This window comes from Cnephaeus nilssonii (genome assembly GCF_951640355.1).
Source record: "Cnephaeus nilssonii genome assembly, chromosome: 14".
In the NCBI taxonomy this organism is placed as follows: domain Eukaryota; kingdom Metazoa; phylum Chordata; class Mammalia; order Chiroptera; family Vespertilionidae; genus Cnephaeus; species Cnephaeus nilssonii.
The window spans coordinates 52,477,924-52,622,102 of record NC_137085.1 but is presented as its reverse complement, the minus strand read 5'-3'; positions in this window follow the sequence as shown (position 1 = coordinate 52,622,102).

The following is a 144,179-nucleotide window of genomic DNA, read 5'->3' as shown; positions in this document are numbered from 1 at the left end:
CACCACTGATTGCACTTGGGATGTGCGTTGGGAAATTGAATAAAAGAATTGACATAATAACAAACACTTTGCAATTTGTGTTAGTAATAGTTGGTAAAACCGGGGTAATGGTTAAGTAAAACAGATTTATATTAATCATACAAAAGTTGATTTTTCATCATTGTTACCAGTTAAAGTACTCATTTCCGAAACCCCATGGCTATTTCTTATAAAGCGCTTTGCAAATCGTTTTAGACACATTCATCAGCATCTGAGCAATCCTTATCATTCTTATGTAGGTAGTAAGAAAAGATTGCTTGAATTTGAAGTAACTTGAGGTGAATCCAACTTTAACTGAATCCTGCTGCTCTTTCTCTCTCTCTTTTTTTTTCAATGGGCAAAGAGGAATAGAGACAGGAGGGGTTAGTAAACAGAGCTGTTCTAATAACTATACTCCTAACTTTTGCCTTATGAGGTTTCCAAATGAGCTATCAGACTTAATATAAATCCCTTCCTGAGGCCTTCCTTCCTCAAAAAAATAATTTAGAACCTTCAAAAATGATTTATTATTAAAAAGGTATACCTCCTTCACTGACCCTGGGGTGCGTACACTCTGGATTGTATATAGAATATCGTCTTGTTAGAGAGTCTTGAAAGGAATTGAGACTGTTAAACAATGATCGATCTGATAAAACCAGCCCATGTTTTATTATATTTACTGCTGTTAGGGTTTAGGGGATCAATAAATAATGCCCTGTTCTTCCCCTCCTGAGCTTGAAATCAATTCAGAATTAAGACCCCAAGAGAGTGACAAATGCAGGACCAATAGCTTTTATTCTGAAGATGATTGGAAAATGTGGTTTTCAATGTTTCGGCAAACAGGATTAATACCCAACTACTGAGTTAAGCAGACTTTCCAACTTAAGTCATTGGCACATCTGGACAACCAGAGGGCTCCCCAAAAGGACCGAGTTGATCCCTCTAAGGTTATCACATGGCAACAGTGAACTTGGCTGAGATATAAGACCAACAGAAAAGAGCCCAAAGGGGGCTGAGCTAGACGTGCTCAGTGTCGGAGGAGGGGCAGAAGGCCAGGTGGTTGCTCTAGTGGACACTCTCATGAAAACAAGAGGCACCAGGAAGAAAGAAGATTCTACCCAACATCCTACATCTAATGGTTCTCTTTCCCTGGGCTTTCCCCCACAAGCTGAATTCTCCCATCTCAGGTTATTACCAGGTTTGTTGTCAGTTACAGATTAAAATCTAAGTATACAGACAATGTAGTGCCTGATATAAAAAGCCTGAAATATGTACAGTATAATTATTTCATTGTCAAATTCTCAGAGATTGACCCAAATCCCTAATTAAATCACCTTTCTGTGAAACTCCTAACAAATCAAAACCCAAATTCCTAAATTAAAGTCCAAAGAAATTACAGTCCAAAATCACAGGTTTCGCTCAGCCATCCTGCCTGCCGGTGGTAACTCCTCTGATTCCTGAGTAGTGCAGGTGACTTCAGCGCCTCTCACTCACTAAACCTGGTTTTAGTTCCTTCAGCTTTTCAGAAGTCCTCTCCCCACTAAGGTAACTACCATTCTGATTTTCTGTGTAGTTTTTAATTGCTTATGTATGTATCCCTTACAGTATATTACTCAGTTTTGCCTGTTTTTGAACTTGAAATAAATTGTCATGCTAGACCTAATCCTCTTGTCTTCTTTCTTTTGCTGGTTCTGGATTATCTATGTTAGTGTATGCGACTGTAGTTCATGATAGCACATGCTACAATTTATTGATCACTTCTATGTATTATTGCTTATTTTTAGTCTTGTTATCAAAAACAACTTTTCTTCATTGACATTTTTCTTAACACTCATGCAAATATTTAACAGTGCACACTGAATAGTATTCATGCAAATATTGACTTATTCCCTTTTAGTATGGCATCTTTTTAAAAAGCACAGTGAGCTAAGAGAACACAATATTATTATAATAGTAGCTTTATACGCAATAAGTTTAGAAAACACAGCAACCCCATATGTTATGGCCAGGAACCAGAAATTCAGTGGTAACTGGTGGAAGAATGGCATCCCAGGAAAATCGTGCTTGGATCAGGATTGCTAAAATGCCATTCAGTCCATGTGGATCGCCTGAATTTCAACACCTGTGAACTCCTGCAAGATCTCCTCTATCGTAAGCTTAAGCCTGGGACAACATTGACTATGTCTTTGAGGAAATCTGCCTGATTATAAAATTCTTTCTCAGAGTATTATTTGAAACTTTCTGGTCATCTTGCTAAATTTAGAAACTTGTAAAGATGACAGACTCAGTCACCAGTTGTAAACTGTGGTACCTTTTTCTCCAAATAGTATATTCAGAACATGGTAATGTTCATTTCTCACCTGAGCCCTGGGTCCCTAGAGTCCCAATGCTGTAATGAATGTTGATTCTGTCTGTGACCTGTCTCTCACACTCTCTTGTCAGCAGGCATATCAAGTTCTGTGATGCCCCAACTGCTACCACTAACTCTAGATATCAGATACTTAAATTTAATGAAATGTGCTTTTGGAGGGGAAGGGTTCATCCTTCAATCTTACATGTGTTTCATCTGAAAAATCTATTCGATCTGAAGCTGTTGATAGTCCTGAAGCATGTGACCCCAGTGGTCTGATGAAGCCCAATACCGCTGCCAGGAGCTCCTCTCTAGAGCGTCTCTTCTTCTTTTCTAGGCCTTGAAAAATGTCTACTCCTTTAGAGACACCAGAAACTATGTTATGACTCTAATATCTTTCTCTGTAGCAATGCAGATGCCACGACTGTTCACTTTCCTTGTTGTTCTATTACAGGTTCCTAGGGCCGGGCGGCGGGGGGGAGGGTCAGTTGAGTTTTTAACTGTTCAACCTGTCCACTTTTTCTAACCCATACAGGGCTGGTACTGTTTGCAGATTCAGAACATTCTGTTTCTTTTTTCTTCTATTTTCCTTTGTGGTCCAGGCATTTGTTTTGGGAGTATACTTCTTGGGTTTTGCCTTTGGGCATTTAAAAAATAAATGAGAACTGCATCTTTCAAAAGGAAGTACTTGCAAACATACCTTGTTTAACCTCACCTTCTGAAGTTGAAGAATCCTGTCCAAGAGGTACATCCTACAGAGCACATGACTCAGACCTGGACTCGAGATATTACTGCCTGCTGGGTTCTTGTTTACTATGTTACATCTTTTCTGTGCCTTCTCTTATCCCACCTTTCATCCAACTTCTTACGCAGAATCCCCAATGGCTAAGCAACACTTGTACCTCAGTCTATTATAAATTTATGCCAATTTTGTGAACCCCAATTCATGAAACTTTCATGTTATAAAATTATAAATATTCTACACTGATCTTGCTGGTGTTTTCTTCTCAATTCTGTCCAGATTTTCAAATGTGATGTGGTCTAATGATCTATGTCTTGAAAAGGTAGTTCCCCAACAGTGCTAATTATTGCTTCTACCTGAAAATCTACTCTCAATAGATCTCCAAGAAAAGATAGTTTAATCTCTTTCTGCAACCACACCTCCCTTCTTTTGTTAGATTTCTTTGGGTATAAGTAAACTTCTGATCTAATAACAATTAAAACCTTTTTCTTTTCTCCCATAAAACCCTTTCAAAGACATATTTGATTTGGGCATGTCTTCTCTTTAATTTCAGATACTTTAGCTTACCTTTCAAGACCTCAACCTATCTCTTAAGAATAATCTCTGTCTTCATTTAGGTCAGGCTATCTTCCTTTTTTTTTCTTTTATAGTCCTATTCTGATGGTCAGACTGAAGCACATTTTTAAAAGCATTGTGGAGTTTTTCCTGGATTTCCTAAGCAAACTTAGTATCTTAAAACAGAGTATTAATACAAACTTTTTGTTTTAATTTTCAAAGTTTACTTAGTTTTCTTTCTATCTCAACCAAAGATGATGGCATATTTTCTTTATAATAAAGGGTCTCCATTTTTTTTCATTTGTTTACTTAAGCCCACTATATTGTGATTGAAATTTTTCTGCCTTTGATTAGCAAATTTAAAGTTATTTTATACCTAAGACTAAGTGGCAGGGAATGACTTGAGCTTACATATAATCCATATGAATAAATAAGTTTTCTGGACTATAGTTTCTTTCCCTGAATGCAGTTCAGAGGAACAAAACCTGGAGAACTGTTCTAGCGTTTAGCTACCTCACCACACCGATGCAAGGGACAAGAACAGAGTGAATATTAGGAATTGAAAAAGTCCCATATGGCTAGAGTACAAAGGTGAAGAAGAAATTGAGCCCAGAAAAAATAGGCAAAGGGCCAAAGCATACAAAGATATGTAGATGATTAGCATTATGAACAATATCAGACAACCTGCTCTTGAGTTTAGAATCTTCATAAAGTTTGTGCAGGAGGGTGAAACAGCTACAATCTTCTTAGAGAATTTGTGATATGTAAACAAATAAAAATTATGGCAAGGAATCACTCATTTTTCCTGGCCTTGTGGGGTAATAGGGGGAATATACTCTAGCTCAGTGATGGCGAACCTATGACATGCGTGTCAGCACTGACACGCGTAGCCATTTCTGATGACACGCAGCCGCATGCCGAGGATGAAACATTTGCTGCTCCTGAGGATGAAACATTTGAGAAATAATGTTTTTTCCTCAAAGTGACACACTACCCGAGTTATGCTCAGTTTTTTGGTGAAGTTTGACACACCAAGCTCAAAAGGTTGCCCATCACTGCTCTAGCTGAAGGGATACCCTTTTTCACTGGGCTGTGTTACTTCATCTTGCCATCTGTGGGTATTCTCCAGGACTGTATATAGGTTTTATCCAGATTGCCAGGGAAGCTAGATCCATCCAACATAATTTGCGTAGTAATGGTGATCAAATATAGATAAATTGAATAGAGTGATGTTTTACAAAGTACAAATTAACAGTTATAAAAATAGTCAAGAGAATATAAAGTACAACACAGGGATTATAGTCAATAAACCTGAATAATAAAGAGATAATATGCAAATTGACCCTCACGCCCTTGTGTCACAAGATGGCTGCCACAAGATGGCCACCACCATGTCATCACAAGATGGCAGCCCCCACATCATCACAAGATGGCCACCCCCCACATCATCACAAGATGGCCGCCCCCACTTTGTCACAAGATGGCTGCCCCCATGTTGTCACAAATTGGCCGGCAAGGGAGGGCAGTTGGGGTGACCAGCCCTGCAGGGGAGGGCAGTTGGGGATGATCGGGTCAGCAGGGGAGCAGTTAGGTATCAATCAGGCCAGCAGGGGAGCAGTTAGGTGGCTATCAGGCTCACAGGCAGAAGCAGTTAGGGGCAATCAGGCAGGCAGGCGAGTTGTTAGGAACCAGCAGTCCCGGATTGTGAGAGGGATGTCCAACTAAACCAACAGTCGGGGGGTCCCAGATTGGAGAGGGTACAGGCTGGGCTGAGGGATACCCCGCCCCAGTACACGAATTTCATGCACTGGGCCTCTAGTATTGCAGTAACTATGTATGGTGTCAGATGGGTTCTTGTCTTTCCTGGGTGGTCACTTCATAAGTTATATAAATGTCTAATCACTGTGTTGTACACCTGCAACTAATATAACATTTTCTGTAGACTGTAATTTTTTTTTTTAATTTAAAAATGAAATTACACTCACTGGCTGTAATACTCATAGCTTTTTTAAAAAAAATGGCAAGTAAGTGCTGGTGAGGATGTGAAGAAATTATAACCCTCATGCATTGCTGGTAGGAATGTAAAATGGTATACTCACTATGGGAAATAGTTTGGTGTTTATTCAAACCATTAAATATAAAATTATCATATCACCTAGAAATTCTACTCTTAAATATACACCCCAAAGGACTGAAAACATTTTCCCACAAAAAAAGTATACGAATTTTCAGCAGCATTATTTATAACTAGAGGCCCAGTACACGAAATTCGTGCACGGAGGGGGGTTGTCCCTCAGCCCAGCCTGTACCCTCTCCAATCTGGGACCCCTTAAGGGATGTCCGACTGCCCGTTTAGGCCCGATCCCAGGGATCGGGCCTAAACGGGCAGTCGGACATCCCTCTCACAATCCAGGACTGTTGGCTCCCAACTGCTTGCCTGCCTGCCTGCCTTCCTGATTGCCCCTAACCGCTTCTGCCTGCCAGCCTGATCACCCCCTAACCACTCTGCTTCCAGCCTGTTTTCCCCCAACTTCCCTCCTCTGCCGGCCTTGTTACCCCTAACTGCCCTGTCCTGCAGGGTTGATTACCTCCAACTGCCCTCCCTTGCAGGCCTGGTGCCTCCCAACCGCCCTCTCCTGCTGGCCATCTTGTGGTGGCCATCTTGTGTCAACATGGGGGCAGGATCTTTGACCACATGGGGGCAGCTATATTGTGTGTTGCAGTGATGATCAATCTGCATAGTACTCTTTTATTAGATAGGATAGAGGCCTGGTACAGGGGTGGGGGCCAGCTGGTTTGCCCTGAAGGGCATCCCGGATCAGGTGGGGGTTCCCTTGGGGCGTGGGGCGGCCTGAGCGGGGGGCCTGTGGTGGTTTGCAGGCCGGCCACGCTCCCTGGCAACGCAAACGGAGGCCCTGGTATCTGGAATTTATTTTCCTTATACAATTTAAACTTTGTAGCCTGGAGCAGAGCCAAGCCTGGGGCTCCCTCCGAGGCCCGCAGCCATTTGTGCTAGGGTTATAATTGAAACTTTGTTGCCTTAAGCGGGTGGGCCCGGCCAGGGTATGCAGAAAGCTTTGCTTCCCCTGTTGCCGGCGGCAACCCTGGCCTGCTCTCTCAAGCTCCATTCTGCCTCCATTTGCTTGAATTTGTTTACCTTCTATAATTGAAACTTTGTAGCTTGAGTGGAGGCTTAGGCCTGCAATGACTGGCAGAAAGCTTGGCTTCCTCTGTTAACTAGGAAACCTTGCTCTCTGTGGCTGTAGCCATCTTGGTTTGGGTTAATTTGCATACTCGCTCTGATTGGATGGTGGGCGTGGCTTGTGGGCATGTTGGAGGTATGGTCAATTTGCATATTGTCTATTGTTAGATAGGATAGTTAAAAATTTAAAACAATAAAAAGCCCTGTGATAATAATTAGATCAATAAAATATGCTTTATTCAGCTATAGAAAGGGAAATACTGTTACATTCTACAACATAGATTGACCTTCAAACATGCTAAGTTAAATAAGCTAGACACAAACTCCACAAATTGTGTGATTTTATTTTAATGAAGCGTCCCAAGTGGGCATATCCATAACCAGGGGAAGAGTTGATCAAGGAGAATAGGATGGATTGCTAACAATAACCTGTGATATTAGTAATGTTCTAGAATTAGTGGTAATATTTATACAAAATTGTGAACATACTATAAAGCACTAAATTTTATCATTTAAAACAGTGATCTTTATGTTATATGAAAATATATTTTTTTAAAAAAAGGTCAAACTCTTTATGAAGGAAAAGGTAAGGTAGAAGGGCCTGCTCTATCAGGTACCAAGGTATTTTATGATGTTACTTAGTGTAAGATAGTGTGATATAGACAGAGAGTTAAATAAAATACATTGACATCTAGAAACACAGCCAAGCATCCATGGGTACTTATTTTATGACAATTCTATCATTGTATAGCAGTGAGCAAAGTTAAGATATTTTCAATAAATTTTGTTGAGTCAATTTGGATAATAATGAAATTATAGCCCAACTCACACTGAGCAAAACATAAATTTCAAGTAGTTCGATTAGATGTGAGAGGCAAACAATCATAACATAACAAAGTTTTTAGAAGAAAATAGAGAAGAATATATATGATCATTTGTATAGCAAAAAGGAAACAAAATTAAAGAGGTGGTTAAATTTGACTATAGTGAAATTAAAAATAAATTTGCAGCAAAAGGCACAGTAAGTAAGTACAAGTTTTAGCTATGGAGTGGGAAGTATATTTTCATCACATATAAATAACAAAGAGCCCTTTTCTAGAATTCACAAAGCATTTCCACAAATCAATGAGGAGAAGACAAACCTTAGAACATGCACAAGAAAATTGAAAAGTATGTTCTTAAATTAACATATATATAAATGACTAATATATGAAATGCAATAAAACTCATTAATAAGGAAATATAAATAAAAAGTATAATTACATTTCACTGCATAATAAACTGATGACTATAATTAAGCAGGGTAAAAATATTTTCTGGTGAATTTGTGCAACAATGACAATTCTCACACCACATTAACAGTATCTGCTAAAATAGAACTTAGGCACATTATTTGACCTAGCAATTTTCTCCCAGAAAATATCCAACCAAAGTTGGATAAAAGGATGCTCATAGTAGAATTATTTATAATAGCAAAAAAGTAGAAATAATTCATATATCTGTTAATAGAGGATTGAATGTATAAATTGTATAATATTCACTCAGTGATTATTACAGAGTAGTGAAAATTAATTATAGTTATAAGCCACAAGACAGATGAATCTTACAAATATAATAAGGGAAAGAACCTAGATGCAGAAAAAAATGCAAAACGTGTATGATTCCAATTCTGTAAGTTCAAAGGTAAGGCAAAATAAGCATGACCAAAAAAAAATATCTCATGAAAGCATAGACAAATATATTTAACTGGAGGCTTGGTACATGAATTCATGCACCAGTGGGTTCCTCGGCCTGGCCTGTGAGATTGGACCGAAACCGGCTCTCCGACATACCCCAAGGGGGCCAAGATTGCGAGAGGGCGCAGGCCAGGCTGAGGGACCCAACTGGTACATGATCGGGGTCCAGGAGGGACATGGGAGGTCAACCAGTCAGGGAGGGGCCAAGGGAGGGCTCCAGGGCATGTCTTGCCCGTCTTGCTCAGTCCTGATCAGCCGGACCCCAGCACATCATAGCGACTGCTTGATCGGTCGAATGTCTGCCCCTGGTGGTCCATGCTCGTCATAGCAAGTGGTTGAGCAGCCTTAGCATATCAATAGCATATTACGCTTTCATTGGTTGAACGGACGACCAGACAACTGGACACTTACCATATTAGGTTTTTATTATATAAGATTACATTATATGATATGTTCAGAGTTGTCATTCTCTGGTGATACATAGCCAGTACACCACACTAAAGTATGAGGAATGTGTGGCATTAATGCTGCATTTACACAGTTCCCTGAATATGCACCTGTGTTGCTTCAGATGGTTTGTATTTTTATTTGAACTTGTACTTTAGCATAACACACAAGGAGTAATCAAGTGGATTCAAACTTTGCATGTATGTATATGTTTATTTCTATGCTATGTGTCTATACGGTGTGTATATCTGTGTGTGTGTGTGTGTGTGTGTATATATGTATATATACATATATGTGCTTGTATGTGCTCTGTATATGTGTGAACAAGCTGTGGACTTCCATGTGTTAGTCATGTTTTTCTAGTTTTTTTATGTAAGTGGTGATTACATATATACATTCACTTTTAGACAATTTATTAAGCTATATACATTTGTACTTTTGCAAGTTTTTTGTGTGGTTTATAACTCATAACAGAAAAAGTAACACAAATTATGAAAAGAAAATATATCATATTTTCTGTATGGCTCTGATGAGCAGTACTAAGATCCAGGGACAGAGGCTTCCAGGAGGTAAAACATCCACTTACACCGTTGGACACAGGCTAGGGAATTCAAAGAGCTCTATCTTACTTAATACAACAAATTCATTATTTGCTCTTCTCAACTGAATTGCTTGTCTTCTGAAATAATTCAAGGCCCTAGAGAAATAACTTTAAGATTCATTCTGGTAAATTATTTACCAACTAGAGGCCCAGTGCATGAAATTCATGTACTCGGGGGAGTCCCTCAGCCCAGCCTGTGCCCTCTTGCAGGCTGGGAGTCCTCGGGGGATGTCTGACTGCCATGGATGCGGGAAAGGCTCCCGCCACCGCTGCTGCACTCACCAGCCGTGAGTCTGTCTTCTGGCTGAGTGGCACTCCCCCTGTGGGAGCACACTGACCACTAGGGGACAGCTCCTGCATTGAGCATCTGCTCCCTGGTGGTCAGTGTGCATCATACCGACCGGTCCTTCCACCATTCAGTCGATTTACATATTATATAGGATTAGTGGTCTAGCATAAGGTATATAATTTTGGTCAGAAACCTAATTTAAATGTTCAGAGAATAAGGGGCAGACACATTTATATGCACAGACAAGCACACACACAGGGTCGACTCCTTTTCACATTTATTGTATTATCCATTCACTTTCAAGGAATGCAAGGTATTTTAATATCCAAACAATATGAAGTTTGAAACTTGATTCCCAAGGCAAAAAGAAAAGGTGCTCAGCATAAGTTTACAAAAATGTCTTTTATTTTATAATAACAAATGCTAGAAGTTCAATATTTCTGCTCAAACACAGAGGCAGGAAGGCATATTTACAAAAGGCCTCACAGTGTTTGCCGTTGCCTTTACACAAGACAACATTGATAAAACCTTTGCATCCCATAGCAGGTGCTGGGTTTTCTCTTGGGGACATGTGCAGTTCAGATATTGCCTTTTATCTGAACTTTAAATACCTTTTAAAAATAGAGTCTGCATTTTAATATAATTTGTAAATTAAAACTCTTTTATTTTTGGCATTATAATGTCTTCCATGAATTTACTTTTAAAAAATGAATTAAAGCAAAATCTAATTATTGTCTAAAAGCCAGCAAAGGCAGAAAAATGCAAAAAGGTTTTAAAAATGAAGCTTTGGTTTGCCTTTCCCATAAGAGAATTAAACCTATGTAATAAATATTTGAGGATTTTAAGCACATCTATACTAATAAAAAGGTAATATGCTAATTGACCGGACATCCTCTGGACGACCTTCCGGATGTTCTTCCAGACAAAGCCATGGTGGCAGGGCTGAGACAGAGGCAGATAGGGGTGATCAGGCCAGCAGGGGAGAGTAGTTAAGGTGATCAGGCCAGCATACAGAGGCAATTAGGGGCGATAAGGCAGGAAGGCAGAGGCAATTAGGGGCGATCAGGCAGCCAGGGGAGTAGTTAGGGGCATCAGGCAGGCAGGCAGAGTGATTAGGGGCTATCAGGCAGGCAGGTGGGTGAGCAGTTAGGAGCCAATGGTCCCGGGTTGTGAAAGGGATATCCGACTGCCGGTTTAGGCCCGATCTCTGTGGGATTGGGCCTAAACCGGCAGTCGGACATCCCCTGAGGAGTCCCGGATTGAAGAGGGTGCAGGCCAGACTGAGAGAAAAACCCTCCCCGCCTGCACGAATTTCGTGCACTGGGCCTCTAGTTTAATAATAATAGTCTCCATTCTTTTGGGTATTTAAATATTTAAAATGTTCCCAGCCTGTGTGACTCAGTTCTTTGGGCGTCATCCTGTGAACCAGGACGTCCCAGTTCAATTCCTGGTCAGGGCACAAACTCTGGTTGCCTGTTTCAGCTCCAGTAGGGGGTATGCAGAGGGCAGCAAATAGATGATGTTTCTCTCTCATCCATGTTTCTATCTCCCTCTCCCTCTCCCTTTCTCTCTTTCTCAAAATCAATAAAAAAACACATTTAAAAATATTTAAAAAGAATAATTTTATGGTCACCTGAATAATTAGAAACTTTTTTTCAGGAGCTAGGCTATATGTATGTTTTAATGACAAAATATGAGATTAAATTAAAACTTCAATTTAAATTTTAAAAATTACCTAAAAATGATATTCTAAAGCATTTTCATCAGTGTGCAGTACTTGTAAATGTAATAATATTATAGAATTTAAAAATTTTATTGTATATATATTTTTAAAAAGGAAACTAAAACAACTTGTTTTCTGTGTCTTCCTTATTTTTCTAGGCTTGGACTCCTGGATCATCTGGTGACTTCAAAAATCTGGTAAGAAACATTTTCCTATAAGTATTGCAAATATTTTTGTTTCTTTTGCCATGAATCTCAGGAGGATGGCTTCTTATCTCTCAGGCTTAATCCTTTTTTCTTAACTTTTCCCTCATTTCCATCATTTTAGATTGAATCTCATTAGACCAATTGAAGGGGGTCAATTTCATCTTAACCCATGTGGGGTAATCTGATAAATCCAGATGCTAGAAGATTTAACTGCATGGGTCAGGAGAATATCCCACAGAGGGGTAGCACTTACTTCTTCAGGAAAAAAAAAATTACTGAAAGTGTCTGAGATAAGAAAGAGGATTATCAGGTAACATGCAGAAAGTATTTGAGAAATTTTCTTTTAAGACTTATCAAATGCAATAGCAAGATAAAAACCACAGAAGAGCTGAGTATGATAACTGGATTTAAAAAAAAAAAAGATTTTTATTCCTGCATTGTTGGTATTATAATGTACCTTTTACAGAATTAGAAACATACTGAAGGCTCTGCTCTTTGCCACATGAAAACTTAAAATTCTGAGTTTTCGCCTGGTACACATTTTATGGGCATAAGAAAAATACAGTGTTTAATTTTTTAAAAGGCTGGTTGAGGTAGAAATCTTTCTATTTAGTTGTATTTTTCCAAACAACAGCTTTTGTATTTATTGGAGATGCCATCCAGACCCCCCGCCCCTTTTTTTTTCTCCCATATATCCTTTTTTTTTTTTTTTCAGGAGAAACAATTGCTTTTTATTTTTTATTATTTTAATATATATTTTTTATTGTTGGTAATATTATAGATGTAATATTGCTCACATTCAAATTCTTATATTGGAATCCTACTATTTTCTGAACCTATGTAAGATTATAAAACATATTTTATCTTATTTAATTTTCTAAAGAATACTCTAGCTTGGATTCTTAGTGTTGTGTAATCTGGGAGTCCCCAACCTTCTGGATTTCTAGGTCACCCTTCCTAGACTACCCAGCCAAGAGTAATATGAAATTTCAACTTGATAGATTGCAGGAATGTGGTCTTAAACACCGTTCTTTACTAATAACTGGTAATGGCTGCGTTAGAACGGGAGGGTTGTGAGAGTTCTGCATGGACATTACCTCTTACTCCCAAATGCTTCTCAGGTTTTCTCAACTAATACCTTCTGGTCATTTTATTATAACTTTTCTGTGCTACTTCAGTCCATTCCATGAGCACAAACCAAGAAAACGCAAAGCTGATCAGGTTGTTCAGTTCTTTCCTTTCACAGCTCCCACTGTCACTGTTTCTGCTCTTGTGACTAGTCATTTTCTCTGTCTGCCCACATACCCACCCCTTTTCTGTTCGCTCCTCAAGGCCAAGTCCAACTCCCATTTTCTCCTGGAAGTCTTCATTGCTTTAAATATTGTAGTTTGATTTCTCTTCTCTCTGAATTCTTTATTTTCAGCATCATGAAGCACTTTGCCTTATAGTCACTATTCCATGTTCCAATGTTCTTGTGTTGTGTGCATTTTTTTCTACTCAGCAATTTTTCAAGCCTGTTAAATGAGATAATGATGTCGTCTTGTGCTGATTTTAGCAACATATCTAATATATTGTTCTGTATTTAGTAGTTTCCCTAAAAAATGTGTTTTTTTCCGATTTCCCCCCCATTTTTTTCTTTATTGATTAAGGTATTACAAATATGTCCTTATCCTCCCATTGTCCCCCTACTCCCCCACTCATGCCCTCACCCCCCTGTTGTCTGTGTCCATTGGTTAGGCTTATATGCATGCATACAAGTCCTTTGGTTGATCTCTCCCCGTTACTTCCACCTTCCCCTTCCTTCCCTCTGAGGTTTAAGCATCTGATCAATGCTTCTCTGTCTAGATCTGTTTTTGTTCATCAGTTTATGTTGATTATATTTTTAATTGAGTAACTTATTTAGGATCTCAACTACACTTCTAAAGAATAAACCTAAAATTTTATTTCTATTATTGTTTGCTTCTGTGTATGTATATCTAGAATTCTGTATACAATTATTTATAAAGGAAACTATGACATGAACATGGAAGATGATTAATAGTACTTTCTGAGACAAATTCTGAGTTACATGACACACTCTAAAATTGTCTTTTTAGAGTGTAATATAGAGAAAATAATATAAATATAAAATCCAAACCATAACAGTATTGAAGCACAAATGATAATCTTCAAACTATCCTATATAATAAAGAGCTAATATGCTAATTAGACTGGACAGCAGAATGACCTTCCAGAACAACCAGTGGGCGGGGCCGTGGGGCCATGAGGCAGCCAGGCTGCGAGGGCCAAGCCCCTTGCACGAATTTTGTGCATTGGGCCTCTAGTCCTATATAATAAAACCCTAATATGCAAATCGACCAAACCGAGGAACGACTGGTTGCTATGATGCACACTGACCACCAGGGGGCAGACAATCAATGCAGGAGCTACCCCTTGGTGGTCAGTGTGCTCCCATAGGGGAGTGCCGCTCAGCCACAAGCCGGACTCGGGGCTGGTGAGTGCAGCGGCCCGCCTCTGCAGCAGGACTAAGGATGTCCAACTGCAGTCAGACATCCCCCAAGATTTCCTGGACTGATAAAGGGTGTAAGCTGAGCTAAGGGACCCCCCCTCCCTCGAGTGCAAGAATGTCATGCACTGGGCCTCTAGTTAATAATACATAAATTAAAATTTGCTCTACTTTATTATCATATATTTCTCAGGCTGAAATATAGTTACTCTAGAACTAAATGATAGCAATAAAAATTTACTTCAATATGAAGTTAAGATTTCCCACATTGAAGTTAAAAATATTTACAAAAAACCTTATTGCAGCATTTTAACTTCTTATAATGTGTTTAATACTTATGATTCACTGAATTTTATATCTATGTGTGCAATTTCAACGATCTCTTTTAATTCATAAATTTCATTTTATGCACCTGGAGTTGGGCCTTTTAAGAGGTCAAAATAATAAGATATGTACAGTTACAAACAGTTGTAGGGACTGCATATTTTTAAACATTCACTGTATATAAGGTACTATGCTCGGGGTTTTTCTGGGTAGTCTCATTTTAACCTTCCAATCATACTTTGAGGTGCGCATTTTGGTTACCTCTTTAAGCGGAGCTGACTAAGGGTCTGAGAGGTTAATTAGTTCATCTATATCCACTTAGATAATCATGATGCTGAGATTTCAATCTTTTTCCTAGGACTCCAAAGACTCCACTGAGATGTCTTCCTAAAGAAAACTTACTTACCTCAGTGAGCTTATAATAAAAGCCAGTTCTGCATGTATTGGAGTACTAACCCTAACCTCCAGTCCCTAAGAAAATTGATACATAAGTGATTAAAATGAGATTTAATTTTTGTACCTACAGTTATTTTAGAAGATGAAAAGCCTGCCATTATCACTGTTGGTATGCTACCATGATATACATTGTCAATATGTGAACAAGAATCATATATTCAGAGAGCAAAGAAAGTAATCATACTCTCATCAATTCATTTATTCATTCAGTTTCTTAAAATTTATTAAGTAACTTTTTTGTGTGTAAGCACTGTGATGCAGGTTGGGAAATAAAAATGACATTCAAGGAATGTCATTTTATGTGTGCTACATAATTGTGACATTTTATTTTTTTTGAAAGTTGCTATTGATTAAAATCCTGAGCTTTTGTTGTTTTCCTTTCCCTTGGCGGGATAGCAGTTTACTGGAAATCATAAGAATAATGTGAGAAACATTATTAGTGCACGTTAATATCTGGGTTTCCTTTCACTCTTGACCATAAGGGAGGTTATGTTTTCCCTCCACCTTACAGTTGATGGGGTCATGGGATTACTTCTGGCCAAGGAAAAAGGAAGTGAAGTATATCACATTTGGGCCATGGAGGTGAAAATCTTCCATGTGCTTTTCTAGACTCTTCCTCTGCAGACGAGGCATCAGTTGGAGATAATATTTCCTATGATGCCATGGTCTGTGTATAGCAATACTAACTGGTGCCAGGCAGGTGACAGTATACCTTGCTGACGACAGCTCCCATTGCACAATTTCAAGAGCACTGGCTGACATTTTCAGAGGACGTTTTCCATTATTGCCCAAAATGTGAGCATTGATGCTGGATTCATTACACTCTAATCATCCCATGGAAGAGATGGTGAAGAAAAAACAAACATAATTGCTACTGACTCTTACTTTACTCTTCTAACTTAGAGCATATGAATTAGGAAAGTGGGATGGACCAACCATGTACTGGAAATTGTAAGGTCCCTCAGATGTCATTGAAGTAATTAGCTGTGCTATCACAAGAGGAAATCATCCTGGATCCCTGAGTCACCTGATGGAAGAGAGATGCTGTGGCAATTCTCCCCTTCCACAGACAACTTATAAGAACAAGAAGTACATTCTTTTGTCTTAAGCTACTGAGTTGACTTTTTTGGGGGTGGGTGAGTGTCCGTTACTGCAGCATAACACCTTGCCCAAACTAATCAAATGGTTCTTGGGAAAATGGGCATTGTAGTGTTTGAGTCATTCTGAAATCTGGAGTCATGTTTCCAAACGTATATGTTGGCAACAATCCTATCTAATAAAAGAGTAATATGCAAATTGACTGTCACACCAAGATACAAGATGGCTGCCCCCATGTGGACACAAGATGGCCACCACAAGATGGCCTTCATGGGAGGGAAGTTGTGGGAAGTTAGGGCTGACCAGGCCAGCAGAGGAGGGCAGTCGGGGGTGATCAGACTAACAGAGGAGGGCAATTGGGGGGGACCAGGCCTGCAGGGGAGGGCAGTTGGGAGCCAGCAGTCCTGGATTGGAATCGGGCCTAAATGGGTGGTTGGACAATCCTCAAGGGGTCCCAGATTAGAGAGGGTGCAGGCTGGGCTGAGGGACACTCTCACCCCCCCCATGCACGAATTTCATTCACCAGGCCTCTAGTATATTTTATATTTATGTATTTATTACTGTAAAATAGTTTTCTCTTGACTGTCACCTAATAATCTGAGGTACTTTGCATAGCAGGCAACATAGGGCTCCCTAACTAAAAGCTTTGGGAAAACCTATACTAAAATTTTAATAAAAATAATCTATTACTCACTTACCAAATACCTTTAGATGAAGCAAAGGACCTGAAGTAGGGAAAATACAAGGCATGTATTTAAATATAAAATGGCATACTTTCCAGTTGAGAAATGAACAGCATTCCTGAAATAGTACTTTTGCTCCTTTAAGCTGAACTAGCATCAGGTAACAGTTTATATTAAAGATCATAAAACAATCATTTTTTTTTCCTAAAATGAGCCCCCATGTCTTAGTTTATTTTATTTTGGTGTGTTGCTCAGATTAATCTATATTTAACTCTTCAGTTTTTGGAATGACCTGAAACAATATCCCCTCCTATGTCTGATTCTTTTTTTTCCTTTTACAGTGGAAGTCTTTGCATGCTGTCTCATGCTCCTTTACTTTTTAAGATATGTACTAAATTAAGTCCCACCAACATGCCATATAACATCATTTCTAAAACAGCTAATTAATTAAACATACCCCCTTTTCTTCACACATAGGACTAGAGATCAAAACCAATTATATACAATTACTTGGAACTGCAAAGATTTAAATATGCTACTACAGAAGAGGGCACAACAAATTATGCCTCATGAAGTATTTCATGTCAATCATTAATAGTCTCTAAAATAGATGTGGTACGTTTAAATCTACCTCTAATATTTATTCAACTTTTGGGAGTCAGAGTCATTACATCAGGAATTTAACTTGAGTGCTACATCCCTTCAACAATTTCCATTAACCTTGTATCTGCTGTTCTTCTCACCTAATTTCACCTACAGGATAGAGTTCAGAGAACCTTCTTAAGGCAGCACATTCCATTTTGGGAGACTACTAGTTTTTAAACATATTCCCTTGGTGTTTAGCAAAAGTATTTTATATTAGTAGCTTGCTCCTCACTGGCATGGGATTTGCATATTTGCTAATAACAATCCTTAGTCAGACTCTAATAGCATCAATATTTGGACTACATGGAAAAGTGTCCTTTAAAGTGAAAAGTTAAGTTACGTTTTTATTTAAGCTGCTCTCATATAGAATAATAATAAATGCTTTTATGAAAATAATTTAAATAGGGATGCTACTAAATCTTCTGACATCTATCTTGGCAACCATATATTGAAAGAACATTTTGTGGTTAATTAAGCACAGCATTTCCTGCTTGATTACTTGCCTGCTGTCCTAAGTCAAGCAGTACTTTTCCAGGTGTTCATCAAAAAAGTAATACTACCCTAAGAATTTTTTTTAATAATTTAAAAACTCCCTATTTATTACTTGTTGCGTGTTATCCTACATTGCTTCCTCTATTTGGTTACATGGATGTCTAAACTTATTCTTCAACAATGTCACGTGATACCAGGGAAACTGACTTGCAGCTGATGCCCTGTCATCTTCTCTTCCCTTTGTTTTGGAGAAAGATCATTCCCACCTTGGGGAGTGCTTCCCCAGTCTAAAAGCACTCCTGCAATACAAACTCTAGAATAAAAAAGGATATATATTTTGAAACGTTTCCCATAAACATATTAAGACATAGGAAAGTGTCTTTCCATGTATCATTTCTGTTTCCTAGTGGACGCTGTACTGGTTTCCTTTTTTATGTTAATGGAAGATATGTAGCGGGAAATGTCTTTCCCAGTTCCAGAATTAAAGGAGGAACAGGGAACCATGAAAAGGCAATGAAATGACTGAGGTTGAAGAAAGGCAATATTACACAATATATTTAGCTTTTCAGAAAAAAATATTAGATATAAATTTTGTCAGTGACCTTATATGCTTTTGTTTATCATCATCCTCATACAGAAATAATTGATTCACTGTCAAGTACATTTTGCCTATTTTACTTTTTTATTGACACAGAATATTTTGCTTTGTCCGCATCTGGCCATTTCTAATTAGACAAATTGGTCCTAGAATATTTATATTTTATTTATTTATTTAAATATTTCTATCCCTAAAATCACCACTAATTTTCAGGCATGCATGATATCATACATGCGTATGTGTATTTTTGACATGTATATAGGTAGATTTTTGCCACAACCACCAAGATTGCTTTAAATTTTTACATGATTTTGTATATGATTCCTTAAGTAAAATATTTAAATAGGCCATCTAGACACTTAAAACGATTTTCTAAAAATCATGCTTAAGAAAATCATAGCATCTTACTGAAGGTATTGAGCAATGGTAAGTGACAAGGGGGGTGGGCTTTATGGGAATTGGGTCCAAGCTAGTAGAAGTAAGCATGGAGGATTTTACAAAATCTTGCCAATGAGAATCCCACTTGAGCCTCTCTCCTTGATTCTGAGATGCCCTTCATAATTTGGAAATGTGTACTGCTTCCTAGATACAGGAGACAATTACAGTGTGACTATATGGATCTGTGAGAGTGAGAATTTTTTTTTATTGAAGGGTGAAATGAAGAGATAACCAAGGAGGTTTCTGAGAAAGATCACAATAGAAAATTAATTCTGGGATAACATTTTTGTTGTTGTTGTTATTCTATGACATGTCAATGTTCTGTTAAATAGATGTGTGAGCACTCCATAAACCATATTGTAGGATTTCATTTTCTTACTTAAAGTTCAAACAAGTCAGAAATAAATCATGTTTCATAGTTAGGTAACTGTGTAGTTGCGTTATAACTCATGCTTCCCTGAACTGGGCTCTGGGAAGTGTTGCTTGGTGGTTAGAACATCAGCCAGTGCACAGAAAGGTCATGGGTTGGATTCCTAGTTACAAACATGTACCTGGATTGCAAGTTCAATCCCTTGCCCTAGTTGGGGCACATGTGGGAGGCAACCAGTTGATGTGTCTCTCTCAGATTGATGTTCCTCTCCATTCCTCCCTCCCTTCTATTCTCTCTAAAAATTCAATGGAAAACTTATCCTTAGGTGAGGATTAACAAAAACAAAACAGCAACAAAAATATAACACTGTACTGGTAGAAAAATAATGAGAAAAATGTTCTCATTTCATATATAATCCTTTTTTTCCAGTGCTGTGTTGTTGTTTTTTTAAGAATAATTCTCTTATTAAAAAACTCACTGCAATTTCTTGAAATTCTATAATTTGTCATTAAATTTCTATAATTGGTCATTAAATTTGGCACAGAAAGCTTCTCAAATGTATCTTCTTTTTGAAAAAGAAAACATGGCCATTTTGTTCTATCAACATGTATGTGAGTAGTAATAAATACTTTCTCCCCTGAAATGGAAATCAAGAAGCCTGGGTAAAGGGACTACATTAAAACCTTGTGAGACAGCTATACTGACAAGCCTCCCTCACTAATATTCATGCATAGAACTAAGCAAAACCATGTTTTAAATTATATGTACAAAAGCCTGGCTTAGCATTCACAGATCAAAGTTTATATAAGAGATCAGATTGTATTGTTTTTTGTGTCTCTATTGGTGACTTTTCTTTCCACCTCCCAGAGCATTAAAATGATTTAGTACCATAATTCCTAATACTAATTTGATTAATGTGCGCTTCCAAAAAACACAGAAATCACCTGAGCAGCAAACAACTGAAATTAGGGCTGAAACTCATGCCACCTCGGTGTCCATCTCTTTAAAATCTCTGTGGGGAGAAGTGAAATGTATGAAGTCATCATTCCAGAATCTTAAAGTCAGACTTACAAAAGTATTAGTGAAGTTGTACATTTACTTTTCACAGTAGTATCACTGCTGCCTTTTAGCAAAACAAAAGCTTTTCCTATTCCCTTGCCATGTGTAGAATATTGAGATAAAAAATTGTGCTCTGATAATGGAAGATCAATCATGTTGTAGTGGTTGAACATGTGCTCCCTTTAGAATAAAAACGCATAATTCAAGGTGTGTTGTGGCATGGTTTAGTTCTGATTGATGCCTATTAACAAGACTTTTTTTCTCATTAAAAATAGTATAGTTATATTTTCTCCATTTGTCACAATTAGAAGCATTTTAAGGGACTTATTTTATGGTATGATTATTTTATAGTATTTATTTTGGCCATATAGCAGAACTTTAGCATAGATTTTACAAATTTAATACGTAAAATCTTAGACATCATCATTGAGGACATTTCATAATCTTCTGTGGCAACATCCTATGTTAGTCTTAATTTGCGGCATTTACCTTTACATCCTTAGATAAATAAGAACTTAAAACAGCATGACTTATTCTTGGTTTGAAAAAAAATATGACATGAAATTATATTGTGCTCTTGGAGCATCTTCATGCTCATTGTGTTTGTGGTGTTAACACAATTGCTACTGACTTCATATGTGACTTGACAATGTAAAGTCTAAGTCTCAGTTTTCTCATCTGTGAAATGAATCTATGTGCAAATAATTTCCAACTCTGACAATCTATTTTGGATAAAAAGGCTCACCCCTATCCCACCTTTATATCTGGGTCAATAGATACAGTTGTCTTCTTAAATTCTCACCAAATTAATGTGGAGTTGAGCATGAAAATCCTGACAGGGTGATGGCATTTTGTCTTCAATGTTGATCTCGTTTCATACTCGTGTTTGCAATGTCATTTTCTCTCATAAAAGAAAATATGTGGTGTACTTTCTTTAAGAATGCCAGTGGATAACTCAAATGTTTATTTCTTGATATACTACAGAAACATTTTATGTTTCTAAAATGTATACTTCTATCTCCTATTCTTCCATAGTAGAAAAGGATAGAATTCCTCAAAGTGAGAATGATTTCACACCAAAACTCAATTCACCACAGTTATGTAAGGCGATTTTGCAGAGTATATTTCCTGGGATGTTAGGGATAATTACAATGTGCACTCAAGATTTTCTTGGGGTAGAAAAAATGAATCTTTTGTTCCAAGTATTCCCATTACTAGTTTTTCTTGGTGGGGGTCGGTGGGGGGTTATCCTACAATATATGATTTTACCATGAGAGTATTACTACTATTAGCAAATAGTTCATATGTTATCATATTCTGTTTATAAATGGAGTGTCTAATAATCTAAAAGGAAGTGTTTACGAAACCAAGATTAATTGCTTCCATCCACAGAATACTGGCTGCTTGTTTTCATCATCTCCTAAATTGTCAAAGAATTAATGGCTAGAGTATGGAATAAGTACAGCTGCTCTTTATCCATGGTAAAACTTCCCTCTGGGATCACAGAACACCTTTGTTTTAAATGTTCCCTTCCATTTCTTTTATTTTCAAAATGAACTTGTAAGATCCTTATTGAAATGGCCACCAAGGTAACAAAATGAGTGAGCTTTCTATATCTTTATGGTGAACGATAAACTCATTTAAAAGTTTTTTGCACCTGTGTGATTATTGAAGTATTTTATATAGAATAACAGAATCTATTAAATTTGATATTTACAACAGTCTTCTACCTTTCAGTTCTCTGTTTAACATCTGTTTGAAATAAAATTTTATAAATATGTTCCTTTTTATAGTGAGGTGAAAGAGTTCATTGTTATAAATGAATATATTCTCTTAATACTGTGATGTATTTTTCTCTCCATCTACATATGAAGTTTCTATATAAAAATTATTTTTGGGGGTGCAGATTTTCATGTGTTTAATTGTTGCATATTCTATCTTTTCAGTTATACATAAAACAGGTATGTGTTGTTTGATTCTAGAAATGAACCAAAATGGTTCATCTCCTATTTCACTTAGCATAATGTCCTTAATGAAAGTCCTTAAAGTCCATTCAAATGTCACAAATAGCAGAATTTCCTGTGGGTTTTTCATGGCTGAATAATATCCCATTGTGTGTGTGTGTGTGTGTGTGTGTGTATGTATGATGTCACATTTTCTTTATTCATCTGTCCATTGATGAATACTTAGGTTGTTGTCATGTGTTGGCTATCTCTATATATAAAAGGTTAAGTGACAGGCCGACTGTACATATTATGTGCACTGACCACCAGGAGGCAGACGCTCAATGCAGGAGCTGCAGGTGACGCACCCCAGAACCAAAGAGGATGGAGCCTGATTCCTTTCAATGTGCACAAATCCGTGCACTGGGCCACTAGTTGTAAATAATGCTGCAGTAAGCATAGGAGTACAGATGTCTTTTCAAGTTAATATTTCATTTTCTTCTGGTAATTACATAGAAGTGGAATTGCTGGATCATATGGAAGTTCTATTTTTAATTTTTTGAGGAAACTGTATTGTGTGTGTTTTTTTATAGTGGCATACCAATTTACATTCCCACCAACAGTGCACATGGATTCCCACTTTTCCACACTTGTTATTTCTTATATATATTTTTTATCATAGCCATTCTAACAGGTGTGAGGTGACATCATGGTTTTGATTTGCATTTCTCTGATGATTAGTGATGTTGAGCACCTGTTGGCCAGCTATATATCTGCTATGGAAAAAATGGACAGATCCACTACCCATTTTTTAATCAGATTGCTGTTGTTATTGTTGTGGGTTGTTGGTTTTATTTTTGTTTTTTCCTGTTGAGTAGTATGAGTTTTTTATATATTTTGGATATGAACTCATCAGCTAAATGATTTGCAAATATGTTCTCCCATTTAGTAGATTGCCTTTTCATTTTGTTGATGGTATGTGCCCTGACTGGGAATCAAACCCATCATCTTAGGGTTTATGTGATGAAGCTCCAAACAATGAGTCACACCAGCCAGGGCAAGACTAGTGACATTCATGATGCATCTTATCTCAACATTCCTCACTGATCAGAACCATGATCTCCTTTCCTCACACTAAATTTCCTTGTGTTTTTTTTTAATTCTGTCTGTTTTAAGAACATACAAGAAACAGTTGTCTTGAAAACATTATTCTTAAAGAATATTAATGTACACTTTGTGTCTGAGCCTATCTGGCAGAAATTGGGTGCATGGCTATGAGAATTTTATTTCTAAAGAAGCAAATATAAACATTACTACAATGGGTCACTTACCAAGCAGAATGATATTTTCCATTTACAACTATTTTATTTAAAAGTTTGTACTCGACTTAATGAGTTGAATATTAGGATTGTTTTTCAGGGATTCAAACAAGTTAAGGTGAACAAGAAGATAGTGGCTTAATTTCATAAATGAGTGTTTTTATTAATGTGTATTGTATATTCCTTATGGATCATAGGTTTCCTCTTTTCAGTTTTTTTGGTCACTCTACCAATCATGTAACCTTCTACAGAAAACAATAAACACCATAAGAGAATGTTTTATGGAAGTTTTTAAAAAACTAGATCAGGCAATAGGCTACTTTCAATGCATTTTTTAGGTCTTCATGGACTGTTATTGGCTTTTAAGTTCTCAGGTGGAGCAAAAAAATTTGCATTTGGCATCCAACTGGACAAAAAAAAAAAGCTTTTGTCAGCCTTATTGGTATCCATTGCAGTGTTTGAAGAGTGTATGTATGTTCAAAAATGGCATTGCATAACAGAATAGAAATGCTATCTAGCAGAGATGTGCTGTCAATCATTTCAATAGTTTGGAATGCCTTTCTTGACAAGCTGAGGAGGAACCTTTCTCGTGGGGTAGTATTTTTTCTTTGCTGCAGGTTTAATTTGTTTTTTACTGAAATAGAGCAAATAATGATTCTATTGTTTTCTTTTAGACTCCAGATGGCTACTCTTTTCATGTTAAATCAGAATCAGAGAAAATATTCAAGGGGTATTATTTTCTTTTACTATATTATTTTGTATTTGGTTTCAAATGCCATAGAAACTCAAAATTAAGTTCTGCAGGTTAAAAGTCAATGAAAAGCTTGTTTGAATTTTGTGTTTTGCTAAACTGGTATAAAATCTCAAAACACTAATGCTTGATTGAATCCGAAAGGAAAAATCATGTACATCCATGTATCAAAATGGACAGTATTTGTACCAAGGGAACTGTTACTTGCTTGTTTTCCCAGTTGGATATAGCTGTTTAGTTCAGAAATATTGCCATTATTCTGAAGCAGACCTAGTTATTTATGAAGCAAGAATATACCTCACTTGTAACTCTAAGAGAACTGTTTGAGTAGACCAGGGTTTTTCAAACTCCACACCTTGACATTTAAAATTGTTCTGTGTATTATAGGATGTTTAGTACCATCCCTGGCTTCTAACTACTACATGTAATAACAACCCACCAGTTCCATATACTGAGAATAAAGGATTTCTACTAGAGTTGTATCCACTCTACTCCAGTGATTCTCAACAAATGGAAATTTTAGCAGCCATGTACAAATGGCAATGCCTACAGACAAATAAGACAATGAGTAGTCTAAATTATTATATGTTTTTTTAATCTTTATTGGTGAGAGTATTACAGATGTCCCTCCTCCTTTTTCCCCCCATTGTCCCCTCCATCCAGTTCTTGCCTAGCCCCAGGCCTTTACCACCCTATTGTCTGTGTCCATGGCTTATACATATATGCATATAAGTTCTTTGGTTAAACCCTTCCTGCCCCTCTCCCTTCCCTCTGAGATTCATCAGACTGTTCCATATGTTTACATGCCTCTGGTTCTATTTTTTAAAAATCTATTTTATTGATTTTTTACAGAGAGGAAAGGGAGAGGGATAGAGAGTTAGAAACATTGATGAGAGAGAAACATCAATCAGCTGCCTCCTGCACACACCCTACTGGGGATTTGCCCGCAACCAAGGCACATGTCCTTAAGCGGAATCGAACCTGGGACCCTTCAGTCCGCAGGATGACGCTCTATCCACTGAGCCAAACCGGTTAGGGCCTCTGGTTCTATTTTACTCATCAGTTTATTTTTATCTTTTGTTTTTGTTATTGCTAGATTTTTATATTTATCCACTGAAAGCTATAAAGTAGACAGAAACAAAATGCTTGCATTATATCAATTAGCATGTATAGTATACACATATATTAATTATATATAGCTACATATTTAACATATGTGTATGTATATATATATATATAAACTACTATAGCTTTCTATATATCAACTGATAAATCTATATCATATATATATATATATACACACACATACACACACACACACACACACACACACACACACACACTAACATATATCTCCTGGTAGGTATCAATTCTTGATAATAATTTAAGCAACTTTCTTGATATTCTCAGATTAAAATGGTATTGTTTTGTTTAACCAAAAGAAAGGATTGCAAAATAAAATAGTATCCAGTTATAGCTTTGATTTTATAAATAAAATTTTCAAGTTTTCTTGTGAGACCTTTAACAATAAAAACAAAACAATGCAAACCCATGGACACAGACAATAGGGTGGTGAAGACCTGGGGTGGGGGGGCTGGGAGGGGCTGGGAGAGGTCAATGGGGGAGAAGGGGGACAAATGTAATAGTTTCAACAATAAAGATTTAAAACAAAACAGAATAAATGCAAAAGCCTCATTAAAACTGACAATGCAAAATCTTTGAATGTAGTCAGAATGATCTGAAATAAAGAGGCAACGCTTTAAATTCACTCTGAGTTGCTTCTCAATTCACAGTGAGGAGTCAAGTACTTGAATCAAGTAATTCACTTTACTAAGAATTGAATTATGTTACTGTAGGCCTAAGTCTTCAGTATGTTTTTTAATCACTCTTCCAATTATAATCAGCTCTTGGTGTATGGAATGAACTGAAGAGTTAATTTTGGAGTTCTGGGTGTTTTGCTCTTCTGCTACTGATTATTTAAATAAACTAAGTTACTTAACCTCAGTTAAGATGAATTTCCAAAAGGAAAATATGAAGTAACATGCCTTCCTATTGATTTTATACCTTTGAAACAAAGACATTTAACTATAAGCACTAAAGTGTATTTGCTCTACAGATAAATTCAGCTCATTCTGACATTTCCTACTTACTAAAATGGCACTTATAGTGGTGATACTAGGAACCTGTTCTACACTTTATTTTTTTTACACAAAAGGTAACAAAATCTACCTAGTACCTTATACTTGCTGGATGACATCAAAACAGTTGCTCTCTCCTGAATTACAGTGTCTCCACTTTAGAAGATAATTATATAAAAATTATACAAATCCATATAAAATGCAGAAAAACAACAATCTATTACTTGAATTCAATAACTAGGTTTCTGGAGCAAGAACATCCATAAATATATTAAACATGGGGAAATCAACCTATGTAGACTAAATATCTATAAATCTCCAAAGTATGATTAAATGACTATAACTATATAAATGGTAAGTACTGTACTGAGGGTAGTAACACAGAACAAACAGTACTGTTATCTCTGGCCCATAAAAAAACTGTTTAAATTTTTCCTTCTACTAGACAGAAATGATTGCTACATTACCCAAATACTGTCTTTCCCTTTTAGAAAAACCAAATGTGAAATGTAGTACTTAATATAGCAGATGTAAGGTTTTGTAGTATATATTAAGATAGATTGCTTATGTAAAATGGAAATGAATACCATAAATCAAAATAGCTCATTATATGTTTCTAGTTTTATAGTAATTTATCAGTTTTATGTTTACTTTTTATTGTTTAGGTCTGTAGTTTGCTACCTGAGTATAGGCCTCCTTGCAAAATTTGGTTATGTGTAATCCTTTACCACAGTGAAAAGGTGCACACACAATTTTGTCATTGCAAATGTGAGAGATAATTGAGAAAGTTAGTTATACTAGTTTATGACCTCTTAGCAATGCCATCTAGTAAAATAAATTTTAATATTTTATAAATAAAGGGAAAATGCTTCAAAATAGATAATTCAACCTACAAAATAAATTAAAGTGCAACAAGAATCAAGAAAGTTATGAGACTACAAAGCTTTCACAACTCAAAATTTCTTCTCCACATTATTCTGTTTGTTTGGATAGTTGAATTTCTTCAGAACCACGCATTCTTAATTTATAACTTATATGCCAATTTATTTAGAGTAAGAAAATGTTTTAGAAGATCTTAAACTCTTCACATTCATTCACTCATTAAATTAAGGCTACAGACATGAAAAGATAGAATTACTGTTCTCAAGAAGCTCATGGTAAAATTGATGCTATATAATGCAATTTGGAGAATCTCCCAAAAGGTCATCTGGGATTGGCAAAATGAAGGAAAAAAGTGAATTTATTAAAATAATAATTTAAAAACTTATACTTTTTATTAATTTACAATGAAATGTCAACTAAATGGGAATGCAAATGGGAAAGTATGCCTTGTATTTTTAAAAAAATATATATTTTTATTGATTTCAGAGAGAAAGTGAGAGGGAGAGAGAAAGAGAGAAACATCAATGATAAGAGAGTCATTGATCGGCTGCCTCCTGCACACCCCCTAATAGGGATCAAGCCTGCAACCTGGGCATGTGCCCTGACTGGGAATCGAACCCATGACCTCTTGAGCCATGACCATTGAGCCATGCCAGGTGGACATTCCTTGTCTTTTTAGAAGCATCTCTATTAGACTTTTGGAAAGTCAGGTATTTTGAAAGTTTCTACCAAATTTTTAAGTGAATTTTCTTCAGTAAAAGGTTATTCTACAAGTGACAGCTTCTTTCTTCCCTTCCCTTTCACCCTGGATGATCTTTGCCAGCAAAAGTAGGAGAGAAGAGAATAGTAACTTGGAGGAGATCCTCCAGGTAGGCAAAAAAGTAAACACATATGTGAGTGTATTAGTGACTGGTTTCTTAAAATTGGCCCTGGCCAGATGGCTCATTTGGTTGTAGCATCATCCTGTACATCAAAAAGTTGTGGGTTCAATTCCCAGTCATGGTACATATCTGGGTTGCAGGTTCGATCCCTGATCAAGGTGCTTACAGAAGGCTACTGATCGTTGTTTCTGCTTCACATCAATGTTTCTCTCTTTCCCTGTCCCTTCCCCTCTCCCTCTCTCTCTCCCTCCTTCTCTCTCACAAATTCAATAAACATATCCTCAAGTGAGGATTTAAAACATTACTAAAATTTGGCTCAATAATTACAAACCTTTCTATATACATATTTTTCAAGAAATCTATTAAACCACTTTTACTATCACAAACCCAATCAATAACCCCAGAGTAGGCAGAAATCTATAACTGAAACTAATATTATGGTCCCTTCCATTGATGGTACCAGTTCTATGGAGAAAGCTCTCTGACTGTCATTCAGAGTCTCTCTGTTCTTCCTTTTGAGCAAATCCTAATGAGCCTAGTCATATAGTTTTCTCCCATATAACTAATTTAAAAGGGGCATATCAGAGGGTGAGCAGGAGAAGTCTTACAGTTAGGTATTTGTCCCTGAGAAGTAAAAACTGGCAATTAGAGAAAACTCCAATATGAAAAAGAATTTCCAAGTATAGCAATATGGAGGCCTTAATTATGTGGGCAAATAACTTTTAATTTTAATAGTCCCTTATTTAACAGAAGGCAATCCAGTGGAATAGTAGTACTGGTAACATCATTAAAAAATAAATAAACTTGCACAAACTGCCTATAAAAAAGATAAATTAAGCATTTAACATATTTTAGAAAATAATTATATTTTTAGGAAAAAGATTAGGTATTTTTTGATAATTCACATGTAAAACTTTTTCCCTGAATGATTTCAGAAAAAATGTAGGTGTTGAATTATTTTAGAAATAGCAAATTAGATAATGTAAGCAGTAATCATATGGGCATGATTCCAGTGGGTATGGCAGCATTATTTATAAATGACTTATTGTTACAATTTTATTGCACTTCAATGCTATTTTCCATCAAAACAAGAACCCTCAACTATTTTGCTATATTAGTTTCTATAAAAATTAATTACAGCCCTAACTGGTTTGGCTCAGTGGATAGAGTGTCGGCCTGAGGACTGAAGGGTCCTAGGTTCAATTCCGGTCAAGGGCATGTGCCTTGGTTGCGGGCACATCCCCAGTATGGGGTGTGCAGGAGGCAGCTGATTGATGTTTCTAACTCTCTATCCCTCTCCCTTCCTCTCTGTAAAAAATCAATAGAATATATTTTTAAAAATTAACTGCAAATAAAATAGGTTATGTCCTATCTATGACATACTGATCTGTATCTTGTATAGGGTGAATAGTGAGTAAATAATATTTTTCATGAATGTGTGATTACTAAAGACTCTAGTATGGATGGTTTGCTGATAGAATATTTATTTAATTTTGATTTAACAACACAATGATTTTAATTAACAATGATCATCATAATTTTCAGAATATTTTTACATGTACATAAATGCCATTTGTTATTTTCTTCAATATTCTGTATAGTATATTTTAATTCAAAAAATAATACCAATTACACAAGAATTTCTTTATGATACTTCAAAAGTATTATTCAGATGTACATATGCCATTGCTGCCTTGGCAGCTTATAGTTTTAACTAAAAAAAAAAAATGTAGCCCTGGCCAATTTCACTAAGCAGTTGGAACATCAGCCCACGGACCAAGGGTCATGGGTTCAATTCCCAGTCAAGAGTATGAAACTCAGTTGCAGGTTCAGTCCCCAGGCCCCGGGTGGGTGGGCATGAGCAGAGACAAACGATCTCTCTCTCTCTCTCTCTCTCTCTCTCTCTCTCTCTCTCTCTCTCTCTCTCCCCCCTCCGCCCCATTCCCTTTCAATCTTTCTAAAAATCAGTGGAAAAAAGTATCCTCAGGTGAGGATTAAAAAAATTAGATCTTAATTTATCTGTAATTGTAGATAATCAATTTTGAGTATTTCTCACTGTCAGTTTATTTAACTAATTCTAACATTTTATCTTTCTTTACTAGTCTCTAATTATTACAGTGGGTATGGCCAAATGTCTTTGGATGATGGATGTGGGTATGCCCAAGTGGTCTTTGATAACGAATGCAAAAATTTAAAAATGTGTCTGCTTTTTTTGTTTGTTTCTTTTAGTCTATGGAGCATACCTACCTCCCCTTCCTCCCAGCTAAAGATAGGCTTTTGCTCCTCTGCATCTTGTGTTTAGCTTTTTCTCTAACCAAATATTTGGATACACAATTGAGTTTTAACAACTAACAATGTGTGGGGATGTGTAATAATGTAAGTAACACTTTAATATAACTTTTACCAATTATGGTGTCTGATAATGCGTTGGAAGGAAAACTTCACAAGAAATAAGTCAGTGTATGCAAGAGGCTTGGTCTTTTCAGCTTTATATTTTTAGAAGGTCAAAATTATTTAGGAGAGAGATTTTATCCAAAACATAACACATGAATATAAATAAATAAGAGGTCTCAAGCAACAAGTTATAGTTTTCTCATGTTGTGACTGTATATTTTCCCAGATTAGTAATTCAAAATGAACTGTGTGGTATTTAGAGTAGTTCTATGAATAGTAGTAGCATTCATAATGAAAAATAGCTGACATTTAGTCAAAACTCAGGTGCCACTAAATTTGCTGTGTTTCACTTAGATTGTTTAATTCAATCCTCACATGGAACTTGTAAGGAGATATGCTCATTTTACAGATGAGAAAACTGTTGCTCAATGAGTTTAAGTAATTTGCTCAAGATCTGGGTAAACTATGGTCTACTGCACTTAAAACTTGCTCTCTTTCCACCAAGCCTGGCTGCCTCCCTCTTTGTCTTGTCTGGTATTGCTGGCAGAAAACACTATAGGTTTTAAAGTGATTTAAATTTAGCACAATATCTTACCATCAAACTTTCTCAGGAATGGCACAAGTTGATAAAAATATCAAATTGAAAAAACATTCTACACATAAAAAAGGACATAACTTTTTTGATATTTTTATACATTAACTGTGTATTACAAAACTATTCAAGTTGGTTGAATTATGTTTTAATATTATAAGTAGTTATAATATCTAAAATATATTTTAATATAAAATATTTTATTAGCAGAGAAAAATGATAGTTTAATTATCCTACACTATTAATATTTTATCATGTGCTTCTAAAGACCATGGAGAGCAAAGACCTTAAGTACTTGAGAAAACAGTTGCTATTTTAGGTAGAAGGAGTTATCTCATTCTTGGCAAATGTAAAATAAAATAGAAAAACACTGTGCTATATTAATGCCATTTGTGAGTGTTTTAATAATAAAATAAAATTGATTTTTTAAAATATAATTTTGTTAAAACCACCAGCATTGAGAATGAAGAAACCCTTATGAAATATTACCTGTCATATGAAATTCTGTGAATGTTTACTGAATAATACTTGACCTAAGATGCAGCCAAGTATGTAAGATGAATTTCTAGATGCCTATGAAGTGCTTTTTGTAGCATTAAAAATTGCCTACATTTATTCCATTAAAAGAGAGTGAGAGATGCATATATAAACATGTACCTACAATTCATTTATCTATTGCTATTTAACAAACTACCCAAAACTTAGTGACCTAACTCAACACCCATTTTACGTTATCTTGCAAATGTTGAGGTCAAGAATTTGGTCAAGGCCCGATTGGCAGATTCTTCTGTTCCCTGTGGTATCAACGTATGTCACTCAGTGGTATTCCCCTGAGAGATGACCGGTCTGGAGTGTACATAGCTATTTATGTCTTGTACTTTGGTGCAGGTGTGGCTATTAGACTGGAATTAATAGGGACTGTTAACAAAAGCAGCTTTATGTGGACTTTCTATCCTATGGTGACCTCAGATAGTCAGACTTCATGCATGGTGGATCAAGGCTCCCAAAGAAAGAGATCCAGCATAGCCAGTTTGCTCAGTGGTTGAGCGATGACCCAGGAACCAAGAGGTATTGGTTTGATTCCAAGCTTGGGCATATGCTCAGGTTGCAGGCTCCATCCCCAGTAGAGGCCATGCAGGAGTCAGGCGGTCGATGATGTTCCTCTCTCATCAATGTTTCTATCCCTCTATCTCTCTCCCTTTCCTTCTCTCCCTCTCCCTTCCTCTCTCTCTCTAAAAATAAATAAAAACACTTTTTTTTTCAAAAAAGAAAGTGATCCAAGAGACCCTGGCAGAAGCTGCAAGAGTTCTTATAAGTCTCAGAATATCACTTTGACTTCATTGTTTTATTCAAATAAATCACTAATTTCTAGTCCAAATTTAAGGGAGAAGAATTATAGTCAAACTTTTAACTGTAGAATTATAAAAGAATTTGCATTCATCTTTCTTCCACCCTCTGTAGGCATCACAAACCAGATTCTCTCCCAATGTTCTTTTTTTTTTTTTTTTTTTTACTCTTTAGAGTTGTCTTAGCTATAGATTCAGGACACTCAGAATAATGACTTAAATATCAAGTGGATTTAATTTTTTATCTGATTATGAATAAACAAAGGTACAGAGGCAAGAATATTTTTTAGTTAGCTGCAATAAATCAGAATGCTACTTGATCACCTGAATCATAGCTACTCATCTGTTAAAATGTGTGAAGATGTGCCATACTCGGGCTCGAAGGGGATCCCGTGAAAGCAGTGTTAACGCCTAGGTCATTCATGCCTACATCTTAAAAGGCTGTCTGATTTCAGTCATCTTGCAGAACTGTTCAATAAAAACTAAAATTAATCAAGTAATTTGTCAACCAGAGAAAAGCCCTGAATTTTATATATTTGAAATACTGCTTTAAATATGATATATATTTTTGTTCACTGCGGAGTCACCTCACAAGGAGGGGAAAAACATTGCAACCTCAGATTAAATGAGCAGCTGGTATAACGACTCTGATTTGATCATGTTGCTTTTCTAGACAGACTAATGGTTTCGATTTATGGTTATCACACCATGTACTTCATGGTGTGGTGCTTCTGGTGCTAATTAATGGATCATTCTGAACTGCTGGAACTTTAATTGTCGCTCTGATTTCAATGAATGCAAGACACAGGACTGTTGGCAGATAGAATCCCTAGTGTTGTGAACTTTCCATGGCACTTAGTTGAGCAAAAGAAAACTCAGATTTTTCCAAGCTAGCATTTCCCAAAATGGGATATTTTAAGTTGCTGATATTGGGGGTGGGAAAAAGCACTCTAACAGAGATTATTCCCTTTAGAGTTCTAACTTAACTCTTAGTTAAGCGATCATAGACAGATAGATCCCTATGTCCTGAGGATGTGACAGTGGAGAGTCCAATTTTATAGTTCAGTCATTGCATTCCTATGAAGGAAAAGGAACCAGAAGGAACTGCAGATTAAGCATGAATCAAGTTCTTATTGAAAGATAAGTAAATGGTGACTAATATTCCAGGAACAAAATAAAAATAGAGGTATTTAGATCTTGATTATTAGTAAATCCTCAGTAGGAGCCATTTACGTAGAACAAAAATGTCACGCTTGGTTGTGTTCCAGGTTGACAAAAATGCTGAAACCAGAACAAAACTATACTGCTAGTATGATAACCACACTCAAAATAGGTAATTATGGGGCTCTTTTTCAAAGTATAAAGTGATTTTTTTCAACTGAAGGAAATATCTTATAGCCCTTTTCACAGGTAATAAACACAAATAAGGAGTAGGAGATATTAGAAAATTTTATGGTAGTCAAGAGAAAGTCTTGCTAAAACTAAGTGTTTTTTTCTTTTTTTGAGGGGGGGAAGGACACATAAACAGTGAGGTATCAAATTTTTATCATTTGCCTCATTTGTACTTTTTTACAGGTTTGTAGCAGAAAAGTTACCAAATGAACTACGTTAGGTTGCAAATAATCATTCATGTTGTGCAGCTTACCTGCAGTGGCGTTTTCCTTTCTTTTGGCCTCATGGTTTGTCAAATTTCTCCTTTCAATCCCTTACTCTTTAGTCTTCTTAAGAGCACAGATATATTTAGTTGACCTTAATTTTATATACTACTTCAGACATTTGTCATCAAAAGGATTAATATAACTCAGGATTAAGAAAATAATATATTTCACTTAAGTTGTATGACCTTATAGTGTATTATTTTGCTCATTTTGCAGATGAGGGGAAAAAGGCAGAGGGAAAAGATTAAACCAGTTGTGAATGGTAATGAAACTAACATACACAACCATTAATACTATCTGTCAGTGCACAATTAATACTCAAGAGACTCAAACAAATGGATAGAAACACATACACTTTAAGATAATATTTGCTTTACCACATAAGAAGTGAGTTGAGTTGTGCTTGACCAGTTTATATGATTATACACATTTAACATTATTTTCAACTTCGCAGTTTTAGCTTTGTATGTTAGAGTATCTGTCTATCATCCATATATCTATCTATCTATCTATCTATCTATCTATCTATCTATCTATCTATCTATCTGCTATTTATCTAGCTAACCCACCCACCATCTATCTACCAATATTCAGGATATAGCATCAGACACTTAAAACAGAAAACCACATAGAACGCATTAGCACAGTTTTAAATTACCTGTTGGATGAAATGTTTCTGGAACTAGGAACATTTGAAATGTGTACAGTGCCTATAGAAGAAGGTTTCTTTTTATTTTAATATCACCTTATTGGCTGCATAATTATTTTTTAAAATCCTTCAGCTAAGTACATTTAACGTTACGAAAATTTTCCTACATTGCACAGTGTTTTTCAGTTCACTGAGATGCTGAGAACACATAGCTATCATGTGGTGTTTGTGAACCACTATTTCCTATGGTCTAAGGCTGTTTACCCTCAGGAAGCCCTGTGAAGCAGCTCAAGAGGGTACAGCCTTCCCTATGCAAGCTTCCACAAAGGGGTTCCACTTATGCTGTCATCTAAGCAAGCTGTTTCTCCCACCTGTGCAAATTATTTTAGTAGGCCACGTTTCCTCATTTTAGCAAGGTCTATGTTTTTGTGATGTGTATGTCAACTAGTGTCTCAAGTGTCCTATTTCCGGAGAACACGTAGGTCTGACAGTGTTAAAGATGTGGTGTGGAGATCTGTGTGTTTGTTTACATATGTGGCCCACTCTCTCCACTGGGTTCATTTATTATATACTTAATCACTGTTTTGAACACTGCTGTACCAGGTGTTAGGATAAAGAGATCAATAACATAGCCTGAACTCAATGAGTTCATGACCTAAAATGAAGTAGGAGATTTTGGAAGGCAGAGGTTTTGTCTTATTCATATATATATATATATATATATATATATATATATATATATATATATTTTTTTTTTCCAGTAGTACCAAACAAAAGGATAGGCTTATTTGAAGAAGTCAGCGTATACCTGTTGATTAAGAAATGTTCCTTTCAAAGATTCATTTGTGTTGTCATTTGGGTTGATGACCTGCTCCAAGAGAGTAGTGTTCTTAGTTTGGTATAGGCATATGTATGCCTAGCCACATTAAGCCATATAAATATATTATACACTCTTTATGTAGAGCATACATATACTAAAGTACTTAAATCTCAAGTGTACAGTTCAATAAATCTTCACAAAGTAAACATCTGATAAACTTGACCAGCACCTCAGAAGCCTCTCTCTTGCTGCCTTCCATTTGTTGCCCTATTACAAAAGTAACCCCTGCTTAGACTTTTATCTAAGTAGGCAATAAACTATAGATTATCTAATAAATTTATATTCATGTCTATTCTATCCCCTTAGATCTGACTATAGAGTCAGAGAGACCCTTGAAAAAACATAAATCAGTTCAGTAAGTATTTGTTGATTTGAACCACTGAAATGCTAAGCAGAATGTAGACAGACAAGTTCAAATGGGAGCTTTAAAAATAATTCATATACACACACCTCAAAATATGAGATGATAGAGGATTAAATTTGAGGTCAGAGTAAATTTGGTAGTATGCAGTATTACATCATCCAGGAGAAAAATTTGAGAAGGACAAAATAGTAAAATATAACATTTAAATTTTTTTAAATGGTAATTTCAATAATTAAAACAAAATCAAAACTGAAAAGAATACAATATAAATAAACTATCTAGTTCCCCAAATGTAAAACATTGGAGATTTATTTGCCTGAAAGTTTATTAATTAAACATTGCATGAAATTTAATACTTTTATATACTAGTATATATTTCTGCATTAAGTTCCTTTCTGTTCTCCTAAAACACTGGAATATCTTCTAAAAGTCCTAAATGTTCAGATAGATATACTTTTTTTGTTTTCAGTGCTTCCAAAAAGAGTTGGATTTTGACTTACCATCAAGGTAGGAAGTTTTTTGATCAGTCAGATAAAATAAAAGTAAACCTTTATTATTCCTTTAAAGAAAGAGAAAAGAGTCAGTTACTGACAAATGGTAATGAAGAGCTAAAGAGCTGTAACTACTAAAATTTAAAAACTGTGTCCTTAGAAATAGCATTAATCAAGCTCCTGAAACTACCCATCAAATTTTGCTGCTAACCTGTTCTGATCTACTTTACTACATTTTTTCCAAAAGTGATAGATTTAAAAGTCATCACTTCTGATATAAAGCTAAGCTATCAGTAGACATGCAACATATTTTTCCTTAGTCCTTTAATTCAATGAAGGTGTCTGCATATCTTGATTTGGATATTATTAAGATTCATTTTTTAAATGTCTTGAAATATTACCAGACCTAAACCAAGTTCAAAACGTGTACTTAAGTCCTGGCCTGTGTGGCTCAGTTGGTTGGAGCATTGTCATTGTCTGGTACACCGAAAAGTCGCATATTCGATTCCTGGTAAGGGCACATACCCACGTTGCAGATTCCATCCCTGGTTGGGTTGTGTATGGGAGGTAAATGATCAGTGTTTCTCTCTCACATTGATATTTCTCTCTCCTCTCTTTCTCTTTCTCTAAAATCAATAAAAACACATCTTTGGGTGAAGGATTAAAAATATATATACACACATAATATAGTATATATTTAAGTAGCAGAGGAGTTACACACTTAAAATCATATAAATAATGGAATGTGAAAAAAATAGCTTTCTCTAAAGTTTAATATCTTTATTTTTAATTTTAAATCCACTAAACTTTTATTGAACTTGCATTTGGGAGCCTCTTCTTGTTTTAAATAGGTGTTTTATATGTATGTGTGCATATGCAAGGATTATATTTGCTTTATTCCAAAGAAGTGAGATGTACCTAGTATAAACATAACATAAAAATAACCACACATTTAAGGATTTTGTGTACTTATGAGCTAGAAACTAGTTTCATTTTTACATTTTCTCTTAAGTTGGTAGGAACTATAATTCACATGATTTAATATCAAAATACAGATGGGATTATATACCTAAATTTATGTTTTTATATACTTTTGAAAAAACCCATTTCTAAAAAGTAAAAGTAAAAGGGTTTTGCTGAAATATAATAAATGACTATCCTTAAATTTTCACTGTGGTTCAAGGACACAGACTGCAAGTTATCAAATTAAATATGATGCTTACCAACACCATGAGTTATAGTCTGTTATTTTAGAGAAGAAACTGATACACAGATTTTAAATAACATGCCCAGGATTAACAGCTATTAAATGACAAAGAAAAGATTAGAATCTCAGTAGTGTGACTTTAAGTACCTGATTATAACCACCCACTTAGGACTGCTCTAAAAATGACAGCACTTCTGAAATTTCTGAACTAAAACAAGTAACCCAACCCAGAGAAACATAAGAAATTCACAAATATTGGTCTAAAAACACATAAAATAATTTATAGGAGATGTATCTATTGTTAAAGTAAACGTCTTAATATGCATTTACTGAATAGTTAAAGAGTAAGTTTCTGCCCACCTATTCTGCATCATTGCAAACATTTTTTCTCGATAGCCAGCTTAAAAAAAGCAACTATGCCAACTAAAAGGAGAATCTCTTTGAGTTGAATTGAGTGGCAAAGATAAATCTAAGCTGAAGCGATGGGGAATAATTCATCTGATATTATTAGGAGTGAACTAATCTGGCAATTTAACATCGGATCTTCAAAAAGCCTTTAGTCAAATGTTTTAGGAATGAATATCTGCCCAACACTGATAGGATCCAGGTGACGGAAAGTGGTAACATGTCACATAGTATAGTGTCCTGGTGATTAGTACAGCAAAATGTATTGAATCATGTTAGATTACTTAGAGGCTTAGTAGATACTTATTCTTGCTATTTGAGAGAATACTTGATTCTTGAGTGATAGAAAACACTGTGGCCTTTAATGGTTAATTCTGCAGGTCCAACATGATCTGTTCAGGTTGTCGTCTTGTTGAACTAGGAGTAAGTAGTCTCTTGAATAATGATTGTGGAATCTGACCTTTATTGCTGGTGGAATTTTGAAAACACCTTTCTGGAGGTCTGTACTAGTAAAATCTCCTTTATGCTACAAGGAAGAAGCTCTCATTATCATTTTCAGAGCATGTTTTCTCTGTCCAAGAACATTAATGTTGATCATTCTTGCTTCTGCCAGCATAGTTGGCTGCCATCATATAATTACTATTAAAATTGGAATAGTCTGTATCTTAAAACCCAAAGATGCTCTTACGATTATAAATATTAATGTGTTAAAATAAGTAATCACCTTTGAATTTTCGATCATCTCTTTTTTATGATTTTATACAGATAAGATGATATATTACATAATTATATCTCATACTATGATCTTCAAAAAACGCTAGGTGCATGCTTAGCCTGTGCTTTATGTGCTTTTTTATTGTTCATTATAGATTCCTCCTCTCGTGTGATTATTAAAATCCAATGCTGAAATACAGCAGGCAAATAAATCTTGTTTCCTTGGAGTTTATACGCTCTTTTTCCCCCCGAAGTGTTTGCTCTTAATCTTAGGTAGAAAAACATAGAAGAACAATATATCAGTTTTTATCTATATATCATTGTAAAGATTTCCTGATCAGAGAAAATGTTTATTACTGAAACTTATTAGCTCTTTTTATTTTTTCAAAGCTAAACCAAGGCTGTTGTTTTTTATGTGCATTGTTGCTCTTGAGTTGCTCCGATAAGTAGGAGAACAGCATATATTTTGTTTCTTTGTTTTTGGTTATTTTTCTTTGACTGTTGTCTGTCCTCACTAGTCTGTTTCAGCAGGGGCTGGTGTTATTCCTAAATGTCACCCTTATGCCAGAATACATTCCACTTACTTGATAGAGTTCTGTGTTGCCAATAGCTGCTCATCTAGGCTTCCAAAGGAAACCAATCTAGTCTTGACGTTTTCTTGTTCCCCTTCAACTGGGAGGCATTAATACTTCATGTTCAAGTTCTTAATTAGCAACAACTCATTTAACTTGTTGAATATAACTTGTATAATTTCAGTGACTACCCATCTTTCCACCAATGACGGAGGTAACTGTTTTCAAAAGGAATCCAGGATCTTAGCCTGAAAAAATTTGCCATTCACAGCATTATATTTTTTTCACGTCTCCTGTCTTAAAGGAATGTTTGATTTAACCCTCTGTTCCTAATGTATCTATGTTGATTTTACTGTAAACAGTAATTAGGCTGTTTCTGAAGTCAGTCTATATCTTGCTCATCAGTTAAGGTTGGCTTTTTGTTTTTCCCGGTGGCCTTCTCCACCACCATCCACTATAGTTTCAGACCAATCTCTCCCCAGAGTTAGAAGGTCCAGGGCCTTTCCTAGACTAAGCAAATGGAAACTGATAGGCAGTATTCATGCAAAACATCCCTAGGTTATGTGCTTGGAACAAAACTTCTAAAGAGATTTTGAGAGCTGGAGAAGAAAGTTCATGCTGGAGGAAAGCATAGATGTGCAGCTTCCAGACTGTGTCTTTGCTCCTGAGTACATCCTGGCATCCTCCACTAGCGCCTGGCATGCACTTCTCTCTCCCCAAACACTTCCAAATATCACCTCCCAATACAGTTACCTCCTTGCCTGCCTTCTTCTCTTGCCCTGGTTCTCTGTAAGGTTCACATTTACCCCCACCACACACTCTTACCAGTATATTGATCTACCCCATGAAAAATGAAACAATAGCAATGATCAAACCAAAGAATAAAAACACACAATCTATTCCTTGAAAACCTCTTTAATACAGATCCTGACAGCAGTTGATAAAAAATGTAAGCACTGTCAATATGATGTAAAGAAGATCACATGGGAAATCATTAGAAAAAAGAAAGTGTATCATTAGGAGTATGGGGAAGAGGATCATGCAACTATAGGACCAGAGAATTCAGGCTACAGAAGCCTTAAAAGATCACCTAATCCTAACCCTTGTCATCCTCTTAAGTTTACAGTTTTGCCTCAATCCAGTGCAGACTTCAGGGAGGGTGGCATGCTAGCAACCTCACTTGCAAAGCACATTTTTTATTAAGATCATTGCCAGGTTTGTGTTAAGCCATCACTTTGCTGTTATCCAGGGGCTGGCGTATTAGAGCCTCTGCAAATTATGTATTTGGTAGTTTAACAAGGTTGTCATGCCCATCAATTGTCAGAGACAGAGAATGGGTAATGACAAGGAAGAAAGTTCAAGGTGGTGTCTTTGCTGAGCTCTGGAGTGCTAATAACTGGAAGCAGACATAAATACAGCATCCCCTATATAAACATGAATGCTATCACTGCATTATTACTTTCTTACTGTCAACAGCATCTGTGTCCTGAGCAGTGTCCCTCTAGCTGGTTTTGATATGCCAATTATTTTCTGTTTGTAAGTCAACAACCAGCTAGGAAATCAACCCTCTGGTGATCCCCTTTTAATTAAAGCAACTGCTAAACTCAACATTCCCTTTTCTGTTATTTAAATTGCTTGCTGTATAGGGATAACATGGAACAGATTAATTTTCCTCAAGGAGATAAAAGATGCAAAGAGAGGGGAAGTAACTCCTCCCAACCTCATATGGTGTTTGCTTCTTTTCAGATGGTCTGATTAAAAGAGATATCAAAGTGGGGGAAAAAAAAGGTCACACAGGAGGCAGTCAGGGCCAACATGTGGTGGCATGCTGGGTGTAGACAATATTGCTTTCAGTGGGGTTATGTGTCAACATCATAACTTTGTACACCATTTATTATACTACTCAAATATTACATGGGGGCATTGTTTACCCAGGATGTTAACAGACTGGAACAATAGATAATAAAAGGAAAAAAAATAAAGAGAACCATATTCAGTCAAATAGTTAATGTCTTAAACTTTGAGATAATGGTTCAGTCCAACATGAGAACATAGAGTAGGTGAAGAAAACAATCTGTTAACCAAGGAAACAGGACTTCACACCCAAGAATAACACTATAGAAAGAATAATATATTTCGGTTTAAGACTCTTTGAAAACATACATATCTTCATTACATTAAGATTCAAGGAAATACTAGTAGAAATATGAGCTTTGATTGGTATTTCTGTTTTTAGAATATATATTTGGTTCTCTAAAATGTATTTATTTTGAAACATCTATTATGAATTTGAAAAGAATGATGAAGTAGTGATACAATGCTGCTCTGTGGCATTTTACCAGGTCACAATAAAAGAGCTAAATGAGATCAGCATATGAGGCATTCAGAAAGATTTATGTGGTCAATTTTAAGAGATGATCCTTTATTGTTTAATAGTATCTCCTATTAAAATTTTTGGTAGCAAAGTCTCTATTATACAAACAGTATATTTTATATTTTTAAAATACAAATATTCTATGTCTATTTTTAAAATTCTCTTTCATATTTTTGATAATTGTGATGGACTTATGTCATGAATTATATTCTCATTTTTTTACTTTGTGATGTCAAAAAACTGGGATCCACTTCTGTAAAACCAGCACAAATCCACCTCTGTGTTGTGACTCTCATTTTGTTGAAATGATGAAGACAGAGAGAGATCAAAGGGGAGGGGACATACAGAGATTGCTGTACCATTCCGTGATTGACATGCCCATCTCAATAATCTCAGGCTTTGCAATGCATCATGGAGAAGATGAACATCCAGTCACATGCAAACACCAGGCTAAATAATTTTGGATAACTTTGTCACTTTTACTATAATGAGGTTTTGAAAGAACAGTATCTTAGAGTTACCTCACTAGAAACACCGAATCAGTAGGTATAATTTTATTAGAATACAATAATCCTACCTAATAATAGACAAATATGCAAATTGACTGTACCTTCGCTATGCCCGCGATTGGCCAGGAGGTGCGGGGGAGCGGGACTCGGGGTGGCCGGGGTGGCCGATTGGGCCGGCGGGACACTGAGCTCGCGTCGCCAGCGGCGGCTCGAGCTCAGCGTCTGCGCCATGGCTGTGCTGCCGCACAGAAGGGGCCTCTGGGGCAGCGAGCTCACGTCCCACCGCGGACAATCAAAAGTGGGGGAGCTGGGTGCCTGTCCACTCAGGCACCAGGCCTTTCAGAAGCCTCCGCCACGCTGGAGGCTTCTAAAAGGCCTGGTGCACCAGCGGACAGGCACCCAGTTCCCCCGTGATCGAAAGCGAAAGCGTGTAGGGGACCCTACACGTGCATGATTCAATCATGCACTGGGCCTCTAGTATATACTAGTGAATTATACTGCACAAGAACATAGTGATACCCAAATATGCACACATATATACACAGCTGTACAGCTATTACATGCTAGACTGTGCTAATCATAATTTATTTTCCACACAAAAACTTATGAAAGACACATCATTAAAGACATATTCATGTTTTTTAAATGACAATACTGAGGTTCAAAGTAAGTAATTTTCCAAAAGTAATAGCTTTATTGTGAGGAGGAGCCCAGACTCAGATAAAGGGTTTTCAGGCAACTTTCCTGATTCTCTTTCTATTGTGGCATGCTATAAGTCATGGTGTCCTGGTTTATTTATTATCTGTTAAACTTTGGTTTGTTGGTTATGTAGATATTATTCTTAAAGTATTTGAAAATTTTTAACTCTTACATAACATTACCAGACATTCAATAAAGACAGTATTACATTTTAGGTCTGCGAAACAGCTTAAGGATCAGTTACTGTTAGTTTCACTCTTACCATCACAGTAATAATTTTCCACCTCTTCATACCCCACCAATATAGCTGCCAGAGCTTACGCTTGAAGGACTGAAGGATTCCAAAGTCCAAACAAGTGAAAAGCAAGTTATCTATTCATGTGAACTCCTATAATGTCCTCACACATTCAGTGGGCCATTATGCCTGCAAGAAGCAAGACAGTGTACCATGATATTAATGTTTACAAAAGAGGAAAGAAGATCCATACTCCTGCAAGTCACCACGTGAGGAGTGTAGATGGTCTATGTAGTCTACCAGGGAGTCAGTCAGCTCAAGCAGCAAAATGCTTTCTTTAAACTACACTTTTTTTTCTCCTCTTCTTGTACCAGTTACTCCCAAATAGTTATGGATTTGCATCCCTCCCTCCTCTTGATCCCAGGAAGAGATGGTGGATGTAACTCAATATACCTGGGCATCCAGGCTTTCAAATAATATTTTATTAGTAACTAGAGGTCCAGTGCAGGAAATTAGTGCCCTCAGGGGAGGGGGGTTCATCAGCCTGGCCATGCCCTCTCGCAGTCCAGGATCCCTTGGGGGATGTCCTACTGATGGCTTAGGCTCGCTCCCTGTGAGCCTGGCTTCTGGGTGAGCAGTGCTCCCCCTGTGGGAGTGCACAGTCATTCCACCGTTTGGACAATTTGCATATTAGCCTTTTATTATATAGGATAACCAGTCAGCTCTTCAGAATAATTCTTTCTAACACTTTACATACCTTTGCCTTTACTTGTTTAAATTTAGTTTATTTAAGAGCATAATTTGTACAGATGTATGTTAATTGCTCTTGATCTATTTGCTTTGGTAGACTTCAAATGATAGTTAGGTTTATAAATAACAAAAAAAAATGCACATTTTATTTTAGCCAGTTATTTTCACTTTGAATGGTGTTTACTGGTTATTGTAACAGAAAATTTTAAAAATGAATAATAATTGGCCACATTATTGTGGGTGAAGTTTTAATAGATTATAAGCCACTTTTATAATAATAAGTCCTACAGTTAATGATAGCTTTCAACCAGACTATCAACTCAGATTAAAAATATTTAGCTAATATCAAGAAAATAAATGTGCATTTATCACAAATATTATGAAGAAAATGTGAAATAAAAATATCTAAATAAATATAGAAACTAAAGCCTTAAAACAAAAGAACTAGTTTACCTCTTTATATCACTTATACAAATATGTGGTAAAATAGCTTTCTAATTATTATTGAATGATTACTTTTGGGATTAATTATAAAATTATCTTTTAATAAAAGCTCACCAAATGATTCTAATCAGACAATTTGTGTCATAAATGTTTTAATCTATACTAGCAATTTGTAAAAATAAATTGGTATTCTATAATTTCTGGTCTTGATGTACAAATGATACAAAAAAGAGCCTTTCTAATTTCCACAGCAATATATATAAATGTGAATTAGATACTTTGGAGTGTCAGCTTTGAAACATTCCAAGCCTGCAAATATGATAAAGTTATTTATCTTTTTGTAGATTACAGATGATAACAGCTTTCTATCATTTTAAGTGAAAAAAATAGTTGTGATGAAAAATTACCTTGATAGGATTGCTTGAAATAAAATATCATTGTAAGATTGAGAAACTATGAGAAGGCATATAACTATCAAATGTAAGTGAATCTTAGTAGTATTCATTGTTTCCCTGATAACATATTAATCTTAGAAAATTTTGAAAGGAAATATTATTTCAAAAATATTGTTTTTAACAGAAATAAAATATTATTTTATATCCCAAAGCAAGAGATGTATTCAGACATTCTTGTGACAGTTTTGCATATCTTATATCAATTTTATTTTTTGAGTAAACACACTATTTTACTCCTGTGTGCTATTGTTTATTTTCAAAGTTATTGAGAAGATTCTTAATTTCTAGAATAATTGGCAAAAATAAAGGTGTTTTTACACGTTAATTTTTAAAAATATATATATTTTATTGATTTTTTACAGAGAGGAAGAGAGAGGGATAGAGAGTTAGAAACATCAATGATAGAGAACATCGATCAGCTGCCTCTTGCACAACCTCTACTGGGGATGTGCCCGCAACCAAAGTACATGCCCTTGACTGGAATCAAACCTGGGACCTTTTATGTCACTGAAGTACAATGGAATTGGCAGATCAGGCCCTCCCAATTTTAGTTCTTTTTCATTCCTTTTTTTTTCTTTTCTTTTCTAGGAATGGTACTCTGTTAATGGTACAAGGTTGGAGAATCTATGGCTTATGTTTGTTGAGAGCCTATTTTGTAAAAGTTCCTTCCCACAGTTGAAATTTGCGGATGCCATCCTGTGATGTTTAAAACATTCCTGTGTAAATTGTTACTTAATCATAGAAGAATGAGCCATTTGATTATAATTTTCAGGCAGTTTGATTTGTAGATGGAGTATATTTCTATCATGTGGAACTTGGTCCTCTATTTTGCTTTTTTTACTATTCAATAGATGGTTTTTATTTATTGATTATGTATTCATCATCTTTGCTTAGCTTTTATCATATAGGTGTGAATTTATCTGTATGTTGCAGGATTCCTAGATCCATGGTGCCCTCTTTTATGTATAGCAAAGTGTTAGTGTGTGGGGCAGAGAAGAGAGGAGTAAAGTGAGAAAGGAGAGAATGAGGCATGTTTGTGTTTTCTTTTGATTTTTTTAAAATCAGACAATTTTCTCCTTCGGTTTCTTTCCTTCTTTAACATTTACTGGCCAAAAAACATCTCTCCCTTCTGCAACTTTGACTCTCCAATAAACTTTAAAGCCTACCTCTTTAAATTGTGCATGTATGTATGTATACACACACACACACACACACACACACACACACACAAGAGGCCCTGTGCACGAAATAATACCCTCAGCCCAGCCTGCGCCCTCTTGCAGTCCATGAGCCCTCAGGGGATGTCCGACTGACGGCTTAGGCCCGCTCCGGACATCCTTAGCGCTTCTGCGGAGGTGGGAGAAGCTCCCGCCACCAGCTCTGTATTCGCCAGCCGTGAGCCTGGCTCAGGGCTTCTGGCTGAGCGGACTCCCCCTGTGGGAGTGCACTGACCACTAGGGGACAGCTCCTGCATTGAGTGTCTGCCCCCTGGTGGTCAGTGCGTGTCATAGCGACCAGTCGTTCCACCATTTGGTCGATTTGCATATTAGGGTTTTATTATATACTAGTGGCCCAGTGCACGAAATTCATGCATGGTGGAGGTGGTGGTGTCCCTCAGCCTGGCCTGCACCCTCTCCAATCTGGGACCCCTCGGGGGATGTCCGACTGCCAGTTTAGGCCCGATCCCTGAGAGATCATGCCTAAACCAGCAGTCAGACATCCCTCTCACAATCCAGGACCGCTGGCTCCTAACCGCTCACCTTCCTGCCTGCCTGCCTGATCGCCCCTAACCACTCTGCCTGTCAGCCTGCTCACCCCCAACCGCCCCCCCCCCCTGCTGGCCTGATCGCCCCCAACTGCTTCCCACCCGCCGGACTGCCTGCCCCCAACTGCCCCCCCCCCTGCTGGCCTGATCACCCCCAACTGCCCCCCCACCAGCCTGATCACCCCCAACTGCCCTTCCCACCTGGCCTGATTGCCCCTAACTGCCTCTGCCTCAGCCCCGCCACCATGGCTTTGTCTGGAAGGACATCCGGAAGGTCTCCTGAAAGGTCTCCTGGTCTAATTACCATATTACCCTTTTATTAGTATAGATATTCATGTATATGTATGTATATGTACATATATGTGTGAAATATATATATATATATTTCAGAGAGAGGAGGAGAGGGAGAGAAACATCAATGATGAAAGAGACTCATCCATTGGCAGCCTCCTGCAAGGCCTACACTAGGGATCAAGCCCACAACCTGGGTATATGCTCTGAATGGGAAACAAACCATGACCTCCTGTTTTACAGGTAGATACTCAACCACTGAGCCATGCCAGCCGGGCAGTTGTGCATGTTTTAATTCTCTCTTTCCTTACATCAGAATTCTCATCTAGCAGGAACCTGTTTTTTTTTCGGTGGGAGAGATGTAGTGTGGGGGTGGTATTTTTACGCAGGGTGACTTTCTCTTTCTGGCATTGGTTTTAGAGCAATTTTAGCTCTCCTTAGACCACCTCTTCTCCCTTTGCCCACAGTTTTCTCACTGCACTTGATCATCACAGAATCTTCTGGCAGAAGTGTGAAAGGTCATTTGCTATAATTTACTGCAGGCGTCTTCAAACTACGGCCCGCAGGCCACATGCGGGTGTTTTTGCCGTTTTGTTTTTTTACTTCAAAATAAGATATGTGCAGTGTGCATAGGAATTTGTTCATAGTTTTTTTTAAACTGTAGTCCGGCCCTCCAACGGTCTGAGGGACAGTGAACTGGCCCCCTGTTTAAAAAGTTTGATGACCCCTGATTTAGTGTTTTATTGTTTATATATGCAGTTGTTTTACAGTTGGGGACTTGTCTAGTTATAAGAGCATTTTTATTTTTGGAGTTTTTTTTTCCCTATTGTTCTCTACTATTATTTTGGAGGATATATAAGAGGATGTGAACCTGAATAGCCATCATGGTTGCCAAAAAAATACCTTTAACATTTCCTCATTAACCATGGTATTTACTATGCTTTTTAGATGATATAGTTAAGGTATCTAATTAAAAACGTAAGATTGTTCTTTATATTCTAACCTTGCTAGGGAATTTTAAGGATGGAATATTGGACTACAAGTGAAATGCTTTTTATGGCACATTGTGAAATAATAGCCTGCTTTTTATTATTTAACCTGTTCATGTGGTAAATGATATTTGTAGTTCTTTAAAGTAGAAGAACCCTTGCAATAAGGTGATAAATTAAACTTGGCCATGATGTCTTATCACTTTTATTTATGGTAGGATTTGATTGAGTAATATTTTGTTTGGAGTGCTTGCATCAATGATCATAAATAAAATTGGATATAATTTTATCCTCTCATACTGTTCTTTTTTATATATTAAGGTTATATTACTTTATCAGAATGAGTTGTGAAGTTTTCTCTGTTTTCAATATCTGGAAGAATCTGTTTATGTTGATAGAACTCACTAGTTCAAATTTTTGACTTGCCTACCTTGTTTTATTTATAGTAAAATACAAAACTTTTTCCATTTATTCTTAGGCAAATTTTATGTTATATCACTTTAAATCTTTTTCTACTCAATCTACATTTTCAAATTACTAGAATAAATTTTGTAGCTTTATTTTTTAAATTTTCATTTTTATCTATGTTGGATCTCTATGTGTGTCCTCCAAAAAGTCACTATTATTGGGTATTTGTTCATTCTCTTTTTAATACTAATAACCCATTTTTGTAATTTTCTATTTTTATTATATTTGTGAAGAACTAACTTTTATTTTCTTTGTATTATCATTATTTTCTAGTGGATTGTGTTTTGAGGGGCTATCCTAATGATCTTTCTCTTCTCTGAATTGAGCATTAAATAATTATTTCCCAATATTTTTCCCCATTATAAGCATTTAAGGCTATACTTTACTATGAGAGTTCTTTAACTGCATTCTATAGATTTTGATACCAAGATATTTCTTATTCAATCCAAAATATCTTTAAGTGGGTTCTTAAGAACTCCTGAAATATCTTGAAGTAATTATTTTCAAAATATACAGAGATTTTCTCTTTGTTTATCTTCCAAAATTGAGTTTAAGTGTGGCACAGTGTGGTTGTCAAAATTCTCCAATTTTATACCTGTTTTATGGAGTAGAGTATGGTCAATTTTTATAAATGCTGAATATGATTTTGACATGAGAAGTTTGTTGTTGTTTTTTTCTAGTTTTGTATACAGGATTCTATATAGTCCGTATGTCCCAAAATGAAGTTTGTTATTGTATTTTTCAAACCTTCTATAGCTTAGTTATTTAAAAATATATATTTTACTGACTTTTTTTAGAGAGAGTGAATGAGAGAGAGAGAGAGAGAGGGAAATTGAGAGAGAGAGAGAGAGAGAGAGAGAGAGAGAGAGACATCAATGTCAGAGTGCAACATTGATCACACAGGATGACACCCAACCAACTGAGCAACACTAGCCAGGGCTATAGCTTAAGTCTTTTTATTGTCTTTTGAACAACTAATAGTTGAAAGAAGTGAGTTCATATTCCTCACTATTATGGTAAATTTGTCAGTCCTCATACTAGCCATCAGTGACATAAAGCATATTGTTTCATTATATAGGTATCAAAGCCTTTTCATTTTATGCATACGTATTTAGAATTGCTGTACCCTCTTAGTAAGTTGAATCTCTTATTATAATGATACTTTCTGTATTGAAAAGTCACTTAATCTTTAAGTTTATTCTGTCTAATATTAATGTAGCACTTTGAGGTCTGTATGTGCCTGGCTTATGCGTGGATATCCATTAGTATCAATCTTTCTCTGTGTTTACAATGTATGTATGTCTTTCAAATAGCATGTCTATTTTATCTAGTGGTTCATATGTTTTAATCTTTCCCCGTGGACTACTGATAGAAATCTTTTCTCCAGAAATGATTTGTTTTTCTTCCAGGATCCAGAGGACACTATAGACACAGATCCCTTTAGTCTGTTGAAGTCTTGAGCTTACCTGCAAGTCTTAGATTTCCCTTCTCATACAAACTTAATTTTACTTCCATATACTCCTAGTAACACTGGTACCAAAATTTATCCTCAAAATAACCCTCCTTTTTTGTCTGTATGCTATCACAGTTGCAGCTCTGCTTTCTCATCATGAATATAGAGGTTTGTTTTTATAACATTGGCAATGTGGTAACATTATGTAAACCCAGCAATGCAACAGGTATAGGTTATATGCAGTTTTTAATTGTTCCCAGTGGAAGAAACCCTCAGAGATTCCAGTATGCCATTCTCCTCAAAGCAGAATTTCTATCTGATAATAAGTTTAATTATGCCAACATTCATTAACTATTCTTAAATATAAAAGCCTAAGCGACCGGCTGACTGGCTGACTGGTAGCTATGACACACACTGACCACAAGGGGATAAATGCTCAATGCAGGAGCTTCCGAGCTCTGGTGACTTGGCAGCTGCGGTTCTTGAGTGATGCACACAGAAGCAGAGAGGAGGGTGCCTAGTTCTGGATGAGTCACCCAGGAACTGCCCTCTTGCAATCCAGGACCCCTCAGGGGATGTTGGAGAGCCGGTTTTGGACCAATCCCTGCAGGCCAGGCTGCAGGACCCCACAGTTGCACGAATCCATGTACTGGGCCTCTAGCCCTTAGGCTTCCCACTTCAGGTCTGGCTCCCCACCGGGCCTCTAGCCCATTGCAGAAGTCATGGGTCTGGTCCTTACAGAAACTTGTTGACTCCATTAGCTAAATGATGAGATGTGCAGGACCTACTGGCTGTGGGGCCCATCCGCTTAATATCAATTTCCAGTGGAGACAGTGAATTTTCCTGCTACCACTCTTGGCTGGGAAACTGGCCTCGGCTACCCTCCTTCTGGGCAGACAATAGTGCCAGCAGGCAACCTCCGGGAAGGGAAGGAGGCGAAGGAGCAGCTCAGGTGGGAAGAAGGAGGTTCCCACTGCCACAGGACTCCACCTGGGCGGAAGGGTCTGGGCGGGAGCCTGGCATTGAGCAGGGTCCTGCCCTAGGCCGACTAGATTCCAGGCTAAGTAAATCCTGTTTGCTAAATAATTGCATTTTTGCAGCTGAATGGCCACAAGTTGTCAGTTACCACCAAACTTAGAGTAAAGTGAGATGAAAGAAGCGAGACAGATACAGAGAGAAAGTGACGTATTTACTTATTTTAAATATATATTTTTACTGATTTCAGAGGGGAAAGGAGAGGGAGAGAGAGATAGAAACATCAGTGATGAGAGAATTATCGACCGGCTGCCTCCTGCATGCCCCCACCCAGGATCGAGCCTGCAACCCAGGCATGTGCCCTAGATTGGAATCTAACCTGGGACCCTTCAGTCTGCAGGCCAACACTCTATCCACTGAGCCAAACCAGCTAGGGCAAGAAAGTATTTAAATAGCAGCAGGCATTACAAAAAGCAATATCTAAATATAGAGAATATCATAAGAATCCACCTATACTAGTATAATTAATTACAAATTTAAAAAAAATATTTTCCTCTTTGTAAATTTTTTATCCATATTTCCCAACTTATGAGGATAAAGTATTTAATCTAGAATTTACTAATAACTATGCTCATTTGGATTTATTACAACTAGTCTCAGAAAATTACATCATGTATAATATGGAATCCTGTAGAATATATCTGTTTTCTATTACTTACGTATTGAAATAAATAATATTCTTCTTGCTTTATCTTATAACCCTGTTAATAACAGCATCTCCTCCCCAATAGTGATCAGTTCATGTGATTCATTCTTCTCAGCAGTTACACAGGCTGTGTAAAGGTTGCCTCACCCTCTCAAATGTATCCCTGACAAGTCCTGATGGTTTAATGTACTGTGACAATTTTTATTCTTCCCATCAAATCTCATAAAAACTCCCTGATCATAGTTTCCTTTGGTTTGGATGGTTCATGCAGGCATATTTGTAGCAACTGTGAGCCTTTTCTCAGCTACTCTGGTCTTGTTGCTTTTAGTTCTTCTACATTAAACACACCTTTTATGATGCCTTATATTCTTTTTAGTTCAACACAAATTATTCCCAATTCTCGCAAATATTTCATTAGTTAGTTCTCTCTAACTAATGAAAGTTGAAAATAATTTAAAACAAGTGAAAGGACCAATAGAATATAAAGGCCAGTGATGAATGGATTAAAAATACTGCAGTTGATAATGTCATTGGATTATAAGTTTATCTTAATGGACACATGACCAGAATAATATGTATATTCAATATTTGATTGTTGATGATGACTTTAATATTCATATACATGATCTTCAAAATTCTTACCATAAATTCTTACCAATATTTGCTTCACTATTTTAGATGGACAATTTTGCGTTATAAAAATGATATGGAAGAATACTGATGTTAATTTAAATTAGCCAAGTTTCTATGAAAATTTAGATTTTAACTCTTACAAACATACAATTAAAAATTTTAGATCCAGAGAATTTGAAGCATAGAACAGACAGATAAATCTCAGAGGGAAGGGGAGTGCTTCGGAAAAGATTAACCAAAGAATTCACATGCATACATGCATAACCGTGGAAAGAGACAATAGTGCAGTAGGCACAAGGTGGGGGCCATGGAGTGAAGGAAGTCAAAGGGGGGAAAAAGAGGGACAGCTGTAATACTTTCAACAATAAAGATAAATAAAAAGCCCTAGCTGGTTTGGCTCAGTGGATAAGAGTGTCAGCCTGCGGACTGAAGGGTCCCAGGTTCGATTCTGGGTAAGGGTACACGCCTGGGTTGCAGGCTCCAATCCCAGTAGGGGTGTGCAGGAGGCAGTGAATCAATAATTCTCTCTCATCATTGATGTTTCTATCTCTCTCTCCCTCTACCTTCCTCCATAAAATCAATAAAAATATATTTTAAAAAAGATAAATTAAAAAAAACTTTATAGATTTTTAAATGTTCAGCTAAGGCACAGCTAATTTTCAGATGGTTCAATAAATTTGATATTTGACAAATTTAAAAACTCTCAGTTTTCAGTACTTCAAACACACATTAGAATTACCTCTATTTGGAAAATTAGTTTAAAATGACACCTTAAAAATAGTGTTCATTCCTTCTAAAGCATTCACATATGGTTTTAAGAACTCAGATGTACCAGTTTGATCTTTTGGCTCTCCCTTTTATACTGTCAGTTCCTTACTTAATGTTAGAAAGGAGGTTTGGTCCAGAACTAGTTTGGTCCAGAACTAGTTCCATACCAATCAGGTACACTGGCTACTATCAACTGTACTAAAAGGATCCCTATTTATTGTGTTCCTTGTTCATCTCAGAAGCTGTGGAAGTTAAAATGACCACTTATTGCCATTATTGAAATCAGGAAAAAAAGAATAAATCTGATACAAACTTATCACTTCACTATTATTTTTGTGTTACAGCAGCTAATTAGGACTTAATTTAAAAGAAATATGTGGATCAAGATCTCATTCAAACTTACTTCTTTAAATAATGTTTATCCACCCATCTACTGATGGGCACTTTCCAAATCTGGTTCCAAATCTTAGCTATTATAAATAGCACTGCTAGCAAATTGGCTAACTTACTTTTAGGATTTGTCTCCAAAAAGGAATTGCCCCATCCCTACTCCCCCGAACAGATTCCTATAAGGTGGGAGATGCAGAAGGAAGTGAAGGCAGTTGATAGAAACCATTATTGACTTGGTGTCTGGATTTATAAAATCCTATACATCCAAGAGGAAAATAAAATCAGTTAGCTCAACTAATTTCAGAGCTTAAAAATAACAAATACCTTCAGAGTATTATTAACAAATGGCAGAGGCAAGTTTATGGTTTAAATGATTAGTACAACTGAATTCCTCTTTATGCTGAATGAACAAATCTATTAAGAGCAAAGAAGATAAGAGTTAGTTTATAATTTCAGAGGGGAAAAAGAAGCCAATCAAAACTTAATTGGATCCATTTGGAAGAAAAAGATAAACAATGTACTAAAAAGGCAATAGTAATTAAGAAGGCATTTAAGGATCAATACAATAAACTGTAATATTGTATGTCTCAGGGTAACCAAATCAGACCTAATTTAGACTTTGAATATCGTAATTAGCAAAAATTTTCACAAATAAGCAAAATCCTTTGGAACATTTTTTTTTTTCAATTTCTGGAGAGGAAATGTGAAGTCTTGCTGAAGACCATTCAGGAAATAAACTGTCAGGTCCAGATGGTTATTGAGTAGTGCCTCATAATGAAAAAAAGAAAGAATGGAATTCATTTTTTTTTTAAATCAGTCTTCTTCTAATCACTTCTTGTTTTAAGAGCTTCTTCTGCTTGCCATGAGTGAGACCTGAGGTCTTATTATTCAGATGCTATATGGGAATCATTTTGTTTTAGGTTTTACAGAGCAAGCTGTTATTTGAGTTTGAGGATTTATGATTCTCGCTCTGATTTTGAACTGGAATATGACCAATAGTCTGACCTTTTCACAAGAATTTTGTTTCACTGCAGGTTGTTCTAATAATCAATAGGCCATAAATCCTTATATAGAAACTAGAGGCCTGGTGCATGAAATTCGTGTACTCCGGGGAGAGCCCTCAGCCCGGCCTATGCCCTCTTGCAGTCCAGGAGCCCTCAAGGGATGTCCGACTGATGGCTTAGGCCTGCTCCCTGCAGGCCTAAGCCATGATTCGGGCATCCTTAGCACTGTTTCAGAGGCAGGAGAGGCTCCCAACACTGCAGCTGTGCTCGCCAGCCATGAGCCCGGCTCAGGGCTTCTGGCTGAGCGGCGCTCCCTCTGTGGGAGCACACTGACCACCAGGGGGGCAGGGGGGCAGATACTGCATTGAGCGTCTGCCCCCTGGTGATCAACGTGCATCATAGCGATGGGGCATTCTGCTGTTCGGTTGATTTGTATATTAGCCTTTTATTACATAGGATAATTGCAAGTGTTTTATTTCTAAGGGAATGTTTTACAAAGCAGGTCCCCAAACTTCTTGCAGCAAAGTCACGTGGGACATGGGATGCTTGACCAATGCAGATTACTACTTCCCTTCCAATGCCATGGACCTCTGAATAACTATTTCTGGCTGACATACTGGAAATCTACATTTTGATGTTGAATTTACTGTGTTTACATTAGTTAATAAAATTATATAGGTTTAAGGTGTACAACTCTCTAATACATTTTCTGTATGTTGTATTGTGTGTTCACAACCCTATACATGTCTCTTTCTGGAAATCTACATTTTGATAACACAAATGATTTAGAGACATACTAAGATTTTACAGCCAGCTCTCTAGTCACTTGCCAGGATTTTCCATCTATTCCAATTGGCTGATTTTTCACTTATTGCTTCTAGGTGATTGCCTTCACTCAGCACTTGTATCATAATGACAATTTATATATATTTTGATATTAAGTGAAAATAGTATATTTTGTCTGTTCATTAAAAATGGTCCACACTGATGTGATCTTGTTTAGTAACTATTTTAAAAGTGTATATAGCTCAAACAACAGATTGAGGAGAAATATTAATGAGCTAGAGGCCCAGTGCACAAAACTCGAGCACGTGGGCGGGGTGTCCCTCAGCCCAGTCTGCACCCTCTCCAATCTGGGACCCCTTGAGGGATGTCGAGCCTAAATGGGCAGTTGGACATCCCTCTCACAATCCAGGACTACAGGCTCCCAACTGCTCGCCTGCTGCCTTCCTGATTGCCCCTAACTACTTCTGCCTGCCAGCCGGGTCACCCCCTAACCACTCCCCTGCCAGCCTGATTGATGCCTAACTGCTCCCCTGCCAGCCTGATTGCCCCTAACTGCCCTCCCCTGCCAGCCTGGTCACCCCTAACTGCCCTCCCCTGCTGGCCTGGTCACCCCCAACTGCCCTCCCCTGCCAGCCTCATTGCCCCTAACTGCTCTCCCCTACTGGTCTGGTTCCCCCCTTCAACTACCCTCCCCTGCAGGCCTGGGTCCCCCCAAACTGCCCTCCCCTGCAGGCCCGGTCACCCCCAACTTCCCTCCTCTGCCAGCCTGGTCACCCCTAAGTGCCCTCCCCTGCAGGCTTGATTGTCCCCAACTGCCCTCCCTGGCAGGCCTGGTCCCCCACAACTGCTCTCCCCTGCAGTCCTGGGTTCCCTCCAACTTCCCTTCCCTGCAGACCCAGTCGCCCCCAACTTCCCTCCTCTGCCAGTCTGGTCACCCCTAACTGCCCTCCCCTGCAGGCTTGATCACCCCCAACTGCCCTCCCTTGCAGGCCTGGTCCCCCCCAACTGCTCTCCCCTGAAAGCCTGGTAGCCCCCAACTTCCCTCCCCTGCAGGCCTGTTCATCCCCAACTGCCCTCCCTTGTAGGCCTCGTCCCTCCCAACTGCCCTCCCCTGCTGGCCATCTTGTGGCGGCCATCTTGTGTCCACATGGGGGCAGCCATCTTTGACCAAATGGAGGCAGACATCTTGTGTGTTGCAGTGACAGTCAGTTTGCATATTACTCTTTTATTAGATAGGATACTCTATATTTATGTCTCATCAGTAAGTCCATTGACCATTTATGGTTAAATAACCCATTTTAAGGCTCTTATCCAGTACTGGAAAGTTGGCTATTCCTCTTTTTTGAGTCAGAATACCATTTTCTATAGAGTTAACTTTCTGAATAATTCTTCCTCCCTTCCCCCTTCCATCCCTCTCTCTCATCCACTTTATCTCTTCCCTGACAATGCCCTTTTCTTTCTCTCTGCTGAATATAAACAAATATGCACATGTGAAGAGAACAACACTGTTTCATTATTTGCACATTTATAAGAATTTGAGTATGAAAGCTGATAATCAAATACAAAATGTTTTAATGAATTGAAATAAATTCAATTTTAAAATATAATTTTCTGTACAAAGACTGATGGGAAAACGTTTTTGTGCTTACACAGCTCTTGTAATTCTCCAGTTTTGGGAAGCTAAAGGTTACTAGTTCAGAAAAACTTTCTGGGATAGATGGCTTCTCATTAATATACAGCAAAGGTAGAAAGTACTTGTTCACTGGTTTTTAATCAGTTTATGACATGGACTGCAAGGCTCCTTCAAAAGGAGATTCTGCTTGACTAATAATACATTAGCAGTAACCCAGTGATCTGTCCATGCATTAAGGATACAATTTACTTTGCTACTGATCAGTTCTTTGCCTAGTAAAACGAATTGTCTAGCTTTTGATGGAACTGTCTAACAAAAGAGCTTTGTGGATAAAATTGGCAGACCTTATAGGGTTCTCTTTAGTTTGAATGCTTAAATTAGAAACCCTTGTATTCAGATTAAAATGGGAAAAGAGCTGATCTAATTGCATGTCCAAGCATATATGTCAAGTCTGGTTTCTCATGAGCATTGAATTCAAGCGTGGTTCATAAATGTAGTTAATACATGAGAAGACAAGTAATTCTTCAAGGCTAAAGATATATAAAAAGGTAGGTTCTTCTTACTCTGTCCTTTAGAAAAAAAAGTCTTATATTTGTGTATCAATAATTATGCTTCAATAGCAATTATCAAGCTTATAGATGATCATCACTGACAATAATTTTTGAATATATTAACATTTGGGACACATCTTTTATTTTTTTTTAAATTTTAAACACAGGCTGTATAGAGGGGACTCTTTACAAATAATTCACTGATTTTCTTCTCCTTAGATTCACAGCTTGCCTTTTCTTACTTGTGTGTGTATAAATGTTTATATATATATATATATATATATATATATATATATATATATATATATATATATATACATACATAGACATGGTTTATTTAAAATAAATTATTAGTTAACACACTCTAAAGTGATGCAATTAAAAGTTCTCTTTGGCTCTCGCCAGGTGGCTCAGTTGGTAGGAGTGTCACCCCATACATCAAAAGGTTGTGGGTTTGATTCTCATCAGAGCACATACCTAGGTTGCTGGTTCAATCCCCGGTTGGGGGGTGCTTAAGGGAGGAAACCTATCAATATTTCTCTCTTACATCAACGTTTCTCTGTCTCTCTCTCCCTTCCCTTCTTCTCTCTCTAAAATTAATAAACATATCCTTGGGTGAGGATTTTTTTTAAAGTGGTCTTTCACAGATATGCATAATATAATATTTGTATATGATGAATTTCCGTGAGAAAGTTTCTAAAACTTTATATTTAAAATTACTCAACCCCCGCTATCACACTAGTAACAAAATTGATTACTTTTGCACTTTAAACTTTGCTATTAATCTCTAAAGTAGGAACTTAATCCACTGTTACAACTGTTAATCAAAACCATTAGAAGAGAATGCTAAGTATCTATCTATCTATCTATCTATCTATCTATCTATCATCTATCTATCTATCTATCTATCATCTATCTATTTACAGTTCTGTGAAACATTATGTCACTTTAACCAATGTAAAAAGTCAAATTCAGTCTTAGTGATCATTGGGCATGAAAGAGGAAAAAGAGATTCAAATGTATAATATCCAGTTTTTTTAATTAAGCACGTAGGTTGGATATGACATTTTTAATATACTAGGCAAGGTTGAAGTAGGAGTCGTTAGGGTTGGGGGTGTTATTCTATTTGGCTTTTGTTTGAGCTGCCTATGAGAAGACAGATAAATAACTTAATGCATACTTGTTTCTACCAATTTGGGCTGAATTTCTATTTAAAATTATCTTATTGAGATGATGTTACTTTTCCTCTTACATCAAATTATAAATGTTTTTACTAAATATTTACTACAAAATCAAGTTTGTTAATACATCTAATAATTTCATGTGTAGTTATTTGTAATGATTGTGTTTTATTTCTATTTATTATTCAGCATAATTATCTGATCATATTTAAAAATAAGTATTTCCATTTCATAGCATTGCTGAGTTTTGCACAGAGATGGAGAGAAGTGGACTAATGATATCAACCCACTCCAATGTTTAATTTCAGTTCTGAGCTTTTAATTATCATAAAATTGTTATAATATCTACATGCATATAAAACCCATGAGTTAGCGTCCATTTTAATATCAAATTTTACTATTTACATATCTCCAAATAAGATAAATATTGCAGTATGTGAGTTCAGATACAAAATAATGTTTCAATAAGCTCATAAATAAAGGGAAAAAAGTAAATTCAGTTATTGCCTTGGTCAAACCAGATGAGACTTATTGATCATTATGGTAATGGAAATAAATATAACTAAAACTCTGTTCTGGAGCACTCTACAGATTAGCTAGGAATAAGATGTATGCAACAAACTTATGAAACAAGGTAAATTAACATGAGCATCATGCAAAAGGCTCTAAATCCAAGTGGTTTTAAATGCCTTGGCATCATCCTCATCCCTGGTTTAATTTATATATTCTAAAAAAGGACAAATCTTCAGTAGCTATGTGTGGTCTAGTCATTTTGGGGCTTTTTTGTCTTTTAGAAATCTTACTTTGTATGGTGCACATTTTCTTACATAAAGGATCTATTGATGTGGTGATTGAAAATGTTTTGGGTTTTTTTTTTTTTAGCTTTTTCATGCTGATACTATTCAGATATTTTAACAGAGGAAGAAAACACTATTGCTCTAAGTGGAGTGCAATAGTAATGTATGCCATAGCAAAACTCGGCTCTCATATTCTTGTTTATTGTTTTTGCCATACGTTATTGCTTATTTATAGTGCAGAATGTTTTAAGGAGAAGCCTATCGCTGTTGTAGCAGTAATGTGTTGCAAATAAAATGGTCATGATTACATTCCTTGGGGGAAATGCAATCGCAGCTTTCTAATTTAACTACCTAAGGTATATATTTGAATGGTTTTCTTTTTCTACTACATATAAAGTTGAATGTTACTCTCATAATAATTAGATGAAAGATTTGTTATGATTCTCTATATAGAAGGTCCAGTAATAATATATGTAAGTACTAGAACTGAGACCTTGCTTTCCCAGGCTTCTTTATAACTATATGAAGTGTGAAGAATACTACACTATAGTTCTTTACTCCCAACTGAAGAATGCCACCCTGTAATTTTTTTTATGTAGAATGGTAATATTTGACTACTTTTGTAAAATTTGGCATTGATATACTTTAAATTGGATCAAAAATTATAGCTATATATATCGTGTATATGGTGTGTGTATGTGTGTTCATGTGTGTATATATTGCTAACTAGCATTATATATAATATTTTGGATATTTATATTTATAGAATATTATGAATATTTGATATTTATGTATAAATAATATGGGTAATTATACATATATTTATTTATTTTTACTGAGCTGAAACAAACACTCAAATCTCCTCATTCTCACAGGTCATCGTCTTTTGCACTTCTCCCCTTTGCTCCCTTCCTTTTGCTCCCTTCCTTTTCTTCCCTTCCTCTTGCTCTCTTTTACTACCTGCTCTCCTCTTTGTCCCTTAGGTGACTAAAATGGAAATCCTATCATATCACTGGTCTTCTCCAAACCCCCTATGGTATGCCTAGTATTATGTGGAAGAGCCTAGATTAATAGTGACAAACAACTTAGATATGGTTTCTTTGATTTTTGAAGTGTGCAGTGCTGGAAAGGCAAGTGTAAATGAATAAGGCCACATACATGTATTCTATGTAGGTAGAATATGTCATAAATATTACACATTGTCTAATGACAACATAGCTTAGTAGAATTATTAAATGGTAGCCATTATTTGTCCCTAGAAAATAAAATTGTTTAAAGATTAAAGCATTAAAAAGATACAATTTGGCCTGGCCAGTATAGTTAATGGTTGAGCATAGACCTATGAACCAAGAGGTTACAGTTCAATTCCCAGTCAGGGCATATGCCTGGGTTATGGGCTTGAGGCAGCCGATCAATGATTCTCTCTCATCATTGATGTTTCAGTCTCTCTCTTCCTCTCCCTTTTTCTCTGAAATCAATATATATATATATATATATATATATATATATATATATATATATATATATATGTTAAAAGATACAATTAAAAAAAATTAATGATGTTTTTGTAGAGAGTCACAGAAATACAAAAGATGAGCCAGCTTGGATGTGTGGGCTCAGAAAATAAGTTATAGAGGCAAAAGAAGGGCCTTTGGAGCTTAGGAGAGAGAAAGGCAAAGGCAAAATGCCTGGAGGGGGAGCCCAGGGGGAAGGGAAGGCAAGGGGCTTGCTCCAGAGAGAGTGCCCCAGAAATAGAAGAGGGGAAGGTGCTGTGGGAACACACTGAAAAACATACTTTTAATTTTTTTTTTAATTTTCAATTACAGTTGACATACAATATCATATTACTTTCAGGTATACAACATAGTTATTAGACATTTATATAACTTATGTAATGATCACCCCAGTAAATCTAGTGCCCATCTGACACCACACATAGTTATTAGAACATTGACTATATATTCTGTATGCTGTATTTTACATCTCCATAATTATTTTGTAACTACCAATTTGTACTTCTGTTTCACCTATTCCCCCAAACCCTCTCTCATCTGTTAACCATCAAAATGTTCTTTGTATCTATGAGTTTATTTTTGTTTTATTTGTTTATTTTGTTCTTAAGATTCCACATGTAAGTGAAATCATGTTTCACTTAATCATAATGCCCTCTAGGTCCATCCATGTTGTTGCAAATGGTAAGATTTCATTTTTTATGGCTGAGTACTATTTCATTTATATATATGTACTATTTCTTTATCCAATTATCTGCTGATGGGCACCTAGGTCACTTCCATAATAATTCTGTAATGAATATAGGGATACTTATGCCTTTTCGAATTAGTGTTTTGGGTTTGAAAAGAGTGAGATAAGACAATATAAATTGAATATAATTTTTCAAAATATACAGATGATATAATTCATTAGAAAGGCTGGATTTTAAAACACTACTTTTTTGGTAACTGAACAATATTTTATAGGATCACTTTTAATTATTATTTATGTAAAATTAGCTCTTAACTAGAAAATGGTGTGTGTAGAAGTGAAAAAGAGACAAGTTCCTCTTGATTCTTTATAAAGCATCTGAGTAGCCTCCTATGGAAAATATATAGCACTCGTGGCCCTAAAAACAGCGGGATGCTCTCTGGCTAGACAGCTCTGCTCTGTTCCTGGAGGGTCTGCTCTGCTACTCTCTGCTCTGTGCCAGTCGGCTTTGTGCTGTGCTGGTCTGCTCTGCTCCATTCTGCCAGTCTGCTCTGGTCTGCCCTGGTCTCCTCTGCTCTTCTCCAGGGAGACATCTTTGTCAGTTCAGCTCAGCCAGGAAGTCACTCTTCAGTCTTCGGTGGAAAGGGAAAATGTGCTCTCAGAGTCAGAGGAGAGTTGGCTTATATGAACACAAATCCCTGCCCCTGGTCCCTGATTAGTGTCTTCATGCAAATGAGGACTCCAAATACTTGCAGTCTGATTGGTCCAAAAGACACTGCCCTGATTGGTCAAAATAGACACTGTGGTTGGTTAGAGCTGCGCAACTCTGATTAGATGAGGAATGCATAATCCTGTTGGTTAAAATACAATTCAAGGAACTCCTTTATAAGGGATGACTCAGATGGTAGAAATACAATGTGGACAAGCAGTTCAGTGTAGAGGCAGATGGGTTAGTATAGGCTTTTCTCTGAACTGTAGTTTGTGTGGGAGGTCTCTTTGGAGAAATGGCTGCTAGGCTCTGTTGTTTATTTTAAAATTTGATCCCAGGTAGCCACCAGGAGCCTTTCTTAGTAGTTGTCTTCTTTCTCTTGTTCATACATACAGGGAAATTATTTAATATATTAGTTTTTGTCTTTTTCTTTTTAAAGTAGGCAGCTATATTTCTTTTGGGAAAGTCACTTGGTGATTCTTTAGTATCAAAATTGAACACTGGATAATTACCTGAATAAAATATCATTTCCCTATGAAGTTACACAAATATTCTTTAAAATTCTTGGTTACTGAAAGGCACTATTTAATCATGACACATGATAGCAAGGTAATGAGTCCCAGCATTAGTGAAACAGAACTTTCCAAATCAGGCTGAGTTTATTATAACAGAAAGGAGAGAAAAGCCTATGAGACAATTGAGCTGTTCTAAGTTTGTTCATTTTCTACATATAATGTAAGTATATGTGGGACTATGACAAAGCACTGGAAACCACTTTATTAGATGCTTGAATATCTGAAGTCCAAGAACTTGTGGATTTTTTAAAGGTCAGATAAAGTGTTAATTTTTTGGAATGCATATATAAATGATTCTATTAATGCTACTACGAGTTTCTGAAAGCATAGTATATATTAGAGTTACCCGTTCACCTTGGCTTCTCTTTCTCCTACATCCCACATCCCAATCACAACCCACATCTAGTGTTTGTAGAATACTGTAAATTAAACTATATTCACTATAGATCTTAAACTAAGATCTCACTATTCACACTATTTCTACTACTGATCCAACCAGGCCACCATCATCTCATGCTTGGATACTGAAACAACCTTTTAACCTGTGTCATTGCTGAACCTTCACTTGTATTATTCTTGTCTTTCTTTAGTCTGTTCCCCACGGAGACAACATGATCCTTTTAACATATAAATGAAATCATGCCACTCCTCCATTCTATACCTTCCAATGGCTTCCAATCTGTTTTAAAATAAATTCCAAAACCATATGATCTTATGCCAAGTACTTCTATAAGCTCTTGCTATCATTCTCTCTTTGACCAGTTACGAAAGATTTTGAAGGTCAAAAATGTTGTTAGCATATAACAATTGGGCCAAAGAAATGAAAGGTGAATACTCATCAATTAATTTAAGAGAAAATACATATATTTTTAATAAACATTGGGGCCAGATTCTTTCATTGCCTTGCCATGGATATTCTAATTTGGTTGGATAGGTTGTTTCCTTTAAATAATGCTGAAGTTACCATCCTATATAATAAAAGGCTAATATGTAAATTGACCAAACGGTAGAACTATTGGTCACTATGACATGCACTGACCACCAGGGGGCAGATGCTCAACACAGGAGGTACCCCCTGGTGGCCAGTGCACTCCCACAGGGGGAGTGCCACTCAGCCAGAAGCTAGGCTCACGGCTGGCGAGCACAGCAGTGGTGGCGGGAGCCTCTCCTACCTCGGTGGCAGTACTAAGGACCCCTTGGGGGGATATCCGCTAAGGGGTCCCAGACTGTGAGAGGGCGCAGGCCAGGCTGAGGGATTCCCCCCCACTCAGTGCACAAATGTCGTGCACCAGGCCTCTAGTCATTAAATGAAAAGATGGCTATATCTGTAACATTTAGGAGAATTTTGATCTTGTGAAAAGTATTGCTGGAATGCTTCTGGAAGGAAATAGTTTGGCAAGGTTCAAAAGGAAATTAAGCATGAAAGTCAGTGGTTCCACTTGCCTGGATTCAATATGTAAGGGCAATCAGGTCCCATCTTCTCTTTAGGTTGGGGACAAATGTCCCACTATATTATGTTGCCTTGCCCAATTTAGCACTTTATGGAGGGTTTGTGGATTCGCCTTCCTCTGAAGCATACTGTGTCAACCACTATTGAAGGGAAGATGACAGCCCATTGGTTTGTTGCAGTGTGGAAACCTATGGTTCTAGGTCAATGTTTGCTCTATATGTCTTTCATGGGGTATTTTTAGAATAAAAAATTCTGCCAATAATAAGACAAGGATAAAGTTACAAGCAACACACGAACGTATTTATCTTCTATAGAGCAAAATTTATAATCATAGATATTGTATCTCATTTTTAATTTTACTTTTAAGTATTTTTATTTTACTTTTGAGATACTATAGCTAGAAGATTAAATATTTTGTTCACTTACTTATTTACTGGGTCTGGTGATAATAATATGTTTAGTTTTGTAAGAAACTGCCGAAGTGTCTTCCAAAGTGGCTATAACATTTTCACTCCCACCAACAATGAATGAGAATTGCTGTATATCTTCTTTGGTTGAGGTGTCTGTTCATGAGTTTGCCTATTTTTTAATCAGGTTGCTCATTTTCTTATTGTTGAGTTATACCAGTTTTTTGTATATTTTGGATAATAGTCTATTATCAGGTGTGTCTTTTGAATGTATTTTTCTCCCTGTCTCTGGCTTGTCTTCTTATTCTCTCAATCATATCATTTTTATAACAGTGTTCTGAGTGGGTGCTATGATTTCCATTTAAAGACAAGGAAAATTACTTAGAGAAGTTTGGAATAACTGTAATCCCTACTTCAGAGGGCTCTAAGCAAACATTTTAGATAACTAAAATATACATGTAGGCTTCATTTAAAAAAAACTAGTTAGCTATTTGTGACAAAGGTCATTCTTAAATACATCATGCATATATCCTCTGTATGTAAAGTAAGTTGTATGAAATCATTTAAAGATTTTTTAAAGTCATTGCTATGACCAATTTTTTACCTTAAGCTTTATTATAGGGATGTCTTTAAGTGTTTGTTGAAGGGAATAAGTCATTTATTATATAATTAGCAAACAAGCCTGGTGTGTATTTGTGCATGCTACATAGTTGTGTATGTGTAGATCGCTGTTGACATTGTGCCTGGTTTTAGCCAGCCTCATAATCAGATTATTTTAACCTGCTGAGGATGAAGAAAAGTTAGACAACCAAACCTGGGGATGGAAAACTTTGGTATGAATAATATTTGTTATCTTTAATGAATAAACTTCACAATTTATTGTGAATGCTCATGATTTTTTGGTTAATTCTGTGTTTTTAATAGTATTTATAATAGCCTAGAGGCCCGGTGCATGAATTCATGCATGGGTGGGGTCCCTAGGCCTGGCCCACGATCAGGGCCATTGGTGCAGGGCTGATTGGGGCCTTCTGGCTGCGGGGAGGGGCCACAGGAGGTTGGCCGGCCAGGGGGAAGGGACGGGGCATGGGAGGTTGACCACTGGCCCCCCTAGGAAAGGGGCCATGTCTGCCATACCCACCCTCGGTTCCCTGTCCCAGCCCAGGGCCTGAAGGCCCCAGTGGAGTTGGGAGAGCAGGCAACAGTCACCGGGCCGGACTCGGAAGAAACGGATGCCAACGCTGAACCACCATGCAGTTCCCCACCTAACCCTCCTCCTCCCCTCACTGCCACACCACCAAGCATCTTCCCCCTGGTGGTCAGTGCGTGTCATAGCGACTGGTCTACTGGTTGTTCCGGTTGTTCGGTTGTAACGGTTGCTTAGGCTTTTAGATAGATAGATAGATAGATAGATAGATAGATAGATAGGTAATTACCAATTAAATATGGTGTTATTATAAATTAATAGTGCTTAATATATCTATATGTATATACATATAGATATATTATTTGCATGAATATACTTAACCACATTGGAATAGATATAAGTTATATATTCTCATATAAAAATCATTATTTAATTCAAGGATTAAAATTTTTGAAGAGTATTAAACATGTCACTACTTACAAAATTATACATGCCACATATTAGTATTCTTACTCTTACTGAAGATATTAATGTGAAGGGACAATAGGGTTATTAAGAATCTTTCAGTGCTATTACCTACCTAGTTACATGATATCACTAAGAAGCATTATAATGGAGCCTGGGGTTGGATAAAAAGTGCATTCTTTTGTAAGAGTGAATTATCAGGACCTAGTCCATTATTTTCAGCTGAAGTCTTTGATCTAAGACAGTGGCCTTATAAGATTTCAACTTTGTAATCCTAAACTTCCTTTCATCATGTTCTAAGTGAGGTCTGTAATATCTTAGCTACATCAAAGCAAAAATAAAAAGTTGATATACTGTATAATAAAAATTACCAGAAACATCATTTAAATAAGTCTCCTATTGAAAACAATAATATATTTCAAGAGTTTTGTAAAGGAGTTAGAAGGGAAGTCTAATTTGTCTTTATCACTTCAGGTATCATGTGTCCTTAGTTAATAGTCCATTAACTGTGCTATCAACTTTGGAAAAACTGCCCCAGTTTGACCGTGTGGGGTTGGCATTGTACAGAAATTAACAGCCATATTGGTCTAGAAATGTTCAACATAGGTTTTTCCATTTGTACAGGGGTAACACACTGTATTAGACATGTAAGTCCTTAATCTACATGGGTTTGGTTACAGAAACTAATAAAGTGTTCTCTAAATAATGAAAAAATAATAATAAAATCAAAGATACTTAGCTATAGAATAAAATGCAAACTATTACCTTTTTAAGATAAAGCCTTCATCTTAAATCTGGAATGTTATACTTTGGCAGTAGTGCTTATAGGTTATAGGATAATCAAGTAAATACTTTTGTAATTATGTGTTAACATGTGAATGTAATACATTACCCTCACACTTCAAGGTGGCATCCCCTCAATGAGTACAAAATGAATGACTCTAATTATGATAATTTCAGATATGATGATAGATAATGTGAGAAACATTTTGTTCTCTAAGGCTGTGATATGATTTAGTCTCACTAAAACTAGGGTAGATATACATTTTATTTTCCTCTTTTTTAAAAATATAGACTATCAATCCTTTCTCTTTATGGTTTCTGCTTAAAACTCTTTTCCACTTCAGTATTATATAATTTACTAGAGGCCTAGTGCACAAAATTCGTGCACGGCGGTGTGTGTCCCACAGCCCAGCCTGCACCCTCTCTAATCTAGGAACCCTCAAGGGATGTCTGATTGCCCATTTAGGCCCACCAGGATTGGGCCTAAACGGGCAGTCAGACATCCCTCTCACAATCCAGGACTGCTGGCTCCCAACCGCTTGCCTGCCTGCCTGCCTGATTGCCCCTAACCACTCCCCTGCCAGCCTGACTGACGCCTAACTGCTCCCCTGCCGGCCCAATTGCCCCTAACTGCCCTCCCCTGCTGGTCTGGTCACCCCCAACTGCCCTCCCCTGCAGGTCTGGTCCCCCCACACCTGTTCTCCCCTGCAAGCCTGGTCACCCCCAACTGCCCTCCCTTGCAGGCCTGGTCCCTCCTAGCTGCCCTCTCCTACTGGCCTGATCGCCCACAACTGCCCTCCCCTGCTGGCCATCTTGTGTCCACATGGGGGTGGCCATCTTGTGTGTTGGAGTGATGGTCAATTTGCATATTACCTCTTTATTATATAGGATTATCTAACTTTCCTTTACATACATTTGTAGGTAAATGAGTGCCATTGAACTTCAACAGTTTATAATCACTGCTACCATTATGATTTTTCTCTAATATTATCTGTTTTACAGATACAGTGCATTATGTTTAGCTCAAAGTGAAATACGTAGTATGAGAAGGAATTTCTCTATTCTAGAAGTACTTTGGGTGATATAGTAGAAATACACAATATTGGAATTTCTGAAATATTCTACTAATATATAAAATTGATCAGATCATAAATAGAGAGTCTACTAGAAAGTTATTGATATATGGCTGTCTGGTGTATAGCTACAGTTTCATTATATACAAGTCCTGACTACCACTTCAGCCATGGCTGGTTTACTTCCTCACAAACTGTTGCCCAATTCCCCTGGCTCATGCTTGGGACTTGGGCCATTCAGACCTAATCAGCTAGGCCCCTTTGCTTGGAAGGTCTCCCTGTGATATTTTCTTCCTTGTGAACCTGTTCTTTTGCTTTTAGTTTTCACTGTTATTACCTTAGCTTTGCTTACTTAGTAGATATCTTGAACCATATCTCCCTGAGGGATTTCACATTTCTGTTTCCCACTTACAGATTATTTGAGAGTTTGGGCTCTTTGTTTAGTTAGTTTGAATTTATGTAAAAAAGTTTAGAAATAGAGAAAAGTTAAACAAATATGGTATAGCAAATATAGCTTTATGTTTTGAGTTTGGTTTATACATAAAGAAACATAAAATAGACCTCACTAATCAATTCAAGCAATATTGGATTCAAGTCCTGACTGGTACTATTAGAAAAGTCTCTGCACTGCCCAAAGGTGGTTAGGTCTAAGTGCTTTCTAAAGTTTTGTTCTTCCTCTAAGTATCTACACTTCAGTGTTTCACCCAATAATTGCCCTCTTTAAGAGATTTGTACATAGACTCAAATACATCTAAAGGAAGTTATTTTTATAATAAATATATATGCTAAATATATATCTTAATATATATTAAAATATATAACTCAAAATTCTTTCAGATTCAACATATTGATAATTAGGATAAAAAGCATACCATTTTTATAACTAGAAGGACAAAGGAGGCAGGAAAAAAATACTTAAAGAGGTTAACAGACCACCATATTTTTAAAATATTTGTAAAAACTTATTATAAAATAGATTTTGTGCTGAAACAAAGGAAGAGCTGTGCAGAGGACATAGAATGAATCTAGGAGCCCTGAGAACTGAGGTATGTGTCAGAGAAACCTTTCAACTTAGGGTTTTATGAGCCTTTCATTTGACCTTCCTGTTTAAATTTCCCTGGGGAAGTGGGAGACAGGGAAAAAATATAGGGTTTGCCCAAGTAGTGGAGACTAATAGGAAATGTTCCATATAAAGCAAACCCTAAAGGGCTACTCTCACAATGAGGGTAAACAAGAAATGAGCCCTTTGCTCAAAGAGTTCCTACATGCATGTATTGACCTTGGCATTGGGTAAAGGGGAAGACACGTCTCCAACTGAGAATTCATAACCACAAGCCAAATTTCATTCACATTATACCTATATGGAAAAATAATTTAAAATGGCCTCCTATTGGTGGTATGCATATAAGCCTGGCAAAAGTAAGCTTAAATATTATTATGTGCATTGCATATTTAACCTAAGCTTCAGAATAAGTAAGCAGAATCAAACAGAGTGGATCTCAATAAAAAGGAAAATAACACCCACATCCAGACACATAAGTAAATCAGAAGAAAAATAAAAAGAGAAGATCTAAATAGCAGCCAGAAGAAACAAGCAACATTCATTCAAATGACTGATATTCTATTAAATGATCTTTAAACACTTTTTACCATAGAAATGAGAAGACAGTGGAAGGGTATCTTATTGTACTGAGCAACACACACACACACACACACACACGAACACAAAAAATTGTCAACCTAGAAATCTGTCCTAATAGTATCCAGTAAACATTTCTTTCAGGAACAGAGGCAAAATAAACATAAACAAAAATTAAGCTTACCACCAACAGACCCTCTGTAAATGAAATTCTAAATGTGTAATTTAGGTAGAATAAATATGATCCCAGATGGAAGAGCTAGCATGAAAAACATCTTGGTAAATAAAGATATTTGTAAATATTGTGTCTAAATGTAAATAAACGTGCACTATATTCTAAGCTGACACAAAACAACAAGGGCAGCAGCAATAACAATGCCTCACTTATGGGGAAGGAAGCACTGTAGATAAAAATTCTGTACAAAATGTAAATGTAATTTTGATGGAAAGTAGTGAAATTCTCTGTTTTCTTTATATTGTTCACAAAAATTGTTTAAAAAGAGTATTAAATTAGCAAAGATTAACATTAAGAGATTAGACATAGAGAATATAGTTTTTAAATATACAGAGGGGAAGTAAAAAAAGAAAAAAGAAAATATCAATCAAAAGATGGCAAGAAAGGGGGGAAATCCATATGGGTCTAGTTTTAAAGTTTATACTCTTTATAGCACTACTTGAAGATACCCAAAATCCTAGAATATATTATGCCTAACATTCTTAAGCTAAAATACTGAAAAACTAGTAAGGAATGTTTTGATTATTTGATATTTCATTCAAGCAAATAAGAGTATATAAGAAACCTGATAGTTTTTACAATCCTATATAATAAAGAGGTAATATGCAAATTGACCCTCAAGCCCTCACAAGATGGCTGTCTACGACTAGGCTGGCAGGCGGGTTAGTGAGGGATGACCAAATGACTAAATAGCAGGCTCCATGGGGTGACCAGGCTGGCAGGGGGGGCATTTGGGGGTGACCAGGCCAGCAGTGGTGGTGCAGTAAGAGGCAACTAGGCTGGCAGGGGAGGCAGTTAGGGGTGACCAGGCCAGCAGAGGGGGGCAGTTAGGGGCGACCAGGCCAGCAGGCAGGTGAGCAATTAGGATCCAGCAGTCCAGGATTGTGAGAAGGATGTCCGACTGCTGGTTTAGGCCTGATGATTGGGCCTAAACTGGCAGTCAGACATCCCCCAACGGGTCCTGGATTGGAGAGGGTGCAGGCTGGGCTAAGAGGACACCCGCCTCATGCATGAATTTCATGCACCAGGCCTCTAGTGTAAAAAATAAAATCAATGCCTAATTAACCTTCCCAATTTTTTTCCCCAATAAGAGTTTAATATGAATTAGGTGTTATCAAATTTTATATTGTTTCAGATCTAGAGCACCTCTTAGAAATAAGTATTATCTCATTTTACAGAGTAAATTGAACTTCAATGAAGTAACTGGTCCAAGTTCCGACAGTAGAAATGTCAAGATTCAAACCCTTCAGAGCAAGCTGTATTCATTACTTTCATTACTTCGCCACTGTAATACAAGAGAGAGGAGGTTGTTTTAATTGGCTTGCAAATCTTTATTCAGACAAAGTAATTTGATAATGGTAGTTCTGAGAGGAGAAACGCCTAAGCATAGAGGCAGAGATTGTGCTGGCATCATGATGAGCATACTGGATATTTCATTTCTGCTGTATTAAGTCTGCTAGTACAGCAGCCCTGACAAACCAAGGCTTTGTTGTTCCCAGATTGTCTCTCTTTCCCTCCCAGCTCCAGCCATTTCTCACCACGTGAATCCTTCCACTTTCTACATAAGGTAGACCCAAATTCAAGAAGGTTGAAAAGGGCTCCAGCTATACACACTTTCTCTATACCAAGGAGATCTATATAATCATTTTATGAATAAAAGTAATTGTCAATACCACGTAATTATATATCTTGAGTAAAGTGAAATATTTATATTTATATAGAAAAAAATCTTTGAGGGACCAATATTTTGAAAAACCATACCTTGGCAATGCATAAACTTTTTGTTAAAAATGAATGATTTTGGCAGAATTGCTAAATAGTAGAATTTATACAATGATAATAGTGATAGAGTATTGAAATGCGTATGCATTTCAGTGATATAATTTTTTTTAACAGACAATGCTTAAAATTAAGGCAACATTGGTTCCACAATAAAACATCCATTTTAGAAAACTAGCACTTAATGTGTTTGGAAACTCATAATGTGGGTTTGGGGAAAAGCAACTTTATATTTTACTAAAAGGGACTATTATCTAAGAACAATCATTTAAAGCTTCTGATTTGGCAGTGATCCAATGGTATGATAGACAAAGGAAGTTGGGCTTTTCAAGCTTTTTAATTTAGAAAAATAGACTTTGTTCATTTTCTTCTCCTTTCAATTTTCTATAATATGTTTAAAAGAGAGGATAGGATTAATGTTGTAAGGCGAGAACACAAAGATCAGCTATCACATCCATCAACCACAGTTGCCTAGAGCACCTTCTGCTTCCTTTATGAAGAAAAATATTTTCTTGCATTCAACCTGCTCATTCTAGAATCATCTCCACTGTAACGGGTACAGATGAAAAGCTGCTTTCCTAACAGTCCTGGAGTTACAAATCCAATTTGACTTTAGTGATTGTTGTTTTTTTAATGTAAGTCAACAAAGCCCAGAGCTTTCTGTGTGACTGGTTCTGATTAAGTATAAGCCCATGATTTTACATGTTGCACTTTGTCCTCAAGATGCCATTAGAATCCTCATGGTATGATTTCCCTGTATAAAAATCCCCAGAATCCTGTCACACAGGGGCCTGCAAAAGGCATTCTAGACTACATGGTCTGAGAAATGCCTGCCTCAGGATTCCCTGAGGAATTAGTTTAAAATTGCAAATTTCTTAGCTTCCTCCAAAACCTACCAACTCAAATCTCTCTTGTGTGGGAACCCATGTTTTCACAAGCTTCTCTATAATTCTTATTGATACAGAAATTTGAGAACCCGCATTCTAAAGGTTTGAAGAGAATTGAAGGCAGCTTATCTATGCACAAGATAATGAACTTTGAAGTCTCCAAGGCTCAGATTTTGTCCTAGAGCAGAGATTTTCAACCCTTTTCATCTCATGGCACACCTACACTAATGACTAAAATTCTGCAGCACCAAAACATGTATTACACTTTTTGCCAATCTGACAAAAAAGTAGGTATAATTTTTATTTCATTCACACCGGACGGCTACTGTTGTGTAGGCTGTTGTCATGTTTTAATCTGACAATCTAAGGGAAAAGAGGTCAGTGTCCATGATTGAATAGTCAGGTATTTCATGTTTTAAAAAACCTTGCAGCACCCCAGTTGAAAATCACTGTCCTAGAGCAAATTACAGTTTGCTCCGACGGCCTACTAGCAATGCGACCCTTGGTGCAATGCTTGAGCTCTCTGAGCCCCAGTTATCTTATGTGTAAAATGGGGATAATAATACATGTCTTGCAAGATTGTATCTAGGATTCAGGAAGCAAATCCTATATATAGATATATGGATAGTGCCTTGAGTTGTTTATGAGTTAAATGTGGTGCTTATTATTTACTTCTGTATGTGGTTTCTTTAGAACCTATGCTTATTATAGTAGTAATATAACCTATTCTCTCAATTGTTATACAGCTTCTTATCATTTCTAGTTATAAAAATGCTCAGTTCGTGGGGTTAAAAATGAATCTATTTCCCATGTTTGCCTGCTCATAGATAGTCTCATTTGAAGAAAGATATATGTAAACGCAATGGTCTTTTTTTTTTTTCTTTCTTTTTTTTTTTTTGCAAACGCTAGGAAGGATTTGAGCCTATCCTGTCACTAAGACAACTAATTACACGATTACATGCTGCAATTACAATTAAAGATTTTCAGCTGATAAAAGGCATGTTCACTGCATTCTCATTACCTGGTATTTCCTTGCCAACACTCAGGAGCATCATGATTTTGATGAAACAAAAACAACTCAAGGAGCTATATTTGCTCAGCAACATCAACAGACTCATTCAGGGAGCCCATTGCAATTCCCTTCTGCCCCACTGCATTTTTCCACCAAGCTATTTAAAGCTACAGTGCTCGTTATTACCTCAAAGAACATGTTGGCTGCCAAAACCATTAGTAAATTCTGCTGATCTAGCATTGTCTGTGTGAAGCCTCACATCCTGTTAGGCACATAGAGCTTTTTTTTTTTTTTTGGCAGTAAGCCAGTTGGATTTGGTCTTAAGTTGACTCAGACCAGATCAGTCAATTCAAATCACTTCGAGCCACCAGTGCCTGACATATAATGCGCTTGCCCTAAGTATCCATTATTTACAGCAGCCTCTTAGCAATAGCAGAATCAGACAGATGGCCCAGGGCCAAAGGACATCCCCTTAAGATTTGCTCCTTTTTGACTTATTGATGCCTCAGATCACCCCTCAGTTTCCCAGCGCCATAAATGTCATCAAGACCAATCACCATTTTGATGCTTGGTCCATTTTAAACCATCCCTTTCAAGTAACTGCCTAATGCTGGAATAAGAACTTTTCAATGGCTAGGAGCTTGATACCTCCTGAGGACTCACCTTCTGTGTGAATATGTTTAATGATTTTAAAAGTCCTTCTTCATTGTATCAATTATGACAAGTTCTGATTCTGCTTCAAGTAAGAGAAAACCTGATCTAAACTGTCTCCAGCGAAACAGTGATTTATTGCTTCGACTAAATGAAAAGTGCAAAGGCTGCAGGCATGGCAGAATATAGAGATTAAAAACAATGTCATTGGACTTTTATTCCTCTCTCCTGGTCTCAGTTCTGCCTCATTGCTTACAGACAGGCTTTCTACCCTAAACTCATAGAGTAGCTGCACATGCCCTAGAAGCTCACATTAGCTCAGCTTCAAAAACCGTAGGAAACAGTGCCAGCCACTGTTAGAGCATTGCTAGCAAAGTTCATATTGAACTTCATTGGTTATATTTAGGTTGCATGCACCTCACTAAACCCACCATTCTGGAGAAATAGCGTGCTGTGATTTATTTTGACAAACACCACACAACTGCCTTTGGACCAACATTTGGTTATCCTTACTTACACCAGGAGGACTGAGAGTGTTGGGATAGGTCTGTAAGAAGAAATCAAGGTTCGGTTACCAAGAAAAGAGCAAACAAATAACAGAAATAAATGTTTTTTTGTCCTTATAGTTAAAGAAATTACCTTCTTAAAGGTTCCTATCATTAAGCCATAATTGATTCCTCATATTCTTCAGAACAAAACCATTTCTCTTTTCTGTGCAACCTGTCGGTTCTTTTTTAAAAAACAACAACATATTTTTATTGATTTCTGAGAGAAAGGGTGTGGGATAGAGGGATAGAAACATCAATGATGAGAGGATCGGCTGCCTTCTCCAGGCCTCCTACTGGGGATCGAGCCCACAACCAGGCATGTGACCTTGACTGGAATCGAACCCGGGACTCTTTAGTCTGTAGGCCGATGCTCTATTCACTGAGCCAAACCAGCTAGGGCAGCAACCTGTTGATTCTTGAATAAACAATGATGTGCTTTTTCCAAGCTGTAATAAATTTAGGATGAGTATTAATGCAATGGGATCCTTTAAGTTTTAATGCAAATTTAAATCAAATAAACAAAAGTTTGGTATATAGAACAATGGATCTAATGTTTGGAAGCATACAGAATTAGTTGATAGAGCATTGAAAAAGTAAAATGCCCATGTGTAAACCACACCTGATCTATCACCCCAAGATTTGGGAGGATTCTTTACAATATTTGTCCTGCATAATTTTAATTTATGAAACACTGATTTCTATAGAATGAGAGAAATTATATATGTGTTATTCTCTATCTGGCCAGAGACTAGCAAAGCAATTTTGCCTAGTGTACTAAATGTCATATTTCTGAGTGACAAGATAAATACAGCTTATTCATAGGGAAATGAACATGATGAAACTATGCCTTTTGAGAAATGGAAGTAACTGACCACATGGATAAGAATAGACTGAAGCTAGCCAGGCTGGTGTGGTTCAGTGGTTAAGCATCACCCTACAAACCAGGAGGTCCCAGTTCATTCCAGGGCACATGCCCAGGATGCGGTCTTGATCCCCACTAGGGGGTGTACAGGACTAAGCCAATCAATGATTCTCTCTCATCATTGATGTTTCTCTCCCTCTCCCCTTCTCTCTGAAATCAATAAAAATATATTTTAAAAAAGAATATGAGGGCACACGACAGGGAGTAGGGGAGGCTGGGGTAAGGTCAATGGGGGAAAAAAAGGAGATATATGTACTACTACATGTAAAACTTTAAACAATAAAAAAAAAGAATAGACAGAAGCTAGAAGGGGAAAAAGTATCCTATGAGTCATTTCAGAAAACTTTTGGTATCCATTCTTTCAAAAAAATATTTAATGAATAAAAATAACATACTAGGCTCTGAGCTGGGTGCTGGGATTGAAATGATGAGTCAAAACAGTCATGGAATCTGCTCTCATGGACCTTACAGAACCCAAAGTGGTTTAATAATTAGGAAATTATTAACTCCTAAAACTTGTAGTATATATGTAAGAAAGGATTTGAGTTTAAATAATTAAATGACTCAGTGACATCACTAAGTAGCCAGAATCTTTCTGTCTCTCTATTCAGCCACATTTGGTGTTGGCTTCCTCCTCAAGCAGTTTATAATTTGTCTACTGTACTTTCAGACACTATATCCAAAAAATGTTGAGACTATTTCCTCAAAATCTCCAGAGGGGGGGTGGGGGAAAGGAAACCTTCTCTACTTTTGTCTCCATCACAGTAGTGAAGACAAATTTCCCAGAAGGCATATAGATATTCTTGCATCCATCATTGAGAAACAGAGAAGGAATTTTTATGATTGCCCTAGACCAGTGATGGCGAACCTATGACATGTGTGTCAGCACTAAATATTTAGTTTTTGGTTTATTAAATACAATTATATATAACAATTATACATTTATGTTATTTAAACTATAAATATCACAAAATAATGTTTTTTTTTCCTCAAAGTGACACACTACCCGAGTTATACTCAGTTTTTTGGCGAAGTTTGACACACCAAGCTCAAAAGGTTGCCCATCACTGCCCTAGACTATTTTTAGATTATATGGATGTTGAGAATCAACCGAAATGTCTGCTACAGACATTAATCAATAAATTGTTGAGACAAATAAAAAAATTACAAATGTGAAGGTGTCCTATACTATCTTAGAAAGCCTTTACAAGGAAAATGTGATGTCTAGAAAGATTGTCCTGAGAAAGCTTAAGCTGAGACCAAGAAAGAGAGTAATGTTTCAGTGAGTAAGGAGCAGACAGAAAAGTGTTTCGTGCAAAGAGAACATGTGAAACACGTACTGTGGCTGGACAATGAAGAGTCATAGACCACTGGCGAGTCACAGAAATATCACTCCTTCCAGACATGCGACATGAAAATGAATAAGGGAAGAAAAATGAGATTTTTTTCCAGGTGAAAGATGATAATACTTTGACTTGGGTTTTGGTGGTGAAAATGTAGAGAAATGGACTGATGTGTCTTTAGAAGTCAAACCTGACTTGAGATGTATTGGATCTGGTTTGGGGAGTTTTCAGAGGGCAAGGAAATAGATGCTATGGCAATGACTTCTGAGTTTGGGATTTGCTGAAGTAACTTGTAGTCAAGGGAAGTGGGCCACGTTGATTGACTGCCGAGTAAGAAGTGATAAAGTATAAGAAAAGTAGCACCAAGGCTGACAGGATACAGAAGTACTTAGTCAATGCTTCTTAAATCTGCCAGTGATTCCAAAGCCTGGAGAATGTCTTCTCTGAAAACATAGCCAAGCAGCTCATCACTGTCCCCAGAATACAATGGATTTGGGTAAATAATCTCTCTTGGCCCAAATAAAAATACTCTAAGTGTCTACATAGGAGCTGTTTCCATGCAAAGCACAGGGCCTTATAATTAAGTGTGGGAACACTCAGTAGAAGAAACATGAGCTACCCTGAGGCACTCAGCCCCCCAAAAAAGCTGCTTTTTAAAAATTTTTTTGTTAATCCTCACCAGAGGATATTTTTTACATTGATTTTTAGAGAGAATGGACAGAAGGGGGAAACACACACAGAGAGAAACATGGATTCGGATTTGAGAGAGACACATTGATTGGTTGCCTCCCACATGTGCCTGACCAGGGCGGGGGATCAAGTAGATATGTGCACTTGACCAGAATTGAACCAGTGATCCTTTAGTCCATGGGCTGACACTCTATCCATGGATAGAACTAAGGGGGGAAATCTTTTTAGTAGGCTACATGCTATTTCATCACTGGTAAGAATCTTCCATTAGCAAATTGCTAGAAGGCATATTGTAACACAGAGTAGTTCCTCAATATAGTTTGAAAGCATAAATCCTTCAAATATATCATAAAGATTTTTCACCCTCATTTTCTGTTGATTACCTACTATCTTGAAGAAAGAAAACACTGTATTCCAATTTCCATGGTTACAGATGCCACACATAGCTAAAGGTAGATAAGCACTGTTTAGTTGGTCTAATCCATTCTTTTTTAAAAAAAAACAACCAACCAGTAGTAAGAGTGTGTTCTCTTGTTCAGACACTAAATACCATGCACTCAATGTGTTGTTAAACATCAAATGCTATGTAATCCATCTATTCATCTGTTTCGCATTTCCTCACTTCATTTTAAATCTTCTCTTTTTATCTACAGCGTTACACAATCTTGCCTCTTAACTGGTTATCTCACAATGTAGCTAACATTCAAAATAGCACAAGTACTCAACATAAAAGTAACTTGTAATCCACTCTGTGGGAACTGGTACTTAGAGTTCCCATGAACACAGTGGGAAGATATTCACTGCACTTTACACCTATTCAAATAGGGTATATATGCAATATGTGTAGAAATCTACTCTAAAATAAAATATGATTTTTGAGGTTTTAAAATTGACTCCTTTTTAGATTATATCTTTTGACTAGATAATAACTATTGCTGTGAAAGATATTTTATTATGTTTTATATTTTGGTGGTTGTATTATGAAACATGAATTTTATCCAGGAAAGATGATTAAGAATTTATTTCCTTCCTCCTATGGGAAAGCAATTCTGTGAATTTAAATAATTAGCAAATTGATTATTCAAACAGTCATAGTGCGCGCACACACACACACACAAACTTATTTGATGTCATAAATGATCACAATTAATATTTTCATTACCATTGTTTTCATCCTTTGCTTAAGCTCCCTAGTGGCTCAGATATTTCTAGCGTTGAAATTATTACCAATCACCCCCTTGTCATTTCATTGTTTACAAGAAGATAAAGGTATGTTAAGGCATCAAAACAAGGTTAACCAATGAGCTTTAGAATTTTTCAAAATAAAAGTAGAGTATCTTCTCTCTATGCTGGAGTCACATTGAATTTTAGACATTTTTTCCCTCTCTTTCTTTTCATTTTATCTTGTCAAACCCTAACATTCAGTGCTCTAACAGAGACCATTTGTGAGCAGTTTGGGACTTCCAAAGTAGCAAGCAATTTTTGTACCTGGGACTATTGTTACATTTGCTCAACAAGTATTTATTGAGCAACTGTACACCCATCATTATTCTTATCACCAGAGACTGGGAGTGAACCTCTACAAAAATACCTACTAAAATAACCCTTATTTTCCATTAGTTTCCCTCATATTCTTCGTACTCACCATCTCTCCAAATTCACTTTCCCTACCCAAGCTCTTTTGTCTTATCACATCCCCATAATTTATTGTTCCTTGTTAAAATACGTATATACCTTTTTGGGCCCCCCAGCTTCTTTGGGTCTCCATTTCCCTTGTAGACTCCCAAATAGAAGTGTTAAATAAAATGTCTACAGTTTTTCTCCTGTCAATATGTTTTATATCAGCTTAATTTTTCGGCCCAGCCACAGAACCAAGGAAGATAAAAGGAATATTTTTTCTTCCATCCAAATATATTTTGATGAGATCTATGGATATAACTCAAACTTTCCAGTGAAATCTGACATTGCATTGCCTTGCTCATTAACCATAACCTTTCTTCCTATTTTTATCTTTTCTCCTATACCTTTCGAGGCGGTTTATGTTTCCCAAGGACTCCCTCTGTTCTTTGGCTCTTCTTCCCTCTCTAAGAAATGTTCTCCTTCCTTTAAGACTAACAATGTCTTCTCACTCATGAACACCTTGCTCAAAATCACATCTTCTGGGAAGCCTTCCACTACCTTTTCATCTCCCATAGTGACACATGTACATCTTCATCTGTTTCTGTGCCTATACATCTGCCCCCATTATAGTTTAGTAGACATCCCTGTGCGCCTCCTGGTGGAATCCTCAAGGTCAGGGCTTACCTCCTGCACAGTGGTTGGAGGGCTCCAGTCATAACAAGACGCATGTCCAAGCCAAAAATGAGGCAAGCCAGCATTTTTTTGTCAGAATGTTAATTTGTCCCTAGTATCTTTTGGGGAGGAATGATTGACTTGCCATGTTTTGAGAAATTCACTTTACTATTATAACAAACTCTATTTCTATTATAAACTTGTTTTTATATCATTTTGATGAGCTGCTTGCAGAGTAGTTCCACTGGCAGCATTGGACAGTTAGTGTGGTGTCATAATTTATTCTTTTTTTTCATAATTTATTCTTTCCAGTTGCTTATAGTTTCCAATAATTAAAAATTTGGTTTAACTACCCAGCAATTGGCTGGATCTGGCTGTTTGTTTTTGTGGTGTAAATGAGGCTCTTTTTTTTTCTCCTTATTGTAGAATGATGTTCCCTGCTAATTTTAGATTATAGTGTTTATGCTTCGCTGTGTCTAGCATCGTCAACACAGTCAGAAGAAGATGCACTTAGAATATAAAGATGAAGACTTGCTCCTTAGGCTCTGTTACCTGGCACTGCTTGTGTCTGCATTGGGTTAGGGATGAGGCTGAACCCACATGGCTTGCACTTAATTTCATGATATAAGTCTAAACCTGATGAATGCTACAGACTATTTTAAAAAATAAGGGAAAAGAAAACTATAATTGAAATAAGGAATGCTGCATAGCGAACTCAGCCAAGGGAAACTGTTGCATTCTGCCTTGAAACCAAATGAATCATACTTACCATTGGAAAGAATAACTTGTGCAACTTCTCTACATGCAATAGAGACATGCCTAGTAGAACCGTTGATTAAGATTATTCTATGAGGAGGTCATTCCTTCAGCTATGTCTTGCTGCATATTAATTTTCATGGATTTGTAGAATTTTATACCTGGGGGAAAATTAGGAATTTTAGTCTATATAAACTTTACTCTTTTTTAATGAATGAGGTGACTTGTCTAAGACCACATAGCTAAGGAGTAGCGGAACTGGGAATTAAATCCTTGCCCACGTGATCACAAATGATCCATTCTTCATCTTTTGCAGCATGTTTTTATTGCTTTGAAATGATGGCAAAGTCATATCTGCTTCTTTATAGTCTGCTGCCACTTTCACTAAAAATATCCTACATAATAAAAGCCTAATATGCTAAGTGTCTGGTCATCCATTCAACCAATCAAAGCAGAATATGCAAATTATATGCTAAGGCCACTCAACCGCTTGCTATGACATGCACTGACCACCAGGGGGCAGATGCTTCAGCCGGTAGGTTAGCTTGCTACTGGGGTCCGGTGGGGTCCGGCGATGATCAGGACTGAGCGAGATGGACCAGACATGCCCTGGAGCCCTCCCACAGTCATTCCCCAGCTGGCCTACCTCCCGCATCTCTCCCTGTCCCCTATCATGCACTTGTGGGGTCCCTCGGCCCTCTCGCAATCCGAAACCCCTCAGGGGATATCAGAGAGCGGGTTTTGGCCTGATCCTGCAGGCCAGACCAAGGGAACCCACTGGTGCACGGATTTGTGCACAGGGCCTCTAGTAGAAAATAATAATGACAATATACTGTATATCTATGTCTACTCCTGTATTTTACTCTCTTTAATAATTTATTTTTAAATTTTCTGTTTTAATTCCTTATTTTTAACCCACAAATATTTATTGAACACTTTTTATATATAAGTATACATATTTTAGACTCTGTGAAGATAAAATTATACAAAGTCTCATTCCTGACCTTAAAAAGTATACAGTCTTATTGAAGACACTAGACATATATGAAAATAAGCATAATAAAATGCAACATGTGAATATTATAAAATAGGTTTACTGAAAAGTCTCTGCTGTCTGGAGTATGACAGTGAAGTATCTTTATTTTCCAGTCACTGTCTTCCTCCCAGGTTTTATATACTGACTCCCTCTTTTTCAACAGTTTTTTCTTAATGGCATTTTTCTCGGATTTCATAAATTGTTAGCCACTTTGGGTGAATAAAAGTGTTTATTTTAGTGTTTGAGCCTAATCCCGGTGCATTTAAAAATTTCACGGTCCATTCACATCTTCTCTCCTTCCCTTTCTCATGGCAGACCAGTGTTCAAGCTTCCGTGACTTAAAGCAGAAGGTCTGGAGAAAGTGGGTGTGGGCTGCATCTTAGACACCTTTGTCCCTTGCCTTCTCTTCTCTGTTAAATGAGTGGTGGGGGTTGGGAGGAGGGAGATACAGGAAAAGAACAAGCACCTTAGGAAATGGTTAAGGATAAATCCTTCTCCTTCACTATCCTAAACGAATGCAACAGCAAGTTGTTATGACCCGAATGAAAATGGACACTTCCAACCTGTTCCCCTGAAAGGAGCCCACCTCCACTCAGTTCCCTTCAGAATTAGTGCGTCCTATAAGAAACCAGCCACGGCTCTGACTGGCTGACCTGCTGGTGGCACCTCCCCAGATGCTTGGTTTCTTCTGGAAAGATGGGCGCCCCGGATTCCAGCCTCCTCCTAGAATAACTCGCAGATTCAGGGACACACAGGAGCAGTCTTCCTCGCTTTCCCGGAACTAGAAACTAAAGTCAGGCAGCAGCCTTGCTCACCCTCTTCCTGCAGGCCCCTCACTCTGTCAGTCCCAGTCATTTTCATTTTCCTTGTGCTCGTGCTGCATGAGGACACAAGACCACTGCCCAATTAGGCATCTACTGAGGAGCAGAAGGCTATCTTCTTGTAATTTAGGGAATTGTGTTGAATGAGTGTCTCAAAGTACTCTCCTTCCAATACTATGAATTTGGGAAGCAGCTCACTTTTTCCCCTCAAAAGGCATTTTCCTCTTTCCTTTACCCTCTGGGTCAGCTGGCATAGGGAGGGGAACAGGGATAGGGCATGTGCTAGAGCCAGTTCCCTGATCTGTCACCTCACGGTAAGCCTTTCGCAAAGTTGGCTGTCCCAGAATCAGGGACTCTTGAAACAAAAAATATAAATTATTTTGTCACTTTAATTTCTCATCTACAGATCTTCACTGAAGGTATAAAAGTCTCTGAAAATTCCAATCAACAACATCCTAGTACTAGTGCAATAATAAAGACGCAAAGGAAGTTCTTTCAAAAAAAATTTTAAGAGGATGCTTCCTATTAAAGGAATTAAAGAAACCACTCTGAATTAAAGGCAGTGACATTTAAGTCAGTTCACCTCATGCATATATAGTTTTTAAAGTTTAAATAAGTAAATTTAGTTAAATATACATAGGTATACATACAGATATATAAAAGTAAATAAAATTATATCTACTTTTATCCATAAAAATCTACCTATACATATCTGATCTATCTCTACATATCTACAGACATACAATTATTTTAAAATGTATGTAAATTTTATAAAGCAACGATATAATCCTGGAAAAAGTCTGGAAAGATAGTTACTAAATTGTTATTAGCATTTACCTCTTTAGTGGAGATTGCTAATAAGGCTGTAGGAATTGGGAACTTTTGTTTCAGTATTTTTAAGAAAGACAGAAATGTTTATTTCCTGTTCTTAAAAATTGTTCAGAATAAAATATCTTTGGAATAACAGCATTTTTGTTCCTATTTTATTATGTCTTAGTAAGTTTATTTTCTATTTTTAAATTAATTAATGTGTTATCTTTGTCACATATTTTTAAATCTAATTAGTGGTTGTTTCTCTCTCTCTAACATATCTTTTCCCTCTAATGTCTCTTGGAAACTTCCCCCTCTCACAGGGTCTCTTATAACATCTATTTAAAGAAATAGGTGGGCTTTTATTTTTTAACAACTATACATAAAAATTTAAGTGTTACTTGTTAAAATCGATTTTGTCTTTCACTTCACTAACAGTTATCCACCCTCCAATCCCATCTTACTGAGAAGAGCTGAATAAACTGTGGATTTCTGCTGTTGCAAAATGGTGCTTACTTTTTAGAGAAAAACTCTATCAACCTGATTTAAATTGATTTCATTTATCTCTAGCTCTTTCATCACAGCAACAAATAATACATTATTAACATAAATAAGTTGAATACAAATAAATCAAGCAGATGAATGGATTAAAAGTCTACAAAAAACCTTGGTATTTCTTCTGTAAAGGGGAATTTAATTTTTCTTGAATTGTGGAAAGCTCCTGAGTCTTATACTATTCCCCGGTTATCCTGAAATTAATAAAATTAATATTAAATTAATACTTATTGTTGACAACTTTATGTCATTCAACTTCTTTCTCCCATTGATTTCTCTATTCCCTCCCACCAACTTCAATATAGTTATGATTTTATAGAGAAATTCATGGATTTGTAGTAAGAATGTCAGAACTTATGTCACCATGGGCACTTACAGGATAATTAGTTTCAGACAAGTCATTTCATTTTACTTCTCAAAATCTATTCTCATCTTGTTAGCAGTGAAACAGCACTAGAATGTTACCGGTGATTGGACCTTGGTTCAACACCCTAGGTACTTGAGTCCTGGCTAAGAAAGAATTCAGAGGCAAGACTCAAATACAAGCCAAAGTTTATTTAGAAAGTCACAGAGGTAGAAATAAGTGAGCCAGCTGGGCTGGTGGGCTCAGGAAACAAGTTACAGAGGCAAAAGAAGGGCCTTTGAAACTTAGGAGAAATAAAACAAGTATCCATGCACCTGGAAGGAAGGAGAAGAGAAAAGGTTTGGGTGTGATACAGAGCATGCACTTGGGGAAAAAAAGGTGTGTAGTAAGGTGATGGTGTGCCAGAGAGAGAGAGAGAGAGAGAGAGAGAGAGAGAGAGAGAGAGAGAGAGAGAGAAAGAGAGAGAGAGAGAGAGAGAGAGAGAAACAAGCTCTGGGTCCTAGTCCTAAGAGCTTTTAAGGGTGAGGATGTTAGGGGAGGTCGCAGGAGAGAATCTCAATAAAATATTCATCAGCTTTCCAAGTGTGTCCTTTCAGGTGCATGGTCTCCACTGGTAGATCTGTGCTAGGGTAGGACATCATTAGTCATCGCAGTTGGTTCTGATATCACCACACCTGGCCTTGCTGCTTTCTGGGCCTGGAGCTGAAACACAACTGAGGTGTAGATGTTATCTCTCATTTGACCAGAGGCTTTGTTTCTAAGATTATCTGAAGTGGGTCAGAACCTCATTGTCCTAAGGGCTTAATGCTTAAGGGAGTGACCATGCAAGGTCTAGTAGGGGAGTTTTATGAGTACCTACCCATACTGAACCCCTACACTGACACATGCAGGTATTTTCTGAGTTATATGGAAGGGGTGTTGCTTCATGAAAAATGGAGGTATCCTCACTGGCTGGGGGAGTGAGGTGAGGGGCACTAGAAACATAATAAGTGTTTCCTCATTTTGCACTTTTTTTGTTTTGTTGTTAGAGTATGGGTGGGTAAACTAGAGCTGGTAGGCCTAACCTATCTGTTTGGGGCATAGAGTCCTAGTGGAATACAGCCATACTCATTCATTTACCTGTGGCTACTATTGTGCTACAAAGGCAGAACTGAGTACCGGAGACAAAACATTATATAGTCCACAAGCCTGAGCATTTTACTGTCAATCCCTTCACAGAAAAAAGTCTGTTGACCCCTGCTCTAGAGAAAAATCTCTCCACCAATGTTCATTGGAGTGCTGGCTCTCTAAGCAAGCCAGCAACGTATTAGAATTGGCTCTGCTCTCTCTATAATTGACTGTCCTTTGTGTCTTTTCAAATAGAACCTACCCTCCCTTTTGTGTGTGAAGAAACTTTCCAAGTGGCCTTGAAGTTCTGTCTCTCTCAGTTACTATGACCCACACCATTTGTGCAAAACTAAGGGATTGCCTGTAGTCACCAAATGGTGACAACGCTCTGACTCTGAACCTTTATATTTTTAGATTTCTCTTGTTTTCCTTCCTGTTGGTTCCTTCCCCAATAGTTATTTATCTATCTAATTACTAACTTATTAGTGTTAAGGGCCTTACTAATGTAGAGAATGCAGTGTGGCAGTGGAGGCTAAGTAAGAAGCCAGAACTGCCCGAAGTTAGAAGCTCTCTGATGGCCTCTGGTGCTGCAGTGCCATGGCCTCCGGCTGGCCTCTCTGCCAATCTGCTGTGGCTACAGACAGCTCTGGGTATGCACATTTCGGCAGAGCCTTGAACACGGGCCAGCAGGCTCTTCTTGATCTACCTGAGCGGTATGTGATGCTGCTTCCCTGTCCGCTTGCACATTCTCCATAGCGTTGTGCGTCCCATCTCTAGCCCCGCTGTGACCCAGCTAGGCACTTAGAAGGAGATGTTATAGAAGGGAAGAATTCAGGGGAAGGATTGGGTAAAGGCAACGCCAAGACTACTGCACTTTTTCCAGCTGGGTGGCTTAGAATAATTTGATTTACTTTCCTAAGCCTACACGTCAGAACTCTGGATTTAAGAGTCATTTAACAACAGTGTGTGTGTGTGTTTTAAATCTGTTTGTTTGTTTGATTTTTGCCCTATTAATAAGTAGGCAATAGGCAAGCATTTGTCTTTTTTCCTTGCAACAATTATGTAATAGTGTGTTGACCAAATTTTAGAGAAAAGGAAACTTAGTAAGTCACCCAAGGCTGGTTACTAACAGAGCTCAAATAAATCCCAACTCCTCCTGACTCTAAAATTCCTACTTTTTCCTCACTAATTCATCTAGTTTATCTGCAACAACTGTCCCAAATGCAGCATGATCAGAGTCCTGAGGACCGAGACTGCCGATTCTGTTTATTAGCACTGACTCATTCCCATGGAAACAGATAGTTGGTAAACTGGGTTCTGTAACTCTGGATTAGAGCTGAGTAAACCAACTTTGACAGTTACAAAACAGTTACAGTAGCTAATAATACCAGTTAATAGCAGAGGAACAGAGAGTAGTAGAGTGAATAATGCACACACACACACACACACACACACACACACACACACACACACTGAGTGGCCAGATTATTATGCATTCAGAGACCATAATAATCTGGCCACTCTGTGTGTGTGTGTGTGTGTGTGTGTGTGTGTGTGTGTGTGTGTGTGTGTGTGTGTATTAGAGGTCCGGTGCATGAATTCGTGCATGGGTGGGGTCCAGCTAGCCAGGCCAGGGGGAGGGGACATGGGCAGTTGGCCGGCCTGCCTGCTGATCGAACTCCTGGTCGAGGGGACAATTTGCATATTAGCCTTTTATTATGTAGGATATATACATACTGAGTGACCAGATTATTATGCATTCAGAGATCATAATAATCTGGCCACTCAGTAAATATAGATATATACTATATATACACACACACATACTAGTGTTGTCCCGGTGCATGGATTCGTGAACATGTATTTTTTAACATTGTTTTTACAATAAAATTGTCAACTTACTATGCAGTGCTTTTCAGACTTCTGTATGCATAAGATTCTATTTCAGAAAATCTTGGATGCAGCCCATGAATTTAAGTTTTTAATAGCTTATAGATGGCAGCAGATGGGTCATTGGACCACACTGGAGTAACCCTTAATTGATTGCTTTATCATGTATATCCTAGAGTATGTCACAGTGCTGGTATTTCTTAAGCAATTAATTGAATGGATAATCAAAAGGGAAACGTGAGGTATTCATTCACTTACCCATTGATTCTTTGTTTCATCAGGCAATGAGTAGCTGTTGTGTACTGGACATTATCTATCTATCTATCTATCATCTATCTACCTATCTTGATAAGATAGGTAGATGTACAGTTCACTCTTGAACAACCTGGAGGTTAGAGGCACCAAACCCCTCACAGTCAAAAACCCACGTTTAACTTTTGACTTCCAACAAACTTTATTAATAGCCTACTTTTGATTGTAAGCTTTACCAATAACATAAACAGTAAATTAACACATATTTTGTATGTTATGTATATTATACTATATTCTTACAATAAAGTAAGCTAGAAAAAATATTAAGAAAATCATAAGAGAAAATATATTTATAGTACTGTACTGTATTTATACCATAAATTTATCATCTGTTTACAAGAGTGAAAAAATCCACATATAAGTGAACCCATACATTTCAAACACCTATTGTTATATCTATCTATATCTATACCTATATCTATACCTATATCTATATCTATATCTATATCTATATCTATATCTATATCTATATCTATATCTATATACAATCTATTGAGGAGGGAGGGAAAGAAGAACGAAGCGGGAGGGAGAGAGGAATGGACAGACAGACAGACATTATAACTGGAAAAAGGCACTTTGTATATACTCCATGCTTCCAAAGAACATGAAGTCTAGCAAGGATGTTGGGAAAGTAAAAACACAATTTCAAGATAATATTTGGGTGTTATTAAAGTGGTAAGTGTACAGAGAAATGACAATTAAAATAGAAAAGTAATGTATTGCTACATAAAATTACTACATAGATGAGTTTGTGAAAATTGGTAAAGTATGAAAGGCAACATTTATGCAAATAATTATAAATTGCTTCCCCCTGTATGGAGCTATCTAGGTCTTCCCAGCCCCATTCAGTATGTTAACACCCTAGGGTAGCAAATTGGATATCTCTGTCTTATTTTTTATAGAAGGAAGCATATGTTGTCTATTTCTGTGGCATGAAATCTGTAGGGCCCGGGATATATGCTTAACATTTTGCCTGGGTTTTAGAATCTTTTCCCTCTAGTTCTAGTAGTTACTGAATAATTGGTGGAGCTGCCAGAAGTAATAAAAACCCCTGTTTTGAGATGCCCGAACAGAACTGATCTCTTTACCAAGCATGTACAATACGTATTGTGGTAGGTAATCCTTAAGGATTGCCTCACTGTACCCTTGTTATTTTAGCACTATAAATATATTTTGTCAAAACTCAGGATGGGCAGTATGAACTTTTTTCTGGGATCCCAGCAATCTCCAAACTTGACATGGAATGTGTAGCATATCAGAAATTCAGTGATAAATTACTCAGAGTTTAGTTTGACAAATACTTTAGTATATTTTTTTTTCCCTTTAAGACGTAGTGGTAACTCATTTGTGCAGTATGTACATGATGCAAAACAATGAGAGGTAAAAGGAAGAAACTTTAATCTTCTGTATAGTAATCAAGGACTCATCTAGACCACACTAATGGAAATATATTCAGTGTGACATTGTACACACAATGTGTCCAGTTCTAAAATTACTACTTGACTTAATGGTGTCTGTGTCTTTGTGTAAGAAAATATGAAAAGCAATTTGTCTTGCAGTCAGTACCTTGAATTTTGAATTTAATGAGTGCTAAATAGAATCAGAGTTGAATATAGCAGACCTAATGGTCTATTTAAAAACCATCAGCCCTTTTTGTCCTCTGTCTTATAAATAAGTCACATTAAATTATTCTTTGTTCCTGAATAATTTCCATGTAGAGTTTGTATTTTGAGACACTTTTTGGCTGGAAGTTTCTAAAAGCCCTTAATAGGAATCTGTTGTAAAAATAAGGACCTGTTCACAGCACCGTGGGCAGCACAAGCAGTGTTGACATCACTCCGTGGCAATCTACACAGAGCTGCCAGCTGAGTCTGCTGCGTGAAACAGCCACCTGGTCCAGCCATCCTCCACTTCAAACTTTAGCTAAATGTATTAAAAATATATAATGCCTCTAAAAGGTGATAGCACCTTACAGTCTTCTTTTTCAAGGAGTTAAAGCTGTCTTCAGAAAGGGTGATGCCTGTTTGGGATTTATGATTATTACTCAAGGGCTTATTGCTCATTCTGCTTTCACACAGAGCATCCGCATCACATCCACTGGAAAGCATCCCGAGGCAGGCTCATCGCTTCAAGTTGCTTTGATAATAATTTATACCAGAATCTGACTCCATTGTTCTGCATGTATTACATAGAACTTCTCTGGATCATCAAATATATTTATTGATAGGAGACAATTGTGTCTTTATGAGTGTTTCCATAATGAAATAGATGAGGGATGTGGAAAGTCACTGGCAGTTTCAGTTCCAGAGGCGCCTTTCAGGAAGAGATAAATGGGAATGTTTTTATGAACATGAAATAAAACTCTAAAAATAGATGAGATGTTCTTACTAATATCCACTGTTCGATAATATATAATCACATCGTCCTTTGTGAATGAAGAGGGCACTGCGGATTCTCTCTCGTTGCCAAAAGTGTGCACGGTTGGAAGATACAGCGTTATACACCTCTTCCTTCATATCATCACAGCCAGGATAGTGACTATTCTCATAGATATTAAAACGTCTTCTGTGGTTGTTAGTAGGGTACTCATTTCTGATTTAGAGAGAGGTTCTTTATCTTCCTCTGAACCCCAACCCCTGCCCTCCACAGACCCCAACACGAGAGGAACTGGGTCTTAAGTGTAATACGGTTGACAAGATAGCCCTCCATCTCTGGAGCACTGGCTTGCAATAAAGGCTATTAACGTATTGGCCAGGTACCATATCATTTTGCTGCCTGCTAATGCCTTGCCCCTTTGATCATTTCTCAGTTAATTTGCATTTAGAAGAGCTAGCAACCTTACTTGGCACAGCTAACTGCTGATGTAGCTAATGACAAAGCATCATGTCATCACTTGAGTCTCAAAATTTGAAGAAAATAAAGAGGATAACATATATATTTTTATCCTAAAGCCAGAACCTATTTTAATTTGTCAAAATTATGAAAAAGAGTTGTCCAAATATGGGCTAGGTCATAGTTTTCAAATATGTTGAAAGACTAAATTTTAAAAACTACAGGGATGGGAAGAAGTTTACCCAATGAAAATAAAGACTGTAAAAAGACAATGAAAAACGCAGACAGTTGGAACATTCTGCAATAAGAGAGAGCATAATATTTTATCTTCCTTAGTTTAAAATTGGAATAAATCAGTTCAGGTAGCTGCAGCTCTTATATAAAGGATGATATGGAAACCAAACCTTCCATTTTGTGAGCTAAGGATGAATATGGTTATCAAACTATCTTAATTAAGCATCTGCCCTGTGTGAAAGAATAGGTTAGTTAATAGCTAAAAGAGTGATCTGACACAGTGCTTGCCTTTAATGAGCTTATAGTCTAACTGAATGTAGGTATCCCTGTTCTTTTATGTTTCAAAATATGTGCACCCTTCTTTCTCTACAATTTTGCTGTTGAGGCTATGTTGGTATAAACATGCCTATGTATTCACTAGCTTCTGCTGCTTTGAGAACACAACACTACATAGGAAATCAGAAATTCCAAAATAGGAGTTTATGGCTCCCAGATGATTAGAATTTTCTCTTAGAGGGACTCTAAAAGTAAGGGAAGCCATACAATATTAATGATATTAATGATACTAACTCTACATTTTGAAAGCAAACTATCCCTTCACCTCTTCACCCGCCTTTCTACATATATATATATATATATATATATATATATATATATATATATATATGATTCAAGTAGTATCAGTGAATGGCAAAGTTGAAACAAAAATCTTCAAGAATTCTTTTAGTTCAACCATCTTCCATTCTGTTTGAAACAACCTCTCTAAGCCTCCTATCTCTTTGAGAATTTTGTTTTATCATTTATGTCCTTTCTCCTGTATCTTAAACATCTACTTCTAAAAATGTCTCAACTTTGACATTTTTAGATTTCTTTCATCTTATAGTAAAAAATCCAAAATATGTCTTTGGCCCTGCATATCTTTATAGGGTTATTTTATGTTTCATGGTCAAGTATCTTGAAAGAGTTCTCTTGCTTAAAGTTTTTGTATCTCCTCATTTTTTGCACATTCAACTTACTGTAATCTGAGATTTTCCTCCCCAGTTTGTTCTTCTAACCATTGACCTCTATGTTGCTAAAGACAAAGCACACTAAACTTCTTTTCTTTTGCTGCTTTTAAGATTCTCTCTTTGTCTTTAACCTTTTGCATTTTAATTATGATATGTCTTGGTGTGGACCTATTTGGGTTCTTCTTCTTTGGGATGCTCTGCATTTCCTAGACTTGTATTTCTACTTCATTTACCAAGTTAGGAAAGTTTTCTGTCATTGTTTATTCAAATAGGTTTTTAATTTCTTGCTCTCTCTCTTCTCCTGCTGGCACTCCCATGATGTGAATATTGGTATACTTGAAGTTATCCCAGAGTCTTCTTACACTGTCCTCATTCTGGGGGGATTATTGCTTCTTTTTGCTGTTTTAATGGGGTTGTTTTAGCTTCCTTATATTCCAAATCACTTATTTGATTCTCAGCTTCATGTACTCTTCTATTTATTTGCTGTAAATCATTCTTCATTTCAGTTAGTGTATCCTTCAGTTCTGACTGGTTCTTTTTTTATGCTGTTGGGATTCTCACTAAGTTCATTGATATTTAGTAGATTTTTGTTTCCATTTATTTAGGTTTTTTTCTGGAGTTTTGTTCTGTTCTTTCATTTGGGGCATGTTTCTTTGTATCCTCACATTGGCAACCTCCCTGTGTTTGTTTCTATGTATTAGGTAGTGCTGCTATGTCTCCCTAGCTTGGTAGAGGGGCCTAAGGTAGTAGGTGTCCTGTAGGGTCCAGTGGAACAGCCTTCCCAATCACCCAAGCTGGGCCCTCCAGCTGCATCCACCATGTGGGCTGTATATACCCTTTTCTTATAATTGAATCTTGATTGCTGTAGACATGTCAGTGGGAGGGATTTACCCAGGTCAATCAGCTGCAAAGACTGGCTGTGACCACTCACTACTGACCTCTGAATATTGTGGAGGATCAGCTGCTCTGGCCCACCCCACAGAAGAAACTTACTTAAGCAGGGCTTTGGTACCTGCTGAGTTTGACCCTTTGTGTTGCTTATGGAGATGGTTGGGTGTTGGTGTTTTGAAGTGGTCTGAAGCTGTCCACTAGGTGTACTGGCTCTGGGGCCTCCCCAGAGGTGCAGGCCAAGTTCAGCCACAACCTGTGTTCTTCAAAGGGCCACATAGCATTAACTACAAAGTGATCTGCAGATGCCTGCTACTTGCACAGGGCTTGGAGTTTCCCAGCAAGGCCAACCTGTGAACAAGGCTGGCTGCTGCTAGTGCCAGGGCTGGAGTCACTTAGTGAGAGGTACAGGGCTTGCTGAGGCCAGATGATGCTTGTTTGAAAGATTTTAGGAAAATCTGAAGCATGAGTCAAGACAGGCCATTCCCATGGAAAAGCCAGTGGAAACAGCTTAAGTGGGCCTGAAAGTTGGATAGGACAAGCCTCAGAAAATCATCAGGGTAAGGCAAAAAATGTGAGCCAGGTTGATGGAGTCTCAGATATGGCACCTGCCTGCTCGCTCTGTGGGGAGAGGGCTCATCAAAGGGACAATGAAATGGCCTCTGCCAGCACTACTGTCTGGGAAAAAGCTGCCCCATCCCCAGCTCTTGCTCTGATGCTGTAAAATTCAGTCCCTCCCCATATGTTCCTGTTGCCTTTCAAGCTGCTGCCCCAGCACTGGGGCTCAAAGTGAGTGAGACCAAGTTAGTCTGTGCACAAACCCTTTAAGAGGAACTGCCTGGGACTCCAGCAGCCCTCCTTCTCACTCAGCCTCAATTCCCACGGGCTTTTTTTTTTTTTTTTTACCAGAAATTATGGGGACTTCTCTTCCAAGCACTGGAACTCTTAGCTGGGTTCTTGATGTGGGCTAGATCCTTTGCAGCCCAGATAACTCTCCTGATTTTTATCCAACACAAATGATTGTGGGACCAGCTCATTTTGCATGTCCATCACTCCTACCAATCTCAATGTGGCTTCTTTTTTTAATTTACTAGTTGTAGGACTTCCATTCAGCTCAATTTCAGCTGTTTCTGAATAATGGTTGTTCTGTAGTTTAGTTGTAATTCTGATGTGGTTGTGGGAAGAGGCAAGTATTGTGTTTACATATGCCATCATCTTGATCAGATGTCCAGTTAAGTGTAAAGTAGACTTTTAAAAAAATATGTTTTTATTGATTTTTAGAAAGAGAGGAAAGAAAAGGGATAGAAAAATAGAAACATCGATGAGAGAGGAACATCATTGATTGCCTCCTGCACACACTCCTGCGGGGGATGGAGCCCGCAACCCAGGCATATGCCCTAACCATGAATTAAACCTCTTGGTTCCTGAATCGACATTCAACCACTGACCCACACCAGCAGGGCTAAAGTAGACTTCTTAAAGTGAGCAACATTACATGTTTAGAAAGTGGGATACAGTTCTAGATAAACTGTCTGGTTTGTAGCTTATTTTGAACTAGATAGAATCACAGAAATTTCTAGACACAGAAATAGGTAAAGGGAGCCTTCTCTACCAGATTTAGCAAATAAAAACACAGGTCATACAGTTAAATTTTAATTTCAGATAATCTTTTTTTTTAAGTGGATGTATGTCCCATGCAATTTAGAACATACTTTAAATTAAAAAAAATATTTTCCTGAAATTAAAATTTAATTGTGAATCCTGTATATTATTTGACAACCCTATTCTACTCTGACTCCAGCAATATTTCTTATTAAGACATAGGATGTCATCCTATCAATATGAGGAACCATGAAAGCTCAGAAGGTAAAGATCGTATTCTGTAAAACTGAAATGTATAATACATTCTAGAAACATTTTAATTTCTGTCAGGATAATAAACCTATGTAAAATATTAAGTTTATCCATCATTCAATAATAGTGGGATAGTCTTAGACATTTAGCTACATTTATGGATGTTTACAGGATAAGACAGTAGTTATAAGAATAACTATACTATTAAGAGAGAAGTGGTTTTGAAGCTTGAGTCAGTCATTTGACCTCCAATAAACTGATTTAAGTGTAAGCCTTAGTTTCATAATCTGTAAAATGAAGTACCATTTCATTAGACTTCTGTGAGGATTAAATGAGATACTATTTGTGAAGAGCCTGGCACATGGTTCACAATGAACAGTGGCCCTCCTTATAACAAAATGATCTCTAGAAGAGTTTTCTAATGATAGAAAGCCAAGGTAGCAGTCTGGCTCCAATCAAAGGACAAATACCGTACAGTACGTTGAAGAGAGGAAGTTTAATACATAGAATAACTAACTAGATTGAAAGACCACATCCTGGATTGGTGGCTGCTGAGTAGTTCTGACTAGATGTCCCCAGTCCCACACTATTGGTTCTCCTGGATTTTGCTGCAAATTGTTGGAAGCCTCTACCTCCTGCTATATCCTTCCCCGCCTCCCCAACCTCTGATGAGAAAGCTTAATATCATATTCACTTTAAAGAATAAATGCTTAAACAAATTCTGTTCTTTATCACATTGAAGGGTGCATTCAGAGCTGAGTAGCAATAAATTGATAACTGACACAGCAAATATCCTTAACAAATACAGAGATAATCTAGAAATCACAACACTGTAAAAAATGTGTGCAAATACTCTTCTACAAATACTCTTTCAGTTCTATTGTGTGTTTTATTATATAAAAAAATTGGCTTGTATAGGTGTAAGGTAACTTTAGTTCACCATTTAAATATGAATATCCATCCGCAGCATCATAGCTACCCACATGCTGGAAAATAATTTAATGAATTACAAAATAGCACATCAAAGAGATGCCATGGTCTATTGAATCAAAAATCCAGTTACTGAAAACTGCCTAAACATAATTTACCTATGCAATGCCAGTTTAAAATTTGCACAACAGGCCATAATGACTTTTAAAATTTCATATAAATAATGACCCACTTAATATGTTTTGCTAAGAAATATATTTTAAAGAGTCTATTATATTACTCTACTATATTGTAAGCGAGGGCTCATTTTTTTCCCCATTACCTAAAAATATTTCTCGGAGAAAATAATAAAAGAAAAATTACTATGCTGAGCATGATGCCAGGGGAAAACTAAGAATCCTTAAAAATATAAAATTGGTTGAACTGCTTGAGAATTTCTATATTATTACAAAGCTACATGGTATTAGGGTGACTCACACTGGTCATCAGGTCAGCTTTGATTGATGAAGATCTACAACTCACCACTTTGAATCTCAGGCAACCGCAACCCCTCATTTCTCTAATTTAGTCTTCCCTAATAATAATAATTTTTATGAGCAATTGATCTTTTACAACATGCCATACTGTGCTTAGTACTTTATATTTTCATTACTATTTTTATTACAGCAACAAAGAATTATTATTGTCATTTTACAGATGAAGAAAGTGAGATTTGTTGAGTTACCTGTTTAAGAGATTCATCTCAGAAGCAGACAGGCTGTGATTTGAATAATTTTGTCTTTTGCCAGAGCTCTGATTTTAGGCATGTTTCTGACTCTAGGTCCAAAGTAGAAATTATACTTCAGAACCAGAGGTGTTGGAATTGACAGCACTGTTTCTCAAACTTTCACGTGCACACATATAGCCTGAGGATATTTGTAAGATGGAGGCCCTCATTTAGTAGGTTTGACTGAGTGAGACCCGATATTCTAACAAGCTCTCATTTGGTGCCCATATTACCAATGAAACATGCATAGCATCAAAGAATGTAAGAGAACAGTGTGGTTGGAACAGACCAAAAAATTAGTAAGATCCTAATAACTATGATTTTAACTCTGCAGCTAACTTAATAGAAAAACTAGAGGCTAGTGAAAGGGATGATTTATAGTTTCTGGAGTTGAAAAGGAGAATTTTGAAGATCCTGCTGTAAACATTACAAATTGAACTCACAACAAAGGCAAGAATGAATCAAAAATAGATCCCATTCTTAGTTCATTACATGAGTCCAGCATTACTCTAATGCCAATGCCAAAGGAAATAAAAGAAAACAAAGCAGCAGACCAATATTGCTCATGAATATAGGTGCAGTAATCCTCAAGAAAATAATGGCAAATGGAATTATAAAAAGTATTGAAAGAATTATATATAAGACCACCAAGTGGGATTTATTCCATGTATGCAAGGCTGCTTTATCATTTAAAAACCAATTAATATATTCCATCACATCAACAGACTAAAAAAGAAAAATCACATGATTATATCATTACATGCCAAAAAAAAAAACACCACAAAACATTGGACAAAATACAACACCCATTCATGATAAAAACCCTCAGTAAACTAGGATTAAAGACAAATTTTCTCAAATTGATCAAGGCTATCTACAAAAACCTATGGATAACATACTAAATGGTAAGACACTTGAAACTTTCCTACAAAGATCAGGTAAAAGCAAGGATGATACCTCTCACCACTGTTTTCAGCATCATAGTGAAAGTCCTTACTAGTGCAATATGTCAAGAAAGGCAGTAAAAGGTATACAGATTGGGAAGTAAGACATAAAAGTGTCTTTGTTTCAGATGACATAGTATTCTATGCAGAAAATCAGAAAAAGTTGACAAAATAAACACACCACCTCCTAGAACTAATTAAGTGATTATAGCAAAGTTGTAGGATGCAAACTCAATCACTTTTCTATATACCAACAATGAACAATTGAAATTTGAATTAAAAGCACGATATCACTTATATTAACACTACCAAAATACAACTTTTTAGATATAAATCTAACAAAGTATGTACAAGATCTATATGTGAAAAACTACAAAAACACCGATGAATGAAATATAGGCATACCACATTTTATTTTGATTCACCTTATTGTGCTTTGCAGATATTGTGTTTTTTACAAATTGAAGGTCTGTGGCATCCCTACAACAAGCAAGTCTATTCATACCATTTTTCCAAGCGCATTTTCTCACTTCTTGTCTCTGTCACATTATGGTAATTCTCACAATATTTCAAACTTTTTCATTATTTTTATAGTTGTTATGGCTATCTATGATTGCTGATCTTTGATGTTACTAGGGAAATATCCTCCACCAGCAAAAAAAAAAAAAAAAAGATTATTACTACTGAAGGCTCAGATGATGATTAGCATTTTTTAGCAGTAAAGTATTTTTGAATTAAAGTCTATACAATGTTTAGACACAATGTGATTGGATACTTAATAGACCACAGGATAGTGTAAACATAATTTTTACGTATACTGGGAAACCAGGAACTTTGTGTGACTCACTTTATCGTGGTGGTCTGGAACCCGAACCTGCAATCTCTCTGAGGTACGCCTGTAGTTGGAGAAATATTTCAAGTATGCAAACAGGAAGACTCAATATTGTCAAGATGTCAGTTCTTCCCAACCTGATTTAGAGATTCAATGCAATCCCAAACAGAATGCTGCCAATTTATTTTATGGCATGAAAAAAAAAATGATTCTAAAGTTTAGATGGCAAGACAAAAGAGTCAGAATAGCCAACACGATATTGAAGGTGAAGAAAGTTGGAGGACTGGTGCTACTCAACTGCAAGATATAAACTGTAGTAATCAAGACAGCGTGGCGTTGGTGAAAGAACAGACACATAGAGCCACATAAATATAGTCAATTGATCTTTTACAAAAGAGTGAAGTCAGTGCAATGGAGCAAAGGTAGTCAACAACAACAAAAAAGTGCTAGGATACCTAGGGTTAGGGTTTGGGTTGGGGTTAGAGAAGGTAATTTGGTGGTTTCTTACACAACTAAGCATACTGTCACCGTATAGTCCAGCAAGCAGGCAACTTGGTATTTACCCAAAGCAATTAAAGACTTATGTCCATACAAAAACCCAAACACTGATGTTTATAGCAACTTTATGTGTAATTGCCAGAACTTGGAAGCAACCAAGGTGTGTTACAGTGGGTGAATGAATAAACTGTGAAACGTTCAGACAAAGTAAGTTTTTTAGTGCTAAAAAGAAATGAGCTATCAAGCCATGCAAAAACATGGCAGATCATTAAATACATATTACTAAGTGAAAGGAGCCAATGTGAGAAGCCTGGATAGTGTATAATTCCAACTATATGACATTCTAGAAAAGAAAAAACGACAGAGGCACTGAAAATAGGAGAAATTGCAAGGGCTGTGAGGAGATGATAAATAGGGAGGGATGCTTTTAGGGCAGTGAAAATACTCTGCACGCCATAGATTTGTCCAAACCCACATCATGTAAACACCAAGAGTGAGCCATAATGTATTTTAGGTGATTATAATATGTCGATGTAGATTAATCCTTGGTAAAAAGTCTAACATTCTGGTGAGTGAGGTTGATGATGGGGGAGGCTGTGAATGTGTAGGGCAGGTGTTACATGCAAAATCTTTGTGCTTTCCTCTCAATTTTGCTCTTAACCTACAGCTCTATAACAATGTAGTCTTTAAAAATGAAATAGAAAAATAGATAACAAAAGAATGGATTCTTATCCATCTACCATACCCAGGAATAATGATCATGAAGGCAATTATCATTAGAATTCAAGCCAATTTTTTTCTCAAGGTAGAATAATGCTTAAAGTACTAACATGATGATTTAGTAACTAAAAAATAGTTAATGCTAGGTTTTAGTTATCACTAATATAATTATATATTATGTAATTAGGTTTTACTATAATTAGGTTGTAGTAAATATAATTAGGTTTTAGTTATAACTCACATAATGAGTTATATCTATTACCTATGTAAATCTACTTATACACATGTTAATAAATTATTTACATATGAATGATTTATTCAGTTTTTGAAATTATTTAATGTTATGAAATCAAATACATGTCATCTGCCACCTTGCTATTCAAAGTGTAGTGCCTGGACCAGCAGCCCGGGCTCCATCTGAGAGCTTGTTAGAAAGGAAAATCTCAGGCCCCGACCCAAACCTACTGAATCAGAATCTGCATTTTAACGGTACGAACACATGGTTTTATATGGACAGCAAAGTCTGAGAATTATTGCTGTGCAGAAGGCCTAATTTTTTAACTATAATTGGTCATTGAAAGACCCATAGAAAAAATACCTGTCAGTGTTGTTTTTTTTTAAGTATCTTTAAACCAAATGTTTCATGAAAAAGTGAAGTGCTCAATATGTAATCACAGAGTAGCAGTGTTCCTGTGACAGCAGTGGTTCTTATATCAACATAAGTCAGTGTAGTACAAGCAGAGGCTGCCCTTGAAGAATAATTTGTCTATTTGTTTCCCTTTGGCTTTCAAATGTGTTTTTCTCACCTTTTTTTTTAAGACACTCTAGTGAAAAATTATAATTATTGTCTGAGGATAATTGGCTGAAGCAGATCATGGGTTATTCCATCAGCATCTTGACCCTTGAGGTGGAGGGAAAGAAAGAAAACACAAACAGAGATCATGAGTGAGGAAAAAGGACTTCCTTAATTTTGCTGTTGACTCGGCCTTTGAATTTTCACATTGACACCTCCACTCTGGCCTCTGCAAAACAACAGGTGCAAACTGCAGATGGAATCCATTGCAGGTGCAGGTCCGCACATCTGCCACTGGTTCCATGAGTCTCGATCTGAAAGACGGCCAGCAGCAACCAGGTTTGTGTCCCGGGGTGGCAGGGCAGAGGGCTTCTCTGAACACTGAAGGCTGTGGCATTGCTCTGTGGACACTCAATCAAGACCACCTTTACAACTTCATTTCAGAAGCCTGAACACTGATCCCCCACCTTACCCTGTGCAGCTAGGTTTAATTAAATACCCTTCTCCAAGTGGAAAAAAAAGGGGGGGAGAAGCCTTCTTAAATAAATTATTCAAATATATCACATATTGTTATATGTTTATTTATATAGGCATCTACATTAATAAAATTTACCAAAATTCAGAGTTGAATTATGCCCTCCAAATGGAAAGTTTCTATATAGATTATAATATATATCTTTTTCAGTTTTGATGTTGAAAAATATTTGTTTCAACCTAGCCGGTATGACCCAGTGGATAGAACATTGGCCCTCAGGCTGAAGCCTCCAGGGTTCGATTCCAGTCAAGGGCATGTTTCTCAGTTGTAGGCTTGATCCCTGGCCCTGGTCGGGGCATGTGCGGGAGGCAACCAATCATTGTGTGTCTCTCTGACTTCCATGTTTCTCTCTCTCTGTCTCTTATCCTTCCTTTCACTCTGTCTAAAAATCAATGCAAAAATATACTTAGGTGAGGTTTTAAAAAAATAAAGAAAAATATTTAAGTTTTTGTGAAGGTATATAGTGTTTGTCAAGTCTTGCATATATGAAATTACTAAGGCAGATATTATTTAGCCAATTGAAAGTGTGTGTGTGTGTGTGTGTGTGTGTGTGTGTGTGTGTGTGTGGAGCAGCTATAGGATTAAGCCTTGGACTGACCTGTGGAAGGGCCACATGCAAGTCCCAGCCTGGAGGGCATAGCTCTCCTAGCATAATTAAGCCTGACCTTGTAGCCCTCCCTAATTCCTTCCTAAGTAGCTAATGGGCTGTGGGAGGTGCAGCAAGTGTTACCAAAACAAGAACATTTGTATACATGTTAATCTACCCTTGTTTTAATGAGACTTTATTTTATAAAATAAAGCATAGGCTTGCAGGGTGGATCTTTCTGTGTCGTCATCCAGGAGATCCACTGAGCTTCAGCTGTATTCTCTTTGTCTGTCTTCTTTCTGTCTTCTTTAACCCTTCACCGCCCCTCCTCAGGTTCACCCTTGGCCGTGCTGGCGAGGCACGTGTGTGTGTGTGTGTGTGTGTGTGTGTGTGTGTGTGTGTGTAAGGGTATAGTTTTAATATCTGAATGAGGCATTAATATATTTTGAAATGTAAGATAGATCAAGAGTTAATATTCTATACTACTTCAAATGACTGTACCAACATTAATAATTTTATTCTTAATAAATTCTACTTTAATCATTTGGCTATGTATGTACCAGACATTTAATTTAGATATGTGTAAACGAATGTACAATTGATACACACACAACAGTGTGCATGTGTGTGTGCATATTCTGAAACCATGTTGACTTAATGTACTCTGAATAACATAATTACATAGCAAAAGACTATATGTGCCTATGTTTCTATAGATACATGCAAATTGGATTAAACTAAATATTTTATGAACTGGATATTCTTTTAAATTTTTAGAGCAATATTTCCAATTAAAGATAATGTTATTGGCAAACATAAAATTATTCAGCATTATCAGTAAACAAGTAACTAAATCAAAACAATTAGGTACCTTTTTTTTCCTTTAAAATTAAAAGCATTATAGTGGTCAGCATCAATAATTCATTTCTAATGGAAATATATGTATGGACTATAGAGCAAACACCTTAAATATTTTGTGTTTTGATCTACATTTTTTACCTTTTGACATTTATCTGTCTTAAATAGTCAGATATAACCATCTTTATGTGGAAAGATGTTTACTGAAGCATTATGATGTTGGTAATTTGGAGACAACCTAGATTTTGAACAGTAGAAATTATGGCACACCAGGTAGCCATTTTAAACAGTGTCTTGCTAGAGCATTTAAAAACAGGAAAATGCTAACAATATGCTGTTAAATGAAAAAAATTATACCCACAAAATTTAAAGTATAATAGAATGCCAAATTTGAAATCACATGTTCAGTCAATATCTTTTGAGTGCCTACATTTTTTGTTTGTTTTGGCAAGCACTGTCTAGATATTTTACTCACTATATTAGTGAGTAAAATAGAAATACCTGGTCCTCACAGAAGATGCTTTAGTAGGAACAGGACTAGAAACAAAAGGGTGAAAACTTTTCGTAGTAAAATATTGATGATATGGCTAAAAATAATTTGGAATGTCTTATTTGAAAAATAATTATGCTACTTAAAATGTTGCTTAAGTAGTACTCTACTTATGAATCTTAGAAATAACCATGAGCTTTAATCGTTTTCAAGTACTCAACCAATCCTTCTGGACCTTAAACTTCAGACAATACATATACAATAATTTTTTACTCCCTCCCCCTCTATTCCAAAGGAGCTTATTGGTCACACTAATTTGTTAAAAACACAAACAAAAAAAAGCAGGAGAAATATAATTAATTGCAATTAATATTCAAATATGAATCTTAGGTCTTGGAATTGGCTTCCCTGACCAATTTAGCACTAAAATTCTAAGTGATTATCCATCCATTGACAATGTTGCCAGTAGAAATAGGGTTCTTCCACAGAGTTACAAGAAAAACATTTCGGGGACCCACACATAGGAGGATGGGAGCAATTGTGGTAAGGTTTACTGGAGCAAAAACAATGGACTGTCCCCAGTGCCTGGTGGTCTCATCCAGGAGCAGGCAACTCAGCTCCGTCCTGCTATGGAAGAAGTCCAGCCTCTGGGGCCATAAATTCACACTTGTGCCCATCAGACCCCAAACGTCCAGGACCCACATTCACCACCAAGGCTGTGCTTGGTGCCCTGGCCATGGCTACCCTTGGGCCCACGCTTGGGCTCACACTTAGGTCCACACAGCTGCTATGGAGAGGGAACACAAGAACGAACTAGTGAATGAACGGGCAAATGAATGAACTGATCCTTTGTTAGGCTTTGATTATATTATCTCAGGGTTGGGAATGAGCAGGTATTCGTTCAAACTAACCAATTTCTTTCCTGGTTCTTTGAGGGCTTGTGCTGGGCCCTCACCCTCCATAACCAATTTCTTTTCTGGATCTTGTAGAGTTTCGTATCCCTTATACAACTTGATCCTTTTCCCAGATTTTTCCAGGCTAGACTCCCCCTCTTTTTGTCACCATTTGGCTCCTACTGTTATGAATGGAAGTGGAGTTCTTGGGGTGACATGAGGAAAAGAATTGCCTGAGGCCCCCACAAGAGGCTATGGTTTTATGGCAAACTTTGTTGATGTTGGAAAATTAAGGGGGTTCCCCTCCAAGGTCGCATCTCTGTCCATCTCATCATGGAAGAAGTGCAATCTTGTCTCCAGCAGGGCCAGAATTAAGGCCACTGCCCAGAATTTCTGTCCTATATTGAAGTCCAGTCCAGTCCAGCACCTGTCTAGCTTAGCTTTTATTCCCAGCTTTAGTTTATTGTGGGGGGAGTCCATACAGCCATGGGTCATGTGGCTACTTTAAGGACACATGGCTATGAAGAGAGAACATGAGAGCACACAGGTGAGTGCAGGTCACAGAGCAAGAGAGAACAAGAATGGGCAAGAGCAAGGAAGAGTGAAGGAATTCTTTGTCTGGGGATTTGAACTTTCCAAGATTTTGCGAGCTTCTATGGGGTCACCCCAGGCTAGACTGATAGGCAAGCACCTTCCCTGCACCATACACTGCGCATGTGCCTATCTCCTCTTCTCCCTGCAACAATCCAGTCCCAGATGGGGGAATGGAGGGGTGTTAATCCCCTTGGAGAAACAATGCCATGTGAAGCTATAGCTTCTTTGTGAAGCTTCCCGGGTGAACATGCTTACAATATCTGGCCTCCTCTTTGCTGTCTTTCTGTTATTAATATTAACTAGCTAATTATGAGGATAACACTACTTCACACGCCCCAAAGTTCTGCTTCCTCATCTGGTTTCTACTGGACATGCATTTACATCCCCTGTGCCATCTTGGTTTCTACTGCATATGCGCCCAGTAAAGGAATTTTCCCCACTGTTTTATTCCTCACCCCGATAATCTTCCTACCAGGCCTCTTGTCCCCTGAGGGATTGGAAAACCGATTCTTCCTGCCCCCTCGGGGATTGCTCAGGGATAAAGTCCCTTTGGTGGAGGAGGAGACAGTACCTAGGAGCCTGTGGATGCAGAACTTCCTAGTAAATCAGGCTTAATGTCCAATTCAGTTTCCTAATTTATTAGCCTTAAGGTCTAATTCCATTTGCTACCTTCCTTTATTAATAACTAGCTAGCTTCCTACACTAACAAGAGTAGTGCCTTGATAGTACAAATCTAGTTTGAATTTTATCTATAATAATAAAGTGTATTATGCAAATTGACCGAATGGCCAAACAGCGGAACGAAGCCATGGCTGCGAGAGCTGAGGCAGCCAGGGCTGCAAAGGCCTACTTTTACACGAATTTCATGCATCAGGCCTCTAGTTTGTAATATAATAACTCATTTACCTGCAGCTGTAGGATCTATCTGTGATTTTTGTCATTTAACCAAATCATTTTTATCTTACCTTATAATAGACAAATATGCAAATTGACCGCACCTTCGCTACGCCCAAGCCACGCCCACCAACCACGCCCACCAGGAAACAGTTGCAGGGACGTTGGGGTGTGGTGGAGCCCAAGGCCGGGAAAGCCTAGGGCGGAGGCTTTCCCGGCCTTGGGCACCAGCGGGGAGCCTGCACGGATCGCAGGAAACCACTGGGGGTTGGCTCCTGCAATCCCTAGCAGGGACGCTGGGTGTGGCCGAGCCCAAGGCCGGGAAAGCTGCCCGAGGCTTTCCCGGCCTTGGGCACCAGCAGGGAGCCTGCACGGATCGCAGGAAACCACTGGGGGTCGGCTCCTGCGATCCTTAGCAGGGATGTTGGGTGCGGCCGAGCCCAAGGCCACCGCCCGGGGCCAAGCCCCGACCCTGAAAGAAGGCAGAAGGCGGTGGCCACAGCCAAGGCCTGGGTCCCCGGTGCCGGCAGAAAACTGGTGCAGGCAGCCAGGTGAATGAAGGTCTATTGCACGAATCTTCGTGCAAACGGGCTACTAGTATGATATATTTTGAAATCTTCATGTTTAATGATTGCATTATATTGTAGTTGTCCCAATGCTAAATGGGTAACTATTCTCATTGGCATCATGGCTATTATTTTACTGAAATAACTTACACAATAAAACCTCTTGCAGGCTCCTAACCTATCTCTACTGGGTTACACACTGCTGATTGTCAGGTTTGAGCACATCTCCTGGCATTTCTATGTCATTGGTCCCAAACACAAATGCATACACAGGTCAGACTACTAACATGAATGAGTGAAGAAGGCTGGGAAGAAGGTGGCCTACAGGCATTTGGAGAATACATGCCATTAGTACAAGGAACAGCCAATGTTAAGCTCAGCTATTACTTTTGCCCATTTGGAGTAGTAGCCTAATTTTTCTGACTTTTAAATAAATTAGAAATATACATTTTAAACATACAAATTTCCAATTGAAAAAATGCTGAGTTGACCAAACACAACACACCAGTCAACTGGATTTGGTTTCCCACGGGATAGTTGAAGATGATGAAACTTGCACATTGTCACCTGTTATACCCTTATGGACGCTGGCTCTTTTGTTTTTGTTCCCGTAATTGTTTTTTAAGGAAGCATAGGAAAAATTTTATAAAAATTTACAATTTCTCTGTGTGAGTATAGAAATCCCCTCAGTCTGGCTTATTTATGTTCAATCAGATGATTCAATTATAAGTTTACCATTTTAAATATGTGCTTGCTTTTTAAATTATTGGGCTTTTAAAAACTTTTATTTGGTAATAAATCAATGCAGGTTCATAAATGTCATAAGCTTAGATCTACAGTCTAATTTTTAAAGAAAATGCATTGCATAATAAATCTTGAATTTGGAATGCTAGGTATAATCACAGTGTCCTAGCATCTCAAAAGTAGATAGGGAAAATAAAGAACCAGAAAAAAGAAAGCTTTTTTTTTTTTTTTTCAAAACCAAGAGTAAACAAAAAACCAAGACCAAGTGACTATAAACTTGAGGCAACAAGTCATGGTAAAAGCTAATTCTTAGAGAGTAATGTTTAGAATAACCTACGAAGGCATCAAGCAAACTCTGTTGCCTCTAATAAATCTAAAACTCTTAATAAAGCTCTGGGCTAGAACCCATCGAGCCAGTTAATACTGTCGGCTCTTGTGCCACAGCTGTCACCAGAGGACAGGGATAAAATTCTGAGTAAGTGCAAAGACAGAAACACAGAAATGGAAAGAATTCTGTGTCATTAACAGTGTGAGGCACTGTCTGTTCATCTCAATAGACTCAGGATGGCATTTTGTTTTTGCACATGTCTACATTCTATGCATTACCCCGTGGGTTAAAGTGTGTCCATATGAATCGTCTTTGCTGGCAAAGGAGGTAATGAGAGAATTAATGCTTGATTTGAAGACCCACTCAGCTTTAAGAATTTAAAAGTGGCCCTAACCAATTTGGCTCAGTGGATAGAGCGTCGGCCTGTGGACTGAAAGGTCCCATGTTTGATTCTGGTCAAGGGCATGTACCTTGGTTGCAGGCACATCCCCAGTAGGAGGTGTGCAAGAGGCAGCTGATGGATGTTTCTCTCTCATTGATGTTTCTCTCTATCCCTCTCCCTTCCTCTCTGTAAAAAAATAAAAATAAAAAAATCAAAATCAATAAAATATATTTTTTAAAAAAGAATTTAAAAGTGTCTCCTACTGAACACCCTTGATTTATAGATTTATTACAATATTCAGATAAAGGTTTAATGAGAAGTATAACTGAGATTAAATATCATGCCCAAGATGCTTTCAACTTGCATACACTACCTAATTTACCCAAGTTTATATTTAAAATGATTGTTTATTTTAATGTAATAACAAGAAGAAGAATAGTAATTAACCCTTTGTAAGCACCATTCAGGAAACATATTAAATACCTCACATGAGTTGATTAATCCTTATGTCATTCTATGAGGTAAGCTACTATTATAACATCTATTTTTCAGATATGGAAATACAGATTAAGCTGGGGTTTGAATCTGATCCATCTTATTCTGCATCTCATAATGGTTAGATGTTTTGCATGGTAAGCCGGGGAGTTTGATTCAAATACATATTTAATCCAGATTTATTGCTCTTCAAAATATAAATTCTTTCCATTCTGCCAAGCTGCCTTTTATAAAAATGAAGGATCTGCAGGATGCAACTGATGATGGAAAAAAAAAAGAAAGAAACAAAAAACACAAAAGAAAATTATTTCTTTTCAAGACTAGAAGTGTATATTTACAATGGAAGTATAAATTTTCCCTGTTTTAACACAGTCTGTGGAGCATACTGCAGGAAATATTCCCATTGCAGTAAAAGGCTCTTGACACTGTCCTTTGATGTTTCTTAGAGCAACATTAACTGGCAAACCTCTCTGATGTTATTTGTTTTCTTGTATTCCCAATGGCTACCCAACTGCCACTTTAAGGAGGAAAAATAACATTCCCTCCACTGTTCTAGGTTTTTAGCTGAGATGCATCCCCCTGTAATAAAAGGCAGATTAAGAGGAAAACAAACAGAAGTTTAGTAGTAATCACCTATATACATAGGAAACACCCAGGAAGGCTGAGTAACTCCTTGTAATGGCCCAAGCCATCACCTTAAATACCATTTCCAGCTAAAGGCAAAAGAAGAGGTTTGGGTGTAAGAAGCTAATTATGGTTGGTTCACAGGCAAAACACAGTGTGGGGAGGGGAAAATTCCCTTTCCCCTCCTTGTTCTTATTCTTGATCAAATAATTAAAATTACATAAGGCAGTTTTGTCAGTGACAGCAAGAACACCATCAGGTGTTGGGCCAGTGGGATCAGAATCCACCTGAGTTCAGCAGCCTTGGTACTTGAGTTCTGGCTAGGAAAGAATTCAGAGTCAAGACTCAATCTATAAGAGAAAGTTTATTTAGAAAGTCATAGAGGTAGAAGTGAGCTGTAGACGAAACGGGTTCAGAAAACAAATCACAGAGGCAAAAGAAAGGACCTTGTAGCTTAGGAGAGAGGAAAGTAAAGGTAACCAGCATGGGGGAAAGGAGAGGAGGAGGGGAAAGCTGTAACACTGTAGGTGCTCCCAGGTGAGAGAGAGCACACAGGGTCCTCAGTCCAAAGGGCTTTTAAGGGTGGGGATTTTAAGGGAGGTCCTAGGGGAGGATCTCAATGGAATTTCATCAGCTTTGCAGATGTGCCCCTTCAGGATTGTTGTCTCCATTGACTGGTCAGCACCGGGGCAGAGGGTCATTAGTCAATGGAGCTTATCCTGAGATCAGCTGTGCCATTGCTTGTTTGAATTGTCTGCTTTTCTGGTGTTGGAGCGGAAACACAACTGAGACCTAGATGTATTTTATGCGGGTCAGAACCTCACTGTCCTGGGGGCTTAACGCTATTCTCCAGCAGCCTTGTTCATTCCTCCTCTAAGGAGGTCTAATCTGCATAACTAGCAACACGCCAGGGAGGATATGAACCACATGACCAGTGGTATGAGAGGTCAGGCGATCTAAACTGCATGGCCAGCAAAATGTTAAGGGAGGAAAGGTTACCCTGGGGCGAGGTCCTTGTTTTCCCAGTTTTGCCCATTGTAGGCTCCGGTGACCTTCTGTATCTGGCCCATCGTCCTTGCTCTGCTCATGTCTGACTAACTGCCTACCATAGTTAAATATGTATCACATTTAACACGTACCCATAGGTAATTTATATAAACATGAAGAATCCCAAAGACAGGCAAAATAAAGTGTATATGTCATTTTGAACTAAGGAGGGGGTCTGGATCTGGGACTTCAGAGGGAAGTAATGCAATTCACAAGGAGATGAAGAGTTAATGTTTAACAAACCAATGTTTGGGGGAACATCTAGAGACAATGGAACATAGAGAGGACTTGGATCAAAGGGCCCTTGCTTGCTTTCTTCCTTCCTGACCTCCATTAAACTCTAGTTATCTATGGTAATAGATATGGCTCCTCCCAGAACAGGCCTCCTATATTAAATTGTTTTAAGTAGCTAAAGGGAAAATAAAAGATTATTCTTGGGCCTTCTGGTCCTTAAAATAACCAAGTTAAAATAATCAACATTCCAAAGAGGCATATTTTGGGGTGGCATCTCTACTCCCTTTCAACAGTTAATAATGGTAGTTATGCAGTTTAAGTCTTTGCCTCTCCATTGAGGATAGTTTCTAGAGATTTAGAGACCTCTTCCTCCTCCTGGTACAGAGACAACCTTACAAATGGAAATTTGCATTGTAAATGTAAAAGTCTTTTAATTTTTTAAGTGGTAACTTCTACCTGGTTGGTTTTTAGAACTCTACTGTATCTGCTGTTTCTTAAAAATAATCAGCCTCACCCTGGCCAGCACACTCAATGGTTAGAGCAACTGAGGGTAATGGGTTTGATTCCCAGGAGGAGTGCAGGAGGCAACCAATGGATGTGTCTCTCTCACATTGATAGTTCTCTCTCTCTCTCTCCCCCTTCTCCCTTCTATCCTCTCTAAAAATCAATGGAAAAAATATCCTATGGTGAGGATTAAACAAACAAAACAAAGCAAACAAACAAAAAATCAGCCTAAAATAATCCTTATGCCAAAAAGGATTATTTTTACCACCTTTTACTTGGTCACCCTTGCAGCTCTTCTGGGGAACACCTTTGGAATCTATCAGGAAAGATCCCTCAAAACAGTCACCAATGCAATTTCTTTAACTATCAGTCTATTGTACGTATGTAGGTGTAAGAGTTTGAAGGAACATCTGGGGTTTAAGCATTTCAAATTTACGTTTTTCCAGTCTATTGATATAGACTAGGGCTGGGGGGAAAAAAAGACATACAAACTTTTGGTTTTTGTTTCTTAGGGGAGGATGATTAAATACCAGCTCACCATAGCTGTGTGACCTTGAGCTAATTTCCTCATTTGTAGAATAGAGGGTGTTAAAAGCCAAAATTCAACCCAATAAATTTCAAGAGCTAGTTGGCTTTATTAAGTCATGAACGTGGCAGCATCCCACCCAGCAACTGGAAGGGTACTCCTAGGAGTTGTACAAATGGAGGATTTTTATAGGACAACGGGTGGGGCAAGGGACTATTAACAAAAGAAAAGAAAGGATAATTTAGGGGCTGGGACATCTTTCCCTTAGGGAAGAGAATGGTAAGGATTTTTTATCATCCCGACTGCTTCTTCTTTCTAGGGGGAGTATTGAGAGGGTCCGGTTCAGATTGTTGTACAGGCACTTGACCAGAAAATCCCAGACTCCCTGGTTAAGATCATGCTTCTGGGAGAGGTTGAAACTGCAGTTCGATCAGGTATTGAATCTAGGTTTGGTGTCATGGGCATTTTCAGCCTGGGCGGTTCTCTCTCACCAGTATTAATCATTTATCTTTCTGAAATTTGTTTTCAGAATAAGCTTAGCTAAATTCATGTAACATAGTTTCCAGTGAATAGCATGAACTAAAACATTTAAATATTATTATTTTTCTCTATGTTGACATAAGAAATGTCCAAATCTTTATGTTATACATTACGTCAGAGGAAGAGACAGTGAGGGGGTTTGTAGGAAATCCATTGGTGGTAGATTAGGGAGACTAGAGAAAGCCAAGCAGGGAAACCTCTGCGATTGGACAAGAGTAAAATGGAGAGACACGTGCTTCTTTTACATTAGTGGGTATAGAATAGTGAGTAATTAACATTTATAGCACATAGAGATGGTATGTGGGCAACATGATAACCATGAGGGGTTCTGTGTTCTCCTGCTGTGGTGGGTGCCCCAAGAGGTCTGAATATGAGGGGATTACTCTGACATTCAAAAGGTATGTTATCATAGGTGCAAAAAGATATTACACAGATTCACTTAAGGTAAAAATTAACCTTTGTCAAGGAAGATGCCAGCCTAGAATATGACTACTCACCATGACCTCCTTTTAGTTAGGAAGTTTTAATGCAGACCACCTTATATGGTTACTTTAGGTCTCTGAGTTTACAAGGCCTGCCATGCAGGCTGCCCCTGAGCTAGTCAGGTTTAATATGTGGCATATTTTTCATCCATATCTAGAAAGAGTTTATTATTCATATTTAAGTCTCATGAGTAAAAACAGAAATGCCCAACAATTACCATAGATTCCATTGTGATTGAATTACTTGTGATTTGTTCAATTTCTGGTCTAAACCACAAAAATGCTACTCTTCTAATCTTCACCTTCACAGAGCATTAATGTGCATGCATAAATAACCCATTATATTCAGTCTGTATAAAGAGTGTTATCAGTCATGTGCTTTGCATCAGGGAGTTTTCATTTGAGGATAAGTTCATCTGAATTATGCTGCTGTGTATGGTAGGAACACATCATTTTTATAGCAGTGAAGAGGAATCCAATTTCTCCACCAAAATGCACTTTCCAGAGAGTTTCATCTGCCTTATCTTTCATCTGAAGAATATGTTTCTCAAACGTATAGTCTGCAGGCCTGTGCTTGGAGAATGCTCAGACATAATCTGTGTGTGCTTGATGATCAATCACTGCCTTTGGCCTTAAGACATTTTTTTTATTTTTGTCTGCTTCAATCTATTGTTTTAGTGAGGGCATCAGTTGTTTTTCTAATGTCAGACAACCTTTATTTTAGAGGCTGTGTTACCCCACCCCCCGAGGTGGTAGGTTCTATAAATATATAACCCTTTCTGCAGGTTAAAATTCAGAAATATTAGAGCATTCCCACCTCCTCCCCCCCACCCCCCGCAACACACACACACACCCAAATTTTTATGATGAGAGGCTCCTGTGCTTAACATATAGGATCATGGCTATTTTTCTAAAATTAACAGACATTATTAGAAGCCCAACTTCTCAAATGCTGGGAAATCTCCATACTGACCATATGATACACTTTAATAATAGAGGATACCAGGATGGACAGGGATAAAGAGAGGAAATACCTGAAAGCTATTTATAGTTGTTGTTTTTTTAATCCCCAGATTTTATTCTAACATACAATGTTTTAAAGAAATTGCTGTTGCACTGAGACTAAACTAATTATAATGAGACAGAAGCAGATAATGATAATGTGCTTTGATTTTAGAATGAAATTCAGGAAATAGCTTTAGGGTCTGTTTGCAATGACATCTCCATTGATAAAGGATGCAAAATTTTCCAAGTCTATTAGCTAGTCATTTGACCTAGTGTAATGACACCTGCGTTTTCTTATTAGAGTGTTTATGGTTATCTACATAGCAAATGGCAAATTGGAGATTTATATGCCATTTAAATTAGGTGACATGTGGGAACATTTATACCAGTTGACATGGAAAGCCCTCTTTTAGAAGAGAGACTCCTTGAGATGATTTCCTCCAGTACCTAAAGGCATTGATATAATAACAGATCCCTTCTTAGCATAAGCGTTATTAAATAGACAGCTGGGCCATTGTAGTGTGAAACAGGCAGCAGCTTAGTTTTGCACTTTGACCTTCACTTATAACATAAAGGATTCTCATTATGACAAGTCCTGTTATGGTAGGGAATCTTTCTAATGCAGCTCATTCTTGCATCTGATCCAAGGAGGTTTAATTACCAGAAGCATTAATCTCGCTAATAACAATAACTAACATTTGTAAGGACTTTGAAATTTACACAGGATTTTCACATATAGTTCCTCCCCTTGTATTATTGCTCTAACTTCCTAATTGTTCTCCCTAGCTCCAGTCTCAACTCCTTCCCGTTTATTCTATATAATGATGCTCAAATATACAAATTTCATCATCTAATATGTATGATTATACACCTGCAGTGGTTCCTTATTACCCATCAGGGGGTGGGGAACCTTTTTTTTCTGTCAGGGGCCATTTTGGTATTTATAACATTATTCACAGGCCAAACAAAATTATCAACTTAAAAATTAGCCTGCTATATTTGGTCAAACCTTAAATTAACTCACCCCTAATGCCTTGGCAGGGCCAAACCAAATCATTTCATGGGCCTTATACTGCCCGCAGGCCAGAAGTTCCCCATCCCTGGCCTACTTGGTAAAGTCTATAAACTAACATTATTTTAAATAGAGTTCATGGCTTCCAATGACGTAATGAAACCAAAATGTGGGGTGAGTCTGAGTTCGTGAAATCAAGCAATGAAGTGGCAGACAAAAAGGGTTAACGGAACCAAACTTTATGGAGAGCAGCCATGCGAATTAAAGTCTCCTAGTCCACGTGTAGAGCCCCACGTGGCCCTCAGCCATGTGGGCACCGGGATGTGCTCCCCGGCCACGGGAAAGCCAGAAACCCATTGTATGCTGAGGAGAAGGGGGGGAGGCGAGAGGAAATGTGAGCCTTTTCATTTAAGGGGTGGAGACAGCCTTGCTAGCTTCTAATTGGTCTTTTCAAAGAACTTTGCCTTAATAACATTCCTGGGATTGGTTATATACCTCGTTGTCTTGTGATTGGTTATCTGCAAGCTGCCTGTCTTAGCAACCTTCATACATTTTAAAGTTCATGTCTCTCGCGAGCATGCCCCTCCTTCCACACCCAGATTGGGTGCCTTAGTAACTCCACAGTGGGCTCCCTGGTTTTATTTCCTCCACCCCGCCCCCCTTCACCATGGTCCTGATTCCTGACTACCTAGCTTCCCTCTGTCTCCTCAATAAGGCAATACCGGTTAGAGCCTGGACAGATCTAGAAGAAATCTTTATATTGCCCATACATAGTAAGCATTTCCTTCAATCAGAGCATGCTGGCTTTACACATAATAGGCACTCAACAACCGAATTCTAAATTTTACTTTATTTCAATGAGGAAAATATTGTTATTATAACATGTTGTCTAATGCAACATTGCCACAAAGTCTCAGAATAATATTATGGTAAGGCTCCAGTGTATAAATTATGTGACAATACTGGGCAAAAGGGAAGGAAATGTTTTGTTTGATGAAAATGGAATGTTGCACAAGTTCCATTTAAATAGACTTAAAAGAAAAAAACAGTAGTCCGAATTTATGGACGTACATGTTAACAGTTGAAAATAAGCTCTGGCCTGGTAGATTTTGCCTTAATAATATCAGGGAAAAACTCTTGTTGAAATAAGATTGTAAAGTTTCTAAGAAACTAGTTACAGTCTATTTCTCCTTATCAATTTTTGTTTTTGTTCTTTTAGTTTCTTTTGGAATCTACATTTTCCTGAGAATTATGAGTATTTATTGGTTACCAACTGTTTTCCTCTAGCAATCTTTTGAGGCAGGAGGTTATATTCATTTGGTATTACACTGAAGAACTGTAGGACATCTGATAAAAGACCAGAAATATAATTTTTTTTCATGGAAATGGCTTATTTTTTACCTTGTCAAACATGTGGTCTTGAAAATTTGTCACTCATACATATAGACATGACTTAAATTTCTAAGTATAATAAGCTCTTAAAAGGAGATACATATTGATAAAATAATAGTAGTAATATGGTTATAGGCAAGACCAGTGCAAAAATTCCAGTTCAAAGAACTCTTTGTAAACATAATGAATTTTCATAGTTTTATTAAGAGTTAAAATGATTTCTTATACTAGATGCTGGAATATAGTTCTATAACAGAAAATGTTCATTCTAAAACATATAAATGCATTTATTTGTTCTAGTCAGAACTAAAATACTTATCTCTTTTATTCTATACATAAATCATTTAGGTTACAAAGACTAGCTTCCCCTTCACAAAATCCATACATACCCTCACTTAAATTGAATCTTAGCTGACTTTGATAAATGAAATTTGGTTTTCAAGGTTGTTCCTATTATATTTTAATAAATTGAAAGAAATTTAATTAAATTTGGTTAATGGATTAATTGTGTGTTCCTGTGGCATACCACTGAAATGGTATTGAATTCACTGAGGTCTGTGGATTGTTTAATCGTGGCCTTATACCCACAGTTGAGGATTTGTCCCTGAGATGGTGGTTCATATTTACACGTATTCATCAAGTAGGATAGTTCTCTCACTTGAGTGCTAATGATTGAAAAAAAAGGACCAACTCTCAAATAACACACATTTATGTTTCCCAATAAAAAAAATGAAATTTTAGAAATTAAAATCAAAATTATATAAACCAAACTAATGCTATACATTTTTCAGTTTAAAAAGTTGACAGAAACAAATAAAATTATTTCCTGATCACTCATATATCTTACTTGGTATCAGTTGCAATTTATGTTAAAGAAAAGTAGTTAACACATGTTTACTCTTCCTAAAATTTCTGAGATCTCTATGCACTTTATAGCTTATATAAACTTTATTTGCTGTTTCTCATAGTTTTGAATTTTGGGACACCAGAGATGAGTGTTAAAGCTGGTACTTACACTTTTTAGAGTTCTTCTATTTGTTTAGAGCCTGTTTATACTTCGTTTTATTTGCCCAGGTGTCAACGACGCATGTCCATGCAACAGGTGGAAGAACTCATCTCATTGTCCATTCCTGTCTAACCTAGACAGCCAAAGGCATTCTGATCCCAGCCTGCAGCATATGTTCCATCTTTATGTTTCACCTTTCCAGAAGCACCCATCTGTGCACTCCCCTTTATGCATCACCTTTTCTCATTTCCCTTTAACCAAATATTTGCGGCACTTTAACCTTAATCATTGTGCTCACAGGTTAAGTACAATCATGGAGCGAATCTATTTTTTTCCCTACTCTTATTCTTGTGTATTTTGTAATACAAGCTAATCTTCTAAAACATAGCAGCTAAGTTAAGGACCTTTAGAAAAAATAAATTTCCCCAGGATGAGACAAGTTATCATTCAAATTATTTTGAACTCTATAATAAGAGCTTGCTAAGTCTTCAATGTAGAGACAGATTGGGGGAAGAGATAATAAACCAGTAATGGTTGACTGGCATTACTGGTCTTCATTATGTAAAGGGAAGAGAAAAACAGGGGAAAGGCAGTTTTATCTCAATGAAGGAACATTTCAAAGCTTATCTAGAGAACATTAAGATACAGTAACACTGGAGAAACCCACATGTCAAGGAAGACTCCATCATAGCAAAGAATTTATATATATATATATATATATATATATATATATATATATATATCTTTTTTTGTAATCTAATAAAAATAATAGGTACACATTACCTATAAAGAAAAAGAAGGAGTCAGGTATAGAATAAGTTTAGGTATATATTACCTCATTTAATTCCTAGAATGCTCTTTTGAGGCAGGAATTATAATCCTCATTTTATAATTTATAATTTAGAAGTAATATAATCTTACAAAGGATAAAATTACAGTTGTTTAGAATGCACTGTTGACTATTGTTTCACCATGTACTTAACACTTTCTAGATGTTGTTTTTAATGACCATTGGTTTAAATGTAGAAATTTAATATATCAGTGAGGTCAGTAATTGTGGTCACATTCAATATTTCTAAGTCCATTTTATCTTTATATTAAAAAGGGCTGAAATTTAAGAAGAAACCAGTGTTATTTGCATCATTAATTTTATTACTTACCTTTTTCAGACTGAACTATTAACACATATTATATAGTCTTTTCCAAAAAGTCTAACTACCACAATTCTTGATAATAAAAACAAAGCTTATAGGAAAGAAGTGAGCAATGTTATCTAGTTTTGTGAAAAACAAAATATTGAAAATGTCAGTCTTTTTCTTTACTTTTTTATTTTGGAACATGATCTGTTTAAGGGTCTGCTGAAAGTAATAGATTATCTCCCCAGAAGAAGATTTACATGTGTATACAAACTAACCCTCCAATCCTTAATCAATTAAAGCCCCTTTTATGTATGTAGTGATATGACATATACAGCATGGAGCAAAAGTAGGTTTAAGTTTGTTCATATAGAAAATAATACAATAATTAATAAATGATACACGTACACACGTGTTTCACGTACTCACAGCTGCAAACCTACTTTGCCCCACCCTGTAGAATCCACAGATTTATAATGACCAGGATCCTATAATTATTTATTCCCTACCATCTTCATACTCACCCCAAGGACTCCAAATCCCCTTTCACCTATACTATTGTTTTTCCTAGCACTTTTTGCCATCCAATATACTACATAATTTACTCATGTATTGTATTTAGTATTTATGGCCTGTTCCATCTTTGATAGTACAGCATCACCAGAACAATGATCCTTGTCTGTTCTATTCAACAGTGCATCTAAAACAGTTCCTTGTTATATTCTGAGCCAATAAATAGATTTATGATGACCAGATAACGTGTATTAAGAAAAAAGAGCCTGGCATTGAGTCACTGATCTAAATATACCTAACTTCATCTTGTTAAACATAATAGATCATGCATAATTAATTTTAGGATGAAATAGTGAACATGTGATCTTACAATAGCCATATGCTATTATTTATAAGACTCCACAAACAATTCCCAGATTATAGTTAACTGTAGAGTATAGAGGTTAAGACCACCATTTCCTAGCTATCATTATTATTAGCTTGGACTAAAAGTTTCTTTAAGGTAGGTTGACTTTAAAACCTCACAATGAAAACAAAATTTTTATCAGAAGTAATTATAACTCAAATATTATGAGAGCAAGTAAATTATTAAATTCTGGATCCTATATACAAATGTAATTTGCATTTTTTCCCCTCAGTGTGTTTACCCTGGGTGATACTGAGGATTTGTCTTTCTTTGCTTTGTCGATAGGTTCTTATTGCTTATTTTATTTTGTTTTCCATTGTGCCCCTTCTTTCATAATTTTGAGCCATTTCTCAATTAAAATATCTAGGTTTCATTACCAATGGTTAGATGGTTTTAGCCACACTGTGAACTAGAAAAAAAAAAAGCCATCCTAAGAACCAAATGTATCACAAAGTGGGAGAAAAACACACACACAAACAAAAACAGTTTGTAGCATCACTAGCTGATATATCTTTATCACAGCTACTATTGGATGACACACTAATAAAATGTAGGAGGATAGTTCAGATTTTGTGAGGAAGGGAAAAATGTTCTTACACTAAGGGACTATTCATTAAACTTTGGTACAAAGAGGATTTTTTTTATATAGCTAAGCTATCAGCCAGTGGATAAAAAGAGAAGGATGAACAGTTTTGCCCTAATTGTTATAGAACACTAGTCATGTCTTATGAGATTCAGCCTAAGGATAAGCAGGGAAGAAAGAGCAGATAAAGGCAGCTCATCAAGCAGCTGATGTTCTTTGTAGGAGAGGGCCTCTTAGCTGTCGGAAAGGAAGAAGCAGGCAGATGTCAAAATTGTGTTCATCACTCCTCCCTCTGCAGTGAAACAGATCCCATTATACACTTCTCACACTGAAAACTGTTGACTCTTCACATGCCAGGGTGCCAGACTCGAACATTTATTCCCCGTGATATGCCTAATCTTAAAATAGGGGCTGACTGGCAGACGATGAAAAAAATGAATGAATGAATGGCGATCTATGTATCCTCAGAGGAAGAGAATTTATTATGTTTGTGTCTTTTTCGTGTTCAGAAAAGAAACATACTGGGCTGTAAGTTGCCCACCTAAACTCGTCAGTTGTACTCTCCTGCCATTATTCAGTCTCAACTTAAAAGTTCATTATAATCCTCTCAAATACTCTGTGTTATAAAAGGACTTAGCTAAAAAGTCCCCTTGTTCCTGTGCTTTCTCATACCTCTGTGATATCATTTCTTCACTGAATTAGACTGTTCTACACACATATGAACTCAGCGTAAAAGCAGCTCTCAATTGACAAAATGAAGTTTCCCAAAAACGTATCTGGTGCTTAGCTGCTTGGATGCATTTTACATGTTATCAAAGAAGCAAGCCCAGAGAGCAAAGGGAATAACTTGGGGGCAATTAACAATTCTAATAATTCTGTTCATTAATAGAATCTATATCTCCGTTTCTTCATGTTTTTAATATAATTTGATAGAGTTTTATAATTTTCTTCGTAAAGTCTACGTATTCTGCATTCAATTAAAAGCTAGATCTTTTATAGCAATTTTTCTATTGTGAATGGTAGCACATATTGTACTGTATTTTCAAGCTGGTTATTTCTGGTATAGAGAAAGGTGCTGACATTTGCAAGTTTACTGAAGGCCTAGAAATGCTGGTTATAACAACTGAAATTATAGAAATATGGGTTTAACCACAGACTGTAAAATATGAAGAGAAAAATGGTAACTTAGAAGATAAATTTAAGGAAATAACTCACAATGAAATTCCAGAGAAATCAATATAATATGAGAAGAAGACTTTGAGGTACCTTTATGATAGAATGGGGAGAACCAGTCTATGTTACAAGGTCCCAGAAGGGAAGACTATAGATTTTGGAGGAGGGGCTATATCTAAACGTGGCCCGGGAAAGCCAGGGCTGTGGTGGTGGGCCTCAGAGAAGCCCAGAGGGCACTGATATATGGCTGTGGAGCTAAGTATCGAGTAAAGAGTCATTTTTGATAAAGAGATATTGGAAGCTCATAAAAATCTCTTGCCAAGATAGCGCAGCTGAGCACAGTGAAGCCAAGATTAAAACCCAAGTTCACTGCTGTACAAATTCTTTTTCTGTAAGTCACTATGAGAGGGACTGAGTCATTAGAATGTAGAATAAGTGATGGGAAACATTAAAAAGTGTATTTACAAATAATATATATATATATATATATATATATATATACATATACATATACATATATATACACACACACACACACACACACACACACACACACACACACATATATTAAGAAAAAATTTAAAAGCATATCAATTTATGTAGCTTGCAACAAAAAGTTGTATTTTTTTAAAAATAAAGTTTTAAAAGTTCTGGGAAGCGATTAATAAAAAGGTCTATATTAGTTACCTCTAAAATTTATTCTTTGTAACTTTACATATTTTTAAGTCATAAACATTTTATTATTTTTAATAATTTCATTAAAAATGACTTTTAAAACAAAATATAGTACTCGAGATTTAGAAGGGCAAGAAACCGCATTTTGAATTGGAATTTTTAAGGGAGGTAATAGTTTCTAACTATAATGAATTAAGGATAGAAAAAATAATAAAAGGATAGGCTCTTCCTTCTCTCCTTGCATATTCGTCTCACCCCATTTTCACTTATTTTTTATCCTACCACACACAGTAGTCCAGGGTGTGTGCTGTACAAGGAATCCTGTCCAAGAGGATGGAGAGATTTCACCCAGCACTAAGGTGGGGCTGTGCCCACCTGGAGGTTCTTGCATGTCTATGCCCTGGTAGAACCAGGGGCCTTAGTTGTGAGGCTCTTGGTATTGAGGGAGTGGTAGGGAGAATGGGTCCTAACAACCAAGTGATGCACATGTGGCAGAACTCCATTTAATCTCCCTTCCTCTTCCCTATTGCTTATCATACTATAGAAGACTCATACTGAATCAGCAATCAGAAAATGACTGCTTCAAAAGAAGTTCTAATCCTTATTAAATCCATGGCCCTGGGTACATTATTTAACCTGTTCAGGTCTCAGTGGTTTTATTTTTATCTGGGTCAAGGTTAATCTAAAAGATGCCTAGGTTCACTTTAATTTAGTTTTAATTTCATCTCAAGATGCCATAGCTTGACTTTCCTCTTTCGCTTCCAATGCTCAGAATATCAGAAGGGGTTTGAGTTGTGACTGAGTAAGGAGCAGTGCTTGGAAAAGGCCTTAAGCAGAGAGGAGGGTCAAGGATAATTATGGGATAAGATTGATTAAAGGGCCTAGGAATAAGAAGAAAGTAGAGAAATAAAGTAATCGTCATTAAAGTTCTACTTGCGGGTGAAATTTTTGTCATTTATACTAACTTCATAGTAAGTAAGGATATATCCTGGTTCTGAAAAATGCCATTATTTACTATGAAGTTATTTGAATATTTCCCACCAATTATCTCATAGGGTTAATAGTTTGTGAAACACATTTTGTGAAACTGTATAAAAAGTGTTATTTTAAGATGCAAAAGTTGAGAGTTCATGGAGAAATTCACCTGTAAAATTGACATACATGATAAGGAGTTCTTTGCTGAAATCTCAGTGTAATAGAAACAGTAAACTATGATGATAAAGAGCAAATCCTGGAGGCCAAATACCCTGGATGGGAATCCAAGCCCCAACACTCACTATCTAGGTAATCTTGACAAAATCAGTTAACCTATCTATATATACCTCAGTTTCCCATTTGTAAAATGAAGATACTAATAGTACTTAGCCCACATGCTTATGTGAATATTGGATAAATTAATATCTTCTAAGTACTTACAAATATGCTAGTCATAGTATGTGCTGTATAATTTTTAGATTAAATAATATATATTCTGAGAATTGTAGGAAATGAGAATTCAAAACTGTGAAAAAGAAATGTAGCTATCCTTGAATGCAAAGGACTTTTCCATGATGTAATTTTACCATAGAAACCAGAGTCTCTGGAAACGTGTTCTAAGACTTAGAGAGATGCGTGCTGTAGAAAATACACATGGTTAAAAGGAAACATATTTCCTGGAATCAAGTAATCAATTTAAGTCCTTTACCTCTTGCGCATGCTCACTCATTTACAGAAATGTGTGACCTGTGTGTCGCCTTTTCAGACTTTTCTGTCGACTACACATGCATCTATGCAACCTATACACCTCACTTCCTGCCATTTTCTAAACACGCTACTTCAGATTGCCATGCTTTTTTACACTTGATTCTTCTGCCTAGGAAGCCACGTCTTTCTGCACCTGGAGTAATTCCTATTTTTCTTCAAATTCTGTCCAATCCAAATGCCATCTCCCTGATCCTTCCTGACAGAGCTGATTTCTGATTTCTCTTTTCCCCTTGCGTCATTACAGTACTTTCAACATTGTATTGTAATTTTATTTTTCCTTACCTCTTCATCTACCTTGTATTACTTATTTATTTCTGTGCAACAAGTTACCCAAACTTAGTGGCATGAAACCATAAACTTCTATAATTTCACACATTTTCTGATGATCAAAGATTTAGGAGAAGCTTAGCTGGGTGGCTCTGGCTCAGGGTTTCTTACAAAGTTTTACTCAACATGTTGGCCATGCTGCAGTCATCTGAAGGCTTGACCAAGGCTGGAGAATCCACTCCTGAAGTGACTCACTCACAGGCTGGACAATTTGGGCTTGGCTGTTGGTGAGAGGCTCAGTTCCTTCTCATGCGGACCTGCATAAGTGTCCTCCTGATGGAGTAGCTAGCTCCCCGTGCCCCCAGAAGAAGGGATCCAAGAAAGAACAAAGTAAATACACAATGTCATCTGTGACCTAGTTTTGGAAGTGACACACTATCATTGTAACTACATCCTGTTGGTGGGAAATGAGTCACTGAGGTCAGCCCACACTCAAGGATGGGGATATTAAGTAAGCTCCACCTTTGAAGGGAAGAGTATCAAAGCATCTGTGTACATTATGTTAGAACCACCACTGTCTTTATATTGTTTTGCATATAAATACAGAGAGAAATGAAAGCATTATATATAAAGAGATAATTTAAAGAATAATCACACCCTTTAGTGTTTGGATGCAGGAGAGCAAGACTATTAATTTGTGTTGGTTAACATAAAGTATACATATGCTAATTTCAAAACAACTCCTCAAACTTAAAATATTTTAACCCAGCTCTTCCAATTTATAATTTGGATTAAATATTGCTATGATACACTGAGTATTTAACTTGTAATGTTTCTCTACTAAGAATCCTGCAGAGTACTAGATTGTTATGGACTGTGTTGCTACATATTTACATGAACAAGTACACTTCAGAATGGGTTCAGGTATAATTGCTGGTATAGTGAGCCATATTGGATATTTAAATTGTTTCTATTCCGGTAAGCAAATGTAGACTAATTGGGATGCATTTAACTTATAATGACAAGGTGAATTATATCATTGATAAAATAAGCTTTCCTAAAATCTGATTTCTAAGAAAGCCAAATGAAATAGCTTTAGAAATCACTAAAGCTCTAACTCAAGCTTTAGTTTTTCAGACAAATGGGAATTTCTCACCTATAACTTCTTTGACATGAGTCAATTTATCTCCGTTCCTGCTAATTACTTACTTTTTTTCTCAATCCCCAGACATTCTCTTTCTCTGACCCATCCACCAGTTTTCTTTATAACGGAATAGTCTTGCCAAAAAAAAAAAATGGATCTGAATTTCATTAATGATTAAGTTTGTATACTGACTTGTGTGGTTTGTGAATAACATCATACATTCTAATTTAAAATCCTGAAAGACATGTTAAATTGAGGGTAGAATGTGTTTTATATTTTTATACCCAAGTATTTAGAACAAATTCAAGATAATAATAGTTCAATTCATATTCTAATTTATGTACATAATTCTATTAGGCAATTTAAATACCAGTTTGAAAAATATGGTTTGGCACACACAATATAGTCTTTAATATTTAATCACATCCTAAATTGCATTATTTCAGCTTTTTATTTGTCACTGTATCATCTAAAAGAAAACAATCAATCATTTCTCATACATTTTGCTAGTCTTAGAATATTTGAGGCTAACACCACAAATGACATATTAGGTGATGGTGATTGTTTAAAAATGTCTATGTATTAATAACAATTGACCTCCCTAAATAAAAAAGATACGGTTTTCTACAAAGTAAACAATGGGAAAAGTATAGTATGGTATTATCCTTCCAAGAACATTAAAGAAATACAAAGGGAACTTATATTTATTGACTCTATGAATATGTTTATATATAATACATGTGTAACATATAGAACACTCAGGTAGTAATTATTCTCTAGGAATTATTGTATTGGAATAATGTTTATTTTAGCTGGCCTAACTGCTCCCCTGCTGGCCCGATTGCCCCTAACTTCCCTCCCTTGCCAGCCTGGTCACCCCTAACTGCCCTCCCCTGCTGGCCTGGTCACCCCCTACTGCCCTCCCCTGCAGGCCTGATCACCCCCAACTGCCCTCCCCTGCAGGCCTGGTCACCCCCAACTGCCCTCCTCTGCCTGCCTGGTCACCCCCAACTGCCCTCCTCTGCCTGCCTGATCACCCCCAACTGCCCTCCTCTGCCTGCCTGGTCACCCCCAACTGCCCTCCTCTGCCTGCCTGGTCACTCCTAACTGCCCTCCCCTGCAGGCTTGATCACCCCCAACTGCCCTCCCTTGCAGGCCTGATCCCTCCCAACTGCCCTCCCCTGCTGGCCTGATCACCCACAACTGCCCTCCCCTGCTGGCCATCTTGTGTCCACATGGGGGTGGCCATCTTGTGTGTTGGAGTGATGGTCAATTTCCATATTACCTCTTTATTATATAGGATTATAAGAAAATTAGATGCTTTTGATTGCATTTATACTAGCTTTTTTCATGATTCCCTAATATATGTTTTCTTTTTGAAAGGTTTTTGTTCATTTATATCTGGTGACATGTCTCTTTTTCTTCTATCTCTGTTAAAGATAAGACAAGTACTACTGATTTGTAGCATTAAGACAGGTTATCTAAGTCCTTACTCAGCCCAGGGAAAATAGTATATTTCTTAGGAAGTTAATCAGCGATATATGACAACATTCACCACATAGTGTTACAGTGATATTTCAAAATGTTTAACGGCATTAGATAGCTTTTGAAATAATCATGACTAGTATTCACAAATATATTACTAGGATTTATGTGTCACTGGATTTTTCTCTTTTGAATCTAAAATGCCACGAATTGTAAGACAAATCATTATTTTGTAGAGCTCTACAAAAGGAAAAGTAGAGCTAAATTATTCCTTTGGGTAGGCATTGTGATTTTAGAGATGTTCAAGTTTGAAAAACAACATATGGTAAACACATGTAGCAGTGATTGTTACTATTGGAAGAATTATGAGGTAGTGTTTATGAGCAAGGGAAATCAGCACGAGCACACAGGGCTGGTGGGAGTGGAATTGGTACATTCTTTCCCAGGTTCTTTCGGTAACACCAAGCAAAGTTGTAACATCATTCGGATCTTTTGATTCTGTAGTTCCTCTTCACCAAAAGAAATGGTGACAGACATGCATACATTTCAGAGCCCCTTCTATGCATTAGGCACTGTTCTAAGTACTTGTTACATATTAACAATTGCGAAGCTCAGATACTAACAGAATATAGAAAATGATTGTGATATATTGCACAGAATAGATTGTAGAAGGGTACTGGAAATATGACTCTAATTTGTAAATGTGGTAGAAACATTGTACATACCCCATACTAAGTGACTGACATAATATATTTAGCCAACTAAGTTTTTATTTCCGCTTGGGTTTGGTTTTACAAATGTAAACCATATTTGATTATTAAAAATGTAAATAGCTCACATGGTCATGTTTCTAATTTACTAACTAATCATATGTGTCCTGTTTTTATTGTTTGTGTAAAGCTTTACTTGTTCTTAAAACAGTCTTTACTAGATTCTGGGCTTTGAGAGTCCAGGTCTGGATACCTGTCTCTGTCCGAGTTAGCACCAACTCAGTGGTTCTCAAAGCGGGGTGTCCAGCTCAGCTGCATCAACAGCCTCTGGAACTTGTCAGAAATGCAAATGTGGGGAGTCTACTCTTCTCCTATTTTATCAAAAACACTAGGAGATGAACGCAGATATTTGTGCATAACCAAGCTCTCAGCCATTCTCATGTTCTCTGAAGTTTAAGAGGCACTGTGATTACTCATATTCAGTTAGAAGGAAGCAAACTAATGCTTTTTTGGGCAGCTACCAGGAATCAGTCACCACATTGGGCACTTCAACTACATTACTTCATTTAATTTCTAATAGAGTCTAAGACTCTATCATTAGCAAATTCCTCTCCTGACTAGATCTATGCCCTTGGGCAAATTATTTAATTGCTCTGTTTCTCAGTTAATTTATCTATAAAGTAGATATAAGTGCCTACCACTTAAGGTTGTTGGGAGTATTAATTTAAATTGACTAGTGTTTGAAAAATCCTATAACACATAATTTTTACATGTGTTTGTGATCATTATTATTCTTTTGGTCTATAATCATTATTGAGGTCTCAAAAAAGTTAAATAATTGGCCAGATACGATACAGCTAAAATTTGATCCTAGGTTTGCTACTGCCTGAATTTGTTCCTGGGTTTGGATGGAGATACATATGCATTTTTTAAATGGAGAATAGAAAATTGAAGTTGTTAATAGGAATAACTTTAACCACTTAAAAATGTGTGGAAAGTTATGTCATAACAGGAGAGAGGGGCAGGTATGGAATGGGGTTGGATTGGGAATAGTTCACATTAGTGGCTACTATAATGGGTAGGTAACTGTTGAGAAAAAATAGTAATGATGAAATATGAGCAACATATAGCACTAGTTGTGTGGTAACACAGCAAAGAAAAAAAAAAGGGAACAAAAATTTCAGTATATCAGCTTTCTTTTCCAAAGTTAAGCAGTTTGACAGGATTTTATGTAATGTTACCGAGTTGAGGTTTTGGGGGGCAGTTAGAGTGGAAGAGAGACTGAGCAGAGACAGAGAAGTCGTGGGTAGTTCACATACATGATCTATAACTATCTCATCATAGGAGTAATTAAATTGTTTCTTAGCTTTACAATCCTTGTCAATATTGCTAAAAATGAAGATTCTGATTCCTATTTCTGCATGAGGGGCTGAGATTCTACATTTCTAACAAGTCCAGAACTATCAGTGAGACTCTACAGCTTAACAAGTACGCCCGGTGATTTGTATGTGCATTTAGTTTGAGAGGTACGGCTGTATATCTTATTTTTGCCTCTGAGATGGTAATTGGCAAGAAAGTGGTAAAAGGAAAAGAATAGGAAAACAGGGTATTTTCCAGGGGCTCATTAAAGTAGCCAACCATGCAGAGTACCGAGGCCCAAATATGCTATATATTTTCAGATGAGGGAGGGATAAGGATCTAACAGTCATGATGGCAGTCACAGAACTGAAGCTCCAAAGCTTATCTGTACGCCTGCAACAGTTGAAGTGACATGAAAATGAATGTTGCTATGGTAACCAATTAATTTACATGAAGGTTAAACCAATCCTGTGAACTTTCACACATTTTTATAGCCTTTCCAGTATAATTATCTCCAGTAACTAAAGGATCATTATATTATGCTTGAAATTACAATTTACAATTGTAATTTTTTCTCAAATGTAGGTAATTATATAACATGGCACTTTTACCATTAGCATTATTATTTTTTTAAGCTTTATCTATTAGTTGAATGTCAATTTAGGAAAATTATGACAATGTCATTTATAAAAAAGAGTTTGGAAGATCTCTGTAATATACCCATTAATAGATGGAGACTTTTATTGCCAAGCATATCAACACAGTAGGAAACATTTTTACAAAATTTCAATGTTTTGAATAACTTGAAGAGGCATTTTTCAGGAGAGTGATGTTTAAGAATAAAACAAAACAAAACAAAATGATCTATACATTTTATTTTCTTTTATTTATTGGTGTATTTTTAATCCTCACCCGAGGACATGCTGTGTGTGTGTGTGTGTGTGTGTGTGTGTGCGTGAGAGAGAGAGAGAGAGAGAGAGAGAGAGAGAGAGAGAGATGATTTACCTTCTGTATGTGCCCCAATTTGGATCGAACCCGCAGCTCATGTATGTGCCCTGACCAAGAATCAAACTTTCAGTGCACAGGACAGCGCTTCACCCATTGAGACATTCTGGCTGGGCAGGATCCATACATTTTATTTTATTTTAAATATGTTTTTACTGATTTTTAGAGAGAGATGAAGGGAGAGGGTTAGAGAGATAGAAACATTGATGATAGAGAAATATCAGCAATAGGCTGCCTCCTGCATGACCCCTGCTAGGGATAGAGGCCACAACCCCGGCATGTACCCTAACCAGGAATCTAACCAGTAACCTCTTGTTTCCTATGTCGATGCTTAAACACTGAGCCACACTGACCAGGCGGATCTATACATTCTAATTAAGACAAAATTGATTGCTTAATGTTATTTCTGTATCTCTTGAACACAAGAAATATTTGTAAGAATTATTTTCATTTTATACCTTTTTATTGAGGATAAAACTTTATGTAGGAGTTTAACATTTTAGTGTTTCATAAGCACAATTTCAAAACAGATATTCTGTTACATATTCTGTAACATATTCTTTGGGTACTCAAATTTGTCTGAAGTTATTAATTTTCTACTATGAAATAACATGCTTTATATATTACTAGTGGCCTGGTGCACGAAATTTGCAAAATCCTATGTATTCTAATATTTATTGGCAGAAAATTCTAGAAATTGGCATGTCTGATAAATAATGCACATTTTCAATTTAGCATTTAATAAACTGGATACTTTGGTGCTGTGATTGTCTAAAATTAATCCTAATATATTAGAATTATAAGACCAGAAGGTTTTTTCATTTATTTACTATTCATGTAGATTTAATTAAAAAATTAAGATTGCAGTCAGAAAAATTACCATCTGAAATGTCATTCCAGGAATTCCTCCAATGTCTAGTCACATCCAATAAATCCATTCATTAATGGCATTAATCAATCTATAAGAATACTAATTCAGTACAGCACTTCAAATAATTTACAGTTCATATAAACATTACTCTGAAACCTTCCTTCTTTGACATGGTAAGTTTAGGATATTAGAATTCCAAATTAACAATCATTCTTCTGAGGTTTGGTTACTTGGCTTAGCATAAGTCCCTTCCAAATAGTTATTTGACCAAAGGTAAGTTTTACAGATGAGAAAAGTATACACTGAGTGGCCAGATTATTATGATCTCTGAACGCATAATAATCTGGCCACTCAGTGTATATCCTATATAATAAAAGGCTAATATGCAAATTGTCCCCTCGACCAGGAGTTCGACCAGCAGGCAGGCCGGCCAACCGCCCATGTCCCCTCCCCCTGGCCAGGCTGGCCAGACAACACCCATGCGTGAATTCATGCACTGGTACACTGAGTGGCCAGATTATTATGCATTCAGAGATCATTATAATCTGGCCACTCAGTGTATAAATCTGATAAAATTCATTTAGCCAGAATCTTATTGTATGAAATAAAATTTCCTGAAATGCCTCAAGGATAAAACTATAACCCAGCGACAATGTCAATGACAGTTTAATAATATACCACAGATCTATCCCCTAAAATAGTTATCAATATCATGTTAAAATTAGCTTTTCTTCTTTAAATATATCCCAATAATCAATATTCTTACCTGAGTCGAGCTGCATGCTGCTACTAACATTCAACCTTTAAACATTTGTCCCAAATTTAACTTCATGTGCCACTTGATAAAAAAGGAGAGTAGGGGGGCAGGTCACTATAATTACTTGAGTTTTTGAAGTATTCAGATCACACTAAATTCTTGGGAAATACTTCCTCTTTAATGAATATTAGTAGGAAGTGGATCTTCTGAAGCCATCTTCTTATTCCTTGCTCCTAAGGGGAAATGAAGGCAGAAAGCAATAGAAGAATGGCTGGGCTGGTGTGGCTCAGTTGTTGAGCATCAACCTATGAACCAGAAGGTCCTGGTTTTATTCCCAGTCAGGGCAAATGCCAAGGTTGTGGGCTCAATCCCCATCATGGGGCATGCAGGAGGCAGCCGATCAATGATTGCCTTTTATCATTGATGTTTCTATCTCCCTCTTCCTTCCTCTCTGAATAAATTATACATATGAACTGGGAGGTCCACAAGCTTACTTCATGTGCATTGGAGTTTGTAAAAGGACTGGGCAGTAGAGACCTCTGCTAATGTTACTAAACAACTTCTACTAACTTGAGAACGAAGATGTGGAGTAATGGCCAATAACTAAAGTGAAGCACAATGAATTGAGAAGTAAAAACTCAGTGTACAGTCAATTTTCTGCTACCAATGTGCTCAGTAACTTTGACCAAGAAAATCAGAGCATTCATTATTAAAGATTTCACTCTAAGGTGACCAGATCATCCCGCTTTTGGTGGGACAAAACCGATTTTTAACAATTTGTTCTGCGTCCCACGGTGTTTTAAAAAAATCTTTAAAAGAATCTTTCCAAAAATAGGGACTTTTTTAAAACACCGTGGGACGCGGGACAAATTGTTAAAAATCGGTTTTGTCCCGCCAAAAGCGGGACGATCTGGTCACCTTACACCTGCACTTCAATTTGCAGAAACACAGTAAATATTGATATGAACATTTAAACCTCAGTAAGAGTGATATTTTGTTTTCCTCTAACATTTCATAAAAAATTTTATTTCACTCCTCAAGTGGTTCTTTTTAGTGTCAGAATCATTTTCAGGTATGATAATCACTCTTAAGTGTTAAATATCATCCCTTTGTCAGATAAACTATGTTATATAATAGTTTCTTCATTTAGAGTATAAAATAGTTGAAACAATTTAATACATAGATATCTGAGAAAAGCATATACCCCAAACAATATCATTCATTAAAGCATTGATATAATAAATGTAATCTATTAGTTTCTCTTTTCTATTAACTTATATAGCAATGTATTACACAGTGCAACAATTTCCCCCATACCAGTCATTCATGAGTTTGCTAAAGGGTTCATAAGTACTACTGATTTCTTCATTAAGGGTAGAATTTAAATTTTCAGTTTGCTTCTTTTATTTATCTAGAACAGTATCTGCATAGAAACAAGCCAATTTAATGGCTTACTAAATGTATTTTTATTAAGTTACCACTGCATCAAAATGATTTTAAAAAATCACATTAACTGTTAAATATGATCATGTGTGATGATAACCAAATAGCCTGATTTACACACAATTATACTGTGTAAACCAATGTGCTGTCATGTTATGGTCAAACTCAATATCTTAAACAATTTAAGATGTATACTGAACTATGTGGTACAATGCAGTCTTTAAAATTATGACAGAATATTTATATTCATGGAGAGTTATGTCTTATTCAATGATTAAAACAGATCAGACAAAGATAAAAATAGAATTATCATATGATAACCACATTTGTGTATGTGTTGCATGTGTATATGGGTGTGTGTATATTTGTCATAATGTAACTGAGAAGCTTCTCTAAAATAATATATGCAAATTACATTTTGTCATTCATTCACTGTAATCTTGAAGCAAAGGAGACAATAAAAATTATCTGCTTGTTTGTCATCCCTGCATTAAAGATCTCAAGTTAGAGTAACTAATCTTAATTCACAATAGTTTGATGTGAGTGGAATAATTGTACTGCTATTTTACAAATATTATAGTCAAAATTGTGTGTTAAATTACGTGTATACTAATTACTCATGCACTATAATTTTTCATAATATTGAATCACTGTTTAACATTTTGTGGTGTTTGAATTAAAATGCAATACCAGTACTAATAGAGAATATGTTTGGTTGTATTTTTCTAGGTCTCAGGGTGGTGAATTTTTGTGTGAATTCCTAACCTGTGAGCTAATGGTAAGATGATAATTCATATACTAAATTTTGGAGATTTTTCCTTTATATGCTTGATAGTGTTCAGTAAAAGTAATAGTAAAGAAAATTTGTATGATCCACCTGATACTTTACTATATATTTTCATAAATATAGAAGTCACTATGTGATATTTTCTATCATAATGTTTATGTTCTTCGGTAGATAATAGTAATATAGTCATTTGTTATAGTCTCTGCTAGGATACCAAGTGAATTTGAAGGCATAATTCAGAAAGGTAAAGATTTATATCACTGGAAAATAGTTATTTAGACATGAATGACAATTTTATATATTAAAATTTTTATAGTGAGGTCTACTTGATGCCAATGAACAGAAGCAATGAGTTATTGAAAGTAAAACTTACTTTATCATCTGTCAAATTTTATAAAAAATTGGTTGTTCTATAAAACCTTGATGTTAGAGCTTGAGAGAGTTGAAAGTAAAGTATGTAGCTATGGAAAAAGAAGTAATAAGAAATAACTAGTGACTTCTAAAGTGGTATTTTGGTCATTATATATTTGTTCATTTCAGTGGTTCATTGGTAAAATTGTAAATTTGGGCTATAAGAACACTTTTTAGAGTTTATCTGTTCCTTAAAATAAACACGGTAAAGATTTAGATTGTAATTGACATATAATACATATAATATGGGCATTTTTAAAATTCATTTTATATTGGGGGAAATTATATCTTTGGAAGCACAAAGCCAGTTGACTAAAACTCCTGTTGATTTGGTCCTACAGCATTATTGACATGTATCTTGAAGAAGTTGTTTAGGTGTCTGTAGGCAACTACCACCTCTAGGAACTCTAAAGTGTACTTTTGGGCCACATTTTTTTAGAAATACTCAACAAATGATTATTAAAAACAAGTACCATATAGAAGCAAGGAGGAATTCCTCTGTCCTACCAAGAGGACTTAGCTGATAATGGAAGAAATTTTTATGAAATACACCATCTGGATATGCATAGAACAATAAGTTTATACCCCAGTTTAGCTTATATTTCACAAATATACCTAAGTGAAGTTATTGACAAATTATTTCTATTTGTAAACTGTTACAAAATTTTTAGAAAATTTACTATTATCTTTGATCTTCTTAATCTTCTTATGTAAACATAATATATGTAGAACATATTGCTCAGTCTCAGTGAATTATCACAAAATGAACATACCCACATAACCTGCACTCACATAACTTAAAAAGCAAAATGATAAAACATTAAGGTATCTTGAAGTCCAACTGCCTTGCTTTTCTTTTCTAGTTAATTGTACCCACAGAGTATAAACATGATGCTGACTTGTAGAAGCGGTAGTTTACTTTGCCTCCTTTTTTTACATTCTATGAATAAAATCATTCAGTAGGTACCGCTTTACTTCTTGTGTTCAACATTACATTTGTAATATTATGTGCAGTGGAAAATCACTTATTCTTATTGTTGTGTGGTATTCAGCTGTGTGAATATCCCAAATTATGATCATTTCCCCTATTTATAAACATTTGGGTAGCTTCCAGACTTTAGCTCTTATGAATAGTGGTCATATGGACATCTGGAATATGTCTTTCAGAGATTGCATGTGTGTATTTTTTGGATGTATAGAACATGTTCTGCTTTAATAGATACTGACAGTTTACCAGAATGGTTATATCAGTTTTTGACAGCTGGATGTGAGAATTTAGTTGTTTCATATACTCACTAACACTTGGAATTTTTCATCATTATATTTTAGCCATTCTGATGTGTGTGTTGGAGTATTTTAATTTGAATATCTTGAAGGCTAATGTATTAAACACTGTTTAAGCTTGTCATATTTATGATTATTTATCATGTGGATATTTTTATGTGTATGTTTTTTGGTATGTCTTTTGATTTTTCTACTATATTCTTTTTATTACATTGCCTACCCATGTTTAATATATATTTAATTGTATTATGTATAGTATTCAATCCTCTTTGAAATGCTCAGCGATATGTTGGATTTGGCTTAAACTGAGTCACAAGAGCCAACTGTTAAAGCATTAAGAAAGTCAGGAGCTGCTTGGTACTTTGAAAATCTGCCATTGTAGATGTATTTATACTACATACACTGGCAAACACTAAAACCAGGCTTTACTCTTTCTTCTGGAGAACTAGTTGTCAAACATTCACTGGCACACACCCAGATATTTATTTTGTATAGTTTTAAATCATTCAGTGGATTTTCTCATTACTCTCCTGATGGTGTCTTTTGATGAATAGAAATTCTTAATTTTAAGGCATTCTGTTTTATTAGGTTTGTTACTTGTGTGATTCGGGTTTTTGTCTGTCCTTTTAAAGAAATATTTGTTTTTTCCATGGTTGCTAAGATATTTTTCTTATGGCTTCCTTAAAAGCTTTATTGTTTAAACATCCACATATACTGATTATCAGGTTTTTAAGATATTGTTCTTTGTTGTTACCTTGTGCATTCAATATAGTAAACTGTATAGATTTTAATTAGAAGAGTAATTGCTTTGTGTGGATTTCATCATTTTATTGTGAAATTAATATATAAATATGAAGCCACTAATACTTATGTTTATTTAATAAGTTAATGTTGCTGTTTATAAACAATTGATAGTATTTTGTGAAGATAATTTATGTACTCATGCATTGTCCACTACCAGTGTTACACACCACAGTCAGTTATGTGGCCAATATTTTGAAAAATGTATTCAGCAGCATAAAAAACTAATATTTGATAGACTGGTGTGGCTCAGTGGTTGAGTGTTGGCCCATGCACCAAAAGGTCGCTGGTTCCATTCCAGGTAAGGGCCCATGCCTGGGTTGCAGGCTTGATCCCCAGTAGGGGGTATGCAGGAGGCAGCCCATAGATGTTGATATTTCTCTCTCATTGATGTTTCTATCTCTCTCTCCCTTTCCCTTCCTCTCTCTCTAAAAATCAATGAAAATACATTTAGAAAATTAATATGCAACTTTAATCTTAAATGTGTTAGGATAATTTATTTTCATTATATATTATTAGATGAACCCAAAGTCTTCATACTAAATATTTTATGGAATCATTTAAAAACTCAAAATATTAGGCTAACCTTTAGGCATTCAAATAAAATTATTTTTAATTATTAAAATCTATTTAGTTGCTTTCAAAATGTTATATTTAATAGATTATATAAACATAACAATCATGATAAATACAACCTATAGGAATAATTACATGATATTGTATGCACTTCATTAAGGTTTTGACTTTTGATTTGTGTGTGTGTGTGTGTGTGTGTGTGTGTAAATTTTTAGTGAAAAACAGCAGCACATCATGTACATTATTTGTGCCTGATAGGGATCACAGTATACAAATCATTATTAGTTCTTCCTTAAAATTCTAATTCAGTTATGGAAATGTAAATATTTTTGGCATGGATTGTGTTGTCTTATTATGTATGCTTTTTGAATTGCATATGGTTTTCCTCTTGAAGTAATCATCTTGATTTAAATATATTCAATTATCTCCATAATGGTTGAAATATGTGAAAGATGTAATAAAGAATGATGGGATTAAATAATTATTTTCAAATGGAAAGTTTAATAGTTTCAATATGCACATGTCAAATTTAGACTATTTTTTACATCTCTGAATACTTAATCCAAGCCATTTCATTGATTTCAGAGTAACTCATAAATTAAACAATGGAAATACAAACTAATTAATATGTTGTTTTAAAAATTAGTTATTTTTAAAAATTTATAATAAAAATCAGATAGGAAAAATTTGGGGCTTATAAATTAAAATTCTTGAAACTAATGAAGGGTGGTTATTAATTTATTTCCAAGTATTTGGAGAACATGGGATTTATATCAGAGCTGTTTTTTCTGTTAGACTTTGTGTCTGTTTTAGGGAGTCAAAGTGATTACACAATCTGACCTGTTTTCTAACACATCTTATAAGAAAATTTGATCTTAGGAATTTTTTGTATTTAATTCAGACCACCTCACTTCTAGGTAAAATATTTCGTGATTGCACAGTAGAAAGATCTGAATATTACCTTTTAAGGGAAGAAGAGGCAATCATGGGACCCTTGCTTCTGGCAGATCTAAATTTAATTCCAGCATATCCCTAAATATAATCTTGAGATCAGCAGATGGCATTTAGCTATAATTAATAGATACAGGAAAAACTTGGCAATTAATCAGATTTCTTCTCATTCAAAGAGCTCCTCTTTACTCATGATAACCATAATTTATGTCAGCAGCAGAAGAATTATGATATGGGAAAAGCCAGAAAATTAAAACTTAAATTATCTCAGAATGTTATCTGTCATTTATATATATTGAATTTTCAATCTCATGTAAATAAGTAGGCTAAGTATCTTCTCTAATAAAATGGTAATATGCAAATTAACCATCACTCCGCTACATAAGCCACGCCCACCAGCCATGCCACGCCCACCAGCCAATCAGGGCGAGTATGCAAATTAACCCCATCCAAGATGGCTACAGCCACAGAGAGCAAGGTTTCTCAGGTAACAGAGCAAGCCAAGCTTTCCATAGCCGTTGCAGGCCTAAGCCTCCACTCAAGCTACAAAGTTTCAGTTATAGAAGGTAAACAAATTCAAACAAATGGCGGCAGAATGGAACTTGAGAGAGCAGGCCAGGGTTGCCGGCGGCAACAGGGGAAGCAAAGCTTTCCACACACCCTGGCCGGGCCCACCCGCTTAAGGCTACAAAGTTTCAATTGTAGAAGGTGAATTAACTGCCACAGAAATGGCTGCCACCCCAGAGGGAACAGCAGGCTTGGCTCCGCTCCAGGCTACAAAGTTTCAATTGTAGAAGGAAAATAAATCCCAGATACCAGGGCCTCTGCTTGGGTTGCCAGGGGGCGTGGCCGGCCTGCAAACCACCACAGGCCCCTCGCTCAGGCCGCCCCACACCCCAAGGGAACCCCACCCATATCCAGGACACCCTTCAGGGCAAACCAGCTGGCCCCCACCCGTGCACCAGGCCTCTATCTTATCTAATAAAAGAGTAATATACAGATTGATCATCACTGCAACACACAATATAGCTGCCCCCATGTGGTCAAAGATCCTGCCCCCATGTGGACACAAGATGGCCACTACAAGATGGCCAGCAGGGGAGGGCAGTTGGGAGGCATCCAGCCTGCAAAGGAGGGCAGTCGAGAGGGACCAAGCCTGCAAGGGAGGGCAGTTGAGAGGGACCAGGCTTGCAAGGGAGGGCAGTTGGAGGTGATCAACCCTGCAGGAGAGGGCAGTTAGGGGTGACCAGGCTGGCAGAGGAGGGAAGTTGGGGGCAAACAGGCTGGCAGGGGAGCAGTTAAGCATCAACCAGGCTGGCAGCGGAGTGGTTAGGGGGTGATCAGGCTGGCAGGCAGAAGCGGTTAGGGGCAATCAGGAAGGCAGGCAGGCAAGCAGTTGGGAGCCAGCAGTCCTGGATTGTGAGAGGGATGTCCGACTGCCCGTTTAGGCCCGATCCCGGATCGGGCCTAAACGGGCAGTCAGACATCCCTCCAGGAGTCCCAGATTGGAGAGGGTACAGGCTGGGTTGAGGGACAACCCCCCGCCGTGCACGAATTTCGTGCACCGGGCTTCTAGTGTTTATTTAACATCTCTCATTACATATTGTAATGACAAATCTAGTGAGTTTATTTCAACGTCTAATTATTATAAAATGGCAAATATATCCTCTTCAATGCAAAACACCCCAGAATATGCATTCATTTCAACTATTGCATCTTATTCGAATCTGGTGGGATACAAGGAGAGATAATGTCATGATGAGCACCTTGTTATCTTGAAATAAATTTGAGTAAAATATGTTTTATTTATTTTGCTGGATTCAAATAGTAAAATATACTTTTAAGTTAAATGGATACGTTTCTATTATTGGCCTAAAGCAAGGTCATGAGTATTTTAGCCCATAAGTAAATTACCACAAGGGATTATAAAGGTATCAATAAAAATTTGACATAGAAACTCTGCTAGTTCCCCAGCACTTTTGCCAGGTGTTCTGTAATGGACAATAATCTGTATCATTGCAAAAGCAAATTGAATGATAGGGAGGGTGGAGAGAGCCTGAGGAAGTTGAGGAAAATTTATTATTACTCCAAAATATATAGCAACGTTTAACAGATTCAATAATTATCATTCTGTTGATATTTATATTATACTGGTTATTTATATTTATAAGAGGCAATGGAATATGTGTGTCTGTGACAGAGGTAGAGAGAGAGATTACAAATTCTCTAAATATTTTATGCAGCATAATTGAGATCCACCTTTCCACTACCCTTAACTCCACCTTAAAAATGCTATTTAGCCTGGCTGGCGTGGCTCAGTGGTTGAGCATCAACCTATAAACCAGGAGGTCATGGTTCCATCCCCAGTCAGGGCACATACCTGAGTTGTGGGCTAGATCCCCAGTGTGGGGTGTGTAGCAGGCAGCCGGTCAATGATTCTCTCTTATTATTGATGTTTCTCTCTCTCCTTCCCCCTCCCTCTCTGAAGTCAATAAAAATGTATTAAAAATACTATTTAATAATATCTGTAAATCAATGGACAGATCATAAACGCTGAATATCTGCAATTTGTAGGCAATCCTAGTTTTCTAAGTATATATTTGTAAAGTTAGTTTTTGTCCCAGCTATAAAATCTGTAAAATTAATTTAGCTAATGTAGACTCTCCCTGGAAGTGTTACTAAGTGGTCTTTTTTAGTTTAATGAGTCTTTGAAACCAGGCATTAAGATATTAAAATATGCTTCTCTCTTATTATAAGTGATGATGTTTATAATCAACTAATACCTAAACTCAGAAATCTTTTTGAAGTTTATCTCAAACCCCAAGAGGTTCTAACATGTCTCTTATTAATAAAATTTTTTCCATATTCATAGGATGTGTATCTCCATTAGGATATAAATTATAGAAATGGCATTACTGTGTATCAATATTTTAGTGAGTCTGTTTACAATAGCAGAGTAAACAACTTGATCATTGTGAACATTTTTTTCATTTCATAGATGTAGTTTCAAACTCTGTAATTCATTTTCACACGCACATATATTTTTACTATAGTGAAATACACTTTTATCTTTTAACCCAATCATTAAAGTAATATTATTCACTTCAAATTATTCATAAAATTTAATTTTATTCATGAATTTTTATCATTTTTGTAAAATTATTAAGTTTGGAAGTCATTTGTTCTTCTGATGTAGATTTCAAGTGTGCCATGTAAAATCTATATACATAAAAGGCTAATATGCTAAGTGTCTGTCTGTCCAGGTAATGACATCATGTAGCAAATACCTGGCTTCCTCTCCCTAGCAACTAGCCTCCTTGCAGTTTCTTCAGCCCAGGAACATGACTTGCTTTATAGCCAGATGGAAACATTTCACACTGTAACCAAATGTCTGTGAAGCGTTTTTCCTGTGCCTCATCTCATTTGATCCTCACAGAAGTCCTGGAGTAGGTAGATAGGAGACTCAGTGGAATCCTATTTTCTTTTCATTAGCTAGAAAACAGAGATTTAGAAAGCTTAGAAACTTGACCCGACTGAAAAGAAGAAATGGTGGACCTTGTAAATGACTTCAGGTTTTCTCACTGCACAGAACATAGTCAAACACTGCTGCAGTTAAATATATTACCCTTTGTTCTCCCTGCGTGATCTACAATAATAATCTGCTTCGTGTTGATATTTACTGCTGTGTTGCTGACAATTACCTGAAAGAGAAGTTGGGATGCTTCACTGGGCTGGAAAAAAGTTTAGCTAAATCAGAAAGCAGGTCTAATTAAGCAAGTTCATTCTATATCTATAAAAGGCTAAGTTGACTCACGCATGTGTGATACATATAAAGCTCTCGCTGGTGCCAATCGCACGCGTGTGTTTTGATCTGTCATTGTTGATCATGAATTTGGTTGACACTTCTATTATAGATAAAAGGTGAATAGTGATATTAAAATATTTATTCTAATTAATTTCCTTTCAATGTGCATGAATTTGTGCACTGGGCCTCTAGTGTTTTATAAAAGGCCTACCATGCAAAATTGTTTTGAATACTATAGCTAGAGCATTTGCCCACACATGAAATAGAGTTATAACTACAAAATTTTCAGGCCAAACCACAGCACAAGGAAAAGGTTGAATATAAATTAAGGATGAAATCCAATATATTTGGGAGGGACTTCATTTTCTTCTTGAGAAACCAAAGAAGGACACACTTATTAAACCTGGTATGAAATTTCTCAAGTAAAACAAAACAAAACAAAAAATGGTTTTGCTAAGGATATACATAACAAAAGCACTGGCTTGTTCATTGTCTTATTTTAAACTTTTGGAAATAAGTTTAGTTTAGAATACATACATAAACATTGAAAAACATGGTGCCTATTCTGGCACATGGAGAAAGGATTTTATCAGAGACCAAGCATATGAGAATATTCAACAATAACTTATTGAAAGTAAGCTATGTGCACATCACCGTGCCAATCACTGGATTACAGACTGAATAAGAGCTCATTTTTAATCTCCCTGATGAGTGAAAGGGAAGGATATATGGATATGTGAGTCAGCCCCAAAGCAGTAAGTTTTATTGAGCATGCAGAATGTGCCAGGCACTATGCTAAACACTTTGTGATGATTATCTGATAGCTATCTTTTAATTCCTATGATATCCCTGGGACAGAAGGACTGTTGCTTCTAGCAAAACATATTAAGCTATGAAACTTGCTCAAGGCTTCACAACCACGGAGATGTGTAACAAAGATGATAGATCCTATTAGAAGGATATGTGGCAAATGCCACAGGGGAGGCTAAGAGAATAATAAATGCCTATGGGAGTCTGTGAAGTTGTCCTCCTTTGTGGGTGTAAAATTTGAGCTAGGTCTCAGGAAGAATATGAGGTTTGCTTGGTGGTGACGGCAGATAAGGGGAATGTTTCCATCTAATAAGATTTTCTGGCAGCATAGCCTTCTGGCCTTCATTTCATCATTTGTAATGTGTGATAGTGGACAACATGATTACTAACATATTTTGCGGTCAAAATTTTAAGATGCTAGATCTATTTACTCTACATTTAAAAAAAAAGAAAAAGAAAGAAAACAACAACTTCTGAGTAAATGTTGATGCATCTGAGACTTTTGTCAAAATGCCAGATTCTCCAGAAAGAAAAAAGATTTATTTAACCTGTGCATGGAAAAAAACATCATCAATATACTCCAGAGAGCTGGCTATGAGTTGAATTTCTCCACTTTCAAGGATAAAGGATAATGGGAGGAAACTCTGATAGTGACATGGGGGGCAGCCTAGCTAATCTGTGGTAGTTGCTAGCTCAGGATTTGGAATTCTGTAATCCCAGTTACTCTTGGGTAGGGCTCTTTTCTTTTGCTCTTTTCTCTAAATATATTTTTAAAATTTATTTTTTTGTTGACAGTATTACAGATAACCCACATACCCCCCCCCCTTTGCGCCCCTCCACCTGCCCCTTCTACCCGCCCCAGGCCTTCACTGCACTATTGAATTTATATGCATGTATGCATTGCCCATGGACATACCCAAACCCCCTCCTCTAAATGTTTCTTAGTCACTTAAGGAAGACTTTATGTTTTAGACAGAAGGATTGCCCACATTCACAAGGGAAAAGCCAAGACATTTATATGTCTAGAGAGGCATTACACACTGCTGGTGGGGATAGCTATTTAGACTCCCAGAGGGGGGAAAAAAAAGCATAGTTGGGAAGATAGCAAAGGGAAACAAATAGAAAAATGACTATGATTGCACATTCCCTTTGACTTGGGGTTTTTCTTTATGGAATATGAAATGCACAGAGTTCGGATGCATTTGTTGCAAAGGGTTCCCAAAAGTTTTGCAATATCATCTGTAATTCTAAGACATTAGCATGATTTATTGGCCAAGAAAAAACCTGGAAAACCACTATTCTCATTTTAGGGAGAGTTTTGAAAGAAAAGAATAAACTTGTAAAAGTTAGTTAGATGAATCAGAACTTTTAGACCTCAGTAACTGGAAAGCCTAGTACATATAGGATAATTCTATTTATGTAAATATACACTGAGTGGCCAGATTATTATGACCACCTGACGTTTGTAGGCACATTAGCCGTACACTGCATCATATGGGATATGGAAGCTGAAGGCCTGTTCGAACACCTTTGCTGTCTGCAGTTACCAAGATAAAATATCTCCAATTTGCACAGGAATACAAGGATTGGACAGTCGAGCACTGGAAAAAAGTCATGTGGTCTGATGAATCACGTTTCCAGTTGCATCATGCAGATGGCAGAGTGAGAATTTCACGGAAACAGCATGAAAGCTGAAAGCATGCACCCCACATGCATGAGTACAACTCTTCAAACTGGTGTGGGCAGTGTTATAGTTTGGGGCATGTTTTCCTGGCATGATTTGGGCCCTTTAATTAGTGTGGAATAACGTCTGAATAGCACAATATACCTAAGTATCATTGCTGATAAAGTTCATCCTATCATGGTGATGGCATATCCCAATGGAGATGGCTTCTTCCAACAAGACAATGCTCCAAGCCACGGTGCTCGTATTGTGCAGGAATGGTTTCAAGAACATGAGGGAGACTTTACCTTGCTTAGGCGGCCCCCACAATCACTAGATCTCAATCCAATTGAGCATTTGTGGGATGAAGTTAAAAGAGCCATCAGGCAGCTGGTTCCACAACCATCAAATCTCACAGAACTGGACAGTGCTATTCATCAGGCATAGTGTCAGATTCCTCGCATCAGCTTTCAACATCACATGGAGTCAATGCCAAGAAGAATCACCACAGTATTGAAGGCAAAAGGTGGCCCAACGAAGTACTGATGGGGGTGGTCATAATAATCTGGCCACACAGTGTATATGCCTTTGTATGTCCTTTACGTTTTTGAAATAGTCATGTACATCAAGGCAACCGTGTATGTGCCCAGGAGAGGATGAGAATGTTTCTGCGCTGATAATTGTCATAAGAGTCAACAGGACACTCTTAGACATGTGAAACTGATGCCTCAGGATAAGATCTGTGGGTGTGCCTTTGGAATTCATGTCAATCGCAACTTTCATAATAGAAAGAAGAAAACCAATAGAACTTAAAAATCAAAGGAGAAAGAAGAGGAGCACATAATTAGAGAAGTAAAGGGGAAAGAATAGTTTCTCAAGCCAGGGGGCATGTGTTCAAATTCCAGCTCAGCCATTTACTCCTTAGATAACTGGGGCAAGGTAATTTTACTCTCCCCCTCATTTCTCAAAGGGAGGGTTATAATAGTTACTAAATGATTTCTTAGTGCATCATACATGATAATGATAACAGTAATAACAACAGCAAGAAAAGACCATTGGATTTGGTGAGGAAATTGTAATTAAAATCTTTGCAATGTATTTACCGTGTTGAAATTTTTTTCTTAAATGAGTACTAGTGGTTTTGACAAACCGATATATTGACTATGTCAGTATATGTGACTATGTGCTTATCTTTGTAATTGTGTAATAAAGGGGGTTTACATGATTATTCTGTCTCTTTGGTAGTAACATATTAATAGTAATAGTAATTATAATACAGATGTATATACTCCCTTAATACTATCCATAAAGCCAAAAGAATTGTTTAAAAAAGGTCATCTATGTATTTTTATATCAAGTAGAGGAAGTAATAGAAGCAATGAAAAAACATTCAAATTCATTTTAAGACCTTTGGGTATACCTATTTTTATGTTATCCGACAGGCAACATAGTCTTTAAATTTGGTCTTGAAACAGTATAATTATACCAGAAAAGAAACCTGAAAGCACTTTTAGCTATATATAAAAGATCACTTATATTAAAAGGAAGTAGACATGAAAGAGTCCATTTGGAGAAATTATATATGGAAGAAACTCATCTGAGAAGAAAATAGGAATGTAGTGTAAGGGGAAGGCAATAATTGCCTGTCCAGTTAGAATGATATAGGTATAGCTATTTGATTCTGACAGACAACATTTCAAATAAAAAAGCATATCTCCAATAACAACTAGTACATTTTGGTAGACACAC